This window comes from Parasteatoda tepidariorum, chromosome 3 (genome assembly GCF_043381705.1).
Source record: "Parasteatoda tepidariorum isolate YZ-2023 chromosome 3, CAS_Ptep_4.0, whole genome shotgun sequence".
Lineage (NCBI taxonomy): Eukaryota > Metazoa > Arthropoda > Arachnida > Araneae > Theridiidae > Parasteatoda > Parasteatoda tepidariorum.
Window position 1 is genome coordinate 65824452 of NC_092206.1, and position 123808 is coordinate 65948259.

A 123808-nucleotide genomic window follows, 5' to 3' on the forward strand; every position below is an offset into this window, starting at 1 on the left:
TCTGCGTTCAGCAGGTAAATACTCAAATGCACGATTCGAATTTTCCATATTGTTTGAAATATATCGGGATATTTAAAATCCACATGAAAATCAATAACTATCGAAAACACAAATCAAACATTACTTTGATTTACGATACTATCGGCGTAAATTGAGAGCATCTAAAAGTGATTATCTAAATGCATAATAATATAAATTTCTGTAGAAAAGAATAGTATTTTTTTTTTTTACTTTTCAAAAGAAAAATGTTTCTGCATGAGCTCTATAAAATTCCGTGACAATGTCGCCGTGATTCTGCCACGGGGACAGTGGCCCGCAAGAAACTAAGAAAAACTACATCACAGAAAGAGACCAACTCTAAAGGTAAGTATAACTCGTAACCATCCCCGGGCAAACATCTACATGTTTTATTTGTTTGTTTTTTAAATGTGCTAGTTTAAAATCTACTTGGCACCTTAGCAATTGTAGTTAGCGTGACAGATCACGATATGGAAATATCCCCAATTTTGTACATGGAAATTTAATTTTTTATTTTAAACACTATATTACAAAGCCAGAGAAGATTTCCAAATCACATTAGGCATCAAAATAATCGCAAAGCCTCAACAACTTCTGGGCAACCACCACAGAAACACTCAAAAAACATCACAGAAAGGAACCAACAGGCTAGGTAAAACATGCTCATTTATAGAAAACATGCTCATTTTTGGAGAAATTGCAAGTTGACCCCTTAGTGATTGTAGTTGGTGTGAAAAATCACAATACATAAGTATCCCCAAAAGCCCTCTTCCTTAGTAATTTTTTTTAATAAAATGCAATAAAGACTAAATGGGGATAAAACAAAATGAAAAAGTAAAGAACTAATGAATACAATCAGAACACTTGTGTAAAACAAACTGTTACTGAGATAAAATTAATGCAACTATCATTTTCGGCAAATTAAACACATTTACTAATTCCCTAAAAAGGGAAAATGACAGGGACCTACAATAAAAACAAAAATTACCATATAAAAATTGGGATTCGAATCTTGTCATTCAAATCTATTTTAATAAACATATCTAGCTTGAAAAATTGATACTGTAATAGCACTAAATAATCTGCTTTTATTTAGATTTATATAGATGCGTTCACTTTAAAAATACAGTAATTACAACAAAAATATATTTCAGAATCAACTCGAAATTGCAAAATTATTAAGATAAAACTTAAAACAAAAAACAATTTTAGAATTTTCCCTGTGGTTTACTGAACTGTGTTTCATTAAATAATAATAGATTGAAATTTCGTTTAAATTCTTTGCATGTATAGGATTCTATAGTTAACATCATTTAAAAATAATTTATTAAAACAAAAGAAAACGAGCCATGATTCAAATACCTGATACAGATGATGATGCAGCCGATTCCGAATTGTTCGATTCGGATGTTAAACAAGATTCACAAGCAGTATGTAGACACGATAATAATTTAGGTCTAGTTATATTTTTAAGATCTTGATTGCAGAAAACACACTTGAATTCAAGCCATAATTCGGAAGTTTCAGAGTCTATGGAAGTGCCGCTTTCCGTAACTTGTTCAGTGGAACCGGGCATTGAATTGGAATTTTCTCCATGATTTTCTTCGTCAAGCGTGCTTTCGTCAAGAGGAGGAGAAGAACTGGGATCAACATCCATTTTTACTAATTGATTCACAAAAGTTAACTGTCCAGGAAAACTTTCATCGACAAAACATTTTATCACAGAAAAATTTAAAGCAAAACCTGAATAATGAATAACACTGCAAAACTAAACAATCACAGAGCAAAAGCACATCCACAAACCATAGGCTGAGAAATATTCAGCGCAACCTAGGAAACCTTTATCACAATAGAAACATCAGTTTATTCAGTGCAAAACATGATGTTATTCAGTGATGCACTAGAATGCGATCAGTGCAATGCTGAACTAGATCAGAACCTTCTTGGAACTTTCATGAATTTCATCATCAGTGCACATTACTAAACTCAGCATATTGATTCAAAAAAAATTGCAGAAAATTATTCACGATCATTCGTAAAATTTACAGAACGACAAAATTCAAATAGATTTCAAACTGTTCAAAAATTTCAATGTATCGATAGTTATAATCGAAATGCTCCAGAAATGTCAATTTGAAGAAACATGATTGGTTCGTGATTTGAGATTCACATTCACAGTTGCGTTTTTGCTGCAATTATTAAATTGATGGGTATTTTACAGAAATGTGTTATGCCGATGGAATCGCTCTCAGTGTATGCAAAAAAATAATCATTGGTAAGCGAATTCGGAGATATGAATGTGAGATATGAGAAATATTTATCCACAATAATCTCGCGAATCAAGCTCTGGTACGCATATCCGAATTCGCATCCTTGGATTTTTGAAAGCAGTGAGAATGTCTTGCGAAGGGCCATTCACATGGCATGAGAAAAAAGAGTGCTTATGTGATTTCGGCCACAGATATTTTACCAATCATGTTCGCGTTCACCCCTGAAAATTCATCATTGTGATTTTTTTTTACAAGCAGTGTGAATGGTTTTAAAGGACTTATTTCACTGCTTCCGATTCGCACAGGTAAGTACACGCGCGTAAAAGCGATTCGTGCATGGGCGAGCAATAGCTGAATCACGTGCGCACATAAAGTGAGAATGGTTCCATTTTAAAGCGTATACCTCACTGGATGCAATTTTTTCTCATACCAAAATGGAAAGTTAGATAAAGGAAAAATATTTACCCACGTAAAACTCGCTAATTAGACTCATTCAAAAAATTCGCGTCAAGTGAGATTGGCCTTTTCGGAGGCAATCGGTACAATTTAAATAACTCCACATTGACTGGACTGGTTGCAATGAGAATAATCTCTGATTAATTTACGTATATGTCATTCTCGCTCTTTCCAATTCGCCAGTGCAATTACGTCTACATATGATTTTCGTATACGCAAATAATTCTTACGAGCGCGTGGATCGATCGGATGTTGTTGTTGTTAATTTACGTCGAACTAGAGCTGCACAATGGGCTATTGGCGATGGTCTGGGAAACATCCCTGAGGATGATCCGAAGACATGTCATCACAATTTAGATCCTCTGCAGAGGGGATGGCACCCGCGCTTCGGTAGCCCGACGACCTGCACGCGAAGTCGAGCACTTTGCGGTAGAACAGTTTAACGAAGACCAATACCGCACACCCTCGGTCCCTACACAGGCTGATCCAAGTGGTCACCTACCCCACACTGACCGTGGCCAGTGATGCTTGACTTCGGTGATCTGCTGGGAAACGTGTCTTAACGATCAGTTCACTGCGGGACATCGATCGGATGGATCATTGATCGGAATCAGATTCTAGGATTCAGTGAGAATATATACAAATTCAAAAACTTTAAACTTTGACGTCTTTTAAATCTCATCTATCTACCATCAATTTATTCTGTTATGCTACTAATCTGCGGTACTTTCTATTATATCTCAACTTTAAAAATTGTTTCTCTAAATTGAAAAAGAAAATTACTGGCAGAGTCACTGCTGTCTTAGAAAGTGTTATCCGGGAACCTTTTCATAGTGTATTCCTTTTGATTGAAAAGAATCACATTTGGTCATTTTTTAAATAAATGTGAAAATTTTAATACGTATGGAATGGGTTAAGATAATGGATGGGATGGAATGTTTGGCAGTTAGCAGCCTACACTTCACAAAATGAAATGATGGTGGAATCCAGTTATTAATGCATTTAATATGGCTACTTTTGCTGCTGGCTTTTACATTTATAAATTTTATATTTAAATTTTTGTATTTTAGCACTCAATGAAAAAACAGAAAGTTGACTCATTTAAAATTTCATCATGAAATTAGGATTGCTCTTCTTAGAACTGCATCAGAAAAGATTGATCTCAACTAGGAACTAAACTTCACCGTCCCATAATGACAACTCTTTAGAGAAGGAATGGCGGTTTTTTTTCCGTGCAAACACGAGTAAGTGTGCANTTGAAGTATAAATCTAATTATTATTCATTGGCATGTTTTTAGCCTTGAAGTCCCAAAATAGAATTTCTACCCTTATCTTTTACTAAAGATATTTTATGAAAACGAATGAAGTTTTAATGCTTTTATTAATACAAAAGTATTTAATTTTTGTATTATATATATATATATATATAAATTTTTTAAAAATTTAAATTATAAATTTCTTTAAACTTAAACATTAAAAAGTGAAAGGTGAGAAATATATATTTAAAATATACTTAGATCTGTATTCGATCTGAAAAAAGCTAAGAAGCATTTTTACATAAAAATGCTATTGATGCAGTAATTAGCTTTTGAGTTATTATATTTCAAAGATAACATTACTGTTATTATTATTTGCACTAGCGTATAGAAGGAGAAAGTAATAATTAGTTGTAGATTATTTATTTTTTGCAGTTACGTATTTTTCTTATGACAATTTCACGTTTTATTTTACTTTAATCCCGCAGTGGACTGATCGTAAAGACAGGATTCCCAGAAAATCACTTATTTACTCATCATTGGTTGCTGTCGATTAGCGGGTGGATGACCACTTTGGTTAGCCTGCTTATAGACCGATGGTGCATGGTATCGTCCTCGTAAAATTATTCTACAGTCAAGTGCTCGACTATGCGCGTCGTGTTACCGAAGCGGAGGAGCCTTTCCCTTTGTAGAGGATCAAAATCGTGATTGCGTGTCTTTGGTTCTTCCTCAATGCCTGATTCATGATAAAGCCTGAGCGGCCCTAAACTTGCAGCCTTCGAACATAGACGGTGACGTCACTATTCCCCAGAGTCTATTCTATACCCCCGTCCGATAGTAAAACAAAATCCTAACCTCGCAAAATCGTTCTCCCTTCGCTTGGGGGTCGTGACCTCTTTCCTAGAGCTCACAGCGTTGTTTCTGAAAAGGAATGAATTCTTCTTTCATTTTGACAATTACGTTTTCTAAATTATATATCTACTTATTTTAATCTTTGATCTTTCTTCAAGAATTTAATATGTAGTATTAGTTTTAAACTTGTTTGCATTATTGTATTTATTATAAGAGAATCTATTCACTTATACTATATTTACTAACAATTTGCGCTGATCGTTAAGACACGGTTCCCAGCAGATCACCGAAGTCAAGCATCACTGGCTGCGGTCAGTGTGCGGGTGGGTGACCCACTTGGATCAGTCTGCGTAGGGACCGAGGGTGTGCGGTATTGGTCCTCGTTAAACTGTGCTACCGTAAAGTGCTCGACTTCGCGCGCAGGTCGTCGGGCTACCGAAGCGGGGGTGCCATCCCCTCCGCAGAGGATCAAAATTGTGATGGCATGTCTTCGGATCATCCTCCGGGATGTTTCCCAGACCGTCGCCAATAGCCCATTGTGCAGCTCTAGTGCGACGTAAATGAACTACAACAACAACAACAACTAACAGTTTGCGAAAAAAAATATTCTTTAAATGAAAAATAACATCAGATTACAAATCAAATACATCTTTATTTATTAGCTTTTCTAAAAATCATAGTTTGAAATGTTTTTCTAAATAAGTGTAGTTGATTCATTCAGAAATTTTATCACTAGACAAATCGTCAAAGAAATTATATGCTGAACAAAATGGATATATTAATTTTCAATAATTAGCCTAATAATGAAATGTTAAAATTTAAAGGTCAGTGTTGGTTGAAAATTGACTTCGGAGATTTTTGGTGTCTTTCTAGTGGTTTTTATGATTCCATTTTTAGCAAATACTCTGTAGAAATATAATCAAGTTTAAGTTTGGTTCCTACTCTGTTTTTTTTTCCTTTCTTTTTGGTGAATGTAGTGAAAAAGCTTGGTTGCAGATTTATTTTTATTTTTTTAGTCATTTAAACTAACTGTAATTGTTTAGAGTTTGTTGTTAGAGAATTGTTGTTAGTTTTATATTTATGAAAAGTGATTATTTTTTCATGTTTGCCGACGCGCTGAATTTTCTTTTCTTTTTGCTAAGAATGATTACAATGCGATGATTGTTACTCCACCAACTGGAGGGCCATATCCATCCCGCGAAGCTTTTTTTGTGGCTGGTGAACTAAAATATATTAGTTGTCATTTTTTTACTGACAATTTTCGCAAAAAATCTATATGCGCTTAAAATACTTTTCTTTCGCTAAAAAAACCTAACTTCTTCGTTTCTGTGAAATGTAAAAAACCAACGGTGCAAAAATATTTATTTCTCAGGAAAAAATTTACTTCTTATTTTAATTTGTAATTCAATACTTTTGTTTCGTACTACTTGATAAATATCTGACAGTAATATTTAATGTTCCTTCAAACATAAAAGAGTTCTATATAAATTTTTTATAAGGTTGCTGCTCGCCATTCGACCGGTGTTTTTAATTGCGGCCCCCGGCCTCATGTAAGTTGGAAACCCTTGCTCTAGAACAAAACGTGCATTTAGCATAAATAAAGCACAAACGCATGAAATTTAGAATTTCGTGTCTTCAGATTTTAGAATTTAGAACTTCTTATTGTAATCTCTTTCCTTTTTGAGAATACTAGAGTCTTAAATTGACTAAAGTTTTTTTAATATTGAAGAATTACTAAGCAAAGAGAACGGAATTTTGATTTAAAATAATAAAATATTGCAGAAATAAAGGGTTTATCGAAATTGTCCGATATTAATTGTATATAATGTAAAAATTTTCTCTGATCAAGTATTATTCAGACTTTAATATTTTGTCCTTTTTTATAAAATTCAAATTGAGTGATGATTGTGCATTTTTAAAGTTTTATTACATATAAAGGAGAACAAATATTAATTGTTCGTTTTCTAACCACAAAAAAAGTATTGGGTGGGTTTAACTTCCCAGTCTACTTTCAAAAAGTGAAAGTAAGGTAATTCGAAGTGATTATAGGGACATATCTTTTCATACGGCATTCTTTTTAAGTAAAAAAAAAATTGAATTTAAGTAATTTATTACAAGAATTTAGCTACTTTCTTTAATTTAATTCGTACATAGTTTTTGTTAATGTTTATCTTTCTTAGCTTAGAAATTTTTAATCCCAACTAGTAGTACAAGAGAACACTTTTTCAAGCCTGAGGACAAACTTCACTATAGTGGAGGTATTTTAAGCATGTTAGCGATAACAGTGCGCACTGCTGTCAGATTAAACAAAGGAAGAAAACAAAATACAGATTGATCTGGTATCACCGGGATTCAAACCAAAGTCTTCTCAAATCTCTTATCACACAAACCATGCTAGGACCACAATACTTTGTTGTTGTTGTGGTAGTTAATTTACGTCGCACTAGAGCTGCACGATGGGCTATTGGCGACGGTCTGAGAAACCCCGCTATAGATGATCCGAAGACATGCCATCACGATTTTGATCCTCTACAGAGGGGATGGCACCCCCGCTTCGGTAGCCCGACGAACTACACGTGAAGTCAAGCACTTTACGGTAGAACAGTTTAACGAAGATTAATACCGCACACCCTCGGTCCCTACGCAGACTGATTCAAGTAGTCACCCCGCACACTGACCGTAGCCAGTGATCCTTGACTTCGGTGATCTGCTGGGAACCGTGTCTTAACTATCAGTCCACTGCGGGATCCACAATAATTTAATATTTAAAGAGCAGCTAAAAACAATGAAAAATTTATGACACATATTTTTAAATTTCGCAGTCATGCAATGTAATGCTTCAATTAATGAAATTAGGGTTGCTCTACCAATAGAAAATTTAGGAATAAGCTTTGCGTATGATAATACAAAAGACAATTGAACTCAACTAAATGGAATTTCACAAAGTTTTTTTAATATTTTCTCTCGACAGGAGATCGAACTTTCCCGATGAGAATACTGAGTAGAATTGTGATTTGTATACCCTATTTGTTAATTCTTCTTATTAAAAGATCTTTTTTACCTCTCCCCCGACATAAAAATTTATTTTCGACAATTGGGTAAAAGTTAGATCAGTTCTTTAATATATGGACCTTTTAAGTGCAAGTTATGGAAAATAATGACAAAACAAACTTGCAATTCTATTTTCTCCATTATAATTAAGAAAGATATTTAACATCTTTAAAAATATTTTCTACATTTCTGCACTTTATGACTGAGTAATCATAAATCTAGTCTTCATGTTTTGTAATATATTTTATTCTTAGTCATAACGAAAGAGACTTCTCTTGCAGTTTAGTACAATGATCACAAGATGGCGCATTCTAGTGTAATGCACTCAGTGGAGAGAAACTCTTCTGCAAATTTTTAATCCTGTCATCTAGCGGAGTAATTCTCAAACTTTTTCAACCTTTCATGTAAATGTTTATATTTGAAAAGATGGAAATCTACTAAGCTAATTTTCTTTCTTTACTTAAAGTTGTCTGCTAACAAGCATGGGAACGGGATGTCAAATAAAGTGATAATTTTTCAAAAAATGGAGGTTTCACGATGATTATGTTGGGAGTAACAAATTTTTGTCTAGCGTGGGAGTCATGTCACGCCTAGCTGACTACTTTGTAGTAGTCGGCTTCGACCACGATAAAGAGCGTAAGTGGTTCTGAATAAAGTATTCATCCTGTTCTTATGATCAGTATTTGAAGGGGAAAAAAAAGTTCTCTTAGCAAATAATGGTGACTCATACTTCATAAATAAATCTCCAAACACAATGATCTTAGACCCTGCATTGCATAGTTTATTTACTATTCAAAGGTTTTAAATGTGTAACGAACTTCTGTTTTATAAAACTTTTAATTTTGTCAATAATTATTACTGTATGATTCCAAGAAATTATAAAACCACCCAAAGAAAAAAAAAGGAATCAGTGTTTGTTATGATCTAGTATTGCATTACATTATGTACTAAAGCATTGTAAACAAGTAGTTTACCGGGTTTAAACAAAAAAACAGTATTTCCGAATGTAATATTATAATAGATTGAGCTGCTAAGCGTATTTCTTTTTATAGTACTATACGTTTCATAGAACTATACTTTCGTTCAACATTTAGATGCAAAACAATTGCATTCAGAAATTATTTTATTTATAAATTTGACGTCTATAATATGAATTGATGCCTCACAGTTTTTAAACTTAATTTTTGCTTTGGTTCTTTTTAGTAAAGTTTCCAATTAGAATTAAATTAGCAAGCAAAGTGTATACTTATTTTGCTATATAAACTGAAATGAGTTTTAAGTTTTGGTGCAATAGTTTAACAGTGTTTTCAGTGAATGATTAATAATAAATCAACAATAATGTTTATTTTTCATATTGCAATGAAATTTTTACATCTTGTGCTTTGATAACTTGACTGAAATATATATTTAATGAGCATTTATTTTTAAACTAAACATATTAAAAGCTGTGAGACGTGCATCCGAGCAAGGATTTTTTGAGAAATTTTTTTCTGTAGTCTGTAAAGTACGCAACCAGGCCAAAATTCGCATAAATCGCCAAATTTGGCGTAAGTAGAAAAAATTGAAATCAATTTTTTTTTATAAAACAAAGTATTTTATAAACAAAATTATAAGCATATATTTTAATAACCTTTTAGATTACATATTATTACATCACATAGTGCATTATTTCTCATAACAAATACAGTTTTTTGTATTATTTTGTTTAAACCACGTATTATTTTATTAAAAACACGTAGGGTTGCCAAATTTGGCGATTTATCCGAATTTTGGCCTGGTTGCGTTAATACGTAAGTACCGTTTGTAAATTGTTTTTAATTTTAATGATTGCAAAATGTAAACATGGTATGAAATAATAAGCTATAAGCATAAATTTTATTATTTGTTGACATAATTTTTATTGATAAATTTGTCATAAAAAGTTAAGGCACACTGTATTAAAATATATAATCTGTTAAACATGTTTACTTAAGCATGTTTATTAAGCATGTCTTCAAAACTTAAATATGCAATAACACCTGCTTTGATATGTAAAATTGCCAGGGGAAATTTAAAAGTCACAGTTTGAGTTTCTTAAATTTGCAAACAAGCTTTAATTTGAAACTATTACTATATTGTAAAAAAATTGTCTGGTTTTTAAAAGGGACAAATAGCTTAAATATTTAACTTTAAAAATTGTTTAATTTTTTTACCTATATCAAACCAATAAAATCAGTGAATTGTTCTAAAGTGTTTCAATATTTTTATAACCTTAAACAATGCAGCATTAAAGTGATTAAAAAAAATTAAAAGGGTAGATTGAGTATATTATTAATTAATTTTCTACGAAATTGTGGTTTTCCTTCTTATTGACATTTTTATACTAAGCTGGGAAAATTAGCAGTTATAATCAACCGTTATAAACTCACAACAATTATAAAAATAGTATATCTCAAAAATTATAAAGTGTTGTTTCACTTGCCAATAAAGACTTCAAAGAACAATATAAGCCCAAGATTTTTCCCTTCCAAAATCCTGCATATATTAATAATGATTAAACAATGGTCCTATAACTAAAAATACATTTAGACGTAAAAAAAAAAAAAATTGTTGAAGATGGGAATTTTTCATTCTAAGAGAATTAGAATTAAAAAAAAAATTTATTATTAATTTCAATTAATTATGCAGAAATTTATTGAAATCATAAGTGATGCTTTATACTAGGAGCCATGTAACATCTAGTAATGGCTTCGATATGTTTAATTTTTATTATCAGGGGCCTTTCTAGATTTTTTCGAGAGGTGCCTATTTTGTGAAAATTGAAAATTATGTTAAGAAACCAACACAAAAATACGGTAAAGTAAGAAAATATTTTAAAAACTTGTTAATTACAAATAAAAATCATTTATGACTGGTAAATTTCTATACATTTTTTCTCATATATTCAAAAACAATTATGCTATTCTAAAATGTTGGCCTTAAAATTGTATCTAAATTTAAAAATCCATAAAAATCATTGTTGATAGTTAGAATTCAACTTAAATTTAATAAAACTATGCATTTAACAGCCCTAGCACTAAAAGCTATTTTCATTATAACATTTTCGACTAGCTCATACAGACAAAAACTTCATTGGGGAAAAAATGCTTCATAAAAAAGTAAAGGTCAGTTAGAATAAATTTACAATAATGTTAAAGATAATTTTTTGATTTCGACTTCCTGTAAAGTTTATAGAGGGAGATCCTCATTGTTTCATTTTAAAAAATTCAGCTTAATTCACCTGGAATTTATCGTTTTTTTTACGGGGATACAAAAACAAAGTTTTAAGAAGCAGAGAGGAGAATCATAGAACTTGCTTTTTTAAAAGTATTTTGTGAAACTACTGTTTTTCCTAAAGTTGAATTTGTGAAAGTACTGCTAAACGGTAGTAAATTCACCCTGGACAGACCCCTGATTATTAATATTGTTTAATGTTTTTAGTAAAGTTAAAATAACGAGAGAAAAAAACTCCATATACATAGTTGGGAGTTAAAAATATATTTAATATTTTTCTAAATTAAACAGCATCAGCATCATTTTAACAAATATTATTAAATAGAAATGGAATGTTTAATTTTTTAAACGGAAATAACCTTACCTTATGTTTATGTGTTACCTTTTTTTAAATTTCACCTTAATTTTATGTGTTATTTTACCTTACTTTAATTTTGTGTGTTATGTGTTAATTTAATCTTATACCATAACTTTATTTGTTATTTTATTATTGTTTTGGCAGGAAGTGGCTTGAGTTCTGGCAAAGTCTTACAAAGGTTCCCAGAACTAGATTGGGATGATACACCTTTTATTGATGGCATTGAACTTGTAAGTATTAATAACATAATATTCTTGTTATTTTTTATTTTTGTTATTTAAATATATAAAAGAAAAAATTAGAATTTTGTTTCAATTATTAGTCACTATTATTAAGGGAATAGGGCAATATCTTCTCGTAATGTGCTAATNCAGACGGAGAAAACATCAATTCCACCATGCGCAGTATGTTGCTGTATTGTGGGTCATTTTGCTGCATTTGGTCTGACGAAGGAATTAACAGGATTTCTAGATTAGAGAGTCATTTTAGAAGTGAGGCGCTACGCTAGACTCTTGTAAGATAACAAAAATCGAAAATGTATCACAAACATTAACGGGGAAATGGCCGTCCGCGCGGACGTCGGATTCGAGGAATTCATTGTCCACGGGGAATTTTTGACCACCGAGGACGGGAGAACGGGCGGTTTTTCGAGCCCTGGTTTTTCCTAAAGTTGAATTTGTGAAAGTACTGCTAAACGGTAGTAAATTCACCCTGGACAGACCCCTGATTATTAATATTGTTTAATGTTTTTAGTAAAGTTAAAATAATGAGAGAAAAAAACTCCATATACATAATTGGGAGTTAAAAATATATTTAATATCTTTCTAAATTAAACAGCTTCAGCATCATTTTAACCAATATTATTAAATAGAAATGGAATGTTTAATTTTTTAAACGGAAATAACCTTACCTTATGTTTATGTGTTACCTTTTTTTAAATTTCACCTTAATTTTATGTGTTATTTTACCTTACTTTAATTTTGTGTGTTATGTGTTAATTTAATCTTTTACCATAACTTTATTTGTTATTTTATTATTGTTTTGGCAGGAAGTGGCTTGAGTTCTGGCAAAGTCTTACAAAGGTTCCCAGAACTAGATTGGGATGATACACCTTTTATTGATGGCATTGAACTTGTAAGTATTAATAACATAATATTCTTGTTATTTTTTATTTTTGTTATTTAAATATATAAAAGAAAAAAATTAGAATTTTGTTTCAATTATTAGTCACTATTATTAAGGGCTTGGCGAACAAAGAACACGGGGCGCGCTCAAAAGAGCAGAAAATCAGGGTCATGAATCGTGGTTGCCGGGAGAAAAGTGTTGCACCAAGCAGACTCCTCAATTCTGCTTTTAACATGTAAAGTCTATGGCGGACTTGACGTACTTTGAATCGATTTTTCTTGTTCAAGAATCGGAGTGATCAATTAAANTCGTAATGTGCTAATGTACCTAACCTTAAAAGCATAATGATGTAATATATAATGTATGATCCTTGAATATGCTAATTATTGTGTTACAGTTAATATTTTAAGTAGGGATGCAAATGTACAGGATACCTGGCAAATACCCGTCTTACCCTGCTAGATTTTCAATACCTGCTTATTATCCAGATCAGGCAAAGGAGTTTTGTACGGGCAACTCTTTTTCTTTTTTTTGTCACAATTATCAGTGCCGTGTACCTGGACCTGGCCAATTTTACCGGATAACACTTATGTTTGACACTCACAGCCGTACTTTGAATTACAGAACCTTAAAACTATTTATATATGTAGTTTTGGAAATGTTTGGTACAATTATTAACTATAAAAAATGTAAAATTTATTAATTGTGACAACAAAGTTTTAATGACTGATTTCCTTGTTTGGGCAGCAAAGGACTAATAATGAGGCCACAAAATTGGCCTTCATCTGACATATATCTTGGGAGGACTCGGGTTCTAAGTAATCCAGTGTTTTCACTACAGCACGAGAATCTCGCATATTTTTTTCTTTTCTCGCATTAAAAAATTATTACCGCGAGAAATTCGCGCATTCTATAAATCAATTTCAAAATTCACGAATTTCTCGCATTTTGGAAAAAGCTCCGATTTATGCCATTTAAAATAAAATCAGTTTCACTTTTCTTCCTGGATCTTTCATTCGTTTCAACATTTGCCCCGTTATCTAGCTTCCCTATTTATCAGTATTGTTCAGAACCTTTTCGAACAATAGAAGAAAAAAAATTTCTCACCGAGTTTTGAAAAGTTTGAGAGATTGTACTAAAACAGATCTCCCATATCATTGCTTATAGTTATCGCATGATTAAAAGTAGCACCTTGATAGTTGAAACATTTAATGTACCATTATTTATAAAATATCCTACATTAAGCAGAAGCTACATTAATAAATGCTATTAAAAATTTATTTAATTAAAAAATCAACTATCTATGAATGTCTCCTGTGAAGTTTTACATTAATCACTTTACATTCGAACAGTCAACTCAAATTTCTTTTGGAAATTTATTTTTTTTAAAAATCTGAAAATGAAACTATATGCTTTTATTTATATTAGTGTAGAATAGATTTCTTTGAGCTATATCTTGTAAAATAATTGTTTGCTAGAAAATTATAACGATTTTTATATTTTTGTGCATAAATGTTTTAATATTTGGCTAGGTAATAAAGCCAATATTTATCTGGTTCTTAGAACTGGCTTGGTAAAAGATTCAATTTTCATCTGGTACCTGGACCCCAAAAAATTTTAGGATTTCGTACATCTCTAATTTCAAATTGCAAAATCAGTAACAAAAATGTACTTTCTATGAATAAACATACCTTTTTTTTTAATTTTTAAACAATAAAATATGATCATTAGGATAAAAGTTTAATGTTTTTTTATTTTGTGCATTTGTTTATAAATATTTCGTATCTACCTAAGCAAATTATTGTTTTAAAAATCATTATAATCAAAGTTTTTTTTTTCAAATTTTCTTTTTTTCCCTTCTTTTTTTACATTTATTTTATATTGTCTTGTAATTGCTCGATTTTTTGATTTAAAAATATGCAATTGTAATTTATCTTATTTCATGTTATCTAATTAACTATAATTTCCATAGCTATGTAAAATTATAAATTTGTGCTCATTTGATTTATAATGAATTCTTTTACAGTTTTGCCAGCCACAAGGGTGGAATCTGTCAACAGTACGTCAACAGCCGGCATTCTTTGTATCTGTGCTTACCGATATTGATGCGAATCGTCATTATTGTGCTTGTTTGTCTTTTAATGAACCTGTTGCAATCACACCTAGTAAACCTCCTGATGAAGAAGTTGAAGAGGAAGCAGTGGAGCCATCTGGGGGTCTGGTACAGCATCATTCCATTATGTATGCTCCCAAATGTCTGGTTTTAGTTTCAAGGCTAGATTACTTTTCTACCTTTCGGGTAAATTTTTATTCACTATATTAAACTCAATTTTTTATTTATTTATTACTTTCTATTTCTGCTATATATTGAGATATATTACACATTACCTGTAACACTCTGTTTTAGGGACATCATAATTCTTGTTAGCACCAATAAACATAACAAAGTCGTTATTACTAATAAACATAACAAAGTAGTTATTACCAATAAACATAAATCATTATCATTTATGAATAAATGTTTCTTTTTATTCAAGTCATTTTGTCAGTTGGCAATATTACCCAAATTTTTCTACTAGTTTTTCTCCTATGATTATATTGACTTGATTGCCATACTGTCTATTCAACACAAAGATGAATGCCAGACAACAAGTCTAATGTCTGGGTAGGGCTCATATTGAGATGGACAGACAGTATTTGTTTTTCACATTTGTACAAAAAGTACTCGTATGAGAATTTCTTAGAAGATTTCTAAAAAAGATCCGTATCTTTTTTTTAGTGAATCACTAGTTAAAAAGACATGTTAATTAGATAATTTGCATCTTAATGAAATAAAGTAATTAAGTGAAACAGAATTTTTTTTTAATAATTGTTTTAGACAATTAGTCAACTGGCCTACGCAACCAGTGCTAATGTGTGTCAATGTTACTTCTGTTTATAAGCATTATCACTAAAATTTTACTTCTCGCATAAGCACTTGCACTAAAATTATCCTAAAATATATACATCTTTTGCATTTTGAGGCCTTCAATAGAGCTTTATGGCAAGGTTGGCACTTGGCCTGGTGATATTGTGGTTGCAGTAGATAAAGTTGCATTGCTATCGTGTAGGCTGTTTTAGTAACAGTTATATTTTATTAAATTTTATTTTAATAAGTTAACTTAAATAATTATAAGCATTATTAAATTATCACATGTAACGTTAACATGAATTTAATTAGAAATTATAAACCTGTAATAACATGTGACTTACAGTTGTGGCTGATTTTTTCTTTAATTAAGTGCCTATGCAAATCAAAAGTACTGAATTTTCTATGCACACATTTCTTTAAATTATACAAATTTATATTTAAATGCAGTAGTTTTACAGTGAGCATATCTTAAACCAGTAATGTTGCTTACTAAAGAAATGTTTATCAGATCTGTTAACATTTTTGCTGGAATAGCTTTTGATTGTTTAATCAAGTAAATATTTTATACCACTAATTTTTAAAGTTGCCTGATTGATAAATGTACATATTAACGAGATAAATTTGTAATTTTTTTTGTTATTATGTCTAGTTGTGTTTTCATTTATTTAAGAAATAAAATTCTTGTATGTTTATTTTACAGAATTGTTTAGGCATAATTTATACTGTGTATATAGATACAATATCTGTTCCAGTAGAAACATTAATTGGCAACATATTAGGCTGTATTCAAGTACCTCCTCCAGGTAATAATAATTTTTTTACTGATGTTTTAACATAAACTCGGTAATGTTTTACCTTTCTATGAAATAATTATTTTAGTTATTTTTACTATTAAAATGTTCAATTTCACAATTGTGCAATTAAAATTCACTGAAAATTTTGTATTGTATAGTAGTAAAGTTCAGCTCAGTATCTTAAGTTTTTGAGGACCAGATAAAATGATAATATATAGCTATTATAATCATTGTAAATTAGAAAAACAAAAGCTTCTTTTTGCACTACCAAACTTTTGCTCGATAAAAATACTAATAATTGTAGTAAGAAACTATTCTAAAAACTATGTTAAAGTTTTACATGTTAAATAAATGCTTCGTACCAGCTAACAATCTGTCATTTCAATGAACTTTTCATAACTCTACTGCTTTCTATAGAGAATTTTTTTTGTTTTGTTATTTGAGTTGTGTGAAAATATTTTTTTCAATCTTCAATAGAAATTATTAATATTCTCATTTAGTCAAGTCTGTAAAATGAGGATCTTAAAGCATTCTCCTATAAAATTTATTAGTATGTTTTATTTTCATTTGTTTTGTTGCAATAAAAAAAAATACTTTTATTAAAATAAAACACTGCATTAGCCAGAAATAATTCACAAAAAAATAAAATAAAAACTGACAGCCTTTTTTTAGCATTTAAATCTCTTGAATATCAAATTTTTGGTCAGCTTGGTATTTCTGTTCAAAGCATGCTTATTTCCTGTTCCAGGAAATAAGAAGGCCTGTTTTAGGAAATGTAGAGGTAGTAGATAATGTGAGAAAGCAATATCCTACCGAATGGTCAAATATTTGGAATACAATATTAATAAAAATAAGGCTGAACATATTTGATCCCTTTCAAATATGAAAATCATGTAACATCTGTGAGAAATACCTAGACATTTTGAAGAAAATAATATTTTTTTTTTCCAAATAAGAGAATAAGATGGTGCAAGGTACTAAGGTTGTGTTATATTTTTTTTAAAAAAAAAATATATATATCTGAAAATATCTTAAGATATGCTCAATTTTAATGCTTAATTTATCATAAACAATATTCTATTGCTAGTGACAGACATATTGCTTTAAGCTGATTGCTTGTATTTTATCCATTTTAAAATGCATGTTTTGTATGATAAAATGATTGTTTTCCATCATAAAGAAAATCAGAGTTATCTTCATGTTATTTCATGGAAAAGTCAGTCAGGGATTCTATGCTTGAAGAGCAGAAACATTTTTTTTAAAACCATTGTTGTTTTACAAGTTTTATGATCAACTGTGTTTGGTAGTCCATTTTCTTTTTTAATTTACCAGGTGGACCACAAGTTAGATTTTCAATTGGTGCTGGAGATAGACAAGCTCTCCAACCTCCTTTAAGTTCTACTCTTTCTGTAACTAGTACCACAGTATTTCAGTTATTTGAAGAACTTGGTAATGTATCTTATTTTTATTTAGTTACATATAATTTTCATGAAAACTTTTGTTTCAGCTTATTTTAGTGTGCATGTCTCGCTTTTAAAATTAATCAAGTATGCTATTGTCGCTTATATTGTATTGTTTTACGTGTTGTAAAATTTTTTTTGCTTTTTGCATATTTTTTTCTATGGCCTTAACTTTTAGTTGTTTTTGTTAGAATGCATAAAAATAAATTTATTTGTAGTCAATTTCAAACTGGAATTTTAGTATGCTTTGGTTATTATTTGGGGGACTGGAAAGTAATGTCGTTTCGGTGCATTTGATTCTGATTTGATATTCTGTGCATTTGATGTCAAGATTTTAATTTTAATCAATAATGCATTCACCCTCGTTAGCAACAACCTTTCAGTGCCAGATCGGAAATGAACCGAAATAGATCAGGGAAAAAAATGAATTTGTTTTTAAGACTAACGAATATTTAATGCCCGAAACGACATTACTTTCCCGCCCCCAATACATTAGACTTGCCCAACGACCATAGTGTTGGTGATTTTCCCGATAAAAAAAACATTCTGCCCTTATTTGTTCTAATTTTTATCTTTGTGCTCTTATATTCTTGATTTTTGGGTGTGTTCTACATGTACAAATGTAGATTTTAAAATAATCGATTTGAAGATTTTATATTTTTGATCCAACTTCTTCTAATTTGAATTAATAATGATTGTAAAAATACCGTAATTCAATAGTTCAATTTTAGGAATTGTCTATCAATAGTTCATATATATGGCTTTACCCTAAGGATTCATTATTATAAACTTTTATTCTCAATTAACAATGAACACTTTTGAAAAAAGAACTCAATTAGCAATTCTAAATCATCGTGTTATTATGGGGATGAATTCAAACACGCACACACACACAGGGACCATATGCACCTAGAAAATATGGTTTCAATAGCTTAGCTCAGACGAGTGTTCCATAGTTTAGACTGCTTAATGCTAGTTTCACTTATTTTCGCTTTATCTTTGAAATTTTTTAAGCCAACTAAAAAATTTTTTGCGTGTGATTATTAATTTCTGTTAGTAATGCGACAAGACTTTCTTTAAAATTCTAATAATTATTTATTATAGTTTTCATTTTATTTAATATTGGTTGAAAAATTTTGAATTGCTAGAAATACAATCTCTTATGCCATTTTCAAGTATTTAATTTTTAAATGTATAAATGTAAGCAAAATCAGTCAAACAGTTCATAAGAAATAAAACCAGACTTTTTTTTAAAAATTTTGTGACTCTCAGAAACTAATTAATTTTAGTCTCAATTTGTGTTTTGTTGTTTAAAAGTATATCAAAACTTTAAAGCTTTTTAGTTTAAAATATTTTTAACCATTATTAAATAAAATAATAAGAAAATAATTCTTAAAATCATTTTTGGCATGGAATTATTTTCAAATAAATGAGTTTTATAATTGTCAGTAAAAAGCTTTTTAATAGCTTAAAAATATTAGAGGTATGGTGAAAAATGCCAAAAGAAAGTTAGGACCCAAACTTTTAACTGTTTTTTCGCGTATAGGGCCACATTTGCAAATTTCAACTTTTTTGATTATTCACTAGCATTATTTTGATGATCAAAAATTTAAATTCATCAAAAAAAGGTATGTTTTTGAAGGGAAATGCTATTTTTGTGTCTTATTTTGTTATTTAGTTAATAGTTAGCTCTAATTAACCCTTTAAATGACTAAGTTTGATATTAGTGTGTTATACAAATGATATCATTATAAAAAAAGATATTCAGGATGATATCTTTTGTTTTGATTTTGACTTGCTAAACCTGAATGGGGATTTTAGTTTATTGTACCTTTCATATAACAGGAAATTTTTTTTTTGTGTCTAAGTATAGTTGTTATTGTACTAAACATTGACAGAAATATTTTGATTATAGTATAGTTACGTATATACAGTTGATATATAAATACGGGATGCTTAAAAAATATATGTCAAAAATGTAAAAGCAGGTAGAGGTGATTTTACTTACTTACTATTTACTCCTCGGTTCTACAATTCATGAAGGATCTTGGCCTCCTTTACCACATAACTTTACTTTTTTCGGTCCTTGGCCTTTTTCCTCCAATTTTTGATTTTGTTTTTCCAGATCTCTTTCTACCTCATCAAGCCATCTTTTTCTAGGGCATCCCACCTTTCCTTTAATTTTCCTTTATGCATTTTCTTTGTTGCTCTTTCCTCACTCATTCACTTCAGATATCCAAGCCATTATATTCTTTTTGTTTTTATTCAATTTTCTAATTAGTCAATTTTACTAATTAATTATAAATTAAATTTTCTAATTAATATAATTTTGTATGACGCACTATTTTTTATTATATACAATTCAAAAATCTTCTATAATGTGAGTAACATAAATATACAATTCAATAAAAATATTTGAAATAAATTAAAATCAATGTTTAGAAATAATAAACAGTAAAATTTTAATAGAAATGCTGTGTTAAGTTGATTGTGAGTATTGTTGCTTATTAATGTACTACAATACATGCGTCGATGTCAATCATGTAGCGCTGTTGATGATCACCCTTTTGAGCAACTATGGTAAACTGTTATTGATTGTAATTTTATTGTAAAATGTTTGATTGTTAGCTATTGTAAACTGTTCATAAATCATTGTTTTCTTTTGTCTAACTTGTATTTTTATTTACTTATGATTAATACTGCTAAAGATGCTAGCGCTTTTACACTGCATTTTCGCATCTACATTTTTATACGAACATACACAGCTTATAATCAAATTGCAATCAATTATAGTTTACAATAACCACTCAAAAGAGTGAATGCCAACCGTGATATAAGATTCACAACTGTGCATGGATTTTCATTCATTAATAAATAACTAAGTTCTCTAACGGTTTAACTGGTATTTCTGCACACATACTCTTGTATGAGATATGCTTATTTAGGTTATCTCTACCTTTCTTTATATTTTTGACACATTTTTTTAACCATCCTGTATTTATTTTAATGCTGTCAGAATTTTTTTTATCTTTATTAACAGCAAGTATAGAAGGTATGACTCTTAAATATTCTAGTTCTTAGACAATTTTATTTATCCACTTTTAAATGGTAGAAATGAAAAATGTAAAATTCTTTTTGATGGTTATTTAAGATTATTAAGTTTTATGACTAATGGACAGTGTAATATAATGAGCTTTGATTGTGCAGAATTATTAACTTGAGTATTTTTTCCCCTTTGATTTTGAATAATATTATGATGCGATATCTTTTAATTTCTTCTTCTGCAGGAATTCACAATGTTGTCACATTATTTTGTGCTGCAATGACAGAACACAAGATCTTGTTCCATTCCAGTAGCTACTCTCGCCTGACTGATGCTTGTCATGCTGTTACTGCCCTTATGTATCCATTTAAATACAGGTTGCCATTAATAGCTTATATGTTATAACAGTTCATAAATATATAAAACGTAAATTTCAATTTTTATTTTAATTATTTTCACAATAATAAAAGGTGCACCAATTATTGATTTTTCTGCAATTTCTATGGATTTTATACTATGGATCTTCTACTATGGATTTTATTAGCCTTTAATAACTACAGGGCTGATTGTGCTCCGGAAAAAATCCGGATTTCCGGAATTTTCGCTAACAGTAATCCGGAAGTTGCCGGAGATCGAAGGTCCAAATGTTTCAAAAATTCATTTATCACAGAAGTTTCCGGAAATCAAATTTTCAAAGGTGGAACTTAAAAACACAGTTTATTTTATTTGTTTGTAAGGGAGAGTCAGAGAGGTACTTTATAAGCTTATATTCATGATTAATATTCATTTTTTATCAGTAAATAGATGTTATAATCACCAATAGTATCTGNGGTATGTGTAAAATTTTAAATATATTTTAAGTAAACTAAGAAATATTGAGAAAAAGGAAGAAAAAAAACCTTGTTTAAATTTTTTTCAATTTAAACTGTCTTTTTTTTTTTAAACTCAAGAAATTTTCCGGAATTTTGACATGGGCTCACAATCACCCCTGTAACTATGAATTTATAATAGTCTCTTATTTTCATGTACAATGTTTTCATGTACAATGTTTTCATTTGTAAATAACATTTAGCTTTTGCAATTTTTTTAATGGAAATAAAAAACCATATTTATTTGTGTGGTTATTAAATTGTAACTTTATTTCCAATTCTTTCGTAAACTCTAAGGTTAATCCTCGATGTTTGAAGCTTATTTTATGGTTTTTGGAAAAATTACCATTTTTGGAAACAAACAAGCTTTAAAGGTAACTAATTTTGTGATATAAAATTAAATGTAGACTTAAACAAAAAACATAATTGTTTATTTAAATTAATTTTATCAAATATAATTGGTAAATTTTTTTTACACATAACCATATCAGTAGGAACCATTTTTATTGACACTACAGTTTATTCATCGATCTAGTTTTCATGACACCAAGTGTCATTTTCGCCCCAAGAAAATGATGCCGACTGAAGTTGCCGACTGAAGTTTGCGAAAAATCATATACTTTCCATAGCATTTTGTGGTCATTGGAGGTAACCTCTAAGAATGATCAACCTTGACCATTTTATTGTGGAACAGAGGGTGGTCATTTCCAAGATTTTTCACTGTAGTACATCCTCATATTCAGTAAGAAGATTCAGCTGAAAACATTTTTTATCTCCATCGTGTCTTGAAAAAATAAAGTTTGATCTATTTTAAATTATTATACTCTCTTTATTATAATGGAATCTAGCACTGCTGATCTTGCTAAATCTATAAGGAAAATGAAATTTTCTTGCAGAAATATTTCATAAACACAAGCCTACATTTTGAAAAGGTTTTTTTTTATTTTATTATTTTTATATATTATATTTATATATTAAAATTTAATGCAGCTGACTAAAATCTAGTAATGTGTAGTTAGGTTTTTATGACAAGAATGGAATTTAAGATTTAATTTAAAGGTTTCATTAATGCATAAAATGGTTTTTATAAGCAATGAAATTAATCACAACAAAATTTTCATTCGAGTTTTTTGTGTTCTATAATAAAAACACTCACTAAAATTGAAACAAAATTTATGGAGATATACTTATTAGAGTTTCTTTTCACCATAGAGCTAGCATTGTCATAGCTCTCAAGTGTAGATTAGCATTTCGTCTTGATATATAATTTTTTATTTGGTGCAGTTCACGAGAATAATCGTTTGAGATCCTTGTTTAACTTTGAAATTTACCGAAAGTATAAACAACCTGATATTGACCAACCTGACCATAAAATGACTGCAATAGCTTGTACATATATTCCAATCTGATAATCCCATGGGAAACAGAAATTGAGGAAGACCATCAATTAGGTGGCTTGACTTGGTTGAGTAGGACTTTCATATAGTAAATAAGGAAAACTGGAAGAGCCTTGCTGTGGATAGGACCAGACACAAAGATTACTTGGGGCTGCCTTGCCCTGTAACGAGCTCCAGTGCCTTAATAGAAGATATAATGTATCAAGTGAAATCTACTTCTCTTAAACTGATTTCACATTAAATATTTGTACTTTTTTATTTGTTATTAGATAACAGTTTAGTAATTCTTTCACTTTTTTTTTCAGTCATGTATATATACCTTTGCTGCCTGCAGCTTTAGTGGAAGTGCTAAGTACTCCTACTCCTTTTATAATGGGTGTTCATTCATCTTTAAAAAATGAAGTGCTAGACTTGGTATGTTTCTAAATTCAGAAAAAATTTTGACTTAAAATAAATGCATTCATGTTTATTTGCCAAATTCATAATTGCATAGTTCTGAATTTTGTCATTTTTGTATCAAATAATTCATAAAGATATTACAGACTCATAATGAAAGAACTTAATAAAAAAAGGTTTTTATGTGACATTTTTAAAAAAATTGAGGTTTTCCCGGGGGAGATCTTATTCTAGTCTTTAATTTTACTGTATTCATTTATTTTGCAATGCCTTTAAATTTTACTCACCTCAGTAATGAATGTACTAACTAGGGAAGTACACATCTCGAAATTCCTATTAAAACAAAGTTAAGCTGAAATTATTGAGAATGTTTGAAAACCTTGGATAGGGTATAAATTAGTGGCCAGTTCTGTTTGTTTTGTAAAATATGCCCCATTAAAGTTTCAGTTCATTTACTTTTAAACCAACAAATTTTCCAGCTGATGTGTATTAGTGGTTTAGGTTGACCGCCTTCTACCATTGAGGTGTTGAGGCCGAAATCCCAGGTGCGACAATTGAATTTTATCGCCAATTTTCTGTTCTAAAAAGCTTGATAACTATTTATTATGTTTTATTCAATTTATAAATTATTATTTTTTAATTAAGTTAACTTTTTTAAAATTTTCAGGGATGAGATTTTTCCGCTTTTTAGTGGATTTCCGCTTTTTTCACTTTTATCTCTTAAATTTCAGCTTTTTTATCAAAAATTCAGATTTTCTAAAAATTTAATTTTTTTTATAAGTATTCCGCTTTTTCAGAAAATTCACCGATTTTCAAAGAGAAACAGGAAATTCAAACTACATAGCTACCAATCCTTTCTCATTTTTACTTATTTTAGCTATTTTCTCCCCTTTTACACGCAGCAGATAAGATTTTCCGAATTTTTTACCCGCCCTCCAGATAGATCCGATTTTCGTAGTTCAAACGACGCTGCTTCTGACAAGCCTTTTAGAGGTCCCAAGCCTGGAATCTGCTAATATCTCGATTCTTATTCACACGATTTTAATATCAAACATAGCTTTTCATATTTGCGTGTTGCGATTCTTATTCACGCGATTTGAATATTGTACGTTGCGATTCTTATTTACGAGATTTAAAAATCCGATATTGTGATTCGTATTTACGCCTTTTTAAAAACCTATGTAGCGATTCGTATTCACGCAAGTTTAAAATTCAATGTCTTGATTTGCTCATGCGGTTTATAATATCAAACATTGATTTTCGTATTTATACGTGATTTTAAAATAAGGCATTGGGATTCGCATTCACGCATTCTAAAAATTATGCATCATAATTCTTATTTATGCAATCTAAAAATTACGCATCATGATTCGTATTTACGCGATCTAAAAATTATGAATCGTGATTTGTATTTACGCGTTTTAAAAATTCTATATCCCAGTTTGTATTTTCTCATTTTCAAAATCGTATATCTAGTTTCATATTCATGTGATTTCAAAATCCATAATTGTTATTCATATTCACGCAATTTTAAGATCAACTATCGCGATTCTTGTAAGAAGTAAATTTTTTTAAAATTAGTTACTATAAAGGTGACTGTTTTTCTAACGACGATTATTAGTATATGTAAGTGTTACAACATCAGAGAAACTGGAAGGGAATATATTCAAAACTTACATTCTGTGCTTGCAAAGAAGAAAAAATAGGATTTGTCACAAGATGTTTGAAGATGGACTAACGACTAAATATAGCAAACATAAAAGATATAGCAAACAAAAGCAATCACTTAAAAAGGGATTTAATTAAAAAAAAAATTTGGTGGAAAAAGAGTTAATTAACTCATCATCAAAATTTTATTTATAATTGCTGTTATTTATGCTATAAAATGCAAAATTCTTATCAAATAAAAAACAATTATCTAAACAGTTGCTGATTGTCATGTAATTTTTCAAACTAAAATAGCAATTTTTGTATGTTAAGGAGTTACTATATATTTCTACTTCACTGTTATTGATATGTTTCAGAGGGCTCTAGTTAGATTAGACTATAATATGAACATAATGATTCGGTCCATTGTTAAAGTTTTTTTTCCCAATATAATTTAAAAAGTAATATTACTGATATATTTGCTATAAATCACATAACAGTATTTATTAAAAGAAATGAAATATTAATGTATATTCTCAGTAGTTTTAATTTGCTAAACCAGGTAGTTTTTCAAGTAGTAATTGTCTCTTATGTGAACTGAGGAAAAATATAATTTCCAGCTTTATTTTTTCAATTGGTAATTTTTTTTTCACTAAATGTTAAGTATCAATGTAATCGTTTTTATAATAATAGATTAGTACACAATTGTATGTCAACACATTATTTATTACCTTAAACTGTCTGGAATTTATTATTAAAGAGTTGCGCTTGCGTAAAATTTACTATCGTGGAAATTCAGCTTTTTTGCGTTTTGGCTAATCTCATCCCTGAATTTTAAAACAAAAAAAAATTTCATATTTATATATATTTTTCTTTTTTTCAATAGATTTCCTTTGGATTATTCAAAAAATATTGTTACGTAAAATTTGTGTTAAAATTTAATAATTTTTTTGAAAAATTACGAATTTGAGTTAAAAAATTTAAGATAAATTTTTTTATGTTTTAAAACAATTCATATATTTTAATTAAAAAATAAAATCTTTTAATTTTTTGTTTTTAATAATTTAATTTTTAAAAAAAATTTAAATTAAAAAATAATTTATTTATTGAATAAAACGTTGCAAGTAGTTATCAATCTTTCTAGAAAAGAAAATTAGAACCAAAATTCAATCAACCCAAATGGGATTTAAACGCCGCATCTCTCTGGTAGAAAATGAACAACCTAACCATTACAATACAAATACAAATCGACTAGGAAGTTTTATTAGTTTAAAAATAAAGGAACTGAAGCTTTAATGGGGCATCATTTACCTCAGGGGCAGATCTGGCTGCTAATTTGTACCCTATCTAAAGTTTTCAAACATGTTCTTTAATTTCTTAATCTTAGAATGTTTTCATAGCGGAAGAAGGTTTCAAGTGCATTTGACAAAAACACTGCTGAGGAGTAATCTTAGAAAACCTGTTTTTACTGGCAAATTAAAACATTAAGAGTGTGAATACTATGATGCAACCAGGTTAAATGAGTGTTAGGGGTTTATAAATATATTCAATTGAAGTTTGTTTATAAAATGTAAAGAGAAAGTATAGTCTTTATTTCCTATTTTCAAGATACTAATTTATTACAAACTAATTTTAAGCTAATTTACTCTCATTCTCTAAAATTACATTTATCAGGGATGAGATTTTTCCGCTTTTTTCACTTTTATCTCTTGAATTTCAGCTTTTTTATCAAAAATTCAGATTTTCTAAAAATTTCACTTTTTTTATTAAGTATTCCGCTTTTTCAGAAAATTCACCGATTTTCAAAGAGAAACAGAAAATTCAAACTACATAGCTACCAATCCTTTCTCATTTTTACTTATTTTGGATATTTTCTCCCCTTTTACACGCAGCAGATAAGATTTTCTGAATTTTTTACCCGCCCTCCAGATAGATCCGATTTCTGTAGTTCAAACGACGCTGCTTCTGACAAGCCTTTTAGAGGTCCCAAGCTTGGAATCTGCTAATATCTCAATTCTTATTCACATGATTTTAATATCAAACATGGCTTTTCATATTTGCGTGTTGCGATTCTTATTCATGTGATTTGAATATTGTACGTTGCGATTTTTATTTACGAAATTTAAAAATCCGATATTGTGATTCGTATTCACGCTTTTTAAAAAGTTTAAAATTCGATATCTTGATTTGCTCATGCGGCGTATAATATCAAACATTGATTTTCGTATTTATACGTGATTTTAAAATAAGGCATTGGGATTTACATTCACGCATCCTAAAAATTATGCATCATAATTCTTATTTATGCAATCTAAAAATTACGCATCATTATTCATATTTACGCGATTTAAAAATTATGAATCGTGATTTGTATTTACGTGTTTTAAAAATTCTATATCCCAGTTTGTATTTTCTCATTTTCAAAATCGTATATCTAGTTTCATATTCATGTGATTTCAAAATCCATAATTGTTATTCATATTCACGCAATTTTAAGATCAACTATCGCGATTCTTGTAAGAAGTAAATTTTTTTTAAAATTAGTTACTATAAAGGTGACTGTTTTTCTAACGACGATTATTAGTATATGTAAGTGTTACAACATCAGAGAAACTGGAAGGGAATATATTCAAAACTTACATTCTGTGCTTGCAAAGAAGAAAAAATAGGATTTGTCACAAGATGTTTGAAGATGGACTAACGACTAAATATAGCAAACATAAAAGATATAGCAAACAAAAGCAATCACTTAAAAAGGGATTTAATTAAAAAAAAATTTTTGGGGAAAAAGAGTTAATTAACTCATCATCAAAATTTTATTTATAATTGCTGTTATTTATGCTATAAAATGCAAAATTCTTATCAAATAAAAAACAATTATCTAAACAGTTGCTGATTGTCATGTAATTTTTCAAACTAAAATAGCAATTTTTGTATGTTAAGGAGTTACTATATATTTCTACTTCACTGTTATTGATATGTTTCAGAGGGCTCTAGTTAGATTAGACTATAATATGAACATAATGATTCGGTCCATTGTTAAAGTTTTTTTTCCAATATAATTTAAAAAGTAATATTACTGATATATTTGCTATAAATCACATAACAGTATTTATTAAAAGAAATGAAATATTAATGTATATTCTCAGTAGTTTTAATTTGCTAAACCAGGTAGTTTTTCAAGTAATAATTGTCTCTTATGTGAACTGAGGAAAAATATAATTTCCAGCTTTATTTTTTCAATTGGTAATTTTTATTTTCCCTAAATGTTAAGTATCAATGTAATCATTTAAATAATAATAGATTAGTACACAATTGTATGTCAACACATTATTTATTACCTTAAACTGTCTGGAATTTATTATTAAAGGGTTGCGCTTGCGTAAAATTGACTATCGTGGAAATTCAGCTTTTTTGCCTTTTGGCTAATCTCATCCCTGATTTATAAGCTTCATTCATTCTACTTATTAATTGTTAATAAATAAAACTCAATCCCAGTTTCTTATTTTCAAAAAGTCATTTCCTCTTTATGAAAAGCTTTATGAAACAGTAGATGAGAGTTTTCAAAATTAACAGTCTGATGCCATATGTTAATGATGATGACTTTAAATTTATTATATTATTTATATTTATTTTAACTTCATAATTGTTTTACTTAATAATATAGTTGACCAGGTGGCTGAGAGGTTAGCGCGTCTGACTGCGAAGCCAATGGCTTCAGGTTCGAATCCCGCTCAGAGCATGTATTTTCTGTCTGTGTGAATGTGGCTCACCCTATGAATGGGTATTTGTGACAGTGTGGCGTGGGTAATGTTGCTCACATGTGTGACTTTGGTCTCAAGGTGTTCACTAGACAATGTAAAATGAGCAACACCTCAAGCACCTTTCATAGTAAAGATCGATAAGTTCAGAGCCTGTCAATAAAAAAAGTAATTTTTAAATAACTGAAACCTAACTTTTGATAAGCTCCTTTCAATATTTGCTATAAGTAGCATAAGATCAGTTGTAGAACAAAAAAATTTCCTTGTGAGGGGTTTTTATAACTGAAAAATTCATTTTTCTTTTTTATAAACTGTTATTTCAAAATATTAATAAATGTGTGTTTGTGATCAATAATTTTCAAAAGCAACTTTAAAATAATTAATAGATGCAATGAGTATTTTTTGTGCAATCTTAACTCTTAAACTTATCCACTTAGCTATAACATTAACAATGATACATTTACAGAGTTGAATAAAATTTTGTGGGAGTATTTGTTGTTTTCATTCAGAAAACTTAATAACTCATAATTTTGTTTCTGTGATGAAACGTAATTATATTTTATCTCATTTTAAATTGTTCACATTTTGTTTTTTAGTTAGATGTAATCATTGTTGATTTAGATGGTGGATCACTTATAGTTCCTGAATGCATTAATGTTTCCTGCCTCCCTGAACCATTGCATACTCAGCTGTATTCTCATATGTGTGGGGTAAGCTTATAAGTAAAAACTAAATGCTATTTAAGCTCTGAATATTTTAGTCTCTAAATCAGAATTTTGCTACAGTTTGATTAATGTGATGATAATAGAGAAGTTAAATTACTTAAATATTCTTATCGTTTTTATTTATTTTGGCTTTGAAATATAAGATAATATATTTAGAGCAAGTTATAAAAATGTTTGTTTCCCCTTTTTAAATCTCAGAGTAATCAGTCTTTTACATAGCTTTGTTTGCTAATTTAAAATTATTCAGAGTAATTATTCTGTAAATCTTAATCTTTAAAGTGTTTGATGAATATTGTTGTCAGCAATGGTGTATTACTACGTTACTAAATCATAAACCATAATTTCGCACTCTAAACTCTATGTAAGCAAATAACCTAATTATGATTAAAAACATGGTCATTAATTATTTAGAGTTTTACTGTTAACACTCATCATATCACCTTTGATTTCTTTTGTTTTTTGATGATTCAGGTAAATCGATTGAGCATGAAATAAATTTAAATCTTTATTAAAAGTAATAAAATAATTTAGCTGTCTGATAGATTTGCTATATACTGCATTTTATATAAAAAAGAAATCAATCCTTCTCTTTCCCGAGATCCCGTCATTCCATATGCCTTCTGAATCTGTTATTGTTGACCGCTGGTAAAGTCCACTCTTTGCTTAAACTTTAGCTATAGATAATAAAATCTTCAAATTCCTTACCGTTATTTATCAATTATTTTGTATTATTGCAAACAAACTTTTAACTCATTTCTTTTAGTAAATATGATTGATAACCACTAAACTTTAAAATTTTGAAAAGAAAAATTTATTACACATATAGCTGTGTATTAATATGTTATAAATGTACCATTTTATATCAAAATGTGAAATACAAGTAAATAAAGTTTTATTACAATGAATCATATTTAATTGCATTAAAGTCGGTTTTACTTAGTACATATTTCCAAGTCAAATAATTTAGACATTGTAATTGTGATAATATGTTACAGATTACTCAATTCTGTAATCAAGCAAGTTAATTTTTGGAAGGGTTAGTAGCTTGCTGTGTATGGAAAATTGTTAGTTCCCATTCATGTCTTGTGTATTTCTAAAATTTTCTATTTTATTATAGAAATAACTGATGTAATTAACTCTAGAACAAAATTAAACACATTAAAAAAAAAAAAGCTCTTAAACAATCTAACAGTGATGCACGGGGAAAAAAAAAATCAATTTTTGATAAATAATTGTGAGGAAATTATGCTTCAGAAATTTTTTTTTAATCAAACGAAGTTACCCTGTTGTGACTGGCATATAAGAACATAATAAAAATAGATATTTTTTTAAAAAATAACTTGTATGTTTAAATTCTTTGTAAAATATATATCCAAATCTATTAGGATATTAAAGATACATTAAAAAAATTCTTAAATATGAGGACATGAGTACATGCTAGTTAAATATATCTTGATGTTAATTAAAAAAAGTTGAGATTATGTTTATGTACAGTAATAAAAATAAATGGTGTTTTTTTTAGGTCTTGCGCCCTGAATTAAGGACAGCAGATGATGCATTTCCCCCTGCTCAAACAAATCCCTCTCAACCTCATATGCTTGTAAGTATTCCATTATTGCATTTCTTTTTCTTTCTCTTTTAATTGTATTTATAATGAAGTAATCGTTATTTCAGGATAAAGAAATAAGAGCAATTTTTCTGCGCACATTTTCCCAACTGCTTCAAGGATATCGTTCATGCCTCACTATCATTCGCATTCATCCAAAACCATTCATAGCTTTTCATAAAGTAAATATTTTTAGTGATTACATTTCTTTCATTGCTACTTTTTCAATTTTTTTTCTTTTTTACCTTTACTGTATTTTTCTTGCTTATATTTTACAAAACTAATTACTAGGCAATGCTACCATTTAAGAATGCCGTGTTTGCAAATTTTGAAAGCTGTTAAATCTTTTAATAAAATCTGAGTACGTCGAATAATGTTTATGGAATTCAAAAATTACTTAAAACTAGCTGCTATTGACATAAAAAATTGTGTTAAGTTTGTAACACCCAGTTTTTAATTTTAAAAAAAATTGAAATTATTGATAGTTACTAATAATTAGAATGAGTAAGACTTATCCAAGACTTATTTTAACAAAAATTATTAGAACTGCTGGATAAATGTATAGTAACTTCCTGTCGTGGAATTAATTTTAAATGGCGCTCAATGCTCAATTTATTGTTTAAAATACTGTGTATGACTTAAATCATTTTATATTTCAGGCTGCATTTCTTGGTCTTCAGACATATTCTGACTGTGACTTCATCGTTAAAGTTCTTGATTGCATGTTTTTCAATACATTTGTTTCGGAAAGAGGTCCCCCGTACAGAGTCTGTGATATTTTTGATGAGGTTAATATTGATATATATATATTTTTTAATTCTTTTTATTCATTCTGTTTCTTTTCTATTTAAATTGTTGTTGTAAGATAAACAATTTGGGTTATTAAAATATGTTTTTTAAAATATAATATTAATATCAAATCAGCTCAATTGTTGATTCTGATTACTTGAAATGATATGTAAACTTTGTTTAATTTAGATTTATGCCAGTATGCAAGATACTTTAAAAGCTGAAGTTAAGGACTCCTCGTGTGTAATAAATCACGTTCAAGAATTAGCCCATCAACTGTATTTGAATGTGAGTATTTATTGGATACATAATGGGAAAAAGGAATTTCTCAAAAGGTTTAAATTTTTTTAGGAGACTGGAATTTTTCTTTCATTAAAGGTATAGAATTTTTTTGAAATTATTTGTTTGGAAAAGTAATGAACCCAACTAATAATTATAACAAAATATTGTATCTTATTTTTAAATTAGGAGAAAATGTTTTTAAGAGCTTTTCCCAGCTTTTTAATTCTTACATTTTAAGTCTTTTTTTTCCCCCTTTAACCTTTTATTTATTTATTTATTTTTTTCTTGAAAGAATAATTCTGAAAAATTTAAATTTATTTTATCAGCTCCTATTTTAGCATGGATTTCTTTTAATTATGGAACTAAAATGTGCTTTCAGTTTTACTGTTTTTCTATCTTTTCCCCCCTATCTTTTACATATCCTCTTTCCTATTTTGCAATTTTATTTGTAACTATGCTGATGTTGATGAATTAGCTTTTTTTTTTTTAATTATTGTGTTTTGTGCAGGAAAATCCAAATAAGCAACAATATGTACAGAAAATACCTAAACCTACTGAAGGAGCATTTACTAGAATTCATCAACCTCCATTTCCTATAATTGATGCAAAAATTGTAAAGGATAATATCGATGAAGGAATGTCAAAACAATCAATCAGGGCAAAGTATAATATTTATTTTTTTCATCCAATTTCTACTACTTCTGATTCTTTTTTATGCCTAAAATTAATATGATATGCATTGCATCAGGTAAAGGATATGAAATTTCTAAATGAAACTCACATTTTGTATCATTATTTCAGCCCATATTTATTTCTATACATTTCTTTTTAAATTTGAAACTTTTTCCTCCTCTGATGTATTCAACACCCTTTCTCCTCAAATAAATTATTATAATTTGTTTTTATTTACAAAGGGCTTCCAATTTTGTATGTTTTTCAAATAATGTGAATAGTTTTTATAAAATATAAGTACATTCAGTATTCAAAAATCATTCAATACATCTAATTTTATTATCCTAACATATAACCAAAACCCTTTCTCCTTAAATAAATTATTGTAGTTTACTTTGTTTTTATTTTCAAAGAGCTTACAACTTTGGGTTTCAAATAATAATACAAGTAATTTTTGTTTAAACTCATACTTTTGTTTAAACATGTACTTTTGTTTATACATAAACATAAATACATTCAATATTCAAGAATCATTCAATGCTTCTCATTTATTCATTCAATTCTTCTGCCTAAAAATTGAAAATTTTTAGGGAAAACTCTGATTAGTATAATCTAACTGATTTTATTTAGTTTTTTAAATAAACGCATTTCTTTATATAAAAATTTTACATTTTGACTGAATAATATTTATATTTTTGTCGATCATATTATTACATTTTAAAATTTCAGAATTTTAGTGTTTAAGTTATGTTTCATAAAAGTTTTTTTTGAATGTTCTAGACTCTCTGCAATTAAACCTCAGCAGCCAAGAATAGTGCCTATGGGACCTCAAGCAGCTTCTTGGCTTGATAATCGAGGCTTAGTTACAAACAGTACCAGGCGATTAGAAGTCCTAAGAAGTTGTGTCAATTGTATATTTGAAAACAAAATATCTGATGCACGCAAAGTAAGTTTAGTTTCAAAGAAATGAACTAATATTCTAACTGTGCTTATTTAAAACTATTAAACACTAATTTAAAATACTTTTGTAGACTTTCCCTGCAGTTCTGAGAGCTTTGAAAAACAAAACAGCTCGCTTAGCGCTAACTCAAGAATTAGCTTTACATGTAACTGGAAACAAAGCCGTGTTAGAACATCAGCAATTTGATTTAGTTGTTCGACTAATGAACTGTGCATTACAGGTCAGCTTATGTGCATTATTTAATATTTTCTGTTTTAACATTTTACTTTTTATTAGAATTTTTTCAACTAAATGTTGTTCTTTTTTCACTGAAGGATGATTCTTCAATGGATGAATATGGTGTTGCTGCTGCAATTTTACCTCTGGCTATGGCTTTTTGCAGAGTAAGTTTTTATTTCCTTTATCTAAATTACTTACCTTTATTTCCTGTGTAATATCTGTGACAGCTTATAATCCACAGACGAGCATTTCAGACCAAACCGGAAAATTTCAAACAATAATCTACAGATTATACAGTGGTTTATTTAGCGCAAGAGGAATAAAAAATTCCAAAGCCCTTCCTACTGTCAGAATCTACATAATATCATCACATGTGATTGAATCTACGTCATATATGAGCCAATGGGCATCATCAGTGAAACAGGCGAGCAGACATGTAATAATGTTTAAAAGGCATTCTTAAAGGATGCGAATAAATTACATATACCAGTTTGGGGATGTGGACGAGAATCCGATTGGCAAGTTTTTCACAACCTAATAAATTTTACCAATAAGGCTCTTGTTAGGTGCGTTCAAGTGTATTTTTCGTTTCAAGTGTAAATGGTCTATTTCACTTTTATGGCTCATGAAAGTTGATAGGAAATGTTGAAAAAATAATTTTGCAAGATAATCTGCAGTGTTGGTTTTATTGTTTTTAACAGTTTTTTCTTTTTAAGTTTTTCTTTTTTTTCCCTTCTTTTTTCCATCACATAACATAAGTCGAATAATTTATCTGTTTCATAACAAAACAAGTTATTTTGCCATTTTCTTTAATGCTATGTTTTTGATTATTTTTCAATGGTTTACACAAATAAACAATTTTAAAATTTTTATAAGTCATTTAAAAGTCCCATTGTACGCATATGGATAGCATTATTTGCATAACAAAATTGCATAACATATCATTACTTAAACGGTTTGGAGCAATAAAATAACGATCCCAACATTTTATAAGGGTGTCACTAATATAAAATTTTTTTAAATTTCCAATGCAGCAGGCAATAGACATTATCCTAACGCCGTACAGAGATCAAAAGAAAAGAGAAATACAAATACAGAAAGAGATGAAATATACAAAATCAAAACACCAAACACAAAAATTAAATCAAGAATTTAAATTGAACAAAAGGTGTTTGGCTTCCCAGTATCGGGAGTAGATACCTTTGTAAGAACTGAACAGTTGAGGAGATGCTCAGCATTCATCGTCGCACCACTGCGGCAGAAGGGGCAGGCAGGATTATCCACTATTTTAAGATTGAAAAGATGAGCGTATAAGCAATCGTACTTGGTAGCAAGACGAAAGGCAGCTACAGCTCTGCTTCTTGGGCAATTGGGGAGAATGAGGATGTCATTTTTCTACGATTTTTCTATTGTTCGTTCTTTTAGCAATGATATATGTGTTGTCTTAATTGCATGATTAATCATTAATGAAGTGGACTTATAGCTAACCAAGTTATTTGGGGCTTGATTAACAAAGCAACCTTTTTTGGCCAGTGCATCTGGTTTTTCATTGCTGGGGATACCACAGTGGGATGGGATCCGTTGTAAGGCAATCGTTTTATATTTTTCACCCATTTCTGTCATTAAGGATCTACATTTCACAATGGACAAAGAACTAGGGGCTTGAGATTAGTTGGCAATGGCCAGAATCGCAACTTGGGAATCTGAGAAGATGACAACTTGATCGAAAAAAGAAGGATGAGCATTTAAATGAGTTAAAGCTACTTTGATTGCCTTAACTTCACCATCAAAAGCGGTCTTGGCTGTTCCCAACGAGAGATAGTGGGAGAAATGCTCGCAATAAATACCAGCACCGGCAACGCCATCCGTCTCAAGCTTTGAGCCATCTGTATATATGTGCAACCATTTGTTTTTTAACAGTTGATCTGCAGATTATGTACAGGAAATTAAGGTAAAAGGTCAATGGAAAAATCATCACCCAATATTTTTTCTTTGTCTATTTTCTCCAATTGTCGAAATTGCTAACTAGATTTTAGTTCTGCAAATTGAAAGATTTAATTTTTATTTCCAAATTTTCTAAATATGTTTTGATCATTTTTCTTTTGCAGAAGTTGTGCACTAATGTAATACAATTTGCTTATACATGCATTCAAGAACATCCAGTTTGGCAGAATCAGCAATTCTGGGAAGCTGCTTTTTATCAAGATGTCCAGAGGGACATACGAGCACTTTATACTTATACTCCTCAACGGACATATCTTACTGATCGAGAGTCAGCAATTTCACCTATAAGCCCTAGAGAGGTAGGTGTCTTAGTTCTTTTGAAAAAGAGATGACAATTTTGCAATCTTCATTTTTTTGCCCGTGCATTAATTATCAAATCATACTGTTATTCATGGTACATTTTATTTAAGTTGCTTTCATGTCTGCTCACGTCATATAAAACCTTCTTTTAAATTTTTGACAATTTTTTAATGATCTAGAGTGCTTAAATTTTAAATGTAATACTGTGAAGTATGACTATACAAGTTTCAGAAATTTACTGTTAGCTAAAAGCATAATTTGTTGCTGTTACTAATATTAATCTAAATGTCATTAAGTTTTGGATATAAAATAGTATTCAAAACTTATTATTCTTATAATTTTTTCATATTGTTTTAAAAAAGATTATGGAATAGATTATTTTTGAAAACATATACTTGAAATTTCTGTGACAATTTATTGTACAAATAACTACTTTCCAAAATTTTACAAAATCAGGTGCACGAGCAATAAAGCTTGACATTCATTGAACATGAAATATTAATACATAATAATACCTATCATACACACCTACATACCAAAAATGTGCTATCTTATAATCAAACACTAAATTATATGCTGGGGTATAAGATAGTTATCTTGGTTGAGTTTGTAGTTTTTGTAAACCTAATTTCAAAAGTTTTTTAATAATTATTTCTTCATGAAAAATAGTACTTCGCCAGAAAAAACTATGTACTGTGCAAAAACAAAAACAAAAAAAAGAATTTTGAATAATTTTTGCTCCAATATTCAGATTTTCACGTAACACAGTTTAACTCATAAAGGTTGCTCCATTACTTGCGCAAGATTTGTTTAGTTACAAAATCAGATACATAAATGCAATTTTTCTGAATAATTATAACTTTTTTTAGTTCTTAAAATATTTCTTTAAAAAATTGTTAATCTTGTAAGTCGGTGCACCATTGGCTGCTAAATATATTTGTGAAAATAGTAGTCTGGCTAATTTTTGTCCTTCTAGTATCTTTAATTTCATGTCCTGTTGGAAGCATTAGTCCCAGCTTTTTCTGAACTTTGAGTTGCAGGCTTTCTACTTCCAAAAACCAGTTTTTAACATATTATTCAGAAAGAAAGAAGTTTGTTGCAGAAGAATTGCAATGAAATTTTGCCCTGGAGCTCTAAGCTTGGGAGATCAAAATATAGTTTAAAGACTACTTGACTGATTTCATTCAAAGTTACTATTTACATTGCTGAAGAGCTTATGAGTATTTTTCAGTTAAAACTTTTTGATCATTAAAAAAAGGCAAATAATGATGTTGCTAAGAATATTTTTTGCATGTAATTAACTTTAGATATGAGTTTTATATTGTTTAAACATTTTTTTGTTGCTGTGCATAAAACAATTAGGAAGCACAACCACGCAGGCATAATAATAAATTAATATTTATAGTTCAAACTTTTAAAGGCTTGTAGCGTATCTACTACTACAGAAATACAATTCCAATTCACTAGTATATAAAGCGTGTTAACTCAATTTCATAGATGAAAGTTGACTTTATCAATTCATCGCTCGACCTGCTTCGATTTGAACACGCCTTTCTCAGCATTAATACTCACTTCGATTTGAACACCCCTACTAATCTGGATAGTCCACATTAAACAGTTGGCTTGCTACTTATGTCTGCGACATCCACCTCCTCGCGCTGTTGCTACCCAGCCTCAATCACACACAACGTCGGCCAGCAAACACTCTACTACTAATGGCAACACAAGAGCAACCACGACCTTGAACTTAATACAGCTCTCAAGATCAGCAAAAGTACGGTGATCTTAATACACACACAGTTCTCTCGGCTTCTTAAAAAGCATGTCAATGAATCAACTAGTGGTGTCCGTTCATCGAATTCTATCACAGATATAATTCTGGTAGGGGAGTACTGTAGCGTCTCTACCACAACAAAAATACAATTCCAATTCACTAGTATATAAGGCATGTTAACTCGATTCTATGGTGGGGTACCTTTTCATAGTTGAAAGTTGACTTTATCCATTACTCACTCCCCGCATTAGGCAGTAACCCACTTCGATTCGAACATGCCTTTCTCGGCAGTAACACCCACTTCGATTTGAACACCCCTTTCTCGGCAGTAACACTCACTTCGATTTGAACACGCCTACTAATCTGGATGGTCTACATTAAACAGTTGACTTGCTACTTGTGTCTGCGACATCCACCTCCTCGCACTATTGCTACCCAGCGTCGATCACACACAAAGTCGGCCAGCAAACACTCGACTACTAATGGCAACACAAGAGCAAGCACGACCTTGAACTTAATACAGCTCTCAGGTTCAGCAAAAGTATGGTGATCTTAATACACACACAGTTCTCCCGACTTCTCACAAAACATGTCAATGAATCAACTTGGTGTCCATCGAATTCTATCACAGATATAATTCTGGTAGGGGAGTACTGTAGCGTATCTACCACTACAAAAATACAATTCCAATTTACTAGTATATGTTAACTGGATTCTATGGTGGGGTACCTTTTTATAGATGAAAGTTGATAATGTCGATAATGCCTCTCCCCTTAGGCCTACCTTATTAATATTGAGAAAATAATTCCAAGGAGAAACCCCTTCCTGAGGTTTTTTGAATCAGAATCTAGATAGAAAAAAATTGCTGATTTAGATAACTTATTTTTTTGTGTTTGTGTTTTATATCAAAATATCGTTTGAAATTAGCATTAAGGTATGTCTAGATTGCATCTTAGTCTGTGAAAATCTGATCTTAAGGTCAAAAATTTTTTAAGTATATATATATTTTTTAATGTCCAATGTATCTATGTTTGTTCTTATGATGCAAATAAGATTAATTGTAGTTATATTTTCCCCTATTAAGTCCAAAGAACTTAATAACATATGGAGCCGGGCTGATAATAGAAGTACTTTATATTCCAACAATGGATCCAACAATTTAGTTCGACATCCAGAACCTAGTGCTTTAGAGATTGCTGCAGAACAAGTAAGCATTTTATTTATTGCTTTTTTTTATCAGCTGTCTAATTATGAGTTGAAATAGTTACATCAATATTTCTTAGATGAGACTCTGGGGAAATTTAAGTTCAGAACAACAGAAGGAACTAATGAATAATGAGGAATCTACTGTTTATAGTCAGGCTATTCATTATGCTAATAGAATGGTGGCATTACGAGTTCCACTTGATGTCAGTAAAAGTGCCAAAAATTCTAATGATCTCGAAAGGGAAAGCAATAGTAATAGTAATGTAACAAACAGGTAATATATATTAAATACTCATTATGAATTTCTTTTCTATCTGTGCTTTTTATGAATTTAATATATACCTTAGTTCTTTATTTAACCAAGAAATATTTACTTTTCTTACTTTAGACCTTCTTGAAAGAATATGTAATGTGATATTTTAGTGAATCGGCCAAAATCAGCTTTATAATCTATCGAGAAACATCAGAATATGTTAACCTTAGTTCTTTATTTAACCAAGAAATATCTACCTTTCTTACTTTAGACCTTCTTGAAAGAATATGTAATGTGATATTTTAGTGAAACGGCTAAAATCAGCTTTATAACGTATCGAGAAACATCAGAAGATGTTAACAAAACATCTTTCAATCACGTCAGTGCAGTTGACTATTATAGCATGTTCCTCAATCCTAGAATATCAATTTGACTTGCTTTTCTGCTTTTCTCTTCAATTTATATTTAAGTATACCACATATGAACATGAGTTGTGAGATTCATTTTAGGTAATACCTTCTAAAGTAAAAGTAGTGAAATGTCCCATTATTAGCAAGAATCGGCATTTGCTAGACTAATAACTGTTGCTTTTAATTGTAATTATAATCTTTTGTAGAAACATTTTACTTTTATTATTATTTTATGTGTACAGTTAACTTTTATATTCTCTTCAACCTTTATTTGTTTATAACCTTAGAAAGAAACAAATAAGATTTTCAAAATTGATTAGTAGTGTGTAGGGAATTAAATATTAGACTATCGATTATGTCAACCTTCATCTATCAAAAGGTACCTCAAAATAGAATTGAGTTAACATGTCTTATATACTAGTGATTTGGTATTTAATATTTGCAGTGGTAGTTACGCCACAAGTGCAGTGTTTATCTCAGATTAGGGAGTTTTTAACTGTTTACACAATACCAGCCTAATTTTTTCTTTATATTTTTTTGATTATTTTCCGTGTAGTATGGCAGAGACTGATAGCGTTGATGCTGAAAGTGGATTTGAAGAAGATACTTCCGAAGTTGGTGCTAGTGTTATCAAGTTTGTATCTAGGTTTGTTGATAAAGTTTGTACAGATTCTGGAGTTACTGAAAACCACATTAAAGCTTTGCATCAAATGATTCCAGGTTAGTTTCTTTCCATTTATTTATCTAAAACATACCTTTGCAATATAATTTTTTTAGCAGGGTGCATTATAACGTCACATAAATCAAACATTTAAATGGTCATCAAGCATTGTAGAATTTAAAGTTATTAAACATTTAGTAGATTTTTTTTTTAAAATTATGCTTGCTGATTGAATTTAAACTTTAAAACGAATGTAACAAATAATTAATTCATTTGTTGGAACATCAATAAAATTTATGCACAGTTTTTATGCCTATTCTACTGTGAATGATTTATTAAAGATTATATAAGCTGCTCATGAAGAACGATACCAAATAGAAGAATAATATGTTAAGTAAGACAATACCCAAAAAACCTTAATGAATATTTGATGCTTATAAACTCTAAAGTATTACATTTTAATGTGCTGATATGCAAATAAAAATAATGAAGATAAAGTGTACTTTGAGCAATGTATGAATAAAACAGAGCAGCATGAATAAAATACGAATAATGACATGAATACAGACATTCTATAGCTTCAGTTCTACAAACTAGAACTTTCCTAAGTGTCTAAATACAAATAATACTAAGAAAAGCTGTGTTAAGAGGTTGTCACATTACATAATCAGCTTAACTTAAACATTAATTTAAGATACTTCATTATACTACTACAAGGTGTTGCACAAACGTAACCTCAGTGGGTAATGAGTTAAGGTTTACAATTTTTGTAATTTTTTTTTTCATGCTCTTTTAAATAGAAGAAAATGTGTTAAACATATTAGATATAATTCAATTTTTTATTCTATTTTTGCTTTTAAAGAAATTTTTTTGCATTTTTGTAATATCTTAAATAATAATATTCATATTGAGTTCACAGCTCTTAACAGATAAAGACCATGGTTTCTGTTTCATACTACAAGACTTGTTGTGTTATTAAATACTTAAAATACAGTAAAGTTATTGAAAGTTTAGTATCATATAAAATTATTTTCATCAAATTTTACAATGCATTTAATAATTTGAATTTACAATTTTTACCCATAATAACTAGTTATATGTAAGAACTTGTTTGATTGTACCAATATCATCAGTGCTCACAATATTTATTTTATTTATTAATTTATTATAATTTTAGAATTTTATTAAAACTTGTGTAAAATAATGTATTATGCATTTATCTTTTGAATTATAGTGGCGGTTGCTATGCAAATGGAATCATTAGAAGCAGTTCATAAAGAGAGTAAACGTCTTCCTCCTATTACTAAGGTAATAATAATTTTAAGTAATTCACATCGAACATCTGTTTTATTGTTGCTAATCCATTGAAACACTTAAGCCACTCACTCTCAGTTTAATTTTATCTTATTATAATTGTGGTTTTTATTAATTCTTATGCTATAATATTCTTGTGACTGTATGAACAAGAATTGTTCTAATTCTCCTAGAAAAATACAGTTAAGAAGGTGTACTAATCAGATCTGTCATCATTAAGGTCTAGATTTTAATGATGACATTAATGTATATTTTCATGAATATAGGACATTAATGAATATAGGTCTAGATTTTAATAATGATTTTAATGAATATTTTTGGATACTATTTTAAGTATGACATTCTTTGAATTTAAGTCTCTTGGTTTTAACATTTTAAGGTATGGATTTTGTCTGATAGTAAGAGTTCATTGCAGTACTTGAAAGACTGATTCAGTGTTGATGACCGCACTAGTATCGCTATTTTGAAATTACTTAGACAGATTGCTGTGGTTCACGAAGTACACCTTCAATGGATTCCCTTGCATGTGGGGATTTACGGAAATGAGGTCCCTGACGACTTGGCAAAGCAGGACTCGGTTGAGCCATTGTATTCAGTTGCCTCATTGACTTTTGACGAGATTTACTCCATCAGGAAAAACAATTACTTAAAGTCTTGGAGAGTCCCTCCATCCCATGATTGTTGGCGGAGATGTCCTGGGGGCTCCATTGCCCTGTGATAAAGCCGACCAGACGGCGGTGTCGAGATTTGCCAGCGGCCACCTGAGGAGTGGCTTCTTAAGCAATGGCAACAGGGTCTTCCCGGTTTGTGCAAAGTGCGTTCCCGGAGCACATTCTGGCTTGTTTTCGCATTTGTAAAAAGACTTTCGCGACAGACCCTTTGCTTGTCCTGGATTTATTGAGAGTGTATGGACTCATATAAAATGTCTAGCTGCGGCTAGACAGTGAGGGGATTAGTCACACACACATTTTAAGGTGTTCTTCTGTTTTGCGTCTTAAGGTATTTTCGTAGGAGGCTTTAGAATTTTTCTGGTCACTTTATTAAGTGAAATTTTCTTAATATTTTTAATTTTTATATTATAACTGTTTATACATACAGGACTTTTTGGAATTCCTTCTGAGGCTACAGAAGGCTGTATTAAAGTATCTAACAGGATACATTATACTAGGAACCGAAACTGTTTAATAGTTATGTTAAAAACATAATATAAAAAAATGTGCCTGACTATCATTTTTTACTTTCTTTAGACTTGTGTTATTTTAGCATTTATTAATAATTTTTTCCAGTAATCAAAATCTGTTATAATAAAATAATCTGAAAACAGGAGATTAATATGTGTTAATAAATATTTTTTTTTTGAATAAAAAGTGCTGTTTTTTTCATTCTTATATAATTTAAATTATTTTTTTTATCTTAATCATTTATGCTGCAAAAAAATCATAAAATGTGAAAAAAAATTTAATTAAATTTTGTTACATTTATTTGTGCATGATATTTTGATGCATTTTTTAAATTAAAGTGATCAGTTTAATAAAATTTTTTTTAATAAAATTTTTTGTAATTTTTTTTATTTTGTGTGAAGTAAGTTTCTGTCTTAATGTTATTATACTACATTTTGAATTTTCTAACAAATTCAGGCAAATGTATTCAATGCTAAACTGACTAATAAATAATGCTTGGTGTTTTTATTTATCTTGCTGACAAGTTAATTGAATGGTAATGATTATTTCCCCCTGTAGCCTAAAATTTTAGCTCCAAGTTTGCTGCAAGGAGAAGACTTGCTGATGGAAGGTCTCCGTGTCTATCTGATTCCAGATGGAAGAGAAGAAGGTACAGGTGGCATACTTGGAGGTCCTAATCTTTTGCCAGCAGAGGGTGCTGTATTTCTCACTAATTATCGAATTATTTTCAAAGGAACACCATGTGATCCTTTTGGTATGAAAATTTCATTTATGTCTTTTTTTTCCCCCTCTTTTTGTTCTCTTGTTTAGTTTATGTAGTTTTATATTTTGAAAAAGTAAATTCTCATCATTAATATTAAGTTATTTTAAGTTTTTTTTTAAATGCTCTTTTTAAAGTCAATGTAAAGTATGTTAATCAGTTTTTTATTTTATTATTTTTACTATATCTTAAGCAAGGGCTGGCTAGTTTCTTCAAAATTCTAGATGTAGATTTTATATTAATAATTTTAAGTTTGTATTGCTATGTGTCTCTTTTTATTTTTTTTTGCTTTTAGGGCGGGGCAAGGACATGATATAAATATTACCAATTGACTGTTAATCACTTGTGGCCTGTTAAATTGTAGATTATTAAATTTCATGTTTCAAAATTTGATATCCTTATTATATTTCAGAATTTTAGATCCAATAATTCTCGACATGTTATAGTTTGAACAAAATTAGCTGACATATTTATTTAAATATTTACATTATATATATACAGTCAAACCCCGCTATAGTGAACACGGTTTATAGTGAACTCCCTGATATAGTGAACAAAATGTTCGGTTCCGTGCCTTGCTATACACACATAATGTTATTTTTTGTGGATATAGTGAACCAAAAAAGTGAGGAAGTTGGATATAATGAACTTTTTTCTGTCTTTGACTGATTTTTTTCTTCATTTTTTTGTAATAATTTTGAAATTTCTACTTCAAAATAAATGAATATACCGATTTTCAAAACCATCTATGGAGGGACTATATATAGAGGCGATAATAATTTTTTCTTGTTTGCTTCTTTTATCTCCCTTTCCCATCCCTAAACAAACCAAGCAGATGTTTCCAACCCAGGCAGATGATGCACCTGTAAGGTGTCAGTGGAACCAATATGCATTATCTGTCAGAGGGCATATCTGTCAATGTGCATTATCTGTCAATATGCATTATCTGTCAGTAGAACCAATATGCATTATCTGTCAAAATAATGAATAATGACTCATTAGTCATTATTCATTATTGGTCAAAGGGTTGGACACTAATCTGTGTTGATAAGGTCCTCATTTCAACTCCTTATTGCACTCAGTTCAGTTCAAATGAAGCCTGCAAACAAGTGATTCAAATTTAACTAAGGCGAACAGTAAACGTAAAACATTCTCCATTGATGAGACAGGGTGCGTAGCGTTTTTAAAAAGTGCTTAAAGGTGCTTATTTTCGTTTTTAAGAGCCCTTAAAGGTGCTTTTTTTATTGGGTGCTTATAAAAAGTGCTTAATTTTCCTTTTCCAAAATGAGATTTTTCCTTTACCATGTTGATTTTTGCTAAGAATTATGCAGAAAAACGCTGTTTACATTGTTCTATTTAACGTTTTCACAATGAATTCAACCCCAATCTATTTCTGCTTATCGTCAGTCCATAGCTATGAAAATGCCATTCGATTAACATGATTAAAAAATTTTGGCAATTCTCAAAAACAATGCCGAAAGTTTTTTTTAAAAAATTTTTGACATGACGGTTAAAACGAGATATAACCGTCAGAAATTTTCCGTTGTCAGAAATTTTCCAATCCTACCTAATTGTGTTTTTTAAAGTGCTTAAAAATATTATTTAAGTGCTTAAAATGTGCTTATTTTTTGTTGAATAATTTGGCTATGCACCCTGTGATAAAATGGGCATAATCAGAAAAATTTAAATGGTATGTAACCATGCTGATATTTGCAGGGAATATAAACTATCCAAATCTACAGTTTTTAACGCATGGAAACATAGGCAATTAACAATTTCTGCTCATGAAAAACATTTCGATGGCAGAAAAAAAGTTGAGAAAAGCAGATCACAAGGCTGTTGAAGAAGCATTATTGAAGTGGTTCAGCATTAAAAAAAGCCGCAATTTTCCAATATCTGGGCAAATGTCGATGAATTTGCAAAGCAATTTTGTTCGAATACTTTTATATGCTCGAATGGCAAGTTAGACAGGTTTAAAAAGCGGAATATTAGAAATTCCGGAAAAATTATTTGATAATCAGGAAATGTTTCCATATCTGATGTTGAGTATTACTCATCAGCTAGAGATTACAATTTTTTTTTTTTGTACGCAAGACGAAAAGTAATAAAAAATAACACATTTTTTGCTACTACATAATATTTTTCAGTCATTTATTTGAATAATGTGTAATAAAAGGGAAGAGTTTGGGAACCATTAGTTAAATTGCCTGTTTAACAGATATAGTGAACTCCCGGTTATAGTCCCGACTTCAAAGGACCGAAATTTCGGTCCCTTGAAGGTTCACTATTTTTATAAATATAAGCATTTGTTCAACAGTTTCTTGTAGGCCCTCGCCATTTTTAGTCTCTCCCAATTCTCCCTCTTTCCTGAAATTGATCTTGAGCAGGAAAAAATCTTAATCTAAGTTGTCTTTCCATTGATTTTTAGGTTATCATCTTTTTATTCTTCTGCAGAGAGGAATGACGTTGAAAACCTGCAGTATTTTTTTTTTTTTTTCATTCTCTGAAGATCTCCGGCCTACCTCATTCCATACAGTTTAAAAATATTGTCACCTATATCAATTTTAAAGAATTTGTGGTTGTATCGTTTTTGCCAGATGTTATCCAAAATAACATCAAAGACAGATCTGAATTCTTTTTCTTTCATTCATCCTAATTTATAAAATAGATGCTAATATCAGCTTGGCCATTTAACTTTAACCAATTTCTTAGATTTTTTAAAATAATTTTTTATTTAGAAAGATGCATCTAAAAATATTTTTAAAAATGTACTTTTTTTTTTAATTTCATTGACTTTCTGCAGCTTGTGAACAAGTAATAGTTCGGTCTTTTCCTGTGTCTACTCTTACTAAAGAGAAAAGAGTCAATGTTCAACACCTCACTCAAGTTGATCAGTTCCTACAAGAAGGCTTACAATTGCGGTCTCATACATTTCAGGTAATAAGCCGTGTATTTTTCTTAAAACTTAGATTGATTCGTTAATCATTACTACTATAATTAGCTTTTGTATTTTTTTAGCTAATAAAAATTGCATTTGATGAAGAAGTGACTTCTGAAAATATTGAAACGTTTCGGAAACTTATCAACAGAGTTCGATGCCCTCCTAATGTGTTTCATGTCTTTGCATTTAGTGGTCATCTTGCAGTGCCACAAACACCTCTTCACAAACAAAAGGAGAAAAATGCAACTTTGAAGTATGTGTTTTTTGGTTTTTATTAATTTTTATGTTTGCAAATTTATTTAACAAGGTTGGTTTTAATTTGTTAGAATGTTTTAACAATTTCTTGAAATTATTAAGTTTATTATGTTATTGCTTTAAAAAAATTAGCATTTATATGAAGTTTGGTAATTCAATTTTTTTTAAAAATTAATGATGGTAGATCATAGGTAGTAACATTGAGAATTAATTTATCCTCATTAATAAATTTTTACTACATAATCTATAAGTACTCTAATTTTATTTAATCTAATTTTAATTAATCTAATTTTAATTTTTTAAACAAATGTTTCATAAAAGTGCATTTCTTTTGTAAAGAGTTTTTATTGATTTCTTTTGCATTAGCTTAATAAAACTAGATTGTTTATTTTACTACTTTCTTTTTGCGTATATTTAAAGGTATTTGGCTAATGTTACCAACAGATGTCAGACTAAAGCTCTATCGGTAGCCTGTGTATTGATTTTTGTTATTTTACTAGATTGTTTATTTTATTCTTCGTTTCACTTATATTCAAAAGTTTGCATTTAGTTAGTGGTAGTCAACAACTGTCAGACTAACACATTATAAGTAGTCTGTGTATCGATACTTATTTGGTTACATAGGATAATATATTATACGTAGAAGCAAATTCTCCACAAAAATCTCACATTCAAAAGTCATTCTCTAATGTTTTCTTTTGTCCATTTAAATTTTGACTTGATTTTTTAAAAATTTAAAAAGATGTGCTAATAGTCCATCAAACCTTTTCTTCCCATAATTATGCCAATATGTATCTTTATTGGAATTATGAATAAAAAAAAATTAGGTACTTTTATAATAACTCTATAAAAATTTATCATGTTCAACTGCTTTGCCCTGTAAATTTGGGGATCGAGATGCTAAACACATTTTCAGTAATATGTTTTGAAGTGAACATTATCACATTTTTTTCATGAAAACTCTCAATTACTCTAACCATCATTAGCTCTTGACTACATCTTTTTTTTTCCCTGAACAAGCAAAAGAAGAAAAAAAATTATATGTTTTGTTGAATGTTAGATATTTTTTTTATGTCTTACTGAATAATTAACAAATAAATGCTTCTGTCCACTTCCCACTAATAATGTTCCATTTTTATTAATTGAAATGTGGAAGACTACCAGTCACAAAAACTTTTGTGACCTTTTTTCCAAATTCGATGATTTTCAAGGATTTTTGAGCTAACTAATTTTAAGATTAAGAGAATTTCTTATATGAATCTGATATTGAGGAATAGGGAATTAGTTTTTAAAAAGAAGTGAAAATTAATTGATCCACTAAAAAAGATTTTTGTTTGAGAGGGTATATACTTTAATGACAGTTATAGCAGTCATTTGTCTATGTATCTTTAAAAATTGAATGGCTAAACCATGTGGCAGCTTGTTAAATTTGTTTTCAAAGTGTATTCTAATGGAATATTTCAAAGATATTAAGTGTTGAGTGTATACTTTTTTCTTCAATTTATAAAATAATCATGAGGAATCTTCATGAACAATGTGCTAATGAATATTTTCTTTTTTTTCTATTTTTAGAGTAATTGCAAAGAAAACTCTTTTAAAAACAGCTATGAAAGCAGGTTTTAAGCCAAAGCCTTCTTCAAGAAAGCAGAAATATGTTATTCAGGGACCTCATGATTTTAGAACTCTACCTAGCCCTGGTCGAACTCCTTCAATTGGATTCGATAGTGAATCTGATCGACCGTCATCGTTATATGAAGATGACTTATCCAGTAAGTCTTCCTAACTTAAAAGAATCAAAATAGTGACAGCTGAAAATATTTTTAATTTTTGTTTAAAAAGAATTTCTAAATTAAAATTTAATACGATATTTCTTAATTAATATTTTACATTTATTTTCTTTTACGCTATTAAAAAATGACTTGAAAAAAGTGGTATATCATATATTTTTAAACAAATTTTTATTACATGTTAAAATGAATGGAGGACATTTTTATAAAACATGTTCTATGGTGGTTTCTAATGTTAACAGAAATGTTTCATCTAGTCTTTTGGTTTGAAACTCAATGTCATTTTTTTATTTATTTCATACAAATTTTATAGTTTCATATCTGTGGTAGTTAAAAATTTTAGTGTGGTGAAAGTAATAAAACAAAATTTATATAACGCTCAAATTTTAAACTGAGATCGTTTATTAATTAATATTTTTCAAAGAAAATTTCTAGAAGACACAATATTTACCTACTTAATGTATTATGAAATGTTGAAGATTATTTCTTGCTTGGAAAATTTTATATCTCTTTTTCCAGTATCTAAATAACATAGTTTTTCAAACAAATTAGTTTTCATAAAAGCATATCATTTTATACATTCTTATTAATTTTTTCTAATTTACCCCAGAATATTCTGACTACTATATATATCCTAGAGCTGGCTTTGATGCTAGGTACAAAAAATATGCAACTTAATAAGTTTTGTTTTAAAAAAAATTCAAAAAAAAAAAAAGCCGTTTTTTTTTTTTTTTTTTTTTTTTTTTTTTTTTTTGTAAATTATAATGAACCAATCAAATTATAATGTTTATGTTGCATTGTTTATTTTTTCTTGTCTAAAGTATTAATGTATCATTTAATAGTGATAGAAGAAAGTGATCTGACTCTTTCAACACCGCACATACCATCCTATGCTCAACATATGGATTCAAAAACATTAGAAAAACTGTCTGAAAGAAGCTATTGTAAAGATTATCAGCGATTGGGTTTAGGAGTTTTGAATAGTGGAAACAACAAGCATAAAGCTGAAGGATTTAGAATCTCATCTATTAACAGCATGTACTCTGTATGCCGCAGGTATATTATAATGAGATATTTATTCTTTTTTTATGCTTTTCAAATTATGTATTTTAACTTGAGTTTATCCATTTGAAACAATTCTAGAGTGAAAGCTTTTGTTATTTTATCTCAGCAATCTACAAACAAGTATTATGTAAATCCCTAATGGGTTGGGGAATCTGATTTGAGAGTTGCTTATTTTTGTTGACAAGGGTAGGAGGAATGGTATAAACAATGCTTATGTAAGACGATAAAATCCTCTTTTTTTCCAAAACATTCTTAAAAAGTAAAATGAAAAGCGTAACAAAAAAATTACACATTAAAAAATTTCCAATGTGGAATAAAAGTTTCATTCAAAAAAAGAAAACATTTGGTTTTCAGTAGTAAAGAATTATGAACACTAATGATTCCTAAAGAGTAAATTCAACTCAAAATGAATTAAAATGTAAACTTAGTTTAATGCGAAGTTATTTCTTTTTACATGAATTGAATCTCAAAACTAGATTACTACAGTAAATATCAAAGTTGAAGCAAAAGTGAAGCCTTGGGGGGAGGGGCAACTTTATGACGTAAGCATGAAAAGGCAGTTTGTGATTTGCTAATTTTTGTTAAAAAGAGGGGAGGGGGAGTCCCGAAATTGCCAAAAAATTTGATTATGGAATATTTTAACTGCCCTTTATTTGTAGACATGAAGTTGATTCTTATAACTAGTTTGCAGTGTGAGGTCATGTGTATTCAGCTATTTTAAAAGTTCTAAGGTTTTTCTGGAAAAAATATTTTTTGTAAGAAATCATATAATCTTCCATGTCTTATTGATAGAATTTAAAGGAATTTCATTATTCTTATACACATTACATTTATATTACTTACTATAAAATGTTCAGGAAATAATTGAGTTTATTCTGGAAAATATATTAATATTTCAACCACTCACAGTGCAGTTCGATTAACTCCTTATTTTTGGAGAAACATTATTTAAGCCTAAAAATACTTGGTTCAGTTATAGCTTTTTACATTTATTATGTAAAGAGTAACACCTGTAAATAATTTTTTTTTATTTAAGTTTTATATTATGCAAAGGGAGTTAAAATAATAATACATTTCCCACATTCTGTTTTATTGAATGAGAGTGAGGAGTGAGTCCCTTTCTTACTTTTTTTAAATAGTAGTCATCATCAGTCATCTCTTTTTGCAGATCATCAGTCATAAAAATTTTAATTTGTTAAGTTTCTTTTTTTTTTTTTTTTTTTTTTTTNTTTTTTTTTTTTTTTTTTTTTTTTTTTTTTTTTTTTTTTGTAAACATGGTAATTTTAAGATGTGAGAAATCAAGTCTAGGTCCCAAGGTAAAAAGTTTTGACTTTTTCTGATTTCTCAATGAAGATTGTCCGAAGGGCAAGTAATAGCATATGCTTTCTGAATTCCTCAAATGTGGTTATGAATTGAATACTTAATAACAAAAGAGTTGGTTGAATACTTAATAGCAAAAGAAGTTAACACACAATGTTTTTGAATATGTGATATTTGTAGAAAGGAATGAATAACTGCAGTGTCTACTTAACTCCATTATAGCAGTTCTAGTTTTTATTTTTTTTCTCCATAAACTTTCAGCTAGTCTACTGTTTGATAATAATTCAATTGTAGGAAATTTGAAAAGTGAAATATTAAAATTTATTCTTTAGCAACTTCAATTTACTATTGCACTGTATTTGAATTGCAATTAAATTAAAGTTTCAGTGATTTGGGCATTTATAACAATAGAAAGAAGCCCCAAATTGTTATTTTTTTTTTTTTTTTTTAAGGGAGTCATTTTGAATTTGTCTTTTTTTATAAATTGTCTTTTTTATTTTTTCGTGTGCTGTCTACTCTATATGGAGTTAATCAATCTATGGCTCATTTATAAGAAATTTTTATTTTTTTATACAGAATAAAAAACGTGACCAAAAATGATTGTGTTAGTGAAAGATTGAGAAAGCATCCAACGATTATTTAACATAATTTGTTTGAAATAAGTTATTTAATGAAGAAATATTAATTGGTTGTCTTAGTGGAGCTGTAATAATTATTTTAAATAATATATTGTATAAATTTTTTAAGAATAAATATTTTTGTGTTCTAGTTATCCTGCTTTGCTCGTAGTGCCTCAAACTGTTTCTGATGAAAGTATCAGGAAAATTTGCAGGTGTCATAGGCATGGCAGGTAAGATTTTTAAAAAAATATTATTTTGCTGAATTTCATTAAAAAAGAAATTACTTATTAATATATTTTAAAAAACAATACTAAAGTAAGAGCCTTGTTCCACGAGGAGTTGGGGAAACAGAAAAATGTATATTAGATCTGGTTGCTCTTTAAATTTGAATTCATTAATAGTACAATGAATTTAAACTTTAAAAAAAACTTAAAAAATTTCTTCATTATTATTAATAAATTAAAATATATTAAAGCTAGCAAAGCTAAATACAGGGAACTGTAGCTTTTTTTGCACTACAAATATAGTAAGACCTAAAGCAATTACAGGAAAACGAAACTCTAGGATTATAAAACAGTTGTCAAACTAATGATTATCTATGGGTCAGAGAGTGGGACATCTGACCCCAAAATATGAGAAAACTTTAATTGTTTGGTAGAGGAGAATTTTGAAAACCATATTTGAAACAGTCAGAGAAATGGAATTACAAAAACCACTAAAAAGCAAGGATATAATAAACTATTTAAAATCGAAAAAGGACTAAATGGTTGGGATACATAATGAAAATTAATGATAACTGGTGCAAAGAAGAAAAGATTTTTAGAAATCGATGCCAAGGTAAGCAAAAGTGGTATCTGAATAAAAAGGCAGTGTTTTTAAGAGGCTTACTTTTACAAAAAGAGCAAAGAGGATACATTTATTGAGGGCAAGCAGGGCAGGGGCCACCCTTCAAAAAATGCTTGGAGGGTATACTGAAATTGGTTTCTATAAGAGTTCTCTCTAACTCTCTTAAAACATTGTATAAAAAAAAAATACCTAATTTCCTCATTGAATTTGAAATTTCGCTAATTGCAAGATTGTTGCAATTGGGTCTTACAGTAAAAAGAAAAGTGCCATTTTTACCTATCTTTTCTACTTATATAGATTTCCTGTAATTACTTGGCGACATCCGCGCACAAGATCATTACTATTGCGAGCCAGCTGTTTTCATGGCAAAGGTGTAATTGGTATGCTGAAAAGTCACCCATCTTCCACAAGTACGTTTATTTTGATGGAAATTGTCTTACGTTCTGTTTTTTAAATGTAATGATTTGTTTTGCTGAATTATTTATAAATAAAATTAAGTGCAAACATTTTAAAAATTGATTTAATAAATCATCCATACTTTTTTATTTTTTTTAGAAATTTAGAACACTATTGTTTTATTTAGTTTTAAAAAAGTGCAAAAAACGGTTCTTCTGTTTGCCCTTTGAGCTTATTATACGAAATATTGGTCAGTCAAATAAAGTTACGAAATCAAAAAATTCAACAGATCTTCCTAAAAATTAACAAATATCAATATTAAAGTAATAATTCTTGAAATACTTTTCAAATATGAGGATTTCTGCATTATGAAATCTGTCTGAAGTTAAATTGAGATTAAAAAAAATTGACAAAATTATGCTGTTATTGTCTTTATAAAGTAAAAGAGAAACACAAAAAATTAACAGATTATAATATTTATTGCATATTAATAAATCTAGTAGATCCTAAAAAAATTCAGATATCAATATAGAATCCTTCAAAAATATGGAATATACCTTTAAATATTTTTATTGACATCTCTACAAAATTGAGATAAAAAGGAATGTCAATATGTTATGTCTTTGTAAATCAAGTAAGTATATGATAAAAGTGATCAGATAGATTTTGGGAAAGAACGATTGAGAGGATTTGTATTGATACTGATATTCGAGTACCTCAAATGACAGTAAAGGCAAAAAAGTTATTATATTTATTAAATTTCAGAAGAACTGATCTATACATAAACAAATGTCCTCTCGAATTCCCGAGGCTTTTTCTTTTTTACACTAAACAAAGTTTCTAATATTGTTAGAAGGACAATAATGTATTTGTTTGAGGTAATATATCTGACTCTTCTGCCATTAAACTCTATGTTTCCCCCTTTTGTTCCAACAGACCTAGTAATAAATAGATGTATCATGAATCAATTGCAAAATGTCTTTTAGGTGCTTCCAGTGAAACTTCAGTTCACCTTGAACAAGAGAAATTCATGAATGCTATTGTAAATGCCACCCCAACTTATATGCACGATATGCATGACTCAACGTTAAGCATAACCTCTCTGGTTATGGGTTCTGGTGGTCTAGATAATTTTCCAACTTTGACTCCAGAGATTGCACGGAGAACAAATCCTCTGCAGAAAGCAGTGAACACCTTAAGATCTTCAGGTGGAAAAAGTGCACGTCGTAAGTTTGTTATTATTTATATAATAAGGTGAATATTAGGGAAGAGATTCATGATGATAAACATTGAAATGTTTTTAATTTGTAGGAGTTAGTACAAGCAAAATGGATTTCCTAATGAATAGAGGTGCTCCCAACTTTAATGACTTTAGATGGGGTAGTTTAAAAGAAAGAAGACCAGGATCAACAACTAATATTGGCTCTGAATTCAATTCGAGGACTACGACGAGGCTATCTGATATTCCTGACATCTTAGATACCACTACCCACACGTTACATAGAGTTGCACTTTATGTTTTTGGTGAAAAAGGACAAATAAAGGTAAAGATAATTATCCCAATCTATTTTAAATAACCGATTATTAGTTTGTCATTTGGATAAAATAAAAAAAAATCCACATGTGCCTGTCATTGACTAAAAAGTAAGAAACTGAGAAATTATTACGGTAATGCCTAACTGAAAATTATGGTGCACATGCAATTATTATTACAAAAAATTTTGAGCTTAACTTTAGCTTGGTATTTTTTTTTTTTTTTTTTTTTTTTTTTTTTTTTTTTTTTTTTTTTTTTTTTNTTTTTTTTTTTTTTTTTTTGCAGCATGCAAATATTTATTACACAGGTGATTTGATCCCAGTATACACAATTTGCCAAAATAATAGCTTATAACTTTTCTAAAATAAATTTTGCTGAAAAAATGTTAAAACAATTTTAGCTGAAATAAAGTTATGATTAAAAGTAAAATATATAAATATATATTTGTTGTATTAATTGGAACATTCTGTGCTTGGCATTACTTTTTTTTTTTGCAGATTTTAGCCTCAATTTTTATATAATTATTTGTCAGAAAAGTGTTTGCATACTGTGAAAAAAAGATTAAAACAATATTTGAGCTGTTGCAGCTTAAATCTAAAATATTATAAAATGTGTGTTTTTAATGTTCCTTATTTTTTTTTTTTCAATTTGATTGAGTTTTCTTTTATTAAAATATGTTAGTTTTTCTGAGGGTGATTTTGAATAGCACTAGTCTTTCCCTTAACACTAATTCTGTTTTCGATTTAAAATGCTCAATTCATTTGTAAAATAGTGTTCATTTTTAATGCTGCACACTAATCTACTTTTTATATAGTGGTTTATTAAAGAAAGAACTGTTCCAAAGGTTCTTTATTATTATTAGAATAAATTTAAAGAAGCATTTTGTATGTTTTCCTATAGATTATTTTGTTGCTTCTTTTTTTCTTTTGAAACTGGATCGATACAAAAGGAACTCTCAGTTATTACAATAAAGCATTTAGTTTTTTTTTTTTTTTAAATATAAAGCAGCTTGCATATGTAATTTATAAACGATTTAGTGTTGGTATTATTGTTTCTCAATTGTGCTTTGTTTTACTTAAAAAACCATTGTACACTAGTTTTAAAATACGGTGCTAGAGCGCAATTTGTGTCTATATACACTCTCTTTTTTGGCACAATTATTATTCATTGTTAGCTTTAGTGAAATATTTTGTGTACTTAATTTATAAAAATGTACTTTAAAAAAATTATATTTTTTTACAGGGGATCAAAACGGAATCCTTTCCCAACTGTGATTTCATACCAGTTGAATTTTCAGAAGTTAGGCACGTAAAAGCTAGTTTCAAAAAACTATTGAGAGCTTGTGTACCTAGTGCACCAATTACAGATCCTGATGAAGTTTTCCATAGAGCGGTAGAAAAGTCAGAATGGTTAAATCAGGTATATTTATTTTGTTTCACCAGTGTACTTTTTCAAACATTCATTAAATAATGCTTCCATTCTTATTTAATTTGAACCGCATCAATGTAATTGCACACTTTTTTCAGCTTCAAGGCATTCTACAATTATCTGGTGCTGTTGTTGATTTAATGGATGTTCAAGGATCATCAGTCATGATATGTCTTGAAGATGGATGGGATGTTACTACACAAGTATGTCAAACAATAATCCTATTAATTTTTCTTTTTTTTCAAGGGGTCCCGCAGTATAGTAAAGACACAGTTCCCAGTAGAGCACCGAATTCAAGCATCACTAGCTGCAGTCACTAAGCGGGATGAGTGCCAACTTTGATCAGCCTGCATAGGGACCGAGGGTGCATGGTATCGTTCCTCGTTAAACTGTGCAGGTCGTCGGGCTGCCAAAGCAGGGGAGCCATCTCCTCTGCGGTGAATCAAAATTGCAATGGCATGCCTTCGAATCATCTTCAGGGACGTTTCCCAGACCGTCGCCAATAGCCCATTTTGCAGGTCTAGTGTGACATAAATAAAGTTCCTACCTATTTTTAAGGACATGTGGCAACCGTATTTTATCGTAAATACAATCGAGGTGTAAGTTTTTTGTGGACAGATTCCACTCTCACCGGTTTGTTGATTTAATAGATGATAAAAATCTCTCTTCGTAATGTGTTTTGATGAGATTGATCAATAAAGTGTGCTGCTTAGGTTGTCGTGGTATTCTTAAACTTACCCATGGGAGCAAATATAGTCCAACTAAACTATCAACTTATCCAACTAAACTATCAACTTATGTCCTCTAATTAAAGCATCATGTGCCGACCACATTGTTTTGGTTTCTACTACTATTTTAAATGTGGATAAAGCAACTCGTCTGTACTACACTCACTCTCTATTTTAGTACCAACAACCTCTTTCTCTGTCCATGCCATGTGCATGTTAATACAACAGTATACAAGCACAAAGGATATGGGTACATTACTGATATTTTAATTCTCTGATGTGTTTTCTATTTTACTGATATATCTGATGGAACCATTAAAATTTTGGACAACCTTTATCAAGTTAATATTATTGTTATTTTGCCATAAATATGTTTTAATTTTTTTCGGTTTCTACATTAATTTACTGTTTTAGTAATCAAAAATGAATTTTTCAAAAAATCAGTGGCGAGTAAAACTTTTAGTATAGCTAGGACGTTCAGAACTGAAGTTGCCCTTCTTTAAATATGTATTTCTATATTTTTATGTTGCAACTTTAGTTATTAGTTAAATCAAATGGAAAGGGGCATTTAAAAATTTGATATAAATGTTGCATAAACTATAGTATAATCGTGCAAAATTCTTGCACTAAACACTTATAAAAAATAGATTGGAAGTAAATTGTTCTGTATTAAAAGCAAGAGATTGAAACAGTTATACAGTTTCAAAACTATCTTGGAATTGCATAATGATTCGTGCTTAAATTTGCTCCTCTCTTAACTGTGAAAATAAAGAAAACTATTACTTTCTGTAAATGTACTTTCAAAATTCTTTTGAGAAACATTTTGATTTGCGATATTGTCTATGAAATAAACAGTCTTCTTTCAAACATTCAACTACAAGCCAGGCTAATGATGCATGAGTAGAATCACAAGTATACAAATCTTTCTTTTGACTCATGTTTTGCAAATTTTATTTATCTAAGTAACTAGTTCATTTTTCAAATCATGATCTGCATTTCCAAGAATTACAATATTTAGCCAAGTAAAATTTGTTTTAAGTTTTGAAACACAAAAATAGGAAGTTTTTTTCCCCAAATAGAAGAAATCTATAAACAAAGAGGTAAACAAAATTTAACAAATTATGAAATAATTAAATCATAAATCTAAATATAAATTCAAAAAGTAACATTTAATAATTTTTTTTTTAGGTTATATCACTAGCTGAAATATGCTTAGATCCATATTACAGAACTTTTGAAGGATTTCGAACATTAATAGAGAAGGAATGGCTAGCTTTTGGTCATCGTTTTACCCATAGATGCAATCAAACTGCTGCTACTCTTGCTAGTGGATTTGCACCAATATTTTTACAATTCTTGGATGCTGTTCATCAGGTAAACTATTTCTATCATGCATAATTTTTTTTTGCTCAAATTTTTAAATTAAATTACTAATGTGTCACATTATATTGTTTAAAAATAACTAAAAACACTGCTTCAAAGTTAGCTATGATGTGGAATAGCTATAGAAGAAAAAGATATGTAAACATTTTATTAGCTATTTTGTAATGGATATTTAAAGAAAAAAAGTTTTTTTTAATTATTATTTCTAATGTATATAGTAGTTAAATAAAATGGTTAAACTTTTTCAGACAATTATATTTTCTATAAGCCGGCCAGGTGGCCGAGCGGTCAGCGTGCCTGACTGCGAAGCCATAGGCTGCGGGTTCGAATCCCGCTCTGGGCATGGATGTTTCTCTCTCTCTTTGTGCTGTCCTCTGTTGTGTGTGTGCATGATGTGTGAATGTGACCCACCCTATAAACGGGTTTGTGGCGTGGGCAATGTTACTCGCCTCCGTAACTTTGGTTCACAGGTGCCCACTGGGTAACGCGAAATGAGCAAGAATTCTGGCATAGTATAGGCAAAGATTCAAATTTAGTGCCTGCCATTGGAAAAAAAAAAATATTTTCTGTAAGAAATATGTTAAAAATTAGCTTACAATTTTACAACTAATAAAATTTTTATGCATTATAACAAAAAACAGTTTTTTTTTTTTTAAATTTATTTTTCACACATGTAATTTTTATGTAACATCTGTTTGTATAAAGAACAAAATTTTTTCATTATCTGTGTAAAATATGAAAGCTAATTTTCAGGTATTTCTCTTGAAAAATCTTTCAACTTTATTTTAATGTTTAAAATTGTATTTTTTTTTCTATTTAAATCAGCATTATTGTCTCAGTACTTCTCTTTAAATTCTCAAGTATTTTGTAAATAGAATAGCGTGGGAGGCAAGAATTTAAAATAATAATAATTAGAGTAAGAAAGAAGTATGTTTTAAAGACGATAAGGAAAATACACTTTTTTTCTCTCCTAAGGATCAGGCTTTTTTTTCCTTGAATGTTTTTATTGCTTTTAAATCTTGAATACTACAGCAAAACTTTAGTCCATTGGGAGACTGTAATCATTGTAAGGGTAAAATATCCTCAGTGGTAGATGGATCATGGGTTAGAGTCCCCTTGCCATCAGGCTAACTGTGAGAGATTTCCGTAACTTTCCTCTCCATGTAATGCAAATGTGGGTTAGTTCCATCAAAAAGTCTTCCACAAAAGGAAATTTCTCCCAATGCTTGATCCAGGAATTTCCTTATCTTCTGGATTGGTTTCAAAATTACAAGGCTACGGAGTTAAACATTAGTAGTCTTAAACCCAAAATTGGGTTGGATGTTCAACACCAATTATAAAATAAAATCAATGTTAGGAGTTTACCGCTATCCAGAGTTGTCAATAAATTGATTATTCAAAAAAAAAAAAGCTAACAAAATACATGTAGAAGCATGAAATAATATTCACGCTAGCAATGAGGCGGCCATTGTTCAGAAATGCCTATTCTGAAGTTGCCCTTTGCTGTAAATTCTATAGAAGGCAAGAATGTAGTGGTTAAAATTATAATTTTTTTTTGTGTAATAAATACAGTACACTTTCGATTATCCGTGCTCATTCCTGAGTCGCACAAAAAATATAAAGAGAAACATTTTCAAGATTAAAAAAATTTGATTCATGAAGTTATAACATTACCAAATTTTTGGAAGCAATATTCGTTATTGGATTGCAGTATATGGAATATCAGCAGCATGGTCAAAGGTAAAATCGTCTACGTTATCCAGATCTTGGAGAAAGATCATACCACTTGATGAACAATCCTCTTCAGATGTTCAAGAAAAATATGATAATAGTATTCTCGAACAAGCAAAAGAAATCTAAGGTTTCGAAATTCTTGATGAAGAAAATTTAGAAGATTGGTTTCAAAGTGATGCATGTGAGCCTGGCTTCCAGTATTTGACTGATGAAGACATCGTTATGTTGTTAAATCAAATAGTGATGATAGTAACTGATGCAGAAGATGTAGTAAATGAATGAAATACAATTTCTCATTCTGCTGCTCTGTGGAAACTTTATTAGATTATATGGGAGGATTTGATTACGGTGACATTACTGCGGCTCGTAAAATATGTGTATCAATATATGGCGAAGACGCATTACGCATTTTTCAATAAGGAAAATTCCTAGTTTGATGTTATGCATGCAAATGTCAGTAATTTGTACTGATATTGAATTTTTCTTTAATAAAAGGAGTTTTCAGATTATCCGTGTTTCTCAATTGTCCGTGCGACCTGTCCTGGTGATTAACCCGGATAATCGGGAGTGCACTGTACTTAGTTTTGTATTTATGTAGCATCTAACTATAGTTTGAAATATTAATTTCATTTTGTGATGAATGTTATTTATTTAGATTCACAGGCAGTTTCCAATGTCCTTTGAATTCAATCAATATTATCTGAAATTTCTGGCATATCATTCTGTGTCTTGCCGGTTTCGTACATTCTTGTTGGACAGTGAATATGAGCGGGCTGAAGTTGGATGGCTGTTTGAGGACCGATCTGCCAGATATAGAGGATTAGATGGAGGTTCAGATGAGGAGACTGGTTTTTCTCTCAAAACCAACTCTTTGACTAATTCAACAATAAATGGCCCATCTTTTTGGGATTACGTTGAGAAACTTTGGGCTCGAAGTCCTATATTTTTCAATTTTTGGTATACTCCCTACAGTGAAGATGGGGTAAATATTCTTATTATATAATACTTTTTTTTTTCAATAATGTAGTATAATATGATTGACTTAACTTTAACCTCCTGCATATCAGTTAAGTGTTTCCCACTTGCAGATATATCTTTAAACTTAGTATGATTTTTTTGTAAATCAAATATAATATTAATAAACTAGTTAAACTATAAAAAACTAAGTTTCTGTTGTTGCTATTTAAAAAGATAAGAGGTGATTGTATTCTAGTTTTTTTTTGTATAGTTCTTCGAGGTTTTAAAACTAATAGTAGGGCATGTGATTTTTCAGGGAGTCTAGACTGTTAATTCATTGACTTCCGTGAATCAAAAACTTATATATCGATAACATTTTTATGAATATCAGCAAATCTTGAATTTAAATTTTGAAATTTTCATGAAATCCCCGAACCTAAATGTGAAGCAATAGTATGTTTCGTTGAAACAGAAATGAAGTTTACATGGAAAAGAAATTTATTTAAAAACATTAGCTATTATGTAGCTTGTAGAACTATTTGTGTATAAATTGATATCATATGAGATTTTCAGGGATCATACGTAAAAGAAAATTCTATTCCTTTTATATGTCATATTCCCTTTAAAAAGTAATTTGTTAAATTACAGTTTTAATGATAATAGTTTAATTATTTGAGAAATAATATACATATCAATTAAATATTAATGTTCTGTATAATATTAAGCTTATATGAATTGTACACACAAATTATTTATTAATTAGGTTTTGAGACCTTATTCTAATATATCCAATCTGGCAATTTGGGACTACTACTTGGAAGAAGAATTGGCTCATGGTCCATCATATGATCTGGAGCTGGTTGCTATGGAGAGACAAAGAGAGGAAGAATCTGAAGCTGCGGATGGCAGTTCTAACTGCAGCTCTAGAAGAATTGTTAATAGCTGTTATGATAATATTCAAAATGTGCAACCTGATTTCTTTACCCATATGTTAGAGGTAAATTATTTTGTTTATTCCTTGAAAATTTATTATTCATTCTAGCCTGGTTGTAATTGACACTTGACAGAAAAGATTCCTAAGAAGGATTTGTCGTAGAAGATTCTTAAAAAATATTAACTTTGTTTAATGAAGTAACATCTTTTTATTTGAATTTAATCCCAAAACTACAATAAATGTCAAAGTAAAAGCTAGGGGGCTTTCAACTGTTGTAACTTTCTTACATGAGCATAGAAGAGGGTTCACAATATGCTTATTTTTGCAGACAAGGGGAGAGAAAGTCTAAAGTTGCCAAAAATATCCTTACATATTATTTTACCAGGCAATTTAGTAGCACCCATAAATATGTCACACTTTTTTTCTGAACCTCCTTTCCCCATTTCGTCAGAAAGACACTGTACCCTCTACCACATGTCACATTTCATGCTATGTGCACATGAACTTGTTAAAGCAGTTAAGAAAAACACGTGATATGGACTATTTTTCAAACTTTATGTTTAAACTTTAACTATGTTTTTTAATGAAATATGTGAGCATAATAATAATAATAATGATTAGATGTGTACTTATTTTGATGAAAAAGTTAGGGAAAAAATGTAAAACAAATGACATAAAATATTTAATCTGCTGATTTTAAGTATTTTTTATTTTTACCAAAATTACCCCTTTCTTCCCTGTGTCACAAACTAGTACAATTTCATAACCCCCCCCCTTCCTCCCCTTCTAGGTGACATCATTTATAAACAGTCTATTTTAACAGCCCACCATCCCCTAGCAATGTTATTTTTTCTTAAATGAGGGTTGCAGGATCTTCAAGTACTCTCATCTTTCTTTCTTTTTTTTAATATATATTTTTCTGCCAGACTTAGTTTAAAGCACTTATCGATTTCATTGCACTAAGTACATATATTAGCTTTGTTTATGAAACTAATTTGTCTCAAATAAAGAAAAATTACGTAACATTTTTTTGCTTTTTAATAGAAATGGGGATAAAATTTGCTGTGTCTTGGGTATCCAAAATGCAACCTTATCATCAGGGTGTCACATAAATGATAAGAGTGCTAGAGGTAAGAAAATACCCTGCTGTCAATTAAAAAATGAATTTGGAATATAAATGGATGAAACAACAGTGGCTGACAAAAGGAAGTCACAACAGAATGCATTTTCGTGCATGATACTGGGGCAAAATTTGACTCTAGAAAAGAAGCATTGTCTTAAACAATAATGGGTGAAGAAGGCTCTTTATACTTCCTTTTGGCTCTTATGTTCTTTACACTCATAGCCAACAATTGGCTGTATTTAATTTGATCAATACATTATTTACTTTTAAAAAAAATTTAAAAACATGGTCTTAATGTTACTTCTAGAGAATTTTAAAATTTAATTTTGTGATTTTAGATTTAAAATAACTTTTTTGAGAAGCAGAAAAGTACACTCTAACGTATTCATTTGTTTATTAAACACTTTCTCAAATATTTGTGTTTATTTTTTTTCTCATTAAACTAAGGATTAGTGTTTGAAAACCAAATTATCAGCACTCATCTCCCTTAGTTAAAAACAAATGGTATTGAATGTTACGTAATGAATGCGAATTTTATTTATTAATTTTTCAAAAATTTATTTTATTTCAGACTTTGCATAATCTGGAGAGTGAACTTGGTTTGTTACCACAAAAATGGCAAATGCTTTGGGAAAAAGTGGATATTCCTGGAAGTGATTCTCTCATGGTAAGCATTGTTATTTTGGTAAATTATTGTGAACTAAATAATATACTCAAATTTTACTTTCAAAATTATATTTATTCAAAATTATATTTATGCAGGGTGATTCTAAAAAGATTTGCAAAATTTTAGGAAGTGATAGTACGCACCCAAGCAAACAATTTTTATCAAAGAATGCATGATCGAAAACAAAACGCAAAACCGCTAGAGGGCGTCAAAGTTTATGTTCTTATATGAGGCAAAAACACACAAAGAACGATTAAGTTATTCAAGCAAATTTAATGGCATGTGATTACAATAAGTCTTCAAAACAGTGGCTGGCAGCGGCTATGCACGCAGTACAACGACAAAGAAAAGATAGGCGGACATTCTGAAACACACCAGGCATATCATGAACTTTCCCTGCAGCAGCCGAAAGCTTGGCGACAAGTAACGCAGCGCAGAAACTCGCAACAGGAATGGAGCTTTCACGTTTGCATCAAACAACTTTCCAAATCCGCCAGCACCTTTGCGTTTTGTTTTCGACCATGCATTCTTTGATAAAAATTGTTTGCTTGGGTGTGTACTATCACTTTCTAAAATTTTGCCCATCTTTTTAGAATCACCCTGTATATATATATATATGTATATATATATATTGTTCCCTCATTGTTGTTTTTTTTCTCTTAGCGTCAATCGTCTTTTAGCACACAGATGGTCCGTTCACACGGAAGATCCATTCATAAACGCTCAACTATTGAAATTCTCGTCAGGGGCAAAATGGTTGGTGAAGCTACTCAACCTCAAGTTTACTCTCATCCACATCGTTTTGAGAAATATAATTATACCACTCCAACTTACTGTGACTTTTGCTCTCATGTCTTATGGGGTCTAGTAAAAACTGGTAAGTCTTACATTTTTAAATATTTAATTATTTTTGTTATACTAGACTGTTTCATACATAGACAGTTTCATACAGTTGAGTAGACTGTTTCATAGTTTATTTCCAAAAAAACTAACATTAGTCTTCAACTAAGTCCTTTTCTAGAGTGTGCAAAGAAAAGGTATTCCTTGAATTACATTTGATCCGATTTACACGCTCTAGGACTCATTCTTAATGGTTTAAAGATTTACCTCAAATGTTCTAGTTCATTAGTGTATGCAATATTTTAAAATACGAAATCAGACATAAAAAAACTACTTTATGGAGGAATTCTAAGTTTAATTAAAATTCAATTTCTAAGGAAGTATTTGACTGGTTTAGTATAAATTTTGTATTTTGCCCGTTATTGTATTTTTTAATTGATGCAAAAATTTGTAAGCCTTACAATTCAAACTTCTTTCAAGTATTATTAAATAAAATAATAAATAATGGTTGAAAATTATTTTTGGCATGGAATTATCTTTGAATAAATGAATTTTGTAATTATGTGCAAATTTTTTTAATTCTCTTAAGATATTCTCAAGATATGGCGAAGTACACAAAAAGTAACGTTATTAAGAGGTCCAAGTTTTTTGTTTGCTCTCGTGACCTAACTAATGAGACCATGTTTCCCTGATTGCTGCTACTTCCTATGTTTTGAGAGTAAGAAAAAAAAAGGCATGCTTGTGTAGTGAAAATATGTTTTTGTGACTGACTTCGTAACTTAAAATATCATCTGCATTATAATTAGCATATTTGAGGTCATTCCTTTAAGCCATTAAATTTAAGTCCTGGTTCCCAAAGCTGGTTTCAAAACACAATACAAGTTATAGTCATTTTTCTGACAGAATTTATCAAGTTTTTATCTCCAAAAAGAGTTCATTGCCAGCTCAATTTCTGACATTTCAGCATAGTGAGAGGGCTCAAATTTCAACTGTATCTATACGTCTGTTAACAATACAAGGCTTAATCAACTCCAGACAACTGCAAACAGCATTTATTGTCATGTTATTTCCAAAAAATGGAAAACTTAGGAATTTTTCAAATACCTAGATGGCTTAAATTTCAAATACACCTCTATGCCTGAGATAACAAAACAAATTTCAATGATCTCTTAATTGTTTCAAAGCAGATTATCACAAGAATTTATTATCAGTCAAAATTCCTCATTTTAAGGATATGGTGCCAATATCAGCTTTCGGAGATAACCTGTAAATACATTTTCACTTCTGACGCAATTATTCTTGTTGCAGATTCCAAGTTAATACCATTTGTTTCTGATAATTCAAAGTGTCTCTTCATGTTGGCCTTATCTATTCAGCAAACACACACACTCTCCATTCAGTTCTGTACAAACAAAATTACATGAAAGAAAGTGTAAAAATTTTAAGAACTATGTTTTTCAAGTGGTCTGAAAAGAAGAAAATGATTTTATTTTTGTCCCTTTCGAAAGAAGGGAGGGGGGAATTTCTGTGATAATAAAAGTTAAGCATGGAAGTAATATGCCCTACATTTTTCAAGTTTGACGAAATTGAAATTTTTGCATGTCTTGAAAACATATATTATTAATGTTTTTTTGTATATCTAATACGAAAAGTACACCTTCAAAGTTTACTTAAATTATTGTCATATTTGATATCCATAGGAATGCGATGTATGGATTGTGGTTACAACTGTCATGAAAAATGTTTGGATCAGGTACCCAAGAATTGTACTAAATATAAAACTGTAAGTGATTCTGGTGCTGCTTCTACATCTGTTTCCAAAGGTGGTAGCGTAGAGAGCTCCTCTGGTCCATCAAGTAAGGCTATTTAACGTATTGGTTATATATCTTATTACATAATGTTTATATATTTTTCTTATACTATATATATTCAGTCCAGTCGCATTAATGGAAACCACCTGTCAAAAGCCAGAATAACCAGCTTTCATAGAGCATACCACTGAAAGAAAGATACAGTAACTTTTGCTGAACCATTATTTAGAAGGCACTTTTAATAGGCCCTTGGTTCATCTAGGTCAGTGGTTTCCAACTGGCAGCCCGCGAAGCCTTTTTTGTGGCCCGCAAACTAAAATATATTAGTTGTCATTTTTTATGCGGAAAATTTTTGTAAAAAGTCTATTTGGGTTTTAAATATTTTCAAGTTTTATATCTTAACAATCTAATATATGTTGCACATTAATTGTTTAATACATAGCTGCACAATTAAAGTTATAGTAGCCAGAATTTTTTAATATGCAATTAAATATTTTTAAAAATCTACTTCTTATCTTAATTTGTAATTCAATACTTATGTTTTGTACAACATGATAAAAATCTGACAGTAATATTTAATGTTCCTTCAAACATAAAAGAATCCTATATAAAATTTTGATAAAGTTACGGCCTGCCATTTGACTGTCAATTACGGTTCCCAGCCTCATGTAAGTTGGAAACCCCTGATCTAGATGGTCAGTTGTACATCTATTCACCTGAAGCCATCTATGGCCAATGTCATGACCTGTGGTGCACCACATTAGCCACATCGCTGACTTTTGATAGTGCCATTTTGCAATGCATTATATACTTTAACCATGATGTGAACAGTTTACAAATTTGACTGTTTCAATAATGCTTCTACCCTTGGCTTAAAAACCAATGGTCATGCCTTTTTGGCTGTCCCATAAATCACCCCGTTTCTGCATTGCAACAACAATTGCAATGTTTTCCGATTTCTTCGGGCACCCTTCATATTTGTTCTACTGCAATGTGCTGCCACCTGTCTTTTGTGATTTGTTATTTCACATTGTCATCAAAAGTAGTTGGTGGTCACATCAATGTGACTTGACAGTTTGTTTTACACATATAAGAATTAAAATATTCAAATTTCATCACAATTTATTTGTACAATCATTTCATAAATAGCAGCACATTGCATACATTCATGTGGCTTTATGTTTTTATATGGAAGAATATTTTTGTCAATTCCTTATGATATGAATAAATCAGTTTCACGCGATTTCTATTCGTTATATATTTTTTTTATCTCAGTTTTAACATAATATTCAAATTGTTTATTATGTTCAGTATAAGTGTTTTAAATTAAAGCCATATATTGCAAAACCCTGCTTATCAGAGCTTTCTTTAACTAAAAATGAAACCAAACGAAACGCTTTATCAACTGAACGACGCTTTAGCTGATTTTGTGAAGTGAAAAGAAAATGTGCTATCATTCAATAAGTATTGCACATTTCAAAATGTTTTCACTAATAATATGTATATATTTTTTTGTTCTACTAAATTAGGAAGCTTTTCAGTGTATAGGTTGTAGGTTTTGGTGTATGTTAACATTTACTGGACAAACTGTATTAAGTAGCTTGATTTCATGTGTGCAGAATATTTTCATTAGTTTCTAAATGAAAAAAAAATTATTTTAGGTGTTCCAGGTCTTCAGTCTAACAGCCAATATTATGATCAATTTTCATCAAATGTTGCTGAGAATAGAACCCATGAAGGGTATCTTTACAAACGAGGAGCTCTGCTCAAGGGCTGGAAGCAACGATGGTTTGTTCTGGATTCTATTAAGCATCAGGTAAGATATGACTTTATTGAATGGAGGCAATTTTAGCATTACAGGCTTCATTTACTTTTGTCACTTATAAGTTACAGATAGCAATTTCAAATTTCCTGTATTTATAGATTATATTCTTAAAACATTCAAAACAAATTAGTGCAAAACTGTTTTTCACTTAACCCTAAACAAACAGTTTTGAAGAAAAAAATGTATAATTTAATTATACAAGAAAAATGTCGTATTATTATACTTTACTGAAGTAGGGTTTTTACACATAGTATATACCTTATTTAAAAAAACACAACATAATTATTTCCTCACATTTTGTATTTACGTGTTTCACATATTATTTTACATTTTCAGTTGAGATACTATGATGCTATGGAAGATTCACATAACAAAGGTTTGATAGATTTAGCAGAAGTTGTATCAGTAACACCGGCTACTACTATACAAGGAGCACCAAAAAAATCGGATGAAAAAGCATTTTTTGATGTGAGTTCCATTTTTCTGAATCACTATATGTTGAGAGAACCTAATTTTTTAATTGTTATGATAGATATTATTTTATTCTTGTGATTTATTTTATTCTTGTGATAGCACATAATAAGAATTTCTTATAAAAAGTCAATTATTGATAGGGATATACCTATCATATATTTGGCAAAGCCAAATCTATTATTCCCATGCCCAAATGATTTCCTCTCTATGTATAGAATAATTCATTTTCTAGGAATTAAAAATTTAGATGTTAATCTTTTATATTTCAATTAACCTTATGATGCTGACCGTCACATAAATGTGCCTGCATGTAATGCTTCAATTTCCCAGCTGGCATGTCAGAGCACTATCTCATTCTCTCCTGGTTGTCACATATATGTTACAATGTTCTAGAGTTCTAGAATGTTTTAAAAACTATAATTTATGGCACAAGAGAGGGCATATGTTCATAGGATTTGAGAAGCAGGTAGATATGAACATCTACTTGTAATAAGAGACATGACTCAGATTCATGAGGTTTTTGATTTTATAAACATGAGGGAAGATGTTTCTGATTTGTGTGCTTTATGATGACTTTTAAAAATGAGCACGTGGTATTTATGTTATCGAGAATTTTACTTTCTCTAGAGAGTTGTGTATTTTGATTTGCAATCCAGTTTTCCATTAATAGTTAAATCTTATGGGTATCAAATTTTTCTGTTTTTACAATACTTAGTTGTCTGTAGAATGCCAAAGGTATTATTTATTTATTTCACATTGGTATTATTTATTATTAAAAGGTATTATTTATTTATTTAACATATTTATTTCACATTGTTCAACACAATTTTTTGCTGTTGTTGTTAAAGGTATTAAGTAAGTTATAACATTTTCTTTTGCATACATTTCAAATATTTTATGTTTTTTAGTTTCAGTTATAAATAAATTGCATAAACTTTAAGAATTGTGCATTAAAAATTGATATGCAGTTGAAGATCTTTATAACACAATCCTTGAAACGTGTAGCTTTGTGTTTTATGAAATTTTGTGTTATATAGATCATTTCACTTATCATTAAACTTACCTTACTAAATATGTCGTTATTAGTCTGGAACAGATCATTAGTAAAATTATTTTAAATAATATTTAGGTACAAATACTTAAAAGTACAAAATATGCACTTAAGTATTAACTATTTACAAAAAAGAAAAGAAAAATTCTCTGCATCATTTGAACTAGGAGCAAACAGATTAATCTATTTCAATTTGTTTAATTTTTGAAATTTTAATTTCTTAGCAAATAATATCAAATGTATATAGTTCTTCCTCGGTCATCAAAATTTCGTTACTGCAAATTTCATTGTTTACTCCGATAAAGCTACTATGGTTTATGGAAAATTGTGGTTTATAGAATTGCATTATATAGGTCTTCTGTATTTTATTAAAACATGTAATTCAGGACTTGTTATTTAAAATTGGTAAAACCCTTTAAATGTTGGCTATTATGAAAAATAATTACTTTTGTTTAGTTTTTCATAGTACAGTGTCTGCCGTTTATTAAAATCACTTTCGTTTTATGCTCTTTTGATTTTATTAAAAGGCGATTCAACATTTGAAAATAAAAATCAAATTTTTACGATATATTTATTCTAAATGCACACACTTTAAAAGCTGAAATAATGACAACATTAATGCTTTATTTTAACTAATTTAATTATTTTATTAAAGTAAAACCCTACATAAGATTAAATTTACAAAATTTTTGCAAAAAACCGATGAAGGATTGCTTGAGTTGCAGTATTTCAAATTAACTTTTCAACATCATTTGAGAGTTAATGGAAGTTTTTATAGTTTTCGATATTTCCTCCTCTTTGTTCTAAAGCTTGTCGCAATACATTAAGTGCTTTTCTGACTTCCATTGAAGATGGCACTGATGAGTTTATTTCCTCTTCTGAGTCTGATTCCTCCATTTCTTGATTGAAAATAACTTTGCAATTTTTGATGTCTGTAACAATTTCGGAATCAGATTTTTCTCCTGATGTTTGCAAGTTATCGTCAATAGCTACGTAACATGAAAAATTCTCGTCCATTTCATTTTCTTCACTGCTGAGCATTTCTTCGAAACAGTTATCAGCTCCATCGCCAGTGCTTAAACCACACTTTTTAAAGCAATTTGAAATTATTTGGGTTGAAACAATGTCCCATGAGTTACAAATCAAATGCATTGATTCCAAAATAGTAAGGGATTTCGATAGTTTGTTTGCAGTTAAGAGTTCCGAAGAGCTGTCACAGTCTATGTCACTAATGATTTTTTGAACAACCATTTTTCTGTAATGAAACTTGAATGATCTTATGATTCCCTGATCAAGGGATTGAATAATAACTGTCACTAATTTAATGTTTGACAAAAACACTAATTTAATGTTTTTCAAATGCAAGTTCTCATCAGCAGTGTGCGCAGAACAATTGTCTAAAAGTAAGGCGACCTTTTCATTTTTCAGCTCTTTGTCCTATTCAAGAAGAAATTATGTGAAGATGCTAGATGTCATCCATGCGTTATAGCTGTTGGCATAACTGGTGGGCAGGTGCTTTACTCCTTTAAAACATCGAGGATTTAAACTCTTTCCTATCACTAAAGTTTTTTTTCCTCACAGTTCCTGTCATGTTGCATGTTAGCAGCGTGGTTAGTCTTTCCTTTATTTTTGTACATCAACCAGTCTATTAATTTTTAAACAGCAGTGTGTGTTCAGGAAGTGCTCGGAAAAATAATCCTGTTTCATTTGTGTTGAAAATTTGCTCTGGTTTATAGTATTTAATGAGTGTTGGCCACACATCATTTACCCAATCGGCGGCAGAGCTAAAATCAGCATCTTGCTTTTCACCATGCAATTTACGATAGACAATGTTGTTGAGGTCTTTCCATCGGGTTAGCCACCCATCTGTAGCTTTAAAATCAGAATCACCAAATAGGTTTGCAAAGTCCTGTGCTTTGTGAAATAAAATTCCACGGGAAATTGGAATTCTTCGTTAGTGTGCATTTTTGAACCATTCTAACAGAGCCATTTCAATTTCCTCCAATTTTCCCTCACGCTTATGCTTTCTTGACAGATTTCCATCCTTTTTTGTTTCCTCGGAAATATTTATTTTTTGTTTCAGAATGTTGAAAAGAGCAGTTTGGGAAATCCCTAATTTAATCGAAGCTTCACGTTGACTACATTTAGAAAGCTTATCATAGTTTTGCAACACTTCGAATTTATCTTATTAAGACTCAAATCCTTCCTTTTCGGCATGCTGATAAAATTGAACACCAAACAAACTTAAAAACGATCTGTGCTCTAACTATAATTTACTCAAACGGCTTAAATAATATGGAGCATTAGCACTGACAGTTTTTGGAAATCTATTCATGCTCTCTGTTAAGATAGATAACACAAACTTCTCTCCCTTCTATGGTTCATTCAATAAAAGATAAGATAAGAATTCGACCCCCTGTTGAGTGAGATAGGTTTCTCCAAAGTTCATTCAAGTCAAGGAATTGACATTGATAAGTTGATTTCTATGAACTCGCCGCTTACCACCCACATTTTTCCTTAACTTTTACACTATGTATGACGCCCAGTGGCTGAGCGGTAGCGCTTCGCGCTGTCTTGCCACAGGTCCCTGGTTCGATCCTCGGGCCGGGCAAGGTTGACTCAGCCTTTCATCCCTTCAGTGGGTCGATAAATGAGTACCAAGCATGCTTGGGAACTAAACACTGGGGGTTCCGCGTTCGGCTGACCACCTGACCGGAACATCTGCTCCTGCACCCCAGAGCCCAAGGTCAAGAAAACTGAGATGGGCACAGTAGGCCTTGGCCCTCATGGGCTGTCGCGCCGCTGAGTTTACACTATGTATATTGCAGGAAAGTGCTAACCACACCTATTTCACAGGTTTGTGAGTGACTGTTGCTTCTTCTAAAAAAATCTTTAAACTTTGAAAAAATAAAATTTTATAAATAAGAGCAAAAAAAGCTGAAATATTGCACTTTTGATTTTATTATGCAGTCAAAATTTTGATCTTAAGAGGCGACGGCATTGATTTTATTAAAGGATGTTTTTAACATGTATTAATATTGTAACGATTCGGTTCGTGCCGATTTGATTTTATAAAGCGGCTGATTTTATTATCCGGTGATTTTATTAGCGGCTGATTTTATTATCCGGTGATTTTATTAGCGGCAGACACTGTACTTTTATTTTTGAGGTTTTCTAAAAGAGGGGGATGACATGCAATTCAAATTGTTGGCTTTCTATTTACTTTTTTAAAAACTACGTAAAATAATATAATATTGTTATATATAAATTCACATATCTATTTCCAATTTTAGTTGATAACTAAAAGGAGGACATATAATTTCATGGCAGCCGATTGTGTGGCAGCCCAAGAATGGATTGAAAAAATTCAAGCTTGCTTACAGTGAAAAATGGGTATTTTCTAATCTTATATTTTTAGGGTTTTTTAAGCCCAAAACTCTAATTACAATACTGAAATTTGAATGCTACTGCTGAAGTTAGCACATAAATTGTTATAAATGTGAAATATGCTTCGTTGTGCCTCTATTTGTATCAAATCAACAGTGAAGACGTGACCTAGGCCAAATGCATCTTCTTATATTGCCTGTCTAAACTATGCAATGAACAATAATAAAAAAATATTCTCTCATTACGTATGAACTTGTGAGGTATGCTCAACTTGCGCTGTGCCATGGTTCTATCCCCTGTGTGTTATTTTCCTTTTTTGCATAGTGGTGTCATTCATCTGTTAAAACATTCATGTTCTTAAGCATTAAAAACATATCTAATTTAACTTCAATTGTACAGTTGTTGCACTGATTTTTGTCAAAGTATATTTATTTGTTTTAAAGAATAAATTACTTTTTGTTGTATTTTCACCATAGGCTTTCTATATATAGTTGTTTTTTCTAAGTGAGCAATTTTAAAATGTATAGTGTTTATTAAGCTCAAGTACGCTACAAGATCATGTAGGGTTTTTTTATATAAAGAATTTTTTATTTTGAACATTTAAAATTTCAATTTGCTATTTATATTTTATTTTTAAAAGTGTTTATCAAGTTTATAGTTTTTTTTTATAGTAGTTCTAGGATTTTTCTATTTTATTATTTTTTCTCCTTTGTATTCTTAGAAAACATGTACCCTAATTCCTATTCTCTGAAATAAAGTAAATTTTAAATATTATTGAAATGGAAATTTTTGTGTTTATGCCTCTTTATTCTTTTATATTAATTACATTATTAGACTTTTATAACTTGAAGAAGAAAAAAGTGGTGTTATGGTGCATGTTTTAGAGAAACAAAAAATTTTTTTATCTCTTACAAGAAGTGATTTATGAATGTAAACTCATTTTAACTGAAAGTGAATATAAATTATTACAAAAAAATTTAACAAAATTATACATGCTTTTTTTTCCTATATGAAACATCTTTTTGAAATAACTACTTTAAAGAACAAAGTGTTGTTTTTTACAATCACACTAACTTGATGATTTTAAGTATATTATTCATTTCTAACTATTTAAGGTATTTTATGCGCAAATAACATGATAGTTTCTTGCTGATTTAGATAACTGAAAAAACATATTAGCTAAGTTGAAAGTAATTTTAAATAGCTGCTATATGTTTACAACTCATGTTGCTTTAACTCATCAATATTTAGGGCTATATATATATATATAAAGAGAAAGAGAAATATAATTAGAAATGTAATACATTTTGAGGAAATAAGCATAACAAATGAATTTATTAAAACTTAAATAGCAAAATCATTCTTATAAATTTTTAAAACCTGATTATATTTTGCATCCATCTTCAAGACTCATTCTTTTAAAAATTTATTCAAAATTAAAAATAATTGTCCTAAGATAAAAAAAAATATTCTTTTATAATATGTCTATGTCTCTTGAAAACATTAATGTAATTGTAAATGAGTTTAAAATGATGTAAGAAAAACAGATAACAAACTCACCAAAATGAAGTGAAATAAAATAAAAATCCGTTAAAATTAGCATGACTACTCTAACAGTTAACAAAAATTGCTAAGAAGGAAGGAGCATAATAAACTTGCTTTAAGCTTTATTGTAAAAAATAATTGATAAAATATAAAATTAAAATCAGATCTACCATCTGAAAGAAATATTTTAGCTTAGAAAAACTATTCTTTAAAATTAATATCAATATAGAATAGGTATATTTTTGATTATGTGAATGTTTGACATAGAATTGTGCAATATCTCTTGCACAAAAAAATTTATTACAACTATAATGAAAAAGCTATTTTAATAAATTATTAAAATCTGATTATATTTTGAATCCATCACCAACAAATATTCAACTATTTTAAATGTTTCTATTCCTTTTCATCCTTGATTTTAAATTTTAGCACCAATTTTTATTACACTATTTGTAAACATTTTTATTATTTACGTGAATAATTCATAGGCAGATTGTCAATTTTTTTTTTAATATTTGAAGACAAGTGCTTTTAAATTGTTGATAGTACAGTTCTATGTGTTTTATTCGATTATCTTAAGTATTAGAGCATGCCAAAAATGATAATATTCTGAATCATCATGTTATTGAATTAGAAGTTAACTTGAGTAAAAAAAAATTCTCATTATTATCTTTTGATTTCATTCATTTCTCCCTATTTTACTTTTAAAATGTATTTAGTAGAAATAAAATAATATCTTTAAATTTTGTTTTGCAATTTTATTTCATAAAGAATATCAATTTCATTAAAATGTCATTGTAACTTTTGTTATAAACAAATTTGGAATTATGAAGGATTACCATTTTTATTTGTGGCATTGCCCTTGCCCAACTTTTTTTTTAAAATTAAGTTTGATAATAAAAAGTTAAATATAGAGATATATTTAATAAGTTTAAACTGTATGTATTTTACAAAGCAGAACTTGCAACATATTTTCAGTTTTTATAATACATAATATTTGTGTTATTCTTATTAAACTAAAGGTCAGAAATTTTGGTATTTTCTTTCTTATGCACTATTTCCGTCTAAATAATGTAGGAAAAAACAATTTGTAATGCATAAAAGCAAAGCAATCGGCTTAACCCTTTAACTGTTGGGCCACTCTGTAAAAAAAANATATATATATATATATAGTTTTATAATTCAATCTGAGAAAATATATGAATATTATATCTTCAAAATAGTACTTTATAAGTTAAATTCCAACAATTTATGCTACTCACTTGTATTATCTAAAAAAATAATAATAATAATAAAAAATCCGATGCTTTAAAATATCTACTGAAATTATATGTTAATTATAATATTTAGTATTTGTTAAAATAAACTTTTATTATGCTAAATATTCTTATTTGTTGCTTTTTCTGTATAAATGTTGAAAACTAAAATTATTTTATTGTGTTTATTATTTTCAGAAGTAAAATGCTATTGCTTTGATGTTCCTGTTAAAAATTATTATGATCTTTCAAGTGTTAATATCAACTTATGTGATGTGATATAGATTGTTATTGTTTCAATTGTGTACAGCATTATTATATTAAACTTTTCAGAAAAGTATTTTTTAAAAATGATGTTTTAAAATACTTTTTATTATTTTTCTCTCTAACATGATGACCTGGGGCATTATGTTCATATTAATAGACATATCTTAACTAATAAGTTATTTTTAGCACTAAGAGATTAACTTATTACATTAATGACAAATTTGTATTAAAAATCTATGCATTTCGCTCGTTATTGTACATTTTTTGTAAAAATAAAAAAAATTTACATATTAAAAATTTGTATATTTTACATACAGTTATGAGAAATAAACAATAAAAATTCTTAGAAATTGTACATATGTTTTGTATGAATGTTGTTTGTATTTTACTGCAATTTAAAAGTTAAAACAAATAAGTTGTTTAATAAAGTTAAGTAAGCTGTTATTGCTTATTATTTTCATCTTGCATATTTCGAACATATATATATGGCTTGAAAAGAGAATTTTATATATAGGCTTTTTTATCGTTGAAGTATTCTTGAAAACTTTTCATAGAAATGGGAAGCTACTTTTTTAATAAAATTTAATTGTATCTGATTTTGATAAAAAAAAATTATGCAACGTAAAGTATATTTTATTTTTTACCGTATGGAATCCATTGCACTTCTTATACATGGTGTGTAGCGTTTTTAAAAAAAAATTAATTGTCCCTTTTCAGAAATTTTTTTTCGTTACCATGTCTATTTTTGTTACGTATTATGTAAAAGCGTGCTTTTCACATTGTTCTATTCAACATTTTTACAATTCATTTCGGCATACCGTCGGTCCATAGCGTATAAAAGTGCCAATCATTTTACATGTTTGATGAAATACTTGCGAGTCTGTATGTGCGTTTAATGAGCTGGGTTCGGTGAGGTTATTGCATTCTCATGTGCAACTCTGCTTCATTTTGCAACATATTCTCAATTTCAGACTTCATTTTCCACCCTCTGATATTGAAACAAAAAATCTCGATCATTTTATGCAGCTAATATAATCGAGAAAAGAGTTCTTTGTCAGAAACTAGTTATTTTCTCATGATCATCTGAAGTCTTTGAAAATTATTTTGCATCTTGTTAATGTATATAGTGCTTAAAAATATTTTGTGAGTGCTTAGAAAGTACTTAAAAGGTGCTTATTTTTTGTTGAAAGATTTGGCTACGCACCATGTTATATTTAAACTTTAAAAACTTGAAAATTTCATAGGATTACCACAAAAGCAAGTGTGGAGTGAGTGGGTTATCAGATACGGTTGGTTATTACTAAGTTGTCTATAATTTGTAGTGCTGAATTTTATTAGGCTGAGTGTTTTTAAGGGTGTTGTAAATTTAAATACTCAAGGTAATTTGCAATATTACATCATGTCCTGTGAATCATTTATCATCAGCCACTGTCAACTAATGACCAAATTTACTTTCTCATGAAATCTAATTTGAAAATGAAATTATAATTTACGGAACACAAGTGTCAGTTTATGAAAATTCTTTAATTCTTTCATTTGTTAAGTTAACAAAATTATGAGAAAAGAGAGGCATGACAGATAAGTCCAGCAAACTGTTATTACTAATTACAGTTTATAATTTATAATATGAGTTGCAACAAATTTATGAAACTGCTAATATTATAATGTTATTGGTAGGTGTAAAAAAAATGTAGTGTATACTAATTCTGAAAAGTTAGGAGTTAAAATTGTGAAGTTAACTGTAAGCATCCTTTATCCCTTAACTGTTAACTGCTTTTATCTTTCGTAGGAAATATTCTTTTAATATATTACTCTGAAATGGGATGTGTACACTGTTGGTTATGGTATTTTATATAGTTAACTATCAAGTGAAAAAATAATTTTAGTATGAATTTAGCTTAGTAAGTTAAAAGTTTGAAAAGCGGGCACTAACGTCCACTTTTAACTGGAAGCTCCTTTTATTCCTCATTGTTTCATGACTATAAATAAGCCTATATCTTTTGTGGGAGGTGTAAGACTGTTACATTATTTTAAGATGAAATAAGTACTCCGCTAGTTATAAAAATTTTTACATGTATTTGTCACATTTAAAATGTTTGAATTGTGTAAAAAAATTTTAAAAAGAATTATTCAATGAAAAACATTAGGTTTATATCAAACCTCTGAATTTAATGTGAAAGCGTATAAAACCGTCTTACCAAGTCACATTGAAATTGCTTTATACATCTGTCAGTTATGTGCCTATTTTTGAGTTAAATAAGAATCAGTCAATATTTTCATCTAATTTATCTACCTTTTCGTAGCGAAAATTTGAATAAAATTATTTATTATTAATAAAATTTACAAATTTGAGACTTCTATTTTCTTAAAATTTGAACGCATATTTATAAGTACGATAAAACAATGTTATTTAGAAAAAAAAATTAAAAATTACGACTTTAAAATAATGTTTATTTAATGTAAATTATTAATGGTCATTTAATGTAATATTAACGAACCAGTGTCCGCGGAAATTCGCAAGAATGAAGGGGCTCTCTCCTTTCCTGTTCATGTATATACACCGAAGAGCCATTACATTATGACCATCCTGCTAATAACATGTAGTACCACCTTTAGCCCTCAAAACTGCTAGCAGCCGCTATAGCATTGATTCCACAAGGTGCTAATAGGTAGTCTGAGGTATCTGGTACCAAGCGCTCACCAACTGATCTTGCAATTCCCTCACATTGTGAGGGGGTAGCGTGGCAGCACGAATTTGGTTTTCCAAGTAGGACCACAAATGCTCTATTGGATTAAGGTCAGGTGAATTTGGGGGCCAAGACATGACTTGAAAGTCACTGGAATGTTCCTCGAACCAATCCATGACGATTCGACCCTTATGACATGGTGCATTATCCTGTTGGTAAACACCATCCCCCGCAGGAAAAACTGTTGCCATGAATGGGTGAACCTGGTCTGCAACTATGTTCAAGTAGCTTACAGACGTCAGGGATTGTTCTATGAGGATTATGGGTCCTAATGTGCCCCATGAAAACATTGTTCCTGGGCGAGAAACCATGAAAACCTGGGCGAGCCCATTGTTATAGATGGAGGGTGGTCATAATGTAATGGCTCTTCGGTGTATTATATATACGTACACCAACCGGGTCCGAATTATGTGAACCTCAAAAAAGGACAATCAAGAATTCGAAAGTGAAGATTAACTTCATGATTCGAATTTGTTTTAATTAAAATTAATAAAGGATATTGTTTACTTGTAACAACGGTAACGGTAATTTTTTTTATTTTTATTCCGTTTCACTTTTTGTTATCATTTTGTTCGCTATGCCAATTGAAACCATGATTTTTCTCCATCAGTCAACAACAGGGACGTATATTTCCTCTGCAATGGGATGATTTGGTAGCAGTTTTCACTAAACTCGCTCGAAATAGAAATTTTTTTTATAATTCAGAAATAAAAAAAATATCCATTGTGTTCAAATGAAGATGACTAGAGTTTATTTTGCAATCAGCACTTTCGAAGTTTTTTTTTTTTTTTTGGTTCAAATTTAGAAGTTATTAAACGAAACTAACGAGTTTTAAATAAATATTAGCATAGAAGTAAAATGTCTGACTATTTTTGAAACCCACAACATCCCCATTGGTAATTACCTCACAACAAGAAAAAGCGCTTGTTTAAAGAGACAAACCCTGATTTTGTTTATATCTAATTCCTAGTAAGAATTTGTCCCGCAGTGGACTGTTTGTATAGACACGATTCCCAGTAGAACACTGAAGTCAAGCATCACTGACTGCTGTCAGTAAATAGGTGACCATTTTTGATCAGCCTGCGTAGGGATCAAAGGTGCGCGGTGTCGGTCTTCGTTGAACTGTTCTAATATAAAGTGCTCGACTTCACGCGCAGGGCATTGGGCTACCAAAGCGAAGGTGCCATGCCCTCTGCAGAGGATCATTCTCAGGGATGTTTCCCAGCTCTGGTATGACGTAAATAAAGTACCTAGCTACCTAATAAGATTTTATTGCTTATTACGCTTTCTTTTTCAGTTATCTATCGATACCTAGTTTTTATTTATTTATTTTCTTACCTTTGGTTCGAGATTGATCGATAAAGACCTGTCTGTTTACGGATGATTAAGGTGGTCAAGTATTTGTGAGCAAAATGGCCTCCTGTGCAGAGATTGGCGATGGAAATGACTTACAGGTGGTGTAGAGATAGTAGGTATTTCAACTCTATAGTGTAGAGCAGAACTCACTAACTATAGCAACGCTTCACATCGCATGCTGTGTGCTTTCACCAATTGCGTGTGGAGAGTCATATAAGAAGGAACTATGTTAGTTTCTGTCATGATTTTCAAATAGATTATAGGAAACTATCTGAAACTGAAAACTACGTTGAACATAGTTCTAAAAGAAAGTTTCATTGAAATTTTAGAGAAATGTTTTCGACAGTTTAACATGAAAAATATTAAGTTGTTGTAGTTGAAGTTAATTTACGTCGCACCTGAGCTGCACAATGGGCTATTGGCGACGGTCTGGGAAACATCCCTGAGGATGATCCGATGACCTGCACACGAAGTCGAGCACTTTACGGTAGAATAGTTTAACGAGGACCAATACCACACACCCTCAGTCCCTACGCAGACTAATCCAAGTGGTCACCCACCCGCACACTGACCGCAGTCAGTGAGGCTTGACTTCGGTAATCTGCTGGGAACCGTGTCTTAACGATGAGTCCACTGCGGGACGAAAAATATTAAGAAAATGGAAAATATCGTAGTGCATTCCTCTTTTCTCCCCAGATGTCGCATTTGAGCGTCTCGATCGTAAATACTCAAAATTAACTGCAGTAATAATATAACCTAAAAAATTCTAATATCCAATGGAAAGGGATTTTTCTCTTAACTGCAACCGTCCTGAATGTAAACTTTCTTTTATTTTCTACTTTCTTCATGTCCTCTTAAAAAAATTTGGGAAGAAAAATAATTGTACCATTTTAATTATTATTTCATCAAAAATGTCTGATCAAATGGAGGTAAATTTATTTAGAAGTATTTAGATTTTCTTATTTAAGGATTAGTGTATTATTATGGCTTTTTATCTTTCATTTTGATAATTTATTATATAGTTAAGTATTGTAAGCCTATTTTTCGGCAGTGTTTTTACAGTTTTTAAAATTTTAGCTGCGATTTACTAACCTGAATTAGTAATTCTGATTCTGTAATGAAATGTCGAGCTTCTTGACTAAAATCTTTGCTTGCTAGAATCAACTTAACTATAAACCCGGTAAAACGCGGCATGATGAAGTTGGTCGGTATGCTATAGCATACTATTTCTATCGGATTATTACTTTATGTAGCATTTGTACAGATTTCTTTTACTAAGTAGTGTAAAGGCGTTTTCTATTACTATTACGTTAATTTTATTGTGTGATATTAATTCTCTGTCAAATGGTTGTGGAAACTAGTTTATACAGTTAATAAATTGTTAACGCAATTATTTCTATTTCTGGTAAGATATTTTATTAATAATAAAGTTCTTTCCTATAAGGTTTTCTTATTCTAGTTAAAATTATATTTAATTATTGTACAGATATACTTTGGATTGTTTATTAAACATTTTGGCGCCAACGTGAAAAAACACCCTTCAATGATACACAGTTATTTGTTATTGTAAAAAAAATTTCATTCAAGAAATAAATGATTCTATGAAACATTAATATATATTAATTTCATTATGATTCAGGAAATATAGCCTCAGTTGTCTGTATATAGCAATATTTATGAAAAGTAATTACAAATTGTGGGTTATGTTTATAGGAAGTAAGTATCACTTAAAAATAGTAGAGCCATATTATTACTTGCAGGGTTGGGTTTTTGACGTCAAAAAGTGGTTTTTGACATGGCAAGGGTATAATACTGAACAAACTTTCTTGGCAAAAACTGAAGTTTGCCAAGAAAATATATAAACTTCAAAACTTCGAACAGTTGCCATTAGCTTAGTAAGTTAAAAGTTTGAAAAGCGGGCACTAACGTCCACTTNTTAATTAAAATTAAGGTAAAATAACAGATTTAAAATCTCAGAAATTTATATTCAAATGCATGTGCAGAAATATTTTGCACAAAAATTGTTTAAATATTTATATTTTGAAAGAAATTTTTTTGTTTGTTGATATTTAAGAAAATTAAAAGTTTATTACTATGCATTTTTGACATATAAGAAACATATAACTGATATTTATAAGGAACTTACAAGTTATATTGTATAAATACAAACTTGATACAAGTGTATAAAATTTTTTTTAAATGTAATAGTGAATATCTTTATTATCCAGTATGTTAATTTGAAAATAAATTTCTTAATGATATCACTGCAGATTTTCAATAATAATGAAAATGAATACATAATATTACAAAAGATTTGAGTTTTCAAAAGTACAAGATTTTGGTTACTATTCAAAATATAAGTGTTTCTTCAAAATTTTAAATTTATTTTTTCTAGAACATATTTAGAAACACTATCCTTCATAAAAAATATATAAATTTTATGTATTAATTAAATTTCACATATGAATATAGGTTTTTGACACTTTTGACAGTGAGGTTTTTGACGCGACGGTTTAAACGGTCAAAAACTGTCACATGTCAAAAACCTGCCTACCCTGTATTTATGAAAAGTAATTACAAATTGTAGGTAATGTTTATAGGAAGTAAGTATCACTTAAAAAGAGCAGAGCCTTATTATTACTTGGGGCTATAACCTATAATTTCGGAGGAACCTCACAATTCAGTTTAACAGTTATAATTTTTTTAAATTTAAAATATACAATAAATTATACTTTTTCCGTAAAATTTTACTCTAACTTATAAAATATTTTTATTTGCTAAAAGCATTGTTCCCTTTTATGTAGCTTTAATATATAAAAATGTAGTTTTTGTATGTCAAGAAGAGTTTTCTAAAGTTAAGAGTTTTCTAAGTTAAATAAAGTTTGTTTATTAAAAAAGGTTAATTTCAAAATATTCAGGTTTGGAAAATTTATAGAGCCTACTTGGGCTCATATTAATTGTCTTGTCCGTCCCTGAGTAGGAAGAGAAGTATGATTGACCATGTTTCAATAACTTAACAGTGTCTTTCTAATGGGAAATTGACTGGTTTAAATTTTGAGATCCTTATAAATTTACTTTGTTATATTTACTTCTATCTGAAGTTTTTGTATGACAGCTCAATTCAATTTATAATAGAAAAAATAAATTTTCTCATTTCAGAGGTTTTGTAAAATTTAATTTTATTTGGATGTTGCTGCTAAAAAAAATTAATTGGTACATCAATTATATTTTGTCTTAATATTTCAATCAATAATATTTTGTCTTAATTAAATTATTCTTAACTAAATACTATTTTCATTCATGTACTAAAAGAAAAGGAATGCGTAAGTGTGAAGTCATGGAAGTTTTTTCATTCATAATTTTAACTTTGTTAAATATTTTGTTTTTATTTGAATTTTCATTTGTTACATTTCTTTTTTCACTTTTGTTTGAATTTTTTTCTTTTTCCATATTTAACCTACATTTAATTTGATCAAAAATACTTCTATTTTGTTTGTTTCTTTTTTTTAATATTCTAGTTATATAGTTAAAAAGTAGAATTTACAACACTAAAAATGTTTAGCTGTTAAAATGTATTGTTTGAAGTTTTCTGTAACTTCAACTTTTTACAAGCTTATAATAAATCTCCACATTGTTGTGAAGCTGTTGATTGTGGCAATGCTGACCACATTACCACAATCATACCAATAATCACAAAATTGTGGAGCCTTAGTTTATATGACTCTCCTAGCCCGCAGCAAACTGTTGCGGAAATGCTTTACTATATGGTAAAGGTGAACATTGAAAAGATTATGGTGAGTTGTAAGACTAAATGGAGTTAAAACAGTAGTTTTCATTTTTCACTTTGCGTCTAGAAGTCAGCATTACATACTGTTATGACAATGGCATGTATGTTTATCATCTAAATTTCTAGTTAGTGGCAATTAATTATGAATTGCCAACTGCTTCCTAACCTGATTTTTGGTTTTAAATAAATGTTTTAGGCAGGATCAAAAAGAAGATCTGCTGCTCTCTTGCCTAATAAAAGATTCCGGGCTGAAACTGCCTATGTAAGTTAGAAGATCAATGCCGGTACTTCGCCTGTTTTCCGCTTTATTGCTTTTTAGTTTTTTCTTCACTTTTTATTTTTCTTTATTTTTTTAATATAAAAAAATGTGTAATGAAACAATTCTTAGACACTTTGGTCTTCGTGTATGGTATTTATCGTATAAAATTTTTATGTTCAAGCCATTTTGTGATATTACTTGGCCATTTAATTCCAATGATTTTAAAAGAGCAGCAGGAAATTAAAAGTTTACTTGGCATTCTAATAACTGTTTCAAAATATCTATTAGATTGAGTTGTTTCATTAGATATTTCATGTGATATGATAAGACAAAAGTAAAAATTTATTTTAGTTTTCTGATATATATGTATTGTATATATCTTAACATTTGACACATGGGTTTCTTATTTAGTGACTAGGGCAATTACAATTCCAGTAGTTAGAATTTTTAGCAAGATTGATAAAGAAACATTTCTCAGGAAAACTGCATCAAGTCTGTCACAGTTTTTTACTTATTTTAAGACAAATAGGAACCCAAAATATGCTGGCTTATAAGTCTTTACGAGTTAAAATGGCTGATAAGTGTAGGGCTGTGAAGTTGGTGGGGAAAATGGCAGACTCTGATTCCTTGATTTTTAAACCATAAAGACTGACTCCCGCATATGTATGTGAACATATGTTATGTTACAATTTTTTTTTTTTTTAACTTAAAGGAATAATAGTTGCAACAGAAACAAAATTTGATGACATAGCAGATTATTTATATTAGTAAGCAATTATTATAAAATGAAAAAACTGGCCTTAGTAATTTCTAAAAAACAGTATACCTTTTCAAGGTCTTTGATAGACTGTAAATCTGATTTGATATAAACCTTGAGAGCTGAGAATAGTTTTTCTTCATTAACTTAATTAGGAGGGAAAGTTGATACTGCAAGAGCTACTTCTTTTAACTTTTTAGGATAGATTTATTTTTATAAGTTCTAAACTAAGTGTCTTGCAAAAATTACTATATTTCTCTATTAATCTATTTCTTTTAGGCTATGTAAAAATCTTGTTTGTGTTTTTTCAATTTTGTGTTTAAAGGGTTTTGCTTTTTTATATGCTTCTTTCTTACATCTTTAAAAGAAGGGTGTAGATCCGATTTTGTATAATCTTCAAAGCTTAGAATAGTCTTTCAGCTCTAACCTGAATAGAAGGAAGAGCAGTTACTATTAGTATGTCTACTTCTTTCAACTTTCAGGATTTATTTCTATGAGATCAAAAGAGGTGTCTTACAGGATTGATCATATTTCTCTACTAGTCTATTTCTTCAAGAAAAGGCTGTGTAAAACTCTTGTTTGTATTTTTTCCTTTCCTAAAGGCTCTTGCTTCTTTATTTTCATTGCTTTGCTTTAGCCTTTTCAATATTATCCAAATATTTCTCAAAATTTAATTCATCATTGGAAGAGAATGATGGAGACTCAGCAATGTCTGCAGCAGGACTGGCTGGTTTAAACCCTGGTGTAAAGTAAACCAAATGGTTTTTCTATGAAACAAAACCTGTTTTTTTTTTTAATATTTTTCTAAAACTAATTTTTGATTATATGAATAGTTTCTGTTAGAATATAAATATTTAGTTTTTAGCTGTTTAACAAATATACATAGACAAGTTATTTGATATGAGCAAAATTATCTAAAAGTGCTTATATAACAAAAATAAACAGCATCCCTAAATTAATTTTCTGAGCACTAAAGCTGTAATCAGTTAAATAATGTAGTTATTGAACAATTTAAATAAAAGGTTCGAGAAACTTTTTTTTATTTTTTATTTTGTTAAAAATACATAATGATTATTACAATCAAAAGCTAAAAAGGAAATGAAGTGCTAGTGTAAGATTTATTTACTAAATGTATTCAAAATAGCTTGGGGGCAAAAAACATATTTCAATTATATCCATTTTGTTTTATACTTATTTAAATGCAGTTCATATATGTAGCCTCACATATATGAAGGCTTAATCTACACAAAGTAACTTAAAAAAGTTTTTCTTTCAATGTTTTCTGATCTAAACTAATTTTATCTTCATTAGCTATTTAATTGACTAATAGTATCCCAATCTTTAACATTCATTAGCAAGTTGAGCTAGAAATATGTAACTATGAATTTATTTATTCAGTGATTAGTTTTTAATAATTTTATCCTTCTTGGTAACAAATGTTAATTAATTTAACATGGCACATAGCGTTTTTAAAATGTGCTTAAAGGTGCTTTTTTCATGGGTTTTTAAGAAGTTGCTTAATTTTTCCTTTTTTAAAATGCAATTTTTTTTCTTTACCGTATTGATTTTCGCCACTTATTATGCACCAGCATGCTTTTCACCTTATTCTGTTCAACGTTTTCACAATTCATTCAACCACAATCTATTTCATGTACCGTTGGTCCATAGCATGAAAGCACTAATCAATTTACATGTTTGATGCAGAGTTGCCGCGGGCAACTATAGCAACTTTTCTTCCCTGAAAAGTATTAAAAAGTCTTTTCTTTTAAAAGACTTTTCTGCACTCCTAGCGGTGTTTTTTAGCGTAACTTTGGATTCCAACCTGCGGCTCACAACCTGCGGCAAAAAAAATATAAGACGTTGAAAAATTTAGTCATCACTTTTTAATGTTCTCAATTTGCACAGATTCCATTGTAAATTTATTTTCTTTTCTCAATTACTTTTCAACGGTTATTGCTATGAAATTCTGCTTGATTTTAACCCAATTTTTAATACAATATTACGATACGAGAATTTCAAATTTGAGTCATCACTTTTCAATATATATATATTTGCTGAATCAATTATTGATAAAAGGGAAAAGTTTTTAGACAGAGTATGTTTTTTTTAATAAATATTTTTTTGTCTGAAAATATGCTAAATTTTTGTTTATGTTTATAATTTAACGTTTATATAAAAAGCATCATATCTTAGGGGACTGAAGGAAAAACCTGAACATTTATTGGTCCAATTTACATGTACCAGTTTACTTTTTAAAAAAGCAAATTAAAAATTAAAGAAAAAGTTAATTTGCTCTGCTCTACTTGAATACAATAAAAGCAAATTTTGTAGCAAATAATTTTACAGAAAATATAATCAGAAATATCAAGACAACTACAATTAAGCTTATAGTTCAATTATGTTGAAAATTAAGAAAAAAAAGTAGTTGATGCTTTATTTATTATTAAATCAATAGTGCTAAGACTTACTATTTTACGTGCAACCCGTGTCATGTTTGTACCTTTTCCTCAATTCATTATTATCAAGCCTTTTTTAATTATTTATGTAAAATATGATGTATTGCTTTAAATATATTAAAATTTGTATTGATTCAATGGATTAAAAAAATAAATGTATGTTTTATAAAACTTAATGAAATAAAATTTTATAAATTGTATGGAGTTAAATAATATTATTTTTAAGTATAGCATTTTTAAATTGCATACAAGCAGGGAGGAATCACTCTTTTAAATGTATATTTAAAGTATTTAGTTTCTGTTCTCCTTTTTTTACAATTTTGTTAGCAACTTTAAGAAACAAAAGTGGTTAATTTTGAATAGTTTTTTGAAAACTTTAATAGTTAATTGCTAGGAAATACTTTGGAATTGTTTGGTTAATTTCAATTAAGGGCGTGGAATAATATTTGATATATTTAAAAAGAAAACCAGTTTATGCCAAAAAAACATGGTTTAAACCAAAGAAAAAAAACTAAAATCCCCAGTTTTTTTCAATCCTGAGCTGCAGTCTGACTGTCCTGACTTATTTCTCCAATTGTTCTGAAAATTTTATTCAGAGAAATTTTATAGATAGTTTCTCTTTGCCTTTTTAATTTGTTCCTCCTCAAATGAAATTCAGTGTTTTGGATCAACATATATTGTACCCAGCAAGAATGAATCTCTAAAACAAACTCAACTTGATGAATTTGTTAGTTTTTAGTTCTAATGCTATTAAGAATTTTTTTTTCTGTAAATAATAAATACATAAGCACGTTTTTATATTTTAAATTTTTTGTATTTAAAAATTACTTTAAAGCATTTATATTAATCTGTTCCAAGTACCTATACAGGGTGATTCTGAAAAAAATGGGAAAAATTTTAGGAAGTGATAGTACACACCCAGACAAACAATTTTTATCAAAGAATGCATGGTCGAAAACAAAACGCAAAGGTGCTGGCGCATTTGGAAAGTTTTTTCATGCAAACGAGAAAGCTCCATTCCTATTGCGAGTCACTGCGCTACGTTATTTGTCACCAAGCTTTCGGCCGCTGCAGGGAAATTGTAATCACATGCCATTAAATTTGCTTTTATAACTTAACTTCATCGTTCTTTGTGTGTTTTTGCCTCATATAAGAACATAAACTTTGACGCCCTCTAGCGTTTTTGGGTTTTGTTTTCGACCATGCATTCTTTGATAAAAATTGTTTGTCTGGGTATGTACTATCACTTCCTAAAATTTTCCCCATCTTTTTAGAATCACCCTGTATATTGTCATATTTAGTAGGTTAGTTTAATGATAATGTGAAATGATCTGTATAACACACAATTCTATATAATGCAATGCCACATGCTTGGTAGGTATGCTTTATAAACATCTCATGGGAACCATTGGCAGGAGGGGTACATGTCTCCCTCAATAATGAGAAGTCTCTAAAAGTCCCCCCCAATATTTCAGACAAATAAAGACATTTTTAATGAATTTTCATTGATGTAAAGTTCCTTTAAGTTAAAAATAAATAAATAAATAAAAGTAATTTTCTTGTAAGCATTTAGTACATTTAAGAATTTTTTTCTTAAAGAACTATTGTTATTATGTAATTTAATTTTATTTCGCTCCAAAATTATGACCCTAATCATCCATGAAATATCTTTCTGTGTTTTTAAATGCATTACTGTTTTCCCTAAGATTAAGGAAGTCATCTTAGAAGTGAGTGACTCTAAATGCAACCAGTCCTTATTTTGCTTTGCTCATTTTTTTTTTCTTTAAACCTGTCCAGCCTTTTATTGTATAGTTTACAAATAGAATATCAAACTCAAATATCAATAGAATATCAATTCTCCAATATAATTTTTCCAAAAGAAATTTAAATTTAAACAAAGACACATTGTCCATGTTTATCAGATGTTAAACTAAGTAACGAAAAAATACTGCAATTTAATTGCAACAATAATAATTAAAAATTTAAACTAAATGTGACTGCAAAAATTTTAATTCTGCTGCTTGTAGTTTTTGATAAACTAAATTCACAGTGATAAAAAAAATGGGACTAAACTTAAAAAGTGTTTTTTAAATTTTTTTTAAAAATAATTTTAAAGGCTGCTCTTCTGCTTGCTGTTGCTGGCCAATACCAAAACTTCTTGTGTTTTATCGACGTCTTTACAATGCACCCCCTTTTGTTTGTTACTCCAAACCAAAAATGGGAATTTTGCATTAAAATAGCGTTGTGATTTTTTGTCATGTATTTATTCTTTTAATTTTTCTTATGCATTAACTAAATTTTAAGTATTAAATACTTCCTCAAAGAAAATGAAATAAAAAATTGCCTAAGTTCATATTAAAAAATAGAAAAGGAAAACTATAATGAATATGTATCACTTTTTTAAGATGAGAATAAGGAACTTTTTCATAGAAAGCAGATGAAAAGCAATTTTTATTAGTTTATATAAATATTAACATCAAGCTCCCCATTAAAAAAAAAAAATTCTCCCCCATTAGGAATGTGCTCTCACTTATTACCATAGCAGACAGCCCAAGACTTAAAGTCTGGAGGGGTTCTCCTTAAAACCGCACTATATGCCCATAATCCTTGCTAAAAGCAATAGCTAAGTTTAAGCAGAGGAGATGAAGAGAGCTTGGTGGTTTCTATTTCTGTTTTTCTGATTGTTCCCTATCTAGTAACAGTGTTCTTTATTGACGTCAGAACACACTAATTTGAGAGGAACAGCATTTATCAGCGAGAATGCAACCTGATTTTTATAATTTGAATTTTTATTTTATTTATATTTGCATTGATTTCTGAATTTTGTATGAGCCAATCGTTTGGATTAGTTATGTTAAACTCAATTTGCTTTTTGCTGAATTCTTTACTCTACTAAAAATATTGTTCTTTACTTTACTAAAAGTATTGTAAATTCTTTACTAAAAATATTGTTCCTGTTGCAAAATACTAAGGGATATTTTTAAAAAACTAGAAATAGCATAGCACAATAAAAGTTATTTTCCATAAAACTCGCTATGAAAGTGAAATGATGTCGCAAAAGACAATTAAATTTTTAATATTGCACCTGCATTAGTTCTTCAGTACTTGAATTATGATTCAAAATCTACAAAATCAGTAACTTTGGTTTGGGGAATTACAATTATGTCTGCAATTTTATATTATTCAAACTTTTGTTATTCACTATAGGTCAGCCCAACTGAAGGAAATAATTCTAGTTCTGCTGAAGTACAAGTAAATGGAGAAACTCCCAGTGATGATTGCTCTGGCAAATACTGTTATAGATGCAAGAAAGAAATGAATGGTCTCACTACTTATAAACCTGAAGAAATGACTTCTAAAGATTACTACTTTGATTCATATGCTCATTTTGGTATACACGAGGTATGCTTGTGTGTTTGGTTATCTTAGACGTTTTGTTATATTTTTTGGTTTTCATTATGTGTGGGAAAGCTTTTATTTTCTGAGGCATTGTTTAAGAGTATTTTGCCTTTAGTGTGCATAATTGTAAATTTTCTTTTTGCATTTTAGTTCGGCATAAAATAGCCATGTCCTTCTCTAGCACTTTCAAACTAAACTCTCAATTCGATGAAACTTTTGATCTTGTATACAAAGTTCATATGCACTTTTTCTTTTTTGCTCTTTTAACAGTTTAATTGAAGTCGTGTTTAGGTCAATATAATAGGCCACATTATTAAATTATTCAGTTAGTGTTTTTGTTAAAATATGCACAATTTCCATGTAAATATTGGCCTTTAGTAGAATCCGAGGTGCATAATATATCTGATTGTGCAAACAAGGTTCAGGGGAAATTCTAGTAGCTTTAGAAATTTTTTTTTCTTTAAACTTGATTTGACTACTGATTTTCTGATTTAAATTTTGTTAAATTAAAAATGTAGTATTTTAACAAATAAAGGCATAAGAAAAATAGTAAGGTTAATGTAATAGTAAGGTAGTCAAAAATTTTGACATTAAATTTCTTTAAATGTTTTAATAAATTTGCAACCTGAAGCTAAAATTTTGGGGAAAATTTCAAACCCACTCTCCAAAAAAAGGAAAGAAAGAGTAGAATTTTAAGAATTTTCTGCATTCCTGATTTGAATTACTTATCTAAGATTTATCAAAAATAGTTTTTGAAATTTAGCCTCATTTATTTTATTTTTGAATTCAGTAAATGAGACTGATTTTAAATGTTAAGTTTTAACATCAGGTGTTTTAGCATCAAAAGTCCTCAGCTCAAATAAAGAATGTAATTTAGTTGTAAACTACACCTAGCTTATGCTCCCATACTAAATAAAGAGTAACCACTGGAATTTGAAGTGATTAATTAATGTAAATATAATATTCTAACCGTTTGACTATCCAATGACTTAATTTAACTAATTTTCTTAGACATTTTCCAACATATTTAAGCTTTTTTTTTAAAAAAAAAAAATAATTTTGCTTTCTTTTGTAAAAATATGGTCTAATCTAGGTATATGTTAAACGATTTTACACTGACAATTTCTAATTATATTCGTTTGCTATTTGTTTAAAATTATATTTGTTTATTACAAGATTTTTTTTTCTTCTGCTCCCTAGGAAATGTTGAAAGATGAAGTTAGAACAATGACATACAGAAATGCTATGTACCACAATAAACATTTATTCCGTGGAAAAACTGTTTTAGATATAGGATGTGGAACTGGTATACTTTGCATGTTTGCTGCTAGGGCCGGAGCAGCTAAAGTATTTGGTGTTAGTAACAATTTATGTAGTTTATTTTTACTTCAGATATAATTCTAATGATTACTTTTTCAATGTGCTTTAAATTATTCTTCCTTAACCCAGTGTCCTCATTTTGCAAGTTTAAATACATGTGTTTGTAATAAATTGTTGAAATGCTGTGTTTTTTTTTTAATTTTGTTAACCATTCTTTGACTAAAAAATTCTTCAAAATTTTACATTTTGCAGTGTTGTGATTTTGAAAACATTTTTTAAACATATTTGGTGTTATATAATTTGCCACACTCCTTAGCACATTTTTAGATTAGTTTAATTTTTTTTTCTCCTGCAATTTTAATTCTGTTTTTGTTTAATTTTTATTTTCAAAAGTCTTAAAATTTTGAAAGAAATAATTATTTTATTGGTAATTCCAGTTTCCAGTAGATTAATATCTAAACTAATTATTATTATCATCTTATAGTTAAAAAAGGATAGGATATGTGCTATCTATATCTAGACTAGTAGTTCAAAGCAAAGTAAGAAAAAAAAAACTTTAATCAATCACATTATCGAAATGAGCATATTATAGTTTTAGTTATAGAATAACCTTTCTCAGTGTCTAAATAGCATTTGTTGTTAAGACATTGAAGTTCACCATTTGGTTTCGACGCACCATTTAGGTTATTAGACACTGAGGAATGTTCTTGTTTATAGAAATGAAACTATAGTATGTCCATTTTTTTCAGTGTTTTTTTGCTTTGATTATTTTATTGTTTGTTTACTTCCTGCAATACTAAGAGAAGGAATAATTGTGGTTTCTCTAAAAATTGGGAAGACAGCTGTTCTCATGAAATATTAGCTTATTAATTGAGCTAGGTCTTAATGCACAAAAATACTTTTAAGTTTAGGGAAGGATTAGGACTTGAGATTTTTTTATTATCTGTGTCTATATGGTTGAAGAAATATAAATTTTTTAAAATATAAGTTTTGAGAAAAAAGTTGAAAAAAGACCAAGTTTTTGATAAATATGAGATGATAAACTATGTTTAATTAGTGACTCCATCAAATTCATTTGGTATTATATTTAAGGTTGTTGAAGAATGCATAATAAATATAGAGAAAAAATTATTTACTTCCATTGAAAATAGAAACCTTTTTAGTTTTCTAAAAGCAAATTATGAATCATGTATGAATGATTTTTTCATGACAGAATTAAAGTTTGTTTCTATTTAAAAACAATTGCTAAATATGTATCTGTAATCATTTGCTGAAAATTACTGTTAAAAATGAGTATCTTATAAAGTGTAGATGGCAAAATGTAAAACATGATGCGCAAAAGCATTTTTTTCGGTAAATTTTTTTATTATAATTGAAGATCAAAGGAGAGAGAACTATTTATATCCATTGAAATTAATTCTGAGAAAACACTAATTTTAATGTGGACAGGGACAGTTTTTCTACAGCATGACCCATCATTACTGTGTTTACTAACTCACAGGGATTGAAAAATTTCCATGTTATTGATTAGTCCAAACTTAGTAATCTTCAGAATGTGATGGTAATCCAATTGTCATTTTTGTGGAAATGGACATGAGCCATTTTTTTTCTCTTGTTCTTCAATTACTATTGCTAGTTTTGAAAACTTATTTATCTTTTAATCGAGCTACTTCAATGAAAGATACGCTTGAGTTAAAGCAACCTTTTATGGTCATCAGTCTGCCTTTTTATCATATCTGAGGTTAAAATTGTAGTTGAAATCATTTTACCACTTTTTGGAAAATCAATGTACAAAATTTCAGCGTGATTAGAGAGTGCTCCTTTCTTTTTCTAATAGATTTTTTTTTTTAAATAAATAACTGCAAAGAGTGTCTCATGAATTTTTTCTTTTCTTTTATAACAGATTGAATGTTCAAGTATTGTTGAACATGCTGAACAAATTGTGAAAGATAATCATTTGGATAATGGTAACTATTATTAAAATTATTTAACTATATTATATATATATTTTTTTAACATCAAATGTTAAATACTCATTTAAATTATTTACTATTTTAATTTTATATAAATCATTGTAATCAATTTGAAAACTTATTATTTTTAGTTATAACTATTGTAAAAGGCAAGGTGGAAGAAGTTGAACTACCGGTAGAAAAAGTTGATATCATAATTTCAGAGTGGATGGGCTATTGTTTGTTTTACGAATCAATGTTAGATACTGTGTTGTATGCTAGAGATAAATGGCTGGTTTGTATTATATTTCTTATTTTCCAATAGGTTTTGCTTTGTTAATTTAGTTATTAATTTGCTAGTTATTTTATAAAATGTATTATGTTATATCTCCATTAATGAATGTTATGCATTCAGATATTCTTTCAGATGTTATATATTCTAGGCTTAAAGTTAGTGACTAATTTAATCATTATGGAAAAAGTAACTTCTCTGTGTGAGAAAATACTAAAAGAGATTTTAAGTTTATATCTCAAGTTTAGTTTTATCAAGTAAATTAGGAATATAGGATTTTTCAAAAGAAAGTCAGACTTTTCTGTTTATGAAGGAATTGCGAGATGACTACATTAATTGATTTTTATTCTTTAAAAAATATATTATGAGCTTAAATATAGTTTTTATAAAGACTACAATGTTGCATAAATATTAACCACATGCATTTTGATTCAAAAAAAATTAAGATTATCATATAACAGCTGAAATCCGTAAAATAAATCTTACAAAAATTCATACAATTACAAAATACAGAAAATAAAAACCTTTCAATAAATCATAATCCTCACCTTTTAATGCTTCACAGCCAGAGTTTTATGATTTTATTTTTAAATTGAACTTTTTTTAAGAATCGATTAAACAAACTTTTTCTCATAAGTTCAAGTTTCAGAAGTTTCGGATTTTAAAATTCTGGATTTTCAAGGTATTACTGTAGTTGTGAAAAGTGACTCAACCTGCTTAAATTTCTACCTTCTTCCTTTTTTTTATTACTTCTTACAAAATCTATATTATATACAGTTTGTTGGTCTGTTAATATTTAAAATGATGATAATAATTGAAACTGTTTAAATAGCTTTTTTTTAAATCAGGCATTTTTAAAAGTGAGTATGTTAATAAAAATGTGTAAAAATTAGTCCTTCTAAATTATGTGGCATGCTTTATTACAGTCATTGCAGATAAACTTATTTAGTCCTGTGGTATGTTATAATTAAATCTGTTTATAATGAAAACAAAGTGTTCAATTCTATTCAGGGTGCTCATTTGTCGTATTAAAGTGAGTCAAAATTATTAAATTAGAATTTTAATGCACAAAAATTAAAAAACATTTTTAGTGTTCTTTATTTAGTCTGAAGGGATAAATATCTATAATTTGATTTTATTTTCACTTAATTTTCTTTGGTAATTGTTTGAATTTCAATTTTTTACATTTTCAATGATGAGAGCGGATAAAATATATTAAATTCTAAAAATTAAGAGCATGTGATTAACAAACAATGGGGCAGGTTTTTATCCTGACTGAGACCTGAGCAGCATGAAGTATCTTTTCAGTAGTTTATATAACAGCTTTTTCTGTCAGTCATTGCAATGGCCATAATTTATTATGCATTCCTTCCTGTGCTATAGATGCATAGTTCAAGAAGTTGTGTGATTCATTACAAAAATGAATGAGGGATTCTTACTCTCTTATACTATTAGTTTTCTTCATACTATTTTTTCTCGAATTTAATTAGAGTAAATTTTTTTTTATACCCTGAAAGATTTTCCATTAACTAATGTGGTTCACCGAAAGCTACAGGGTTCATACTCCTCCTGAAAATCCTGAAAAACTCCTGAAATTAGCTTTTTTTTTCTAAGGGCCCTTATAACTCCTGAAATTGGCATTTTAACTCCTGAAAATTAAATTTTATCTCCTGAAAATTTTTTAACAAAAATAAGAAACTTTTCTTAAACGGAGAAAATAATTAATCATTCCTTCCGTCTTCCCATCCCTTTCGTCCCTGGCTAGCAAATGAACTGTATAAAGATTGGCTGCTAAGTGTTGTTCCTGTGCCGGTTTATAATTTGAATCGAGCAATTCATTTGAATAGCCTCACTACAAAAGCTGAAATTTTATGAACTTTAAAGGTTTTAAGCTCACATTATTCCTACAAATCTTGTGAAAATGCAAATTTTCTTTTTAAAGCTATGTTTTCTGATAGCCAGATAGCAAGCAATTTCAGTTGTGGTGGAAAGAAAAACTGCCACCTCTCAGTTTTTGGTATTGCGCCATATTTTTTGTCTCTACTTAAGTCAAGAGTGAAAGAGGAAACCAATTATGTACTGCTTTTTGATGAAAGTCTAAATGATGTTAATCAATTCAAAAACTGGATTGTCATGTAAGATTTTGGGATGGTAACCAAATAAATACATGCTACTATTCTTCAGACTTTCTAGGACATGTTACATCTGAACTTTTATTTGAAAAAATAACTGAGAAATGCTTGTGCATAAATACTAAAAGTTTACTATTATCTATGGATGGCCCGAATGTCAACCTAAAAGTGCTAGGCATAATGATAGAAAAAATGAAGAATGAACACAATGTGAGTCTCTTGAATGTAAGTTCATGTGGACTGCACATAGTGCATAATACCTTTAAGGGTGGTTGCTCTATTGCTTTTCCAAAAGTAGAGCATGCTGCATCATCTGTTTACCAATTTTTTAAAGACTCTCCTGCTCGAAGAGAAGATTTTGAATCTGTAAATCCTGAATTTGTAAAGTTCCCTTCAAAATTTTGCAAGCACAGGTGGGTGGAGAATAAAAAAGTTTTAGTTCGACTTTTAGAAATTTTGCCTGATGTTAAAACTTATTTGAAGGAGATAGAAAACAAAAAGTTTTCTCGGCCAAACATTAAATCGTATACAATCTTACAGAACGTGGTTAAAGATGAACTATTTATTGCCAAATGTAATTTCATTTTACCTGTTGTGAAAGATGTTGAATCTTTCTTAAAATTGTATCAAACTGATAAGCCCGCGTTACCATTTTTAAATGGTGATCTCTACTTGCTATTAAAAGATGTGCTGAACAGATTTATAAAAGAAGAAAAGCTTCCAGCATCATAATAGATTTATACTTAATACAATGTGTTAAGTATAAATCTCGAAGATAAAGAAATTTGTAAAGAGGCAACCAAAATTGATGTTGGCTTTGTTGCCAGAAAAGAGTTGATAAAGACGAAAATTTTGAAGGATGAAGAGAAAACAATGGAATTTTATTTGAATTGCAGGCAATTTTTATTGAAGTTGTCAAAAAAGCTAATTGAAAAGTGACCACTGAATTTCTCTTTAGTGCGAAATGTATCGAGCATTGATCCTTGTACAGTGCATGTTAATAAAGAAGCAAATTTAAACAAGCTTTGAAAAATATTATTTCATTTGACCAGTGCAGGTAGAGTAAAAGAAGAAGATTGTGATAGCATTCTGAAGGAATATGTTCAATTTGTTGAAGATTTTAACAGCATGGATACTAGGACAAAATTTAGGCACTGCATTGGCGATAATTTTGATCCTAGCGTAGATCGACTAGATGTGTTATACTGTGAGTTCTTGTCAAGTTCACAATATCCCAATTTGTGGAACGTAATTAAACCTCTACTTCTGCTTTCTCATGGCCAGGCAACTGGTGAGAGAGGGTTTTCGGTCAATCGGTTGAAAATCTGGCAAACCAAACAATTGTGGCTAAAAGAATAATTGATGACCATCTACGATTTGTTGGTGGACTTGAAAAAGTCATTATTTCAAAAGAACTCATTGTTTCAGCTACAGTTGCACTTCAAAGATATCTTGCACATTTGGAAAAAGAGAAAGTAATTACAAATAATAAAGCTAAGGGTGAAAAAAGAAACATTTGGAGGATGATATACAAGAACTTAATAAAACTTCTGATGATTATTCTGATCAGGCAGAAAAAAATGTGATCTCTCATTAATTTCAAAAGCAAATGCCTTAAGGCGTCATGCTAAAGAAAAAATATCTAAGCTTAAAATATGTGAAGAACTGAATAAGACATATATGTCTTTAAAAAGTGTTTAAAATAAATAATATTTTAAGATCCTTTTTTTATTAATTTACTATTTTGTGGTTTTTTTTGTAATGTTGTAAATTTAATTTTATAAATAGCTATATTAAAATTATACAAAGTATATAATTTTCCCTCGCACCTCCTGAATTTATTGTATTGTACTCCTGAAAAACTCCTTAGAAACTCCTGAAATTTACTTTCTTAGAAAGAGTATGAACCCTGAAGCTACAAACTTTTTTTTTGAAAGTTACAATAAGCAAATTTTTTTTGATAATTGAAAAAAAAAAAGGAAAGAAAAAAGAAATATTCTGTAATAATTTTTAGTAGGTTTTTTCGCGGACCGGTACCGGTCCGTGGATCAAATGGTACCGGGCCGAATATATCTGTGTTCCATTAAATTTTATTTATTTGAAAAAAAGGGGCCCCTGAAGGTAGTGACATAATTTTTAAATGTTTGTAATGTATCATTGTCTCCGATTACCCCCAGATGGAACTGTCTCATTGCAAAGAAAGAAGCTCAGGGTTCTCATTGATTTAAAGTTCTAGTAAGTTAAAATGTTAAATCACTTTCTATTTATTTTTTGGTGTTACTGTATTTTATTTTGAAGGCATGTTCAAATTCAATTAAATTAAAATTAATAAATCAGAAATATAAACAATCAATTCCTCCTCCCTTNCCACGGGAAAATTATCAAACGTTGACAGGTCCGCGGTGATAAAAAGGTTGGGGAACACTGTTTTAAACTATAAATTGTTAAAAATTTCTTGGTTGCACTTCCTTGTTAAATAATGGACCACAGTCAATGAATTTGACTGTAATTGTATACCCTGGTAATTTCAAAATTCATAAGCTGCTGATATTTTAACATATTTTTTATGATGTAGTCAGTGAAATTTATGTAATTTTTTGCAAATTAATTGCAGAAATCAGATGGTATGCTGTTTCCTGATCGAGCAACGCTTTTTGTCTTAGGGATTGAAGATAGACAATATAAAGATGAAAAAATATCATGTATGTAAAACTGTCATGTATTTGGTAAAAGTTTGTACTTAGTAAAATAAATAAATGTGTATCTATTGAAAATGTCTATTGCAGGGTGGGACAGTGTGTATGGCTTTAATATGAGCTGTATTCGTAAAGTTGCCATTACTGAACCTTTAGTTGATTGTGTGGATCCTAAGCAAGTTGTGACTTCTAGTTGTTTATTAAAGGTATAAATATTTTCAATGTAATTTCCAAAGAAATTGATCGGTTTTAAGAGGCTGATATTTTTCACTTAATCATATGTAATTAGAAGTGCCTATAACCCAGGATTTAAATATAGCCCTTGAATGGTTAATTTGTCAAAAGTCAAAAGTTTAGTGGGAAAGCTACATGACTAGCTCAAAAAATTTATCTGTTTAGTGTAATTTTGAACTAAACTTTCAATGATGAAGACTGAAATTATAGCAATGAAATTCCGTAATGTAGAGATATTAATTCAAGGCTTTATGTAATTTTTTTGTTAGATTCAATTTTAGGGTATTATTTTTCAGGGGTGATTGATTGTTCACCAGAAAAAATCCTGATTTCCGGATTTTTCGCTAACTGCAATCCGAAAGTTTCCGGAAGTCCTAAGTCCAGAAGTATCAAGAAATCATTGATCATATTTATAAATAAAAATTCGTGTATATTTTATTTAAAAATATTAGAACTAGAATTTGTACTTGGCATCTCTTTCATTTGCAATTATTTTTTCTGGTAGAATAATAATGTGATGAGAGATAAAAGTAAACTTACATGTAATTATTCATTTAAATTATGCTGCATATAATTCATTTGAAAATTTTAGTGATTTAAATTTATAAAGATATAAATTTTTTGTATGATTTTACTCAAGAAATTTTCACGATTTTTGAGTTGAACCCACAATCACCCCTGATTTTTAGAATACTAAGGTCGAAAAAGCTTTTTATATCAGTGAACATAATAAAAGCCACACAATATAATATCCACATGTATAAAATCCTAATTGTACAAAAGGACATTTTAAGTGAATAATTTTTAGAGCACCATTATCAAAATATATATATAGTTGAGAGCATAGTAAAGACAAAAATGTAATATCAATGTTACTACATTGGAAGAGCAATAGGCAGCTAGGTTTCTAGCTCTCTTCTCTGAAGTATATTCCTCTAACATTTTTGTTTTGTTTCTGCATTAAAAGTTTTCAAGTAGATAAAACTCATAATAAAGCTTAGACAAAATACAAATAAAACTTTTATACCATAAACACTTTTATTGAATTTCATACCATGTTTATTAGTGTAAATTAAAATCTGTTTCGAAAAATTATTAAATTTTAGTCATTTGATCAGTTCAGTGCATGTTTAATTTGAAGAAATTTTTTATTACTGAGTAAAAATGTTCCATTACTTCAGTTTGTTTTATGGGACAATTTTTTTCCCCTTCCAGTTTTAATGATGCTTGAGATCAAGCTTGCAATATGTTAGCAGGTACACTTCGTATAAATATTACACTGTATGTGACATTAATATTCAAAATAAAATTGTTCTTTTGATAATTTATTTTCTTCATATATTTTTCGTGATTGTTTATGCAACGTAAAACTTGAGAATGAAAAATTTTAAAATTTGGTAGTTTTTTAGTTTTGTGGCTTCTATAAAAAAGGGAAAAAAAGGAATTGTTTAAACATAAATATAATATAATTGTTTGAATTTTGTTAAATCTCTAGTTTAAATATCTAATTCTGTAATGCTTATAGTAGTAGGATTTTAATGATACTATTTGTGCATCATTTTAAAAAAAAGCTTACGGCAAATTACATACAATAAAAATGTTCATTATTTTTATTTTAAAATGCATGATTTTTTGTACTCAGTTTTTTCTTTAAGTTTGCATTTTTTTTTCAAGTTTCTAACTGTTAAAACCAAATTGTGTGACATGTAATTTTAAAAAAATGTTAATTTAAATTTTAGGAAATTGATCTGTACACAGTGAAAAAAGAAGACTTGTCATTTAAATCTCCTTTTCTCTTATCTGTTCAAAGGGATGATTATATTCAAGCTTTTGTCACATTTTTCAATGTAGAATTTACAAAATGCCATAAGCGTATTGGATTCTCAACAGGTAAATTTTATAAGCATATTCTTATTTTTTAATTTTGTCTGCACCCGGAAACATTATTAATTTTCCCCTGGGCAAGAAGTCTTGTAATTTTTTTTTTTGGAGAATGTTAAACTTTGTTTTTAAATAATTTGAATGTGTATACATATTACTCTTATTTTTTCATCAAAACTTGATAACGCTGTTAATTGCTGGGCTATATATATATGTTATAAAAGAAATTTTATTACTTTTGAACCTTTGGTGAGATTCAGTTAAGCAGTTAAGGAGAAAAGCATGTTAATTTTTTTTAAGCATGTACAGACGTGCCAACTCTCCCGCATTTTGCGGGAGTCTCCCGAATTTTGAGTTATTCTCCCGCCCTCCGGAATTGATTTGAAAAACTCCCGAATTTTACTGCGATCGACGGCCAAACTCAAAATTACCTAATTTTTCCGCGAGTGCGAAGGTAAGTTTTTCTTTCAGCTTGAATTCCATCCCCTCTTATCAAACTACCATCTGCCTGAAGCGTAGCTGAACATGCTTTATTTTCCCCCCTCTTCAACGTTACCTCTAAAAACACTCCTATTTCACCCGCCCCCTTACACTGGGGGCGGGTGAAATCTTCCTCTTCTTTCGTGTGGAGTTGAATGCAATGACGTCACATGTCGTTATCGAGTGACGTCCGTTCAGGAGTGGGGAAACTCGTACTCTCGATAGTTGGAATTGATATTGTATCTTGCTGTTTTTATAGTTTTTAATGCGTATTTTTCCACGGTTGGCAACAAGCTCGTAAACTAGCAACGTGATATCAATTATTCGTTTAGTCTTCGTATATTTAAAAAAAAAAAATTTCAAGGATGTCTTAAGTCGAAACGGAAGTATGGATCAATTTCAACAAATCATGTACCAATGACTTTAGCAAGACTTAATTGCGGAGAGCTAAGTCTGCAACTCTTTTTTTCATGCATACAGTAGAGAACCATTTATCTGGTATCCAGATAATCCGGAAAAAAAATTTGCTCGGTTCTCCCGCCATTTTGAACTAAAACGATATGAAAAAAAAAGCGGAAACTGGACTAATCCTTGAAGTTGAGTAGAGGAAAATGTGAGGAAGGGAAGAATTTTTTTCCCCGTTTACCCAGAGAAACGTCATTTCTTCCGCGACCTTGAAGATTTTAGATCTTTATTCTCTTTTAGGTCGTTAAACTCAAAGGAGTGGCATGATGATTTCGTTTGCTAGTTTGATTTACGAGGGGGTGGGGAAAATGCATTGCACATGCATATCAGTGAACAGAAGATGAAAGAGAAAAATATATTTATCTATTTGACATCGATTAATAAAAATAAAATGTTTTTCTTTTGAATAAATTCTGATTCTTTGGAAGTGCGGTATCATTCGCAAGTTTTTCTTGATGTGGAATCACACCTGCTTTAATTAAAAATCGCGTTTTTATAAAAAAAAAAAAAAAGGAGAATTGTTTATTAATTTAAGCATACAATTATTTTATGAAGCAGATTGCAGTTTCGTTTTTCTGATTCCACTACGTTTTTTTTTTCTTTTTCATGATAAATTTTGCACTCAATAAAATTATTTGTATTACCAAATTTTTTCATTAGTTTTTTTTTTTTTTTAAGTCCGTTGATCTTGCCTTGTTCTAGGTTTTAATATTTATGCTAGTGCCGTTTTTTAACTATCGTTTCGGTTCGATAATTTTCAAGTGTTGTTTTTATTTAGATTAATAGGTTTTCCTTTTATTTTCGCCCCCCCCCCCATGAAATATATTGCGTTATTTAATCATTGGTTTTGTTTATTAGTTGATTTAGGAATCGTAATTATTTTTTAAACTTGTTTTTCTTGTCTAAACTTGCAAATTTTTTTATTCTTTTAAATTTTATTTTTCTACAATTTTTTTCCTTTTTAGATTTAGGAGTGCTTTTCTTTTTTCTCTTACTTTAAAATGTGTTTACATTTTTTCCTTGTAATTTGGGTTTGATAAAACATCGATTAACGACACTTTTTTGTCGATCCAGGAAACCGGGAAATTAAGACATCCGGGATAGCGATGGTCCCGAGCATCCCGGATAATTGGTTCTTTATTGTACAGACATTAGTATTGAATTGGTTTTTTAAAATAAAATACTTATTCAATTTGTTTATTTTTTAAAAGTTTTTGTGTATTTTTATTACAGTGTCGGGTTTTTGAATAATGTTTTATTAAGGAAATGGTATTTATTTAAAGAGTATCTACCTAATATAGTTTTGTGTTGCTAAATCTGTGTTTAATTATTTTATTTCCATTTAATATTTTTAAACAATTATTGCTCTATTAGTGTGTAAAATTTCTTGCATTCTTATATTTAATAAATTTTTTACTTAAAATTCCTTAGAAGTGCCAAATGTTGCATACCATGCTCCTTTTTTTACCCCTCCTGAAATCTCCTGAATTCTTGTTAGGGAAACTCCTGAATGTTAATTTTGCTAGGTTGGCACGTCTGCATGTACTTTAGTTTTTTTTTTTTTTGAAAGTGTCAAAACTACTCTGTATACATTCGAACCTTGATCCATCGTTCAATCCAAATCCTGCGTCTTTTCTTTTCCTCATTAAATATTGTTTTAATGGTCCTGATACAAATACTATTCTTATAATATTAATGATACTAGTTTGAATTATTTTTTTTTAACCAGCAGATTCCCACCTTTTTTGTTTTGAAATTCCACTGACTTTTTTCCGAAAATATTGGATTTTAATTGTAATACAGTAACTCCTGATACTTATGAGGAAGTTAATGGGATTTTTTACAGTAAGGGGAAATTGACTCAAACATCACATTTGATGTTCACGCAACAGTTGATGAAAATGTGGAAACTTGAATTCTCGGTACGAGAAATGGTTGCAAAAGTAAATGTGCTCCCTTCATCTTTTTTTGTATCATCAAAATTTTTGCATTAAATACCACAATTTCGCTAATTGAAATTTTTTAGATTCATTATTAAATTAATAATTTTTAAATCCATTATTTCTTGATTATTTTTCACAAATTTTTTTAATTCATTGTTTGATACTTTTAAGTTGGTCTGCATTCGTTGTTTTCCTGCATTTATCATTCATAATAAATTGTCCATAGACAAATGATTGATCAAGGTTCTACTGTATTAATTAACAGTAGTATTATTGAGTTTTACATAGTTTTTCTATTTTTTTGCACTTAATTATAGTGAGCAAGTCATAAACTTAATCCTAAAATGTGTAATTTCTGTTAAAAATTTTGAATTAGAGTTTTTGAAATTTTTTTCCCATATACTTCCTTAATTTTCCTCCTATTAAAAATGTGCTAGTATATTAAGCAGTAATATGGTTCATTATTTAAAAAAAATCTTAGATGTTTTATTTAGAACTGAGTGATATCAGTGATTGTCCTATTTGTTACACCTTCATTTTTTCAACTGTTTTGAAAATTTTTTTTGAATCAATTTATTCTGCAAAAGTTGTGTATGTAAAGCTTTATCAAAAAATATTAAGTTATAATTTCTCTTAATGTTGATTTCATACAATATGATTTCTAAATGTGCTTTGCTAATTTTTAAAACTCATTTTACTTGTGTTTATAGCTCCAGGAGCACCATACACTCATTGGAAACAAACTGTTTTTTATTTTGATGAATACTTGACTGTGAAACGGGGTGAAGAGGTATATGGTGTATTTAGTATGCAACCAAATCCTAAAAACAAGGTATTACCTTTTTTTTTTTTTTTAAATTTGTTGTTGAATTATTGCTTTAATAAGTTAGTTTGACCATTACGGCACACCAACTTGACATTTTTTTTTATTCTGAAAATTTGAAACATTTCATCATATTTATTTTTAACTATTTTTCTAAAGTACTTAATACATTAAACTTGACTGTCCTATTACCAATTAAATCAGTCACAGTATATATTAAAATGTTATATTTGACACACTTAAAACTGACTTAATCATTGTTACTATTCTATAAAAGCTAAGTATGATATTGATAAAAAAATATGGCAAAAATAAGATTTCTTAAAATAATTAAAATAAAAATCAAATTATTTCAAAAGCATTGAACGCTATTTCTGTTGTAGTTTTTTTTTTTTTTTTGTATTGCAAGATATTTACAGTTTGTAATTTTTTTTCCAGAGAGATCTTGATTTCTCCGTTGATATTGATTTCAAAGGAGAGCTTTCTGAGCTTTCTAGCTCTTTTAACTATCGGATGCGATGAAGAGATTCCGCTGCTGCTGTTTTTGTTTTCTCCATCAAGTCTTTCATTTCAAACACTCCATATTTCATAATTGTAATTTGATGTTTCGTCTTCCCCAATTCGGACATCCTAGATAATGGTTCAATTTAAAAAAAAAAAAGTGTTTTATGTTTTTGCAGTTGGATACAGCTAGCTGTTAATGGCATTTAACTTAATCTGCATTCATTCATATTTTAGCCTACATTTATGTGTGTTTGACAAATATACATTATTTGTTGATGTAATGTAAATAAATAGGTTTTTCACTTTGACTTGTGTTTTCTTTAATAACTAAATGCAATTTTGTCACAATTCAAATAACCCACATTCATAATTTTTTATATCTTCTATCTGGTTTTACCTAAGGTCACTAGATTTTTTAACCATTATTTAAGAACAATTCAATGGAGCATCCTCAAAGAATTTTTCATTTTGTGGATACCTATATATTTATGAAAAATACTAATTTATATGTTTTTTAAAAAAATTAATAACTACTATCAGATTACTAATTTTTAAATTAATAACTACTAGCAGAATCTTTCTCATCAAACTTGCTTTCATTACCAAGCAGCTGTTATTTATCATATGATCTGCATTTGGTTAACACTTGTAAAATGAAAGAGTACATGATTATTAATTAATTTCTTTGCTGAAATTATTTTCAGACGAGTGGACAGGGCTGATTGTGCTCCGGAAAAAATCCGGATTTCCGGATTTTTCGCTAACAGTGATCCAGAGATTGAAGGTCCAGACGTTTAAAAGGATCATTGATCACAGAAGTTTCCGGAAATCAAATTTTCATAGGTGGAACTTAAAAACACAGTTTATTTTATTTGTTTGTAAGGGAGAGCCTGAGCGATACTTTATAAGCTTATAATCATGATTAATATTCATTTTTTAACAGTAAATAGTTGTTATAATCTTAAACTCAAGAAAAAAAGACATATTTGTAAATTTTAATTACTTCTCCAGGTCATCATAGGTATGTGTAAAATTGTAAATATATTTTAAGTAAACTAAGAAATATTGAGAAAAAGGAAAAATAAACTTGTTTAAATTTTTTTCAAATTAAACTTAACTCGAGAAATTTTCCGGAATTTTGGCTTGGGCTCACAATCACCCCTGCAAGTGGGGAATTTCTATAAGTTTTAGCATGTTTTTTTTTTTGGTATTTTATGTTAGACAAAATTAACTTGTTTAAAAAAAACATGCTGATTTGTAATTGTTTTGTTATTTCAAAGCATGTAAAAAATGATGAAATGTTTTTGGACAAATTCTAGATGATTTGGGAACAAATGGTCTCAAAACCAAAAGAATTGTGTGTTTTTGAGGAACAGCTATTGAAATTCGAGAACTGTCCTCAAGATTTTTAGGACGTCTGATTATCTTAGGTTTATTTATAATTGGTGATCATTCAATATAAAAATTTCAGTTTTTAGTGTAAATAATTGTATTCAACAAGAGTTTCCATTTTTCTCATACTATGGTTTTCAGGAAATCTGAATTTCATAAAAAATGTTTAAAGGAAGTTTTTTTTGTTGAAAAATTGTTGACTTTTCACTTAGTAGTCTTTCAGTTGAACAAATATTCTCTGGATATTTTTTTTTCTTCATTAGAACATTCTGTAAATATATACGAGTATGTAGTAAACGAAGTGTTGCCTATTTTGAAAATAGTTATAATAAACTCATAAATTATCATGTATTACTGAGATATAAGACATCCTATATTTCTCCACTCATTGCTGTACACGCATAAGTCCTTGTTGATTATACCTATATATTACCAATGATAATAAGTTCTTGAACAAACTGAAAATATTGCTACAGAAATTATTACAACAGTGCATTTGGTCTCAGAAGTGAAATATGTGAGATATCCTCTTAACTGAACTTGTGAAGACGGTCGTTGCTTTTACTTATGGTCAAACTTGTGTAGTGATACTAGACTTTTCTGTCAACAAGCAAATAATTACTTGTGAAAGACTAACGTTAGTAAGTATGGTAGTTGAAAGATTCAATGGAAAATGCAGCTGGTGTGGAAGTCACAGAACATGCTCCGAAAAAAATAACAGCAAGTATTGGATGGATAAAAAGGAAGAAGAGTGCAAAGATCCCACAAAAAATTAGAATTAAGGGCAATTCAAAGCTTTTTTATTGTTTAAAATTTTTTCCTTCCTGGCTTTCTCACCTGATTTTGGCTTCGATCACATCATTGATTACAGGTAATTACTGCTATATAATCAATTACTGTAAAAATAATTTTTTTTAAAAATTTGATTTCTCAGGAACTATTTGACAGATTTCGCTCAAATTTTGTATTCTTTAAAATGTAAAAAATTTAATATTTCAAAATTTTTTAAATTATCAATAAATAAAAATAAATATTTACTTTTAAGTCATTTTGTGCAGGGAATTATCTTTGGATAAACGAATTTTATAATTACTATTTACAAAAATGTTTCAATTTGCTTAACAAATTCTTGAGATAATGCAAAGCATTAAAGTGTAAAACTTTGGATCGCTCAATTGACCAAACTATAAGGACCATACCCCAATGTATTTGGGAGGGAGAAAATCTGAATTCATCTTGGAAAAAGAAATGTTTATGCAGAAAAAGCACGATTTTTGTGTCCGATTTCGTATTGTAAAATATCGCCTGCACTCATTAAATAGCATATTGAAGGTCACCTCTTCCAACCATTAAGTTTGAATCCTAAAACGTAACGATCCTATCATGTCAAAAGTTATTCAGAGTGGTAAACTTTTTTCGGGGAGGGGAGAGGACGTACATAGCGTGCATATTTTGTATGTGCATACAAACGTAAAATATGTTAAAATCTGTATGTTCATACTTTACAATGTGTTTAGGTAAATGCTTAAGTACGTACATTTTCGTTACAGACGTAATTACACACGTTGTATGTAAATAAGTACAAAATGTGTCATGCAATACATTACCCGATCTGTATAGTATAATATGATTATAGTTTACCATAGTATTTACTTGTAATCATGTTATTACATATTCTGATTACTTATAATAACGATTAGAGTAGTAATCCAAATTATGTGAAGTTGTAATCACAATTATAAGCAATTGATTATTGCAAACACGATGACAGTTGTAATTTAAATTATATGTTTATTGATGTACAACATACATTTGCAGGCTTGTGTGCTCAATTAAGGCTTATAAACCTTTGTCACACAAAATTAATCACAGCACTTTCCAGCAAAGCTGTCCCTCGATCCCGTGAGCAAAAGGATTGATCCAAAAAAAAAAACTAGATATCGATCCTGAGCCGCCGATTCATTCCGGATTTGTAAGCCTTAGGGCATCCACCTACGACTCTTGTAACATCTGTTTTGCGAGCCTTTGCTCGATTTTATTGTAAATTTTTAAGTGATTTTTATTGTTTTAATAAAGTATGGTTTTGGAGCGAGAGGTTTCGCGGGCCGGAGGAACCTTGGTGGTTGCTCAACTGCTGTCGATCCAGGCTGGTGCCGAGACTCGACGTCTCCGCGTTCACTCCGGCCACATCATTTACAGTACTCTTCCTTGCCTCCTTTGCCAGCCGACACGACTTGTGGTGCTTTTTTTCGTGCGTGGCTCGAGGCCTTGTGCCGTTGAGTCCACCTTCTGCATGGCCTCAAATACTTTGCGGGTTCTTTCGTGGCGGCGAGACATCATGATTCTTGGCGTATGGGCCCATTGGCCTGGGTCGCCGTAACTAATTACCTTATAAACCTTTGTAAAGTAGAAGAACAGATAGCACAATATAGAGAAGGACATCACAAAGAATACATCCAGGGTTACGGCGGGATTCGAACTCGCCACCTCCACGCTTAACAGAGTGTTTGGCGGGCGATACTGCTCGGCCAGGGAGGACCCATTATGATATGCTGTAATCATGATTTAGAGAAACTGATATAGTATAGTCAGTTTAGAGTAACTGATATAGATCGTCCCAATAGAACACCGAAGTAAGGCATCACTGGCTGCGGTCAGTGTGCGGGTGGGTGACAGTTTGGATTAGTTTGCGTAGGGACCGAGAGTGCTCGGTATTGGTCCTCGTTAAACTGTTCTACCGTAAAGTGATCGACCTCGCGCGTAGGTCGTCGGGCTACCAAAGCGGAGGAGCCATCCTCTCTGCAGAGGATAAAAAATTTGATGACATGTCTTCGGATCATCCTCTGGGATGTTTCCCAGACGGTCACCAGTAGTCCATTGTGCAGTTCTAGTGCAACGTAAATAAAATACACACCTACATGTAATTGAAAATTTTTATTGGATTGCATTTTTGTTCATCTCTGGTTCTCACAAATGGGACCTGTTATGCTAATAAAAAAAATTGTTTATCGACAGTAATATAAAATAAATTGTATAATATTTGTAGAAATCGAGAGAAAAAGAAGTTGCTAAACAAAGACGGGGTTAGTGAGTGAAACGAGCAACGAATGAAGCCTTAAAAATGAAGCAAGTGCTGACAGTAAATTTTTATTTTTTAACCACAATGGTGGCAACAATCATCTGTGATATTTGGATCGCAAATTAGAGTCTTATTGCCGTTGTTAAAATTTTCGTGCTCTTTCTCTTGTTTATAATTATCTGACGTGTTAATTTACCCCGATTATTCCTCGTAGACGAGATCGTTTCTTTGTCAAATTTATGTCAAAAATATCAAAAATTATTGTCCATTCTTAAAATTTTTCAAAAAATAAGGATATGAAAATTAATGTGTTTTGAGGGTAGCAGTAGTCCGTAAATTATATAAAGAATTAATTTTGTTTATCAATACAATTTCTGTTTCACAACGAACAAGAATGACTCTGAGCCAATTAAGGGGTTTAAGAGGTGAAGTGAGCAACGGTGCAATCTAGTAGTAGTATATATAAATCTCAAAACTGATCTTTTCTTTAAAAAGAAAAAATGTATATTAAAAAATAGTTGGAGCTTTGCCAATCGAAAAAAAAAGAGAAACTAAATAAAAATGCAGAAATTCGATTTAAGCATTTTACTTTCTAGGCCATTGGTTCCCATTTTTTCTTCATTCATCTTTTCGCTACGGAACCCTAAATGATCAACCTTCTCTTACGGAATCTTGACTTTATAAATAGAGTATAAGAAAAACAAATGTGAAGGTATAAACCAATTAAAGACATTTATTTTGAAAATATTTTAAAAAAAGGAATTCAATTTTTTATTGTTCAGTATCGTTTTACCTAAAATTAGGTTTTACGTCCGACAATTGAATTCGCATTTCTGTTCTTGTATCTAGTTAAGTTCTGAATTTGTTTTTGGTGTGTATATATAGGTTGAAAATAATTGAAATGAAAACTATATATATATATATATATATATATAACAAAANTACGTTTTCCCGGATTTTACGTTTTTTTTACCCAGTCCCCTGAGAAACGTAAAATCGGGGTTTCACTGTATATATATGTATATATTTATATAAACTGCTTTAAACATTGAAAATGGTAATCCATGGTAATATTCTTTATCTTCTCCATCTTTCTCAATATTTTTATGTAAGAGGCAATAAATTAACGAATTAAGATATGTTATTTTGATTTGAAATACCGTTGCAATTTTTTTTTAAAAATCCATATCCTTTTCTTAATTTATTCAATTTATTACTATTAAAATAAAAACCATTAAGAAAATGCCAATAAAATTACCATTTTTTTTGCAGTAGCATTTTATTTCGATTAATATCATAAAGGCAGCAGAAATATTAAATAAATAAAGGATTATTGATAATATAATCAATACTGGCAAAATACTTTAAAAAATAATAACTGGTAAAAAAGTAAATAATAACTCTCGGTCCCCTATCAATTTTTTTACGGAACTTCAGGGTATTACGGGGCACCATTTGGGAACCACTGATCTAGACATATAATATTTCTTGCAATTTGATTTAAAAATATTTCAGTGGAGAGGCTTCAAACGCATATGTTTGATATCCCATTTTGTAGCACATATCAGGTTTATTACGTACTTTTAAGAAATGAAACAGCAAGCTAGAAATCCTTTAAAAAAATACAAGCGCTAAGCAAACAAGCTTTTAACTGAATACATATTTTCGAACTCCTAACAACAATTATGAAACTAGAGTAACTACATTTTCACGATAGTTTGTAAAAGGTTAAACAAATAAAAGAAGCACAATGAAGAAATTGAGAATTTGAATTGGAAGTTTCAGTAACTTGTTTTCCTTGAGGAAGAAATTTTTTTAAGTTCAATGTAAATATCGAAAATGAATATTTCTCTAATATCACTTTATGTGCCTGTTGTTTTAGCTCTTTATAATGTCCTGCTGGTATTAGATATTAAATACAATATTTTAAAATTATATCTGTTTCTAAATCAACATAAATCAGCTTCATTAGACTGATGTTAACTGTTCCTCCAAATCCCTCCTTAAATTATTCGCAAAAATGTGAAAAATTTTATAATTTAAACCCAACCTACGTGTAGAACAATGAAATTAGTACAGCAATTTTTTTAAATGGATGGAATTCGATGAAAAAAAAATATTTTTCGTTACTATTTTGAAATTTTCTAACATATTTCTAGGCGACAATTTTGTCGCCCACGCGTATGATTTTAGCGACATTGGTAGAACATTTTGCGACAATTGTTTCTTTGGTCATATCGCCATACTGGCGTGAACGCTGCAAAATACTTTTTTTTTCTTCTTTTCTCCAAGATTTGGACATGTACCTAGGTCATTATGGACCCTTTACCATATAGCCCAAAGCTTGGCTACTGGTCCGGCTCCACTCTAGCCTAGGAACGAGCCCAATCAGCAAGAATTTATTAAGAATTTAGATCTGTACAAAGTCACAATATTTAAAAAAAAATACAAAGATTAAATATGGTACAAGTTAATAACACATAATAACAAAAATAAAGAAAGAAGTATAAAAAGAAAAGCAAAAAAAAAAAAAAACTTAAAGGCCATAAACTATTTGTTATTGCCTTAACTAAATAAAAAATTTTGAAAAAGATCCCCCCTTCTTTTTTTCTTTGCTTTTTTTTTATATACAGAAACTGAGGCTGCAAAGTACTTATGTTTATAGTTTGAAGCAAGTTTACTGTTTCGCTTTTTATTTCCAAAATGTAAAAGGATTACACGATTGAGAAATTTTGATTGGCCGAATGGAGTAAAATGGTGATTATAAAATGGTGATTACTTATATCTCTGACTCCTGGATTACGAATAGATATACGGCGTGATTTTTTGTGACCTGGTAAATATTTAGGGATTAAAATTCCTTTATTTTAAAATTTGACGAATATGCAATACGCAAAATTTTATTTTAAAATGACGAAATACGCAAAAAGTAGAATTAACATTAAGAGGTCCGAACTTTGGACCGCTGTCCTAACCAAACTATTGGAACCATATTTCCCAGATTGCGGCTACCCTAATATTTTGAGAGTACTATAAAATTAGTTGAAACAAAAGGTATGCTTATTCAGATAATCTATATTTTTGATTATGAATTACTTAAAAATAAACTTTTACTTCTCCTTTATAATAATACTACATGAAGTTTTATTAATTCATCATGTTAATAAGTATAATAAGTGTTAATAAGTTTACAGATCATGTTAATAAGTATCCATTCTGAAAAATTCATTTTAGCTAATGAATAGAGCCCTATTTCATTGAAAGTCGTAAGTGTACAAACTGTATATAAGATGACTTATCTCATTATTATTACTTATGTCAAAACCGGTTAGGACTAATTTTGCGTTGCGCTATCTATCAATTTCCAAAATGCCAAAAAGACCGCATTAATTTTTCTAGATCATTTAATGCGTTGCATCTTTATTGGAAATTACTTGAATACACATCATTCTATGCACGTACATTATAAAAAATGATTTATTACGCATATTCAAAAATTTCAATACAGTGATTGGAGAGGTATGCCTTGTGTTACAAAACATATACAGGAATAAAATGTGACTTTCCAGAGCGCATCCGGTAAAGAAGTAAAAAGGTACTTTAAATTCTGCCTCGTTGAATGGCAGTGGAAGGGTAAATATTGGGGTCTCAAAATGGTGACAGTTAACCCTCGGGCCAGAGTACTTCAACACTGTGTTTGTTGAAGGAGCTACTTGTTTATAGAAGTCATTTTATGGAGAGACAAGAAGAGAAATATAAATAAGAGACTCGAGCTTCGTGATGAGAGAAAATTACGTATTTTCCGTTGTTGTAATTGACTATATACTACGCATAATAGTAACGTTTCTTGAAGATGGTATAAGAATCGTTATTTCTTAAGAGTTACGTTTTTAATTTAGTGCTACAAGACTTGAGTTATATCTTGTTTGTGAATAGATGTTATAAATATTAAAAGTAGTTGATAGTTTGATTGCTTATGCATGGTTGTATTTCCTTATTTCTCGTAAAATCTTATAATGAGGAAATATGCGTAAAGTAATGGTCTAATGCTGATAAATAGGAAAGGGTTATTTTTACGATGAAAAAATGAAATGTTTAGAATTTTACTTATTTTTTGGCAGTTATTCCAATTTTCATAATTCATTCAATTTATTGGCTGTAAAGTTGTTAAAATTATTTATTTTTCCTTTCAATTTTTTTTTTTTGCAACTTGGTATGAAAATTATGGTAGCAAAATTGGATTTTACTTTTTGCTTGCTAACTCTATAATCTTTTCTTTCATCAATTAATAGCTCGAAGTCGTAATAAAACAACAGACAGCATTTGAAAGTTAAGTATTTGTCTTCATTTGTAGTAAATGAATGAATCAATTGATAGTAATAATTAAATTTTTTTTCATTGCCCACCTGGGGAATGACCTTTCGTCATACAGGCATTTACAGGGCAGATTTGTTGGCCACTTTTTCAGGTAAAACATATTAGGTGGTCCCAGCGTTGCTCCCACAGTAAGGACAGACACTACAGAGAATGAAAGAACATCCATGCCTTACCCGGGATTCGCACCCAGAACCTTTCTGGTGCAAGGCTATATATATATATATACCGTAAACCGGGGCGAGTCTACCCATTTTAGTTTTATTTAATTTTCACTATTTTNTATATATATATATATATGTCTTATTGGCGAATCAAGGCAAATTTAATACATTGGGTTTCGATTTGTTGTATGAAGCAGGAAAAATAACGAACTTCACCCCAAATACTTAGTTGATACAGTTAAGCATGGTGGTGGTGTCCTTGTGTGTTGGTGCATGTTAGCATCAGGATATTGTAAGTATAATGAATCAACCAATTTATTTTAATATTTTAAGATACAATATACATATATCAGCTTATCAGCTTTGTATCAAGATAGCTATTATATGCACACTTCTCTCAACTTTCGCGTTTGGTGTCCTGATAATTGACCACAAGCTTTTAACATATTACCTCTTTTACCATAGTTTAAATAATTTAAAAAATAAAGACGTGTTTTTATTTATGCAGGCATGTAATAAATTTCCTAGAACTATATCTCGTAAAAATTTAATTGATTGAAAATTATAAAATTTTTATATTGTTTTGCATGAACGTTATGATATCTAACCATGAGCCATGGTGGTCAAGGGATAGAGCGTTCGCCTTCCAATGAGATGAACCGGGTTCGAATCGCAGCAATGGCAGGTCGATACGGATTCCGCATCTGGCTCACACCGACCACAGTGCTGACGAAAAATATCCTTAGTGGTAGGGTAGAGGATCATGGGTTAAAGTCCCCTTGCCGTCAGGTTAACCGTGGGAGGTTTTCATGGTTTTCCTCTCTTTGTAACGTAAATGCGAGTTAGTTCCATCAAAAATTCCTCCATGAAGGCGAATTTCTCTCAATACTTGATCCAGGAGTTGCCTTGTATTCTGGATTGGGTTCAAAATTTCAACACAACGGAGTTGATTATTGGTGGTCGTACACTTAAAATTGGGCCGGCTGTGCAACTACGGTTATAAAAATTAGTTCTTACCAGTATGTTAATTACATGAACTAAATACGATAGCTGAGTTCAAGGATTAAAACTGAGTTCAAGAAAACTTGTTCAAAAAAATCTATTGCTGTCCCCTTCTAATTTTATATTTTGGCTTATTTTTGCACATGATTCATGTTGACTTGTTGTAAAACTTTGTTAGTTTGTGAAAGTCCAAAATGTTTGTTCAATGTAAGCTCTTGTTTGTAAATTCTGCAACTGTTTTCAATTTCAAACTCATGTTTCATATTAAGAAAATTTAATAATCTTTTTCTGTGTAAAATAAAAGAACTCCTAATGTTTGTTACTCAATTTTGAATTTATTTCACATAGAAATATTTTACCATTTCATTGTAGTGTTTTAATATCTTTTGGAGAAACACTGATATTCACAAGTTTCGAAAAACATTCGCATAGTAGTAGTGTTAATTAAATGAACAGGTTTTTCGGCTTATAAAAGTAACGTAAGTTATATAAGGTACTGCAGAGTTTAGAGTGTTTTCTTTTTATGTGTTTTTCCTCTAAAGTAGACATTTTATAAAGTCTCAAATTTTTAAAGCATGTTAACAGAGGCAGTTTTTTTGTAGACCATAAGAACTTTAAAGATGATATGGAAGTAAAACCTTTTGTGTAACATCTTTGGGGAATAATGTGAAAACAAACTTAAAATTTTTCATCGACTCTTCTTATTTAAATTCTTTTAAAAACAAATTATTCTCTATGCATTCAGTTTACCATGACACTGCTTTAAGCAAAGTCTTATACTATGTCCTCCTGTAAACGTGTACCTCTGTAAATACTGATTTTCTTTTCATGGTGTAGAAAAAGTTTGGCGCGTTGTAAGCTATTCTACACTTTTTAATGCTCTGGAAATTAATATTTCTTAAAATTAGTTCGTCTTAGTGTAGAATATTTTGACATGTGGGTCATTACACTACTGTTAATCACTCATTAAACCAAGGTGCGAAAGCTAAAATTTCGTAAAATTAGTAAAAATATTCCGTACTTAAAACTAGTAAAAATATTCCTTATCACTCCACTGCTACAAGCGATAAAATAAAGTCTATATTTAAAAATGAGTAAAATTTGGGAAAGTTACCATGTCTTCTTAGAGTGCCGTAAATTATGCAGAAATTTTCAAGGCAAAAATTTACTTGTAAGTTACAAGCTGTAGTCTGCAAAATAGTTTAAATTGAGCAAAATGTAAAATATAATTTTTACTTATCTCTTATAGAAATTATGAAAGTGAAGTTTTCCTGCAACTTAATGAATTGAGGAAACATTCTTATATTAATAAAACCATTCAAATAAAAATTATTCCGCAAATATTTTTTCTGCAATGTCATTAACGCCAATAAGAAATAAAAAGAGCTCTATGGCAAAATATTAAAAGTTGTGCAATATGTGAAATGTTTATTTTTATTAAGAAATATGTATATTAAGCATTCGTCAGACAAAACGTTAAAGAAAAAATTATTTTATACAATATCTTGTGAAAAATCGCAGATGCCATTAAAGAATAAATTAATTCAGTGATAATTTCTAATAAGCTATGCCGCTTGTGAGATTTAAAATAGTAAGAACTTTTTTTTCCCTCTCAATTTCGCTAAAAATAAAACTGAGAAAAGTAAATAATTTAACCTCAAGTAGTAAAAAAAATGAGAGAAATGCTTTAGAAGTAGTTAGTGTATTATTCAAATATTCTGTTTGATCTCCAAATCAAAACTTTAATTCAGTATCTAAATACATTACTCAAGATTAAATAACGGCAGTTTTTAATTGAAGAAGAAAGAGCTTTTTTTATATTGCACTTCCGCGGTCTTTTTATAAAAAGAAATTCTTTTTGCAATTTTTTTTTTATTTAGCAAAAAATAACGCTTCGCATGAGCTTTAATAGTTATCCCAGATAAAAGTTTCGGGGGCTTTTTTTTTTCCGTTTCGTGTTTACTCACTTTTAACAGTTTTCGATAAGTATGTTGCATTAGAAGCAGAAGGAAAAAAAAGCTGTTTTTTTTTCATGTATTAAGCAGTTAAGGTATTGTTTTTATTTTTTTCATGAAATAATTAATAATTAAATATATTAAAGCGTCTTACTATAAATATGTGCATTCCAAAACCTTTTGAAACTTCCAGTATGATTATTTTTATAAAGTTTTTCGTATCTTAAATAAATTAGCGAAAAGAAAAAAAGAAAGATAAATGCAAGGAGTATGCAAATACAAAACTGCAATATTATATGTTATATTTATTATATTAATGCATACATTCATTTTACATAATTCATTTATAATGAATTTAATAGTTCTATTTAAAAATATTTACCTAAATTATGCATTTTTTAAAAATCATAACTAAAGAAAGATTAGGCTGAAAAAAATCTTTAAGAATCTAGAATTAGAATTTAGAATTTAAGAATTAGAACTATAAGAATTTTTTAAGATTGGTGTACAGTGCTCAAAAAAAAAGAAAAAAAAAATTAAACGAACCACCCTGAATAACTTTTGATCTAATGATGGGATCTTCACGTTCTAGGACTCAATCTCAATGGTTCGTGTGAGTGATCTCAAATATGCTAATTTGATAGCGCAGGCGATATTTTAAGTTACGAAATTAGACATAAAAATGCTTTTTCTCTGAATAAACATGTTTTATAGGGGATAGTCATATAGGGGGTAGCAGCAATCTAGGAAACATTGTTCAAAGTTTGTGCCCCATAATGTTAATTTTACTTTTTGCGTATTTCACCACAACTCGAAAAATTTTTAAGCGGATGAAAAATTTTTTGTGTTCAATTATAAAGTTCGTTTATCCAAAGATAATTCCATGGAAAATATAACTTTTAGTAAACATTAATTTTTTTATTATTTTGTTTAGTAATAGTCTAAAAACTTTTGAATTATAAGGTATAGAACTTTTTACGTCATTTTAAAGAATGCAATTTTAAAGGGCAAAATACAAAATTTGAGCGAAATCGGTGCAGATGTTTCTGAGAAATCAAATTTTGAAAAAGTTGTTTATTTAAAATCGATTTCTCCGTAACTATTTAACCGATTTCGCTCAAATTTTGTATTTTTTTAATTAAAAATTGCATTCTTCAAAATGATATAAAAAGTTGTACACCTCATAATTCAAAAGTTTTTGATTATTACTAAATAAAATAATAAAAAAATAAATAAATGGTTACTAAAAGTTATATTATGCATGGAACTATCTTTAAATAAACGAATTTCACAATTTTGCGTAAATTTTTTTAAATTCGCTTAAAGAGTTACGCAAAAAGTAAAATTAACATTATGGGGTCTAAACTTTGAACCGCTCTCCTGTCCAAACTATTGACCATATTTTCCAGATTGCGGCAGCCCCCTATATTTTGGGGGCCAAAAATCCGAATCTGTCGAAAAAAAGGAATGCATATTCATAGAAAATACATTTTTGTGCCTGATTTCGTAACTTAAAATATCTCCACGAATTAGCATATTTGAGGTCACCTTTTTAAACCATTAAGATAAAGTCCTAAAATATAAAGATCTGATTATTAGATCAAAAGTTATTCAGAGAGGTCTGTTTTTTATTTTACCCACTGTACAAATCACTGTTCTTATTTTCTTTAATAAAAATGAATTCTTCTACGATCTCATATAAAAATCCGAAAATCAAAATGTTTTCTTAAAGTAAGAAAATTGAAAAATTTGCCCATGTTCAATTAATACGCTTTGTACTGAACTTGCAGTAAAAATGTTTCACTAGTTCGTTGTTTTAGATTTTTCAATCGCTATGAAGCACATAAAACGCTAAAATTTTTTATTCGTGTTTTTTTTAAAAATTAAATCTAACTGAAATTCAGAATAGGAGTTACATGAAATTTTTAAATATTTCTGTTATTAATCTTAAGATTTCCTTCCGAATTAGTAGTTGAAAATTAGTGATGAAGGAGATATTTGCTTCTAAAAAAATCACAATTCAGACAAAATAATAGTTTCAAATTTCTCTACTTTATTCTTTTTCTCACTAACATTTTCTTTAAACAAAAATAGTTACTTTTTAAAAGCTACATATATAATTTAAACTAGCTATTAATATAAATAGATTAAATAATCTTCCTTCTGTAAATAATGACAGCAAGCGTTAATGACCCTTCTTTGAATTTTAAGTGTATCGAAAATTCATTATTACATAAGAAATCTTTAAAGAGATTTACATATTATCGATATTTGAATCGAACTGCTTCGAGGAATTGAGAAAAATCAAAAGTCGATTCAGTTGATTGTTTTAGCTATCAGATTTGAATAAAATGTCAATAGTAAAGATAAAATTAAATGCTTTGTTTAAAATTGACACATTAAGTCCTATGAAATTTGGAAACCTATTTTACGTCTTCTAATTCAGGTGTTAATTTCCAATGAAACATTTACGAAAACTCCAACTGTTGTAGGGTAAGTTTAAAAAAAGATAAATTACTTTCCTAGAAAATTTATTTGATTTGATGTCGTATATTCTGTAACGTGTGTTTTACAGTAATATTTAAATGCGAGGGTAAACATATTCATTTTCGAGGGTCTCATATTCTTTTATAAATACAAAAATCTATTTATTTGATATAATATTTAAATCCTTTTAAAGGTTGAATATTTGAATGCTTTTCAATATTTTCAATATTTCAGTTGATGCCTTTTTGTAGATATTGCAATGTATGCTCGTATCATGCCAGCACCGCGCTATGTCTCTGAGAAAGTCATCTTTTACTGCGTCAGAGAGCTGAATAATCTTCATCTCCCATGGTTGTTTACCATTCATCATTGTGCTTGTACCCTTGAAGTCGATAAAGATCTTTTTTTTTCTTATAAAATACCAAAGTATTATAATTTTGTGCAAACACATTTTTTTTCAATATTTTAATTGTAACAAATTGAAGGGATACCTGGATTTGAAAAACAATAAATTATACTTAAAAAAGAAATGTTTATACTTAGGAATATAGAGTGTGCGGCATAGTATGTAGTAATAGGTGTGAAGTAACTTTACTTGTTAACAATATATAAATATAACCTTATATCATATAGCAAGCTTAATTTGAAAGAGTTTTTTTTTATCTCTTGAGTATTTTATATTTTTGAAAATTTTGAGATAAATGTTAAAAATTATATATGGCAACATCTTCCCTCTTCAATTTTTAAAAAAAATTATTCATTCTTTTGTTTCACTTGGCATAAAGTCAAACCCGAGATTATAAATGAAAATCTCGAGAAAGCAAAATGAGATGTTACGCAACAAAACAAAATGTAATGAGAAGTAACAAAAGAAGTGAGAAAATATTTGTAAAAAATAAGCACTCAAGATTGTAATAACTTTCAAACTAATTGGAATCATAAAAAAATCCGAGTTAAGTTCAGAAACAATAATGGTTCTTTCAGCACGTCAAGTTTCAACTCTGTATCAAGCGACCTGCAGATTGACCCGCATGGTATTTTTCACAACAAGGTTAACAGCTAATAATTATCAAACTAGTTATAGATTGTTAAACTTCCTATTAATTTTTCTGCACATTTATTTTATTTTCTATTTAATAATTGGCGTTGAATAGCAGACTCTATTTTGTGTTTGCGACGATTAATGTTTAACTCTGTGGCCTTGTAATTTTGAATCCAACTCAGAAAACAAGGAAACTTCAGGATCAATTATTGGGACGAACTAGCTTTCGTGGAGTACTTTTTGATGTAAATAACTCGCAATTGCTTTACACGGATAGGAAAACCTAGAAACCTTCCATGGTTAGCCCGACGGCAAGGGGATTATATGATCCGTTTACTTTTGAGTATATTTTTCGTCAGGTCAGGGGGAGCCTGGAGCAGAATTCGTCTCAACCAGAAATGCTTTGCGATTTGAACCTGGTTCACCTCTTAGGGGCTGCGAACTCTCTATCCCTTGAACGACAACGGCTCTCTACATATTTATGTGATTTTAAGTGTTACAATATTTGATCAACAAAAAAAATAATGTAGTTAACGATATGTGGTAATGGTATGGCTTGGCATGGTATGGTATTTTCTTTGTATGGTTTTGTAGTTAACGGTATGTTGAACTCCCAAAACTGCAGTAGTACCTGCGAATTTTTATAATAGAGTGATATAATTGAATGTATTTATAGTGACGCTTGTTTATCGTTTAAAATCCGGTTGTTTACCGGTGTTTAGAAAAGAAATTTTAGCCGTATTCCGATATTCTATACTTGGTTGATAAAATAGAAGTTTTTGAGTGTTATGTTTTGATTTTCCTTCTTTTTTTTTACCAATTCATGACTGTTTCTATAAATAGTTGTATTAAATATGCTTATTTATCCAACTGCATAATTTAGCTTATTATGTATGTGTCTAAATCAAATAGAAATTTAATATATTTTTCAGAATTATTCAGCTTTTGAAATTTCAGTTTTTAAAATTTTTGTTTTGGTTTTCAAGTCATTCCAATTACCCCATTAGGTAACAGATATGACATTATTTAAAATGTTTTTATTAAAGTTACATTGAAAAATTTGTTTGTTTGTCATGTACTAAATATTAAAAAATTATCCGGATTATGGTCTCACACAAGAAGTTTTCAACGTATCCTTTCAAAAAAGTATGACTTTAAAAACAACTATTTAAAATATTTAAATAACATCGGAGAATTATATGGATTTCATTGTTTTTTAATAACAAAATTTCTTCCCTTTTTTTCAATTTCAAAAATGACACCAAAATTTCAAAAATGAATCATGAAAAGAAATCAATGAATTTTGCATAAATATCTACTTTGAATACTACTTTAATTATGCAGCTAAAGATAATTCAAAGCAAGTATTGAAAAACTGAATTATTAAACTGAAAAAAAAATTGAAATCTGAATTAGTAAGATTTTTAATGTTTAACTCCATTGTTAAAAAAAGTAAACAAACAAAAAAGTTATCTAAGAGGAGAACACATGGAGTTTCACTGGCAACCTAACTTACATTTTTAAGATAAGGAAATAAAACAAATCAACGTTAGCTGTATTTATACAACAGTGACAATTAGAAAAGAGTCTCTGATTATCATATTAACATTGTTGTGCTTTGATTAACACCGTGTATAAGTAAAAGTTAATAGTATTCATAGAACTATATAAATCACAAAGGTGTCGCGAATAAACACGGTTGTATTGTTAATTATCGCATCGTGCTGTTGAACATAGTTTATAAACAAGAATGATTTGTTGACAAGAATGAATGAATGATTGTTATTTATACAACTACATTGATTGCCAGAATGTTGATGATTAACATACTTGAACTGTTGATTAAAATAGTTATATATATATATATATATATATAGTTAGTTTCTTTATACTGTTAGTTTCTATTGTTTCCCTTATGCTTTGAAACAGTAGACACACGGTTAAAAATTTTAAAAATTGCATATATAATTTTTATGAAGGTAAACGTATCTTGTCATTCAGTTTCACTGTAATTATTTCAATCCATACAATTTCACAGTAATTATTTCAACCCAAACATAAATCACAGCATATTTTTCTTTTTGTAAAAATTTAAATTCTTTTATATTTATAAAATGATAGTAGGGGAGAGGGGGGCACATGTGAACAGGGGGCACAAGTGAACATGGTATGTTTTACCATTATGGTTTGAAATAAAAAATCTCGAAAATTTTCAATTGATGGCAGTACTAGTCCTACCTCTCTGAAAAACTTTCGGAACAATGAGACATTTTGTTGTTCTATTCTGACAATTTCTTTATATCAGCTGGTGTTGTATATATTATAATCACTCGCTTCTTTAAGTGAAAGCATAGTATAAATCAACTAATAAACTAAAATTAACTATTGCAGACCATTATATGAACATTCAGGTAAGTTTATGACAATTATTCTTTTTTTTTACTCAATTAAAAGTTCTTTATTTTTCAAGTTAGGTTTAAGAAGGATGATGGGGGCACTTGTGAACAAAACATCTGGGGCAGATGTGAACAGTTCACAAGTGCCCCTACATAGTATTAAGATTATTATCCTCATGATATTATAAGTTTAAAAAATATGTATGCATTAAAATAACAGCCAAAAC

The 123808-nt window shown here is 29.4% G+C and overlaps 3 protein-coding genes across 7 annotated transcripts in view; 2 read left to right on the plus strand and 1 right to left on the minus strand.

Moving 5' to 3' along the window:
• LOC107454413 (E3 ubiquitin-protein ligase TRIM33) overlaps positions 1–2074 on the minus strand; it is a 66190-nt gene extending 64116 nt beyond the window's left edge. For 2 of the 3 annotated variants that reach the window (XM_016071605.4, XM_043045457.2), the window contains exon 1: positions 1381–2073. In XM_016071605.4, the coding sequence (XP_015927091.3) occupies positions 1381–1675 (295 nt within the window). In that variant the 5' untranslated portion in view covers positions 1676–2073. Of the gene's footprint in view, positions 1–1380 lie in introns of all 3 variants that reach the window. The other variant, XM_043045458.2, reaches the window with a different exon arrangement.
• Positions 2075–12567: 10493 nt separating this feature from the next.
• LOC107454417 (SET domain binding factor) lies at positions 12568–73913 on the plus strand. Of its 2 annotated transcripts, XM_016071612.3 has the most exons (40): positions 12568–12647; positions 14665–14937; positions 16250–16352; positions 17676–17792; positions 21091–21223; positions 23418–23526; positions 29513–29626; positions 31164–31241; positions 31316–31429; positions 31907–32035; positions 32226–32324; positions 32827–32981; positions 33771–33936; positions 34022–34171; positions 34266–34334; positions 36279–36473; positions 39333–39455; positions 39532–39728; positions 40674–40837; positions 42013–42086; positions 43832–44027; positions 46837–46970; positions 47052–47227; positions 48802–48998; positions 49859–50072; positions 52171–52251; positions 53165–53277; positions 54250–54489; positions 54575–54807; positions 56040–56216; positions 56324–56428; positions 58142–58327; positions 60726–61052; positions 61791–62024; positions 63656–63751; positions 64415–64628; positions 66292–66447; positions 68064–68218; positions 68564–68695; positions 73046–73913. In XM_016071612.3, exons 2-40 carry the CDS (start codon positions 14878–14880, stop codon positions 73136–73138), a joined length of 5808 nt encoding a protein of 1935 aa, XP_015927098.2. In that variant the 5' UTR covers positions 12568–12647; positions 14665–14877; the 3' UTR covers positions 73139–73913. The 2 variants fall into 2 exon arrangements, with proteins under 2 accessions (XP_015927098.2, XP_071034877.1); XM_071178776.1 differs by lacking the exon at positions 56324–56428.
• A 7113-nt stretch (positions 73914–81026) lies between these two features.
• Positions 81027–105998, plus strand: LOC107454418 (arginine methyltransferase 1). 2 transcript variants are annotated; one of them, XM_016071613.4, is made up of 11 exons: positions 81113–81239; positions 84294–84359; positions 90777–90971; positions 92169–92324; positions 94192–94255; positions 94393–94535; positions 99279–99366; positions 99451–99566; positions 101334–101484; positions 105074–105195; positions 105625–105998. In XM_016071613.4, exons 1-11 carry the CDS (start codon positions 81222–81224, stop codon positions 105706–105708), a joined length of 1203 nt encoding a protein of 400 aa, XP_015927099.1. In that variant the 5' UTR covers positions 81113–81221; the 3' UTR covers positions 105709–105998. The 2 variants fall into 2 exon arrangements, with proteins under 2 accessions (XP_015927100.2, XP_015927099.1); XM_016071614.3 differs by lacking the exon at positions 84294–84359 and having other exon boundaries at positions 81027–81239.
• Positions 105999–123808: the final 17810 nt, after the last annotated feature.

Bases quoted from the DNA above. Each gene is read 5' to 3' on its own strand.
- LOC107454418 (XM_016071614.3), top strand. From the start codon at position 81,087: ATGGAAAGGGATTTTTCTCTTAACTGCAACCGTCCTGAATGTAAACTT. The intron at 90,972-92,168 runs GTATGCTTGTGT...TCTGCTCCCTAG, and splicing joins CTCATTTTGGTATACACGAG to GAAATGTTGAAAGATGAAGT. The intron at 92,325-94,191 runs GTTAGTAACAAT...CTTTTATAACAG, and splicing joins GAGCAGCTAAAGTATTTGGT to ATTGAATGTTCAAGTATTGT.
- LOC107454417 (XM_016071612.3), top strand. From the start codon at position 14,878: ATGTATGCTCCCAAATGTCTGGTTTTAGTTTCAAGGCTAGATTACTTT. The intron at 34,335-36,278 runs GTAAGTTTTTAT...TTTCTTTTGCAG, and splicing joins TGGCTATGGCTTTTTGCAGA to AAGTTGTGCACTAATGTAAT. The intron at 56,217-56,323 runs GTATATTTATTT...CACTTTTTTCAG, and splicing joins AGTCAGAATGGTTAAATCAG to CTTCAAGGCATTCTACAATT.